At 45.4% G+C, this 144,179-nt stretch overlaps 1 protein-coding gene across 1 annotated transcript; it reads right to left on the bottom strand.

Annotated features, from left to right (window-relative positions):
• Positions 1 to 66,372: 66,372 nt before the first annotated feature.
• On the bottom strand, positions 66,373 to 125,111 carry LOC115653972 (cysteine-rich protein 1-like). Its single transcript, XM_030567842.1, has 4 exons — positions 124,326 to 125,111; positions 90,426 to 90,520; positions 75,589 to 75,643; positions 66,373 to 68,144 (listed from the first exon to the last, which is right to left on the bottom strand). The coding sequence occupies exons 1-4, from the start codon at positions 124,366 to 124,368 to the stop codon at positions 68,062 to 68,064; spliced, it is 276 nt and encodes a 91-aa protein (XP_030423702.1). The 5' UTR covers positions 124,369 to 125,111; the 3' UTR covers positions 66,373 to 68,061.
• Positions 125,112 to 144,179: the final 19,068 nt, after the last annotated feature.

The following is a 144,179-nucleotide window of genomic DNA, read 5'->3' as shown; positions in this document are numbered from 1 at the left end:
AAGCTAATCCTTCCCCCTCCAGACAAGCATGCCTCTGGGGCTGAGTAAGACAGCTGTGAGGCCACTAAACAGTGAATCATTTCCCTTGTGGTTTGAGGCATCAACATGGAGTGAGCAGCATTCAGGAATATTTGTGGACACGTCAGTAAAATATTTCACTCAAAAGGGCTTCACTGAGAACAAATGCGGAGTGATGGAGCTGGCTGCATGTAGAACAGAGATCAGTGAGACGCAGCTCCTCAGAGCTGTGGATTTCAAAGGAACACCAGAAGTGGTCCGCAAAGAAAGAATCAAACACACTCGAGTATCTGTATGAAGGGTGTATGTGTGTCCTTATGTTCCCTGTTTGAACTGGATGCTCTGAGCCTTGCAGAGGACTGGGGGTTATAGTTTAAGCTGCAGCTTCCCATTGAAACCAGGTCTTTCTCTCCAGTGATTTCCCCAGCGTCTTCCTGCATCAACGGGGATGAGGTTTCTATGGGGTTCCGGTTTTGTGCAACAGAATCCCTTGTATTTTTGCTTTGCTGATGCTGGATTTTGTGCATCAGCCTGTTTCATTCTATTGCACTATTTCTCTGTTTAATTCATTCCCTCTATATCTTCTGAACCCCTAACTGTAGCATCTAGACATGCTCTTGTGTATATTTCTGCAAGAGGGTACAGTCTTGATAGAAATAATGGCTAGATCTGACCATGTCAAAACTGAGAATGGACTCACGTATAGAATGACCAGGTGATATGCTACAGAAACTAATACAACATTTGGATTTTAGCCAAACTTGGGTAGAACATGAGGATTCTCCACTTAGCTAGGTAGGATCTGACAGGCACAGGATGTGAGACAAGAAAAAGGCCAAGAGAACTAAGCTGCTAGTATTCCTCTCATTTGTCAGGGCCTCTGCATCTTTTCATTATGAATTTCCTGGATTCTAGGGTGACGGGTTCAGTTACAGATCCCCTTGGGACTGTTACCTGATGTGCTGAAATTACCTCTGAGCCTGTTTTCCCTGCCAGCCTGGGACTCCCAGAACCCTGTCTTGTTGAGCCAGACACACTAGCTTGCTGCAACATTGACCTGGGGTCTGGTCCACACCCCTAAAGCTGCAAACTTAGCAGAAAATAGCTCAGCAGGTTACTTGTCTCCAGCACCCAGACACCCAGTTACCAATGGGATCCAAACCCCCCAAAAATCCATTTTACTCTGTATAAATGTTATACAGGGTGAACTCATAAACTCTCTGCCCTCTGTAACTCAGAGAGAGAGATGCACAGCTGTTTGCTCCCCCAGGCATTAATCACTTGCTCTGGGTTTATCAATAAACAAAAGTGATTTTATTAAGTATAAAAAGTAGGATTGAAGTGGCTTCAAGTAGTAACAGACAGAACAAAGTAAGTCACAAAGCAAAATAAAACAAAACACGGAAGTCTAAGCCTAATACATTAAGAAACTGATTACGGGTAATATCTCACCCTCAAAAATGTTCCAATAAGCTTCTTTCACAAACTAGACTCCTTCCTAGTCTGGGCCCAATCCTTTCCCTGGTACATCCTTGTTAGATCCAGCAGACATCTCAGGCAGTAAGCAGGGGTTTTCTCATGGCTGGTAGCCCCCTTTGTTCTGTTCCAACCCCTTTTATAGCTTTGGCACAAGGTGGGAATCTTTTGTCTCTCTGGGTCCTCACCCCTCCTTCTAAATGTAAAAGTACCAGATTTAGATGGATTTCATTATCAGGTGACGTGGTCACATGTCACTGTAAGACCCCTAGTCTCCATTCCCCATGGGCTGGCCCACACATACACAGGAAAGCTTTCAAGTAACTAAGACCATTTACAACTGATTGTTTCTGGAGCACCCTTAATGGCCTCTACTTACTATGTTTACATCAGTGATACAAGTTTATATCTTATTCTCCTAACTCCAGATATAGAAATACATGCAAACAAATAGGATGAACACACTTAGGAGATAACAAACTTGCTAATGGCACCATACAAGGGGTATTTAGCATAAAGCATTTTCCAGTTATGTCACATGCATAAGCATATTTCCGTAAAACATTTGGAGTGCAACGTCACATCCAATCTGAGCTGCTGTTGTAGGAATGAAGCCTAAAACATAAGCCTTGTATTAGAGACCTGGTATAAGGCAGAACCTGCTCACAGAATCTGGCAAAAACAGGGCTAATATTGCAAAAACACACATTTTTAAGAAGTGCTAGTCACAATGTTTTTTATGCAAACACATCCCAATATCAAGTGGTGCCAAAGCATCTCGATATTAAAGGTGGTACAAAAACATTCCCCATGGATAACAGGAACACATTAACTCCTTCTAAAAGAGAAGGTTAGGATGATAGTATGTAGTAAAAATGTTTTAATCAAACCAACATGTACAAGGTGATGGGTGATAACTAGCTATGTTGGGGGCAGTAACTAACTATGTCAGAGGGGCAGCACTAACTTGTTTGTATCAGGGTATAAAAATGTATCTCAGAGGGAGTATCTTTGTCTCTTCTAGAGAGGAACTAAAAGTCCCGCCGTTCACTGAGCTGGTCCATTGTTATGGGCATACAAGTATTAGTGGTCCAATAAAGTCTGATAAAATACTAATACTGTGCTTTGTCAACAATAAACCTGGCTGGGTGCCTTCGTCCCTTAACAGATTCTGTGGTCAGTGGGTGGTTTGCTCGAGGTCTGCCATGCCAGCTGTCTGCACAGGGCTGGGGCAGCACACAGAGGGTACGCACACACACACATCCAAACCTCTTTCAACATCTAACCACAGCTAGTTAGAAAATGGATTTTCCATCCCAGCAAAAAAATTTGAGATTTTAAAAAACGTTTTCATCCTGAATCAGGACAAAAGGCCAAAACATATACGAATTTGTCACAGCACAGAATTCCAGAAAATAATCATTTAGGGTCAATCCAACCATTTTGTTTCAAGGGGCAGTCTGTCAGTTGGCTTCAATTCGATTTGGAGAGGGTCCGTTTGCATTTACTTCCACAAAGAAGTTTTTAAAGGGGAAGTACAGTGGAGTAACTCATGCTGCAAATGGAGGCATCAGAAAACAAATGTGCAAGCCTCAGTAAATTTCCCACATCACTTTCTGGTGTGCTTAATTTATGACAAGGTTCAATCGCCAAAGCAATGAGGTTTTGTTTTAGTAAAACAAAGGACAGTCCAGCCCGAGTTTCCCGAGCCAAAATACACAACTCACTTAGGTCTGGGCTCAGCCGAGCCCCATCTTGAGCATGAACCTGAGCAGACTGCCAAACTTGCAAAAGAAAAATGTAAAATATGTTGCTGGGGAAAAAAACCCAGGGAAGTTTATAAGGTCAGTGAGAAGCGGGTTCGTGAGAACATGTGGCCTCACAGATAGGAGTGTGCCTCTGAAGAGGAGTACGTGTGCACTGAATAGCTAAAAAGGGGCTGAAGGAGAGCTTCAAAGACACTGAAAATAGATGGATGCTGAAAATTATGAGGAAACTTCTGCTTTGTCATGTGGGGTGGGCTGGAAGGAAATAGGGTGTAGCAAGCCTCTCTGATGTCAACCCCCACCATGCCCCAGGAACCTAACAATGCATCTAGCTTCCCATCACTGTAATATCTGAGCCGGAGCAGGACATGATCCCTTGAGCCTATGCTCAAGGCCTGACTGGCACGCTGCTGGCACCCCACAGGGCGATTGGTCAGCTAGCTGGGAGCATGGCGGACACAGGCCTAGCCTGTGGGAACATGCTGTGCATATGCGTCTGCTCCAGTGCTGCGGACACCACTAGGGGGAGCCAGGAGCACCGGCAGCCTTTTTGGCACCGTAGGTAGCGGAAGGTCCCACCCCCAAAATACCACCGAAGACCGTGGCGGCCGAACATCCGGCCGCCGTGGTCACCACCCCCCAAATGTTAGCTCCCTAAGTGACCACCTAGGTTGCCTAATGGGTTGCGCCGGCCCGGGGGGGAGCACAGGATGCTCCTTTCTGGAAGTTGCACCACCCGGGAGTGGACCTTGGAGGTGCTGGGGCTCACAGATGCCCTTCAGGGTCACCATGCCTCCCCTGCTTCCTGCCTGCTCTGCGATGGTGGGTCCTAGTCCAGCAACAAACACCCCTTTTCCAATTGGCTCCACTGTGCTAGCCAGGAAGGGACAGGGCAGAGCCATGGCTTGTCCCCACCCTGCCCTACCTGTTTCGGGGCTGCAGAAGGTAGGTGCACAGCCCGGCGTACTCCTGTGCCCCAATGCAAGGGCCGGGTAGCATCAGGAATCAGGGCCTGCAGCTGAAGCTGGGACCAGCTAGTTGGCCTGCAGCTGAACACTGATTAGCCAGACCCCATGATTGTCTGAGAGGCATCACCAGGCCTGCTCTTAAGCCCACCAATAGCTGCTTAACACTTATGCCTGAAGCTGCATTAACTCCTGTGCCTCCTGCCTTGTTCCCAGCCTTCTCCCAGTCCTTTGCTCTCCTGCATGGTTCCTGACTCCGCCTCTGACCCTTGGGTGTTACTCCTGGGTCCTGGCTGACTCTGACCCTCAGCACTGTTCCTGGCCTCGCACCACTGCTGCTGTGACCACAAGACATAACCACCCACGCCTTGGTCCATTACAGGTAGCCTATGCTAGAGTATAAGAGGGTTCTTATTCCTTGTTACTGGGGGAAGGGTGTCGCTGAAGTAACAAATCGAGCACAGATTGACTGTGCAGATGTTTTCAGCTCTGCATTTTCAGATGCTAGCACACGTGCCAGCTTTGCACACGAGGAAGAGTTGGTTCATTTCTAAAGGTTATTATAACTATACAAGGCATTTTGAAGATTACAATCTGGGCCCCGTGGATTCTGTGATTCTTCAGCCATGGCACATGCTGCTGAATTTACCCACTGCAGTAGGACTGTGCTCCAGAATCCAAGCTTTCATTTAAAAAAAAAAAAATTAGTGTTTCTGACCCTTCTGTTTGCAGCGATAACCCTGAAAATATGACCTGGGTGTAGTGCTTGCCAGAGTCTGCAGAGAGCCTAAAGCCATAGCTCTGTGAGGTGTGGAATGCTCCATTTATCTCAGTCATGGCCCGGTGGACTCTGCGATTCTACATCCATAGAACTTGAATTTTCTCACTATCCTCTGGGATTCAACTATCCTCCTGGGATTCAGCATTTGTTCCTAAACGTCACCATTTTCCTGCAGCCAGGCATCTGAACTTTGTTTTCTGTCTCCCTGCCTTGTGAGCATCTGCCTGCAGCTGCCTCTTGCTCTCCAGCTTTCCCCGGGAGTGGAGTTGACTGTCATGTAGTGCATACTCCCTGCACAGATCCATGGAGCCCGGCTACAAAGGGTCAGGGAGCCCAGCTGGCAGCCAGGAAGCCAGTAGTGTAGGCTAGGCTACAGGGGAGCACCACAGCCAAGACCAGGGACCAATTAGATAAGCTACTGTAGCCAGCTACAACCACCCCTCTTCTCTGGCACACAAGGGGTGAAGGAGGCTCTTCTGAGCTAGGCCGCCTGCACAACTTGGCAGGACCTAAGGCCTGGGAAGCAGAACTAGGTTGCCTGCATCGCACACCCTCGAAAAGAATAACTGTTAAAAACAATCTTCAACTAATTCTACATTGGGGCTCTTTGGACAGGTTGTTAATGTATTAACACAGAAACGTTGCAAATTTGGTCCCAGATTGCTGTGGAGTCCTGATTGGGACAGGCACTTCACGTAAATGCGCCCAAATCTGCATGTCACCCTCCCACGCTTGTAGTGTAGTGGGATGTTCAAGAATGTTATTAGGATGTGCATTGTGACGTGCAAACTCCCAAGGAGTTTAGCCTCACTTTTTAAATTGGAACCTGTGTAAAAGTTGTGCAGTGGTTACTTTGGCACAAACATTCTCATAAACATAAACTTGTTTAAAACTGGGAAGGTTGGTTGACTGTGGAATCCACTCAACCCAGATGCGTAGAAGCAAGGAAGGGATAGAAACTCTGCTGATCTGGGGCCTGCGCCAGCCTCTAATCTGTCTAACATGTGCTGGGAAGGAACTTACCTTGTAGTTAGGCTACCCCATTGCTGACTTTTTTCACCTTCCTCAGCAAAGACAGGAGTCGGGGCTAGATGGACCATGGTTCTGATCCATTTTGGCAATGCCTATATGCCTAAATGCCATGATAAGGGCAGATCTTAACTTACTAATGCAAACATATCTTTCTGTAGATGCCACACCGGCACCATCGCTTTAATATCCCTCGTCCCAATGCAACGCTCCAATGACGAGCTCAGCAAATCTTCCTGGTAGGCTGGTTAAGTTTAAGTGCATGGTGTGTGATGTGTTTGTGGGGGAAGCATGAGGTCATAGCTCTGCTTTTGTCAGTGAAGTGTGCGTTTTCCCCTGGGAGGGGTGAATGAACCCAAAGCTATTTGTAAGGCCACGTATCCCTGGGTAGATAACTTTCCCTTTCAAGAACATTTTTAATGGGAAAGGCTCCATTCCAGAATATTGCGGTCAGATCTTTTTCTTACCAACCCCCTTTGATAATGGCAATTTTTTGGCTTCAGTTTCTCATCCTTTCATCAAAAATGACAGGACACTGGGCACTTATTGTTTTTCATTTTCTCCTAATTCTTCTTAATGCGAGTGTAGATTTCAAATGGCTTTACTGGCTTCTGTTGAGAACATGTTTATTGCTTCCTCCCCCCATCCCTTTGGCACTCACACTAATTTTATACAACATTCAAGGTTATGATGGATTGTGGTGTCTAATAAAGTGACATTGCGCAGCTCCATAAGACAGCCAGAGCCCAGTCCTGCCCCCGATTACACATGGCCAATAAAGGCTTGTAATTGGGGTTCCGTATGTGGAGGAGCTAGCCCCAGAGATTTGAGTTTGATGTCAGACTAGTGCCCAGGACCAGTTTTCAGCAAACACTAGAATCCTTACCACTGACAGCAGTGGAACTACTGCCTGAATCAGGACTTCAGGACTGGGCATTCCTGAAATGGGCCACATAATTATCGAGAATGTTTGTTTGTTCTGGCCATTGTCCTTTTTCCCATTTGTGAACCTTGCCTGATTTCTACAAATGTAAGTGTTAGTCACTAGTGCTCACTGAACTGCTTACGTGACCACATTTCAGGCAATGGGTGGGTTGCAGACTGTTCACTCTAATTCTTTTATCATCTGTTATATGTAGTGTGGGATTTGTCACCTGACTCTTGGTGTTTATTGCCATTCCCTAATTAGGTGACTGAATCTTTTTATACAGGAGGATGGCAAACAGGACCAAAGGGATTGCTGGGGAAGAGTCAACATGGCTTTTGTTAAGGAAAATCATGCCTCACCAATCTATTAGAATTCTTTGAGGGTGTCAACAAATATGTGAACAAGGATGATCCAGTGGTTATAGCGTACTTGGAGTTTTCCTGAAAGCTTTTAACAAGATCCCTCACCACAGGCTCTTAAGCAAACTAAGCAGTCATGGGATAAAAGCAAAGGTCCTCTCATGGATCAGTAACTGGTTAAAAGATAGGAAACAAAGGGTAGGAATAAATGGTTGGTTTTCACAGTGCAGAGAGATAAATAGCAGGGTCCTCCAGGGATCTGTACTGGGACCAGTGCTGTTCAAAATATTAATAAATGATCTGGAAAATGAGGAAACAGTGAGATGACAAAGTTTGCAGACAATACAAAATTATTCAAGATAGTTAATTCCAAAGCAAACTGCAAAGAGTTACAAAGGGATCTCACAAAACTGCGTGATTGGGCAACAAAATGACTGATGAAATTCAGTGTTGATAAGTGCAAAGTAATGTACATTGGAAAAAATAATCCCAACTATACGTGCAAAATGATGGGATCTAAATTAGCTGTTACCACTCAAGAAAGATCTTGGAGTCAGCATGGATAGTTCTCTGAAAACATCCGCTCAATGTGCAGTGGCAGTCACAAAAGATAACCGAATGTTAAGAACCATTAGGAAAGAGATAGATGATAAAACCAAAAATATCATAATGCCACTATATAAATCCATGGTTTGCCCGCACCTTGAATACTGCGTGCAGTTCTGGTCACCCCATATCAAAAATATATGTATAAATAATTAGAATTGGAAAGAGTACAGAGAAGGGTAACAAAATATGATTAGAGGTTTGGAACAGCTTCCATGTGAGGGGACTGTTCAGACTGGAAAAGAGATGACTAAGAGGAGATAAAATCAAGAATAGTGTGGAGAAAGTGAAAAAGGAAGTGTTATTTACCCCTTCACATAACACAAGAACATTGGGGGGGGTCACCCAATGAAATTAACAGGCAGCAGGTTTAAAATAAACAAAAGGAAGTACTTCACACAATGCATAGTCAACTTGTGGAACTCATTGCCATGGGATGTTGTGAAGGCAAAAAGTATAACTGAGTTCCAAAAAAAGAGAGATGTTTATGGAGGATAGGTCCATCAATGGCTATTAGCCGAGATGATCAGTGACACATCCTCATGATCTGCCTGTCCTTAAACTTCTGACTACCAGAAGCTGAGACTGGATGACAGGAGATGGATCACTTGAAATTCCCCCATTCTGTTCACACTCTCTGAAGCATTTGGCACTGGCCACTGTCAGAAGACAGGATTCCAGGCTAGATGAACCATTAGTCTGATCCAGTGTGGCCATTCTTATGATCGTTCATGCTAGTGGTGTTTTAGGGATTCTCAGACATTTTTGCGCATGCCTGACAGCTGTCTGGATACTCTCTGAGAATGGATAATAGGACTCCACAAATATCCAAATCCTAAACTCCTTGCTGGTATTTGCAAAATCATGCATGCATAGAGCTGGGCATAAGACAGCAACATTTTTCCCCCCACAGAACTATTTTAATTTTTTTGTCAGAAAAGGGTTTGAAGTTTTGAGTTTTGGGGAAATTGTGATCAGTGCTGATTTTTGTATATGCAGATGGTGGGCAGACCGTGAGCAGACCATGCCCCGGCACAGAGAGGAAAGGAATGGAAGGACTCATAGCAGCACCAGCGAGGAGCAGCCTCTGCCAGGTTCCCACTCCCCCTCCCTTGCAGGTGGGTGGGGATTTATCAGTTCAGAGATTTTAAGGCTGGAAGGGACCATTAGATCATCTAGACTGAACTCCTGCATATCAGAGGCCATGAACCTCGCCCAGTTCCCCTGGACTGAGCCCAATGTTTGGCTAAAGCAGCTCTTCCAGAAAGACATCCAGTCTTGATCTGAAGACTTCACGAGATGGCAAATCCAGCGCTTCCCTCGGGAGTTTGTTCCAGCGGTTAGTTGTTCTCACTGGTAAAAAATTGTGCATCAGTTCTAGGCTTGGCAGAATTCAAGTTTTTTTTTTTGCCATGTTGGTGATTAATAGCAATTTTAAGTATGTTCTCAATTTTTATTTTTATGGTTGCGGGAAATTAAGGCTGGGATAGGGAGTAGGGCTTTGGGAGTAGGGTTAGGGCAGTGCTGACAGTGGTGCAGCAGGAGTCTCCCTGCATCACTGTGGCACTCAAGGTGTGGAGGAGGCTGCAGCCATCGCGGCTCAGCAGAGTAGAGACCCCGGCCAGGACTACAAGGAGGAGGACAAGCACCCGGACATGGGGTGGTGCTGAGCAGTTCTGGTGCAGGGAAATCTCCTGCTTTTCTGGTTGCTGAGTGAGGGGAGCCGTGACAGCGGAGCTCCAGAGGCCCCTAGACTGCCAGGTGGCCGGCCACACCCAATTCCAATGGACATTATTTTCATCAATTTCAGTGTGTCAGCTGAAATCATTGTTTATGAGCATCCAGCAATTTAAACCGAATCCTGCCAAGTCCACTTATTTCTAATCTGAATTAGTCTGGCTTCCGCTTCCAGCAACTGATTCATGGTGCGCCAATGCTCCTTGCCCTAATGTGCTGGCTAGTGCAGCTGAGGCAGCATGGAGGGGGAAGTAAAGTCTGACAGGTATAGCAGTGGGGCAGTTTACCGCTGGTGTCACAATTTCAGTTCCTGCTCTGCTCCTGGGGAAGTCCAGTTGTGCACTGTCCTTACTCGGGGCTTGTGGCAAAACCCCAACTGAACCCCAAGGGTCTGTCCGATCTCACCAAGGCTAGCATGCAACTTGACAGACAGGGCTTAGGAATGAAAAATGCGCCATGAGAATGCTGAAGTTCTGTTGTTCCGATGTGCTGCAGCTCAAATGTTCCGTTTCTGTTTTGACCAGTTGTGGGGTAATGTATGTTTGTGTCGCACAAACTGCTGTATCCTGGGGAAGTAGGCTGTGCACCCTCATGGCTCCAAGCCTCCTTTTGTGAATCGGTACCTGGAATACCCAGCCACAGCATGGGTAAACAGAAGAGCCGTCTGTCTGTCTTGAAACGAAAGGGGGTACATTAGACTCAGATGGCAGCACGAAGCGGCAAAGGAGATTTTCTTGATCGCCTTTGCATTGTCTTCAATTTCAGTGGCATGCTCTACAGATCTAGAGATGTAAGAGCCTTTTAAAAAAAACGAGTAACCTATGTTTCCATTCTACAGCGTTCCCATTATTAAAGCAAGCTGCTCAGACTTCAGGACTTGGGGACGGAAAGACAGCAGTTCCGTTATGGACTCCCCTGACATGTTTTCCCTACACAATATTCAGCACCTACTAAACACTTGCAGACAGACTAACACATCCTAGCTAATACATACGGAAGAGACTAGACCTTCAGCTGTAGTATATATGGCAATAATAACAGGGCTGATTCATCTATGCATTTGTTTCTAAAATGGCTTTTGAAGCCCCTGCCCCCAGCTTCCGAAGGGGGGAAATACTCTAGAAAACACTTCTGAAATTTCCCCATAAACCAAATCACTGCCAATGAGCCAAATGTTCCATACTAAACTTTTGACGGCTAATAAACCAGAAGAAATACCAACAGGTGCTGACTATTTCCCTGCTCTGAAGGGTGTAGAACCAGGCAGCCTCTGGAGTAGAACGCTAGCTGAAGAACAGCTCTATTTCACAGACTGGACAGTACCTTCCTTCCCCAAACCCAGGAAACCTTAACAAAAGCAACTGCAAAGACATAGTGGGTAAAATCCTGACCCCACAGAAGTCAAAGGCAAAATTCCCCTTGCTTTCCACAGAGCCAGGATGTCACTCAGCAATTCTGTCACGAGACTGTTGTTCAGGAGTTAATTCAATTGTTGTTTCTGCTGTATTCTTCTGCACTGGGTATTTTATTCCTGGCCATAGGTGTACTAACTGCCTGATCCAAAGCTCATTGAAATCAATGGAAAGACACCAGCTGGCTTCAATGGGCTTTGGAGCAGGCCCAAAAGGACTTGCATTCAAGAGCAAAAGTGGGGGTTCAGGATAATCAAAATGGAGATCATATAATTAGAGTTGGGGGAGAATTGCTAGGCCAGCTACCGCATAAACTCTTCTCAGAGCCTGTAACCTCCTTGGGGCAGGCACTGTCTCTGTTACATGTTTGTACAGTTCCTAGCACGAGACAGCCCAGACTTTGAGGTGTTACCATAAAACACAGAGCCGTCATTGCCATTATCCTTTAGTCTGGCACATCTCAGGGGGCAGTTGAGAGAGGAGGATGGGCCCAGAGGTAAGGGTGCCAGCTTGCAGCTCAGACCCAGGTTCATGTCTCTGCTCTGCTGCAGGCTCCCTGCATGATGGCTCTATCTGCACCGTGAGAAGGGGTGGGAATCCAAGCTCAGATGCACATCTTTGAGCTAGCAGGAGTATAAATAGTAGCATAGCGCAGGTGGCAGCAGCCTGGCTTAGCTGGGGCAAGTGCAAAGCCGCCTTTAGAGGTGCCAGCCCTCCCTAATTTTCCATAATCCTCCCTATTTTTATATGTAATTACAACCTTACTAATCCAGGCTTAAAACTACTAATTTTCAAGCGCACACACAGAGAGAGAGAGATAATCTCTGTGTGTGTGTGTGTGTGTGTGTGTGTGTGTGTGTGTGTGTGTGTGTGTGTGTGTGTGTGTGTGTGTGTGTGAGAGAGAGAGAGAGAGAGAGAGAGAGACAGAGAGACAGACACTCATCACCACTGAGGTTCAACGAGCACAGCAAATAGTGCCCTGGCCGCACAGGGTGTTTTTCTCCACCACCCCTCTGGCACATGCACAGACTGCACGGTGAGGTGAGCTGTGGTGATTTTGAATGGCTTGGGGCACACGGCTGGATTCTACAACCAAGCTGCAGACTGCATGTGGCTCTCTAACTTCTGGCTATGTGATTACGCTCTAGGTACCCAGAGTAAACCTGCAGGGTCCACACAGGGCAGTTAGAGCGCACCAGGCAGCCTGTGGCTTGGGCGGGGAATCCAGTGCCCCAAATCCCCCATGGACAATTGCACTGGCTTGCCTCCTATTGGACATCATTGCACGGTCTGCATGGGAGGAGAAGCCAGTAGGGTAGGAGAAGGAGAGAGGGAATGCGACAGATGGGAGAGAAGTGGAGGATCATCCCCAGAAGGAGATCCAGACTCAGGACCCTACATGGCATAGGAGGGCAGCTTTCCTAAGGCCAACCCTCCCTTTCTCCCTCTTTGGGAAGGCGGTCAGGAGGCTCAACCTTCCCCCTTAGCCATAGACAGGGAAGGCGGGGGAAGAGAGAGGTCTGCCAACCTCCCTAATTATTTTCATGAACATCCCTACAAATCTGGGAGCCAGGTTGGCATGGCTGCCACCTGAACCCTGTGGGTAAGTACTTGGCATAGCTAAGCTGGGCTGCCGCTGTCACCATGGCAATGCTATGGGTTCTACTCACACTCATTGAGCCACTCCATGTGTGTGTACAAGAGTGGGGAATGACCCTGCTAGCTCATTGGGTAGATGTAGACTGAGGGTCTCTATCTCATCTATGAGATCATAGAATATCAGGGTTGGAAGGGACCTCAGGAGGCCATTACTCAGGTGCTAGGAAGGGCTATGGGAGAATGTGACCAGCTGAGAGGCAGATTGGTGGTGTAAAGAAAGGAGCTGAGAGAGAGCAGAAGAAGAGCAAGGTCTCAATGGCTTCTGAAAACCCATCCTTTCTGGTATGAGAGAAGAGCCCTGAAGTCCTTTCAAATGCATTCCACTAACAGCCCGCAGGTTCTCGAAAGATCTGCTAATAATAATAATAACCTGAAGAAGAGTGGAGTAAAATATTTTGAGTAGAATAGCACAGTGGATAAAATGCTGTATCTGAAGTCATCCGAAAGATCAATTCCAGAAACATATTATGAGTCCCCAAATAAATATACAACAGCTTTATAGGAAAATTAATGATCCATTTAGGCAGCTTTAGTGTTTTCTCTACACGGCTGTTAATAAAAAGAGTAATGAAGGGTATGAACACTTTTTATAATGTAAATTTAAAACAATTATCAGAGGAAGCTAGCCAGAGACTGGGAAAGAATTTCTCGGGTTGAAATTGAAAACACTCTCCTTTCTCCTAAGTAATGCTAAAATACCAGGAATGGATCAAGGCATTTTAGCAAAGTGTATCAGAAACGCTGGCCGTGCTTTTATTGGAGACATTCAGGTAGTCATTGAAATGATCCGTTATTATGTGCTACAAGAGATCGCAATCCAAAGAGGCAGAATCATAAATTCCTAGGTTTAAAGGCCAGAAGAAACCACTGTGATCATCTAGTCTATCGTCCTGTATAACACAGACCAGAGAAATTCCCCCAAATAAATCCTAGAGCAGACCTTTTAGAAAGTCCTCCAATCTTGATTTAAAACCAGTCAGTGATGGAGAATCCACAACCTGTGGTAAATTGTTCCAAGAGTAAATTATCCCTCACTGTTAAATATTTACACAGTGTTTCCAGTTTAAAACCCTCTAGCTTCAACTTCCAGCCATCGGATCGTGTTATCCCTTTCTCTGCTAAATTGGAGAGCCCATCATTAAATATTTATTCTCTCTGTCGGCATTCGGTGGGGGCCTTCAACCTTGGAGCATCCCCTGGTGGCCTGACACAGTAGCTCAGTTACATCTCTCTCTCAGCTCCCCCCGGGTTCGCTTTCAGTATGTCCAGTGAGGCTTGGGTATATTGAACAGTGCCCCTTTAGGGGTCTAGTTTTTTTAACCCACTAATGGAACATTATGCCAACGGAGCTCCACCCAAGCATCTCTAGCTGGAGGGATAAGGGGGCTGAGTTAACCTTAGCCCATCAACCACACTCATTGGAGTCAGGAACTCTTGTCATCAGCTATGGAAGGGTCTCTCCTCTTTGGTCAATGTCCCCACAGAGGACAAACCATGACAACCCTTCCTTGGAACATCATATAATTCCTCTGATCTGGGGCTCCTGCTGCTCCCTAGTGAAGTCTTTCTGTCAGGACCAGGTTCTGCTGAAACGTGGCATTCGTGTCTCCTCCTTTTTGGCGCCTTTCCCATCTAGGAGCGCTTTTCCTTAGCTTCCTTACTTGGCGAGCCCCCTCACCAGCTCCCACGAGAAGCCCTCCCCTTCGGCGCTTTCTTTTGGCATCCTGGAGACTGTTCCTCTCGCCCAGAGTTTCGGTTCTCTGGCCTGAGACTAGCTTCCTTTTATCACACCCAGGTGCTTCCCCACCTCAGGAACTGCCTCCCAGTCAGCTGATTAGTTCCAGGTGAAACAGAGTTGCCTCATTCCCACTTGTGGAGCCTCTCAGAAGCAGACTAAGCCCTGACCCTTTTAGAGAGCAGCCACCCTTTGACAAGGTACTCAGACTGATCAAACCTCCCCTTAACCTTCTCTTTGTTAAAGAGAATAATTTGAGCTCCTTCAGTCTGTCAGGTTTTCTAATCCCATAATTATTCTGGTGTCTCATCTCTCAACCTCTCCAATTTATCAACATCATTTTTGAACAGTGGGCATCAGATCTGAACAGTCTTCCAGCCGCAGTCTCACCAGTGTCAAATACAGAGGTAAAATAACCTCTCTAATCCTACTCACGATTCCCTTGTTCATGCATCCCAGGATGACATTAACCCTTTTGCCCATACAGTCCCTCTGGGAACTCATATTCAGCTGATTATCCACCATGGCCCCCAAATCTTTTTCAGAGTCACTGCTTCCAGGATAGAGTCCCCCATCCTGTAAGTATGGCCTACGTTCCTTGTTCCTAGATGGATACGTTTATATTTAGCCGTATTAAAATGCATATTGCTTAATGCTTGAGCCCAGGTTACCAAGCAATCCAGATAGCTCTGTATCAGTGACTTGTCCTCTATTATTTACCACTACCCAATTTTTGTGCCATCCTCAAACTTTTATCAGTGATTTTGTGTTTTCTTCCAGGTAATTAATAAAAATGCTAAATAGTGTAGGGCCAAGATGCGGTCCCTGCATAGAGTGACCAGATGTCCCGATATCTGGGCTTTTTTCTTATATAGGCACCTATTACCTTCCACCCCCATCCCAATTTTTCACACTCTATCTGGTCACTCTATCCCTGCGAAACCCCACTGGAAATGCACCTGCTCAATAATGATTCCCTGTTTATGTTACATTTTGAGACCTATCAATTAGACAACTTTGAATCCATTTAAACTGTGCCATGTGAATTTTGTATCAGAGAAAGGTTGAAGGGGAAAACAGGAGGGAAGTGTGTTGGCCAAGGTCACACAGCAGGTGATTGGCAGAGCTGGGAAATAGAATCCACCTAGCCTGTCAATCAACTTTGTCTTTTATAGATTCATAGACTTCAAGTTACAGAGAATCCACCTCCTTTTTAGGGGTTCTATCATTGTTCTTCCAAATCTCATAAATACAGCTGATCAAAATTTGTCATTCAAAAAAATTTGATGACAAATTACCTTTTTTACAAACTGAAAGCTTTCATGAAATACTTTCATTTTTCTGGCAAAATTTTCCATTTTTGTATTGAAACTGAAATTTTGGTTTTTGTTTCTTTTTTTTAATTCCTCTTCTTTTTTCTCCTGTTCTTATTTTACACTTTTCTGCTGAATGTAATAGAATGAATGACAGCCAGTGGTTTTGGTTTTTCATTTGTCTTTTTTAGTTTTGCCGTTATGTAACTTTTCAAAAACATTCTCCATTTTGGAAAACTTCCTGTGTGCATGGTGGGGAGTCACCCCACACAGTCCTGGGTAGGGTGAAGGTGGCCGGATATTAACTCTATAGGCTGCACCTGGAAGAACATTCAGGGAGCAGGAAATTGATTGCTAGCAGGCTCAGCTGGGCAGGAACAGGCAGGGCATATTAACCTAGGAAGCTGACAACAGACAGGGGCTGCTGCTGGGAAGGGACAGTCACTCCCTGGGGAAAGGGAGGAGGGTTTGGAGCTGGTGTACCCAGGGAAAGGGGTGGGGGAACCCGGTGTGGGAGGAAGCAGTCGAGGGGAGGAGCAGTGAGGGCTGGGAGAGTAAAGCCCAGCACTGCTGGATTGAGGGTCTCTGGGCTGGAACCCAGAGTAGAGGGCAGGCCTGGTTCCCCTACCAGCCACTGAAGGGGTGGCACCTGAGGCAGAAAATGGGAAGACTGCCTAGGACTGTTGAGGGAAAGACTTTGATATACCCCAGAAGTGGGGAACGCTGAGTGACCTGGCTGGAGGACTGAGCCATGAAGAGGAGGCTGCAGTTTCTGGAGTGAGGAGGTGGGGCCTGCAGAGCAGAGAGACAGAGTGATGACATGCGTCTGGAAATGGATGTGACCCCATGAGCTAATCCCCAGAGTGGCCAGCAGGAGACGCCAGACTAGCGGTGAGTGGTGCACCTCATGACAGAGTGGTAAAAAGAAAAATGAAAAGCAAGTCTAATGAAAACGTGTCAGGGAGGTTTGGATAACATTCATTCTATTGCATTGAGGGGAGGAGAAGAAAACATTGAACTTTTGAAAATAAACATTTTTCAAAATATATTTTCTGAAAAAAATTAAAGCAAAAATCTGCTTCATTTCAAACCCTGGGAAATGGAAATGATTGCAACCTTTGGAAGTTTTTCACAGAGTATTTTCTTCCATATTCCAGCCATTTTCACTCACACAAGGACAATAAACTCTAAAGGTCTTTCATACAAGCAGTCATGTTAAATCCATACAAATGACATTTCACTCCCATTCCCAGCAAACTACTACCACTTTTCCTCTTTAACAGCACATATCTGTGCCATACGTCACTCCTCATTGATCCTATGTACACAAGGGAGGAGCAGCTGGGTCACGGACAAGCCATGATATCAATGTCTATAGTGATAAATGAAGATGATGGTGCAGAAGGATTGTTTTCACATTAGCCACACCAAAGACAACATCCCCGCACAGAGTAGACCTCTGTCTCCAGTGAGTGGCCCTCTAATGAGACATGCCGAGTTCCTGCTATGCTCAGAGCTTCTGCTGATAATAGCGAGAAGGCCGTGCATGTAGAGAAAACAGAATATCAGCGAGAAAGCAGGTTGCGGCATGGGGCTGGAAAACAAACACCCAACCCACGATGGTATTCTAGCTTTCACTAGCCAATGACAGCTCTCTTCTTCTTGGGTGCCACTGGTCACTCCTGGGTTCTTTAAGAGGCGCCGGACTGTTGAGCGGCCCGTAGGAAGCCACCCATAAAAGGTGATGGACCTCTGTAAGAGGGTGGTCTACCCCTTTAAGGGCAAAAAGGGCTTGGGCCATTCAGCCCGGTTCAATTAACCGTGCCCCACAGAGAGGAGCAGAAGATAGTGTTTAATTTCATTTGTTGTTTGGAGATCTCCTGTGGGGCCCCAGGGAGAGGCCCTGGGACCTGCTACTCTGTGAAAGAAGAGAACCTACCCAACTCTCACTTTCTGAGATGGAAAGATTTTGCTGTTGGCCCAGGATTGCTGGGCAATGGGACTTTGTAGAGGCTATCTGGGAGAAGCCAGCTTGGGGCCTGACCAGTTACAGCTGGCCTTGAATATGCCAGAAGGGGTGGAACTCACTAACATGGGATGGCCAGAGGGCCAAGTTGCCTCTACAAAGGGAATTGACTGAAGAACATAAAAAAGGGAAATCGAGGCAGAGTTCTACAATGTTGGGACTTGCCACCAGGGGACATTATAGGATGGGGTGTAGTGTGACATCTTCTGTCAGTCTGAGCTCTTATATCTGAGCTCCTCTGTGCCACCAGAGTGGATCTGTGCAGCTATCCATAAATTATGTAACATCTTTTGGTGATTTTTCCAGACCCACCCACCCCTTGTGACACTGAAACAAACACACCCACCTGCCTCCAAGGCATTACATAATTTATGGACAGACCTGGAGAGGTGATGGCAGCCTGCTTCGACATGAGCGCAGCACACGCAGCACTGTCCAGGCAGTAGGGCTCGGTGGCACTCTAGAGGTGTCATATTGGAGAAGCAGTCAGCAAGTCTACTGCATGGACTTCCTTGCCTCAGAGAGCCCCTGCAGGTCCCTGATTTAGGAGTATGGGAAATGAGATCAGTGGCCTGGAGAGCCTCTTTTCTCTGACCATGGCCAGGACCAGCTTCTTCAAGGAAGCACAATCTTATTCCATTTCACACTTCCCCCTGGCTCGGCACAGTCCTTATATGCATTTACACAGCAGTGGGTGAGAGTAAGCAGGTCTAAGGGAGTGTAATGGGCCACAGCATGGCCCCATTCCATGAGTTTTATTCCTTTCCATCAGCACAAAACAGTCAGAAAACCAGCTAACCATCTCATGTGGCAATTCTGCCACTGGGGTAGAGTTGCCAGAGCTATGCCCCACCAGTCCCAAACAAGGACATGTCAGGGATCTGGCCAGGAATGGGGTATGGCTGGAATGTCACTGCTTTCTGGCAATCACTAGCTGCCAGAATAGCCCACTGGAATTGTTGGCAGCTGGGTACACACTAGAGCAGCCCCAAAACAACTCTTAAGTTGTGCCAGAGTCAAAACATCTACTTGGCTAGCCCCAGAAACAGATAAAAGTGGTGTAAAACCACCTTTATCCTCTCTGTGGGTCCTGCACCCTCCCCAAAGATTGGGCCCACTGAGAGTAACTTACATCACTTTACAGATGATCTCTGAATTTGGCCCACAGTCTGAAGTATGAGACTGGACAGGAAAAAAGAAACACCATGGTATAGAAAAGTCAGAGTTGGAAGGAGAGAAAATTAATGGGTTAAAGTGATGGAGAAAGATACAAACCATGAAAAGACAACTTTTAGGTTACCATCTTTTATCTAATTTATGCTCCTGTATTTCAGAGCAGTTCCCTGGCACACAGCCTATAGCTAACAGATGTCCTGTATCAGCCTATATCCCTGGCAGCCTGTATAAGTTTGGAGATGAGGGATGGGATGGTTATTTTGAGCATTTGTGTTAATATTGCTGACAGCTCTGGATTCTATAGTTAAATAACTGCCCTTATGGAAAAGAGGACTTCATAGGGATGGAATTGGTAGAATGCTTGTAAAATTTAACAGGGTTTCTATAGAAGTAGCTCTAAAAAGCTCTACAACTTTAATAGAAAGTGGAAACCTTTTTCCAGGTCTTTTGACTCATGCCATGGGATTCTAAAACAGGGATATGGTTATTTAAAAAAAAACCCAACCTGTTTTCTATATGATGGTTCAAAAACCTTAAGCAAGGTAGCTTTTAATGATAGAAAGTCAGAAAGGTTCAAATTGGAAATCAGGTACAAATTTTTACCAGCAAGGGCTGTTATCCGGTGGAACGGATTCCCAACGGATGTGGTAGGAATCAAATGGAGTCTTTGTATCCTTCCAGACTTCATTTAATCTAGTTCAACCGCAAGATGTTGGACTAGCAGGCGGAATTATTGGGTGAGGGTCTCCAGCCTGTGTTGCACAGGTCAGACTAGATCAGGGGTAGTTGATTATTTTTTGTCAAGGTCCAGATTTCTTGGTCAAGGTCCAGACTCCAGAGAAACATTTTTTGCATGACATGTGCACCTGGTCAATGGACACAGACAATGGTGTGTAATATACCTAGGACCTACTGCAGGGGTAGTCAATAAGTGGCCTGCCAGCCAAATCCAGACTGTCAGAGGATTTTGACCAGACCACGAAACTCTAGGGGGCTATATGCAGTTAGTGTGGGTGGAGCTAGTGTGGGCAGAGGAATGACTGGCTGCATGCTGGCAGGCTTGGGGGAGCTGGTGCCTGGGCTGATATGTAACTTGGGGGGGAGAGAGGTACCTTCCCTAAATGGAGCCCCAACCCTGTGGGACTGACAGCAGGAGCCCTGGCAGATGCCCAGGGCTGAGTCCTGGCATGCCTCAGCCCTGGCAGATGCCCAGGGCTGAGTCCTGGCATGCCTCTCATGGGACTGAAACCCCAAGTCCCGGCATGGTTCCCACGGTCTGCTGAAAAGTCTCTCATGGTCCAGATTTGGACTGTGGGTCACCTATTGACTACCCCTGGCTTAGATGATTGTACTAGTCTTAAAGTCTATGAATCTGTTACTGTTTTCTACCAAACTCTCTAAAACCTTCCATCAGGGTGGGAAATAAGACAGACTAACCTCCGATTCATCTGAAGGCACATGCAGCCTTTGGGTGGATGAGGGCCTGCTGTCTCTAAAGCCATGGGTTTGTTGGAAATTTCTCTTGCAAAAATACTCCATAGTTGGCAACTCTCCCCAAGTCCCCTCTGCCCCCAAACATCTGGGCCGCACTTTCCCTGTGGCATAGGAGCCTGCCCCAAATGAGTCAGCTGGGTTTTTATAGAGGCCAGGGACAACCTGGCTAACTTGCCACAGAACTGTAAAGGGCCCAGACCTGCAAACCCTGACTCCCACAAACATTGTGACTTCAGTGGCACTGAGGGCTGCCCACACCAGATAGAAGCTGATGGATCAGGTCCAACCTTCACAGTTCATCCTACAGCAGAAGCTCCCTTGCTTTGACTATGTCTGCTTAGAGCCGGTCAGCCCCTATGGAAAAATCCTATGCAAAGAAATAGGCAGGGCGGGTACAAGGATGTTTTGCACCCCAGGTGAACCTTGCACCTTGCGCCCCCTCGAGCCCTGTGGCAGCACTCTGCCCCCCCAGCACCCCTCTGTGGCAGCTGCCCTCCTCTGCCCTGAGGCGCCCCACCTCCCCCAGGGCAGCTCCCCCAGGCCTGGGGAGCCGTGCAGCAGCTCCCCGCCCAGCTCACCTCTGCTCCGCCTCCTCCCCGAGCATGCCATCGCCGTTCCACTTCTCCCACCTCCAAGCTGTTTGGCACTGCAAGCCTGGGAGGGAGAGAAGCAGAGCAGGGCAGTGTGCTCAGGGGACGAGGCGGAGCAGAGGTGAGCTGGGGTGAGGAGCGGTTCCCCTGTGTGCCACCCCCCCCTTACTTGCTTCAGGTGGCCCTCCCCACACTCCCCTGTCCCAGCTCCCTCGGCCTAAATGCCGATGATGACCGGGGCAGCTGAAGATGTGGTCGTCACCAAAGCATCTGAAATGCCGCCCCCCCCCAAATGCTAGTGCCCTAGGAGACTGCCTAGGTCGCCTAATGGGTTGCACCAGCCCTGTGAATAGGGAATGGTAACTGCTCTGTAGAATTCTTAACATGCCGATGGAAATGAATAGCGAATGCTCTCTCTGCGATAAAATTCTAGAGGGTGGCTTAGCACCTCTATTAAAACAATAGCCATGGTCTGTCCAGTGGAACAGGTTTGTAAAGTCATTTCCAAATAATCCTATGTCATTTCTGTAGAGAGTCAGGGTTTCAACCCTGCTGGATTTGACAGGATTTTTCCTTAAGGATTCTTCTTTTTTTTTTTTTTGTAATGCACCTAAAAAAACCCTCCTTCCCCGTCCCCCTTTTTTTTTTTTTTTTTAGAGAAACTTAAAACTTCTTGCCATTTAATGATTCTGCAGTAAAATTATTGTGACGTGCCAAGAAATGTGACATTAAAGCTGTCCCCGGCTTTGGCATCATTTTAGGCCGAGCATTATTGATAGAAAAGGTGGCGCTTCCTTTGCTCGTGTCTCCAGGCTCTAGTGCTTTGCTTTCATTGCTGAAGCGATGTCAGATAAATAGGTATAACAGGTTGCCAATGGTAAGCCAACCTTTTGCAGTGACTCTTGGGTGTCCAGGAAAATGTTTTCTTCCTTTGACTCATTGTAAATCTCCTTCCTTTGACTCACTGTAAATCAACCGATAGAGGAATGATGAATCCATCCTGGCTGATTTAATGGTGCTTGAGAACTGGAAATACCTTAAAAGCAGCAAAGAATCCTGTGGCACCTTATAGATTAACAGACGTTTTGGAGCATGAGCTTTCGTGGGTGAATACCCACTTACCCACTTCGTCAGATGCATGAAGTGGGTATTCACCCACGAAAGCTCATGCTCCAAAACGTCTGTTAGTCTATAAGGTGCCACAGGATTCTTTGCTGCTTTTATGGATCCAGACTAACACGGCTACCCCTCTGATACTGGAAATACCTTGGCATCTTTGTCAATGATGATATTGGTAGCCAAAGACGACAAGGCTTTCTGTGTGTTATTTACAAAGTTCTGAACTGCATTGGGAACGGTATCCCTAATACCACAGTCGGAGAACATGGCTGTATTTCAGTGCTACTTTGGTATCTGGAAATAGAGCTCAAAACAGGTTTCAGAGCGGTAGCTGTGTTAGTCTGTATCCGCAAAAAGAACAGGAGTACTTGTGGCACCTTAGAGACTAACAAATTTATTTGAGCATAAGCTTTCATGGGCTACAGCCCACTTCATCAGACGCATAGAATGGAACATATAGTGAGGAGATATATATACTGTGACAAAGTTCCTCCTCTACCTTGGTGGGTCCTGCGCTTACTGGCAGATTTGCTCACCTCAGTGATCTTCCCCAGTCTGGATCAACTCCTCCTGTGTCTGATCAGGAGTTCGGAGGTTTGGGGGGAACCTGGGCTGTCATGGTATAATTCCCCACTCTGAACCTTAGAGTCCAAAAGATGGGGTACCAGCATGAATTCCTCTAAGCTTAATTACCAGCTTAGATCTGATAGGCTGCCACCACCCAAAAATATAGTGTTTGGGGCACTCTGGTCCCCCCAAAAACCTTCCCTGGGGACCCCAAGACCCAAATTCCTTGAGTCTCACAACAAAGGGAAATAAACCATTTCCCCTCCCCCCCTTTCTTCCTCCCAGCTCCTTTCCCACCCTGGGTACACTAGGAGATCACTGTGATTCAAACTCCTTGAATCACAACACAGAGAAATCAAGTTTTTTCTCCCCCTTCTCTCCCCCCCCCCCCAGGCGTTCCCTCCCTGGGCTATCCAGGAGAGATAGACAGATTCAAGCTCCATGAATCTAAAACACAGAGGAAATTCACCTTTCCTCCCCCACTCCTCCTTCCCTTCTCCCACCAATTCCCTGGTGAGTACACTCAGTTCCTTTCAGCCTTAACAAGGGGGGAAAATTAATCAGGTCTTTTAAAAAGAAAAGCTTTTAATAAAAGAAAGAAAAAAGTAAGAAATCTCTGTAAAATCAAGATGGAATATTACAAGGTCTTTCAGCTTATAAATACTAGAAAGAAGTCTCCCCCCAGCACAAATACCAGTCAAAATCCATCCAGCACAACACACATTTGCAAATACAGAAAACAATCAAAAGACTATAACCGCCTTTTCTACTTAATACTCACTGTTCTGAATATAAGAGACTGTAGCAGGGAGATTGGCAAGAAACCTGGTTGCACGTCTGGTCCCTTTCAGGACCCAGAGAGAACAAAGCAAAACCCAAAAAAAACACAAACAAAGGCTTCACTCCACTGAGATTTGAAAGTATCTTGTTTCCTGATTGGTCGTCTGGTCAGGTGTTTCAGGTTCATTGTTTGTTAACCCTTCACAGGTAAAAGAGACATTAACCCTTAACTATCTGTTTATGACACGGGCCCACCCTCTACTCCGGGTTCCAGCCCAGGGCCCTGTGGATTGCAGCTGTCTAGAGTGCCTCCTGTAACAGCTGCATGACAGCTACAACTCCCTGGGCTACTTCCCCATGGCCTCCTCCAAACACCTTCTTTATCCTCACCATAAGACCTTCCTCCTGGTGTCTGATAACGCTTGTACTCCTTAGTCCTCCAGCAGCACAGCCCCTCACTCTCAGCTCCTTGTGCCTCTTGCTCCCAGCTCCTCACATGTGCTTCCTCTCCTCTGGCTCCCCTCCATCTGACTGGAGTGAGCTCCTTTTAAAGCCCTGATTAGCCTGCCTTGATTGGCTGCAGGTATTCTAATCAGCCTGTCTGCCTTAATTGGTTCTAGCAGGTTCCTGATTACTCCAGTGCAGCCCCTGCTCTAGTCACTCAGGGAACAGAAAACTACTCAGCCAGTGACCAGTATATTTGCTCTCTACCAGACTCCTTTACCCCACTGGTCTGGATCTGTCACAATACATACTGAGAAGATGAAAAGGTGGGAGTTGCCCAACCAACTCTAAGAGATTAATTAATTAAGATGAACTGTTGTCAGCAGGAAAAAAAAACTTTTGTAGTGATAATCAAGAAAGCTCATTTAAGACAGTTTGACAAGATACTTAACATGAGGGAAAGAGCGTTGAAGTGTTCTCCTACTGGTTTTTGAATGTTATCATTCCTAATGTCAGATTTGTGTCCATTTATTCTTTTGCATAGAGACTGTCCGGTCTGGCCAATGTACATGGCAGAGGGGCAGTTTTCCAAGATGATGTGCCTTTGCTACAGAACTATTACACTTCTACCTCACCAAAAATCACTTCATTTATTAATCCTTCTGGGGTGGGGGGAATACATTTAATTACAGCTAGTCAAATTAAGGACAATTTATTATAGGGTGACCAGATGTCCCTATTTAATAGGGACAGTCCTCATATTTGGGGCATTTTCTTCTATAGGCGCCAATTAGCCCACACCCCATCCTGATTTTTCACACTTGCTGTCTGGTCACCTTAATGTATTAGGAAACTGTAGCCCTGGTTTTGGTTGCAATTCTGCAAATTGTCCAGAAGAGGAAAGACTTTTACCAACTTGTTTGCTACTTGAAATTGTTCAACAAATAGTTAATGAAAGTAAATGTTTGCTAATTGCCTGTACCAAGTAGCCATTTAGTTAGTCAAAACTTGGCATGTGCTGTTGGAGCCGAGTGATTGGCTACGTACGTCCAGTGGTATGATTTCTCAGCCCTAACCATTCTAACCAGCTTCCACCCGCAGTGAGTTTGCTTTTCCTTTTACTACTTGATTGAACAAATCTTGGACAGACCTAGAAGCTGCTTTTGCTAACATTGGTGTGAATGAAACTTTGCTCATGTGAGTCTTCATGAAAAACGTAGGGTGTGCACATGGCAGAATCAAAACCTGACTCAGAATTGATACATATGTGGATGATTTTTCTCTTTGCTATTTGCACAATTCTATAATCATATTACTTTATGTGAAAGGTGACCTACAGGTGCACCCATGGGGCGAGGCACTCACAATTGCTGAGTTCTAATCCTGCCTCTGCCTTCACTCACTGTGTGGCATTCAGAAAGTCACCTGTAGATGGGCAGACTCACCCCTGCAGCACCTCCTGCTGGCCGTCCTCAGGAATTAGCTCATCCCAGCATCTGGAGCACCCTCTGCAGGCCGGTGATCTGCCTGTCCTCTGGCCCCCATGTCCTTCCCCAGATCCGGTGCCCTTTTACATGGGGTGCTGCCCCCTGGCAGTAACCCCTTTCTCTCAGGGTCTCCCCTCCCCGGGGAACCCTCACCCTCTATCCCCACTTTGCCTCAGTATATGGCTACTGTCAGTCATTGTCTAGCCCCACGCCCTGGGGCAGACTGCAGTATCAGCCTACTGATCACTAGCAAGGAGGGTTTGGACTTGCTGCCTTGACTTACCCCTGGGCTGCCCTCTGCAACCCCCAGTACCTATTAACCCAATGCTAGGCCACAGCCTGGGGCTTTCCGAGCTAGAGCTCCCCAGCTCCTCTGCCTTTCCCCAGCCCTGCTTCACTCTGTACCTTATGTCTGGCTCACTGCAGCCAGGCCCATCTCCCTCTATAGCTAGAGAGAGACTGTTTTGGGCTTCTGGCTCACAGCCTCTTATAGGGGCCAGCTGGGCCTGATTGGAGCATGGCCACAGCTCAGCCTACTTTCCCCAATCAGCCCAGGCTTCTTGCCCCAGCCACAGCCTTCTCCTGGGCTATTTTAAGCCCTTCAGGGCAGGAGCAGGGATCCACTCTGCTACATCATCTAAAACCTCAGTCTTCCCATCTGTAAACTGGATGTGTCGCAGAGTGGACTGGGACCTTTAAGTGGGAACTGGGCCAACACATCTGTGCCTCATTAACAGCCTCTGGATGGGGCCTGATAGAGGGGGGCTAGTCTCTATAAAGAGCCAGAGGGGAACGGGAAGCAGACAGTGGAGGATATGACACGCTGAAGGTGTACAAAGTTGGGAGTTTCCTGTAGGACTGGGGGAAAAGACTCTGGCAAGGGAGGGCTGCCAAAAGCCAGGAAGCACTGCAGGCAGAAAGGCTTGGAAGTGGTCCAGATGAAAGGAGGTGTTGGAGCCTTTCCTGGAGGAAGAAGAGGAGTCCTGGGACTGTGTGTTTTTAATTATAATATAAATAAATTGGATCCAGAAGGGGAATAGTAGAGTTTAAGGAGTCCTGAAAAGGGGAAACTGAGGCAGGGCTATTGCAGAGTGATCCCAGGCCATGGGGGGAGAGTGATGTCAGGAGGCAGTGTACTTGGATATGTGATGTAACAATACTTATTTACCTGCTGCACAGGGTATGTTGTTAGTATTCAGAACTAGGCCCTAGCTTTGTCATTCATAACTGATTGATTAATGGATTAGAAATCGTGCCTTACAGTGGTAGACTCAAGGAGCTGAGTCTGTCTAGCTTAGCAAAGAGAAGGTTAAGGGGTGACTTGACTATAGCCTGTAAATATCTACCTGGGGAACAAATACATAATAATTGTTCTTCACTCTAGCAGTGAAAGCTATAACGTGATCCAGTGGCTGGAAGTTGAAGCCAGACCAGGTCAGACTGGAAATAAGGGGTACATCTTTAATCACTAGAACAATTTACCAAGGGAGAACAGACCTTTCCGGAAGCCAGCACTGGACTGAAGGCCTTTACTTACTCCCCACAGAACAGGTGCACCTTTGCATGCTTCCCCTCGGGGGGCCCTGCCCACATGTTTCATCCCTCGCCTGGAGGGAGCAGCACGGAGCAAGAGGGTAATTCTGTCCTCACATGCATTAGGAGCCTGATTTCAGACCCTGAGGAGCAAGTGTCCCAGTTACAGGGCTTGCTGCACCTGTGGCCGTCTGCCTAGTCTCTCTTTGTACACCCAACGCAGGTCCTGGGCCTCTTGCTCTTACCTGTCTCAGGGTAACGGAATCATGCAATTCGTCTATTCTCATACTAGGTTCTGGCTGCAATCCCCTGTATCTGCCAATGGTTTAGCTCTCTGCAAGTCCAGCTGGATACCTGTTTCTTTGCAATGGGAGCCCAGGACCAGTGATATAGCAACCAAAAGGAGTGGTCTCTAAACAAGCCTTGTGGCTATAGAGCTGGACTGGACCCCAGGAGACTGGGGTTATGTTCCTGGCCAGTCACTTCCCCTCTCTGTGCCTCAGTTTCACCATCAGTAAAATGGGGATCACAATAGTTACCTCCATTGAAGCGCTTGGAGATCTAGGGATGGAAAATGCTGTATTAGAGCTAGGTGGTATTTTCTGCAAGTGGAACAAAGCATTCAAGAACAAATGATGTTAAAACACCAAACCTGCTACACGTCTTATCATTGCACAATAGCAAGTGAGGCCTAGCTTTTCCAGACCTCCCCAGTGAGGCCCTGTAGCTGGTTCCAGTCTGCCTGTTCCTGCCCTCCACAAAAGCCTTTCCTTTTAAATCAGCAATCTTTGTTACTCAGCCGATAGGTGACCATCTTGAGCCATCTTTCTCCCTCCTTGATCAATCCCCAGAGACAAATACTACACCAAAATACGGAAAACCTCATCCCAATAACCAGGTCCACATACAGTAGTAACATATTATTGCAGGCAGGACTCTCCATATGTAGCATAAATAGAGGAGTGTCAATGGGGATAGATCTCTCTGCTAAAATTTTCTGAAAAATTAGAGCCTCAGCTTAACCTCTGGTCTTGTGAAAACAAAAATTATGACCACAAATAATTGTACCTGCCAAGAATTGTGGGTAGCACACTGCCATCCAATGTAATGGAGTACACTATTGCTGTTCCATGTGGCACAAGGCTGCCAAATACCTATACAATTTGTTATGGGAAACATTGTATGTTTATAGGTTGTGATGAGGTGTAAATCTCACACTGGAATGGAAAGGCTTAAAAGGAGCTGGCAAGCTGAATTGGTGCACCCAAATGTACCTGGAAGATGGGCCAGGACCAATTTAGGATGAGACCCAGCTGGGGCGGAGCTGGGTGGGTGTTATAAAGGACAGGTGTGATAGGGTGTACTAGGCTTACAGGCCCCTTGCTGGGGCTTCAGGGTCCTACCACACCTCACGCCAAAAGTGCACGTGAGGTGAGTCCTGGCAATGCTCCCATTGAAATCAACAGCAAATTCCCTTGGACTTCAATGGGCGCAGTTAGGGCAAAGCTGAGACATTCTAAAAAGCCCACCCTAAGTTTCCTCTGGTCTTAGGTGGAGGTTCATCAGCCCATCAGACTTGTCAGTGGAGACTAAAATTAGAATCTAACTCCCCAGAACTAGGTGATGGTGGAGGCCTAGTGGATAGAGCACCAGACTGGGCCTCAGACCAAGATTCTAATCCCAGCTCTGCTGCTTTGCTAGGTGACCTTGGGCAAGTACTTCCCTCTCTGTGCCTCATGTGTAAAATGGGCATAATGATGACAATCTCTTTTGTGAAGCGTTTTGAAGTCTATGGATGAAAATTGCTATATAGCAGCTAGGTGTTATCATTACGGGATATGCTCCAACTGCTGGGAGTATTATAGAGCTGAGTATGTTGTTCTTCACTTCCTGTCCTAAACTATTAAGTGCTTCCCTAATAACACTCATTTAATTGACCAGATTTTGAATGTAATATCACACTATATAACACGTGAAAATACACTAGCTTATAAATATAACACATTAAGAGAATGTTAAGTTTGCACTTGCAATCATAACTCTGCTGTTTGGCGAGTATATGGTACAATACAGGATTTAGTTACATGATCCTTAGAGCTCATTGAAAAATAGAGGAGGGGAATGTTCCCAGCTCAGAATGTTGACACTTCCTAAAAACAAAACCTGAAAGCCCTGAAACTGAAAAATGTTGGTAGAAAACTGCTGAAAATGGAAAAAATGTTCATTTTTCAGCAGAAAATTGTCAGTTTCTGGTTTTCTGAAGGAAAAAATGTCAAGAGAAACAGATGCTTTGTAAAAATATTCATTTTTGTCATAAAACCAATTTTCTGTCCAAAAATATCCCTTCCAATGTAAAACTTTTGACCAGTCCTAATGACCATACTCTGTCCCAGATAGCACAATATCAGACACATTTTTTCACGTTAGATACATGCATGTAGCATCCAGTAATCTTTGCATGTTTGTATACTTGCATACATTATCCACATTGCCACATTGCCTCAGTACATCTTTGCTGATCTAGAGAGGCATTCTCTCTTGGATGAGTATTTTAATAATTAAGGGCCCAGTCCTACAAAGGGATACCCAGGGATAGACTCAATAATTTGAATGGCTTCTTTGCAGGATCAGGAAGCGTGGCCCTGATCCTGTAGTTAGCTCCATAGATCTGTCTTCACTTAGTTAACCCAGACTTTTACGCCAGTATTTCCCCAACCTCACTTCTGTCCACATGCACAACCTTCTCACCCAGGTGCGGTGGTGTTCTACACCTGGGCTAGCTGGACTGTCTGGGACTGGAGGGTAAAGCAGAGTGAGGCCATCACTAGGCTGGTAACTCGCCCATTTTGTTTTGAGGATGCAGACAAAATCACTTCAGTGCTGCTAGTCTTCCAGTGCCTTCCCACAAGTCCCCCCCATTTGTCCAGAAAGACCAACAATTCACTGGGACAGAATCCTAGAGCAGCACAAAGAACCATGGGATGTTCCCCAGAAATCCTACTGACACACACAGGCAGTGAGGCCACGTTAACTGAGATAGGGCTTTCCAGTGCACCTAGCTTGAGTGTGAGCAGGCAAAGACCTGAGTTAATCAGCCACACCAGTTTACTCTGCGGTGAAGACATAACCCATAGGGCCAAATCCCTGCTCCTGCGGGTATCCCCCCTGGGGTCAATGGGGTTCCACACAGTCAGGGATCTCCCTGGCATTGCAAGGTTGAGGCCTTAGTTAGCAGCCATATACTGTGTAATTTAAGTGCAGTTAAGGGGATGGATGGTTAACTAAGCTGACTTGGCTACATACATCTCTACCCTGATATAACGTGACCCAATATAATGTGAATTCGAATATAACACAGTAAAGCAGTGCTCCAGGGGGGCGGGGCTGGGCTGGGATCAAAGCAAGTTCGATATAAGACGGTTTCACCTATAACGAGGTAAGATTTTTTGGCTCACGAGAACAGCGTTGCATAGGGGTAGAGGTGTATGTATGAGTCTTCCTTAGGTGCCATTCAGAGGCTGAAGTTGTTAACTACAAACAGTCCTGGATGCACACTCGGGTGGTATACATGCCAGCAAATTTCCATTATCACTCTGTTTCTTTACTTAATCTGTAACATGTTGTGCAAGAACAGTTTAATGTGCGTTGAAAATGTCATTAAGCGTATTGTCTGGCATTCACATCCACTTTGGCAAGACGTATCTGTATATAGACAAACAATCCCATTGTACTATTTGAAAAATAGTTTGTGGTCATGATATTACAGACCCTTTTGTAACATGTATGCACAAGAAGGCTCAGCTAAAGGGTGAATCCACCTTTCCAGAAAAATTCAACCTGAGGCATAAACTGACAATGGCAAATTTCAGCCTGACAATGTTACAAGGATTATAATGGAAAGTGTTAGGCAACCTCAATACTAGGTATTACTATGCACTTGGGATGGGATATCAAAAGTGCACAAGGGCATTAGGCCCCCAGTTCTCAATGAAAGTTTGGGTGGCTAACTCCGTTAGGCAACTTTAAAATCCCACCTTCTACCAATAATAGGAATTTTCATGGCTGTCTTTAGAAACACCTTTCCTATTATCTATGTCCAGGGCCGGCTCCAGGTTTTCTGCTGCCCCAAGCGGCGCAGAAAAAAAAAAAGTTGCAGCAGCACGATCGCGCTGCTCTGATCTTCTGCGGCATTTCACCGGCAAGTTCTTTGCTCCGAGAGGGACTGAGGGACCTGCCGCAGAAGGCCCGGATATGCCACCCCTATAGCAGCCGGAGAGCCACCCCTTGGTATTGGCCGCCTCAAGCGCCTGCTTCTTTAGCTGGTGCCTGGAGCCAGCCCTGCTATGTCCCACAGCTCTGAATGATGCCTGAGCTGCCATTTTACTGATACTTCCTAGCAGGAGGCCCAGTGATGCAGGGAAAGCAGCCGCTGTATTGGAATGCTAAACCATCTTATACTGTTCCACCACTGGGTGATGCTATGCATATAAAATACCTTATTTAAGCTGACCTTAGCATATCTGGGAGATTTTATAGGGAACACATCTGGTGTGTATCTCGCTCGGAGGGAAGCTCTGTAGCTAGTCCATATCTGGTACAGGAGCATGGTATGGTGTCAGAAGTAAACTAGTGCCAGGGGAAAACAAACAGAAGGAACAAAGCAACAAAGGTTGCAGGATCTCATCAACACGCCATCCTTCAATGCCTCAGAAAACTTTGCATTGTCAGACCTTCACGATAGACAGACTGGAAGCAATATTTTGCAAGGTTTCACTTGGCAAACAAGCTCCACAAGGAAACTGGAGATATGCAGGTGTCCTCTTTAATTTATGCTATGGGGAAGCAGGCAGAGCATATCTTTAAAACCTTTGACTTTACTGAAGACTGGCACAAAGATGACTATGAAAGGGTTCTGGCTATGTTGGATGCCTACTTTAAACCGCATTTGTCTGATGTATGAGAGAGCATGTTTTCACCAGAGAATTCAAGAACCAGTGGAAAAAGTTGACTGTTTTATAAGAGCTCTGCATACATTGGCTGAAAGCTGATTTTTGGAGGCAGAGAGGGGCGTAATGCAGAATATGAAAACATTAGAGACAAGCTGATTACTGGGTTAACTGATAACCCTTCACAGCAGCTACAACTAAATACAGATTAAGCCTAGCAACAGCAATATAGCAAAGCGGTCTGAACTAGCCAAACAGCAGAACAAAAAGCAGGAGCAACTTGAAGAACGTGAAATTAGCTTAAAAGCTATAAACAGACACTTGGGTGTTAAAAGTCATTATTGTAAAACCTCTGAAGCAAGGAGAGCGAACTCCCAGGCTCAGAGGGACAAGTTCCAGCCTATATACACAAGATGTGGAAAATGTCTCATCCCAAGATTGAAGTGCAAGGTGCCAGAGGTGCAAGGTGTAAAAATGCACAAAATACAAGCATTTTGCAGCTGTTTGCTACACCAAAGCAGTCAGGGAGTTGATTCATATTACAGACAATCAAGAGTCACTGTTTTCTGGGATCTGTCACTTGCGATGAAACAGAACCTGCGTGGAGAGTGAGGTTGAATATTTATAGCAAGGCTATTGACTTTAAAATTGACTCAGGAGCAGATGTTGCCAATATCTCAGAAGGAACTTACAATCACCTTCAAACCCTCCCAGAGCTGAAGTCCCTTGACACAGCTCTGTCTAGTCCTGGAGGGATTCTGAACTGCATGGGCCAGTTCACCACAGAAACAACTTACACTCTGAAGCATAGCTTTTGTCTTTGTATGTAATCAAAGGACCACAGGCCAATAGCCTTCTCAGCTGCAGCATAGCTGCCATGATGGGCCTACTGAGAAAGGTAGAACTCAATGGAATATTTGGTGAGAGTGGACTTTTGAAAGCAGATCCAGTACAAATAACGTTAAGAGAGACGGCTGAACCAGACAGGGTGTGTACACCTTGCAAAATTCCTATCCTATTACTTCATAAAGTGAAAACTGAGTTAAAGGGAATAGAATAGATTGGCATGGAATCTCTGAGACAACAGCATTGTGTACCTCAAAGGTGCCAGTTATAAAGAAAAATGGAAAAGTATGAATCTATGTTTATCTTAAAACTTCTTGAAGTAGTTGAGAGGAAAATCTATCCTCCCAATGCTGGATGACTTCTGTCCCAAAGTGAAAGGAGCCATGAACAGCCCAACCAGATCTTGCTGCTGTCTGACCACCACCCTGACATAAAGAATAAGGTATCTGCATGTGAACAGTGCAGAACTAATAGACCAACACAAAGAACCTTTATCACCTCTACCAGACAGACCTTGGAAGAGACTAGCTGCAGATTTATGTTAATTCATAGGGTGTCATTACCTGGTTATAGTGGGCTATTTTTTTCAGGTATATAGAAATAATGTACTTGAAAGACATAACATGTCACAATGTTATCAAGAAACTGAAGTGCACTTTTGCTCATTTTGTTATTCTGGAAGAATTTGTGACAGACAATGGACCACAATTCACTGCAGCAGAATTTGTCATTCTGAAGGAAATATGATTTTGATCATATTACTAGCAGCTGACATTACCCATGAACAAATGGAGAGGCTGAGAGCTGTACAGACAGCCAAGAAAATCCTACAGCAGAAAGCTCTTCTGAGTGACAGATCAACATGAATAGCAGCTACTGGATGTTGTCTAGTACAACTCCAAGTGGGAAGACAACTCAGATTCTTTTTCAAATTTGGAATAGTAGTTCCATCTCCAAAGTAGCCAGATATGAAGAGTAGTCAAGTCTGATTAAAAGGCAAAAGGAGCTTATGAACACTGGTTTTTTTTTGTTTTTTTTTTTAAAAACAGCTGACACTCCAAAAACTGCTGAGTCTAGAACCTGGTGAGTGTTTGTGTCAAATTGGATGGAGAAGAATGGACCAGATCATATGTGATATGGACCAGATCATATGTGACTGAGACAATAGTGGAGAGGCAAACAAACCATTGACCTCTACAGTTTGTTCTTCAGACAGAGAAAAATCAACAGTACAAGCTCTACAGATGGCAGATTCAGAACAACAAGAAGAAAACTTAAGGATTCCAGACTGACCAAGGCAAGTCATTGCAATTAATTGACAGCCAGATGATCAAGTTGTTATGCGTTCGGGACATGTCATTAGAAAACCAGTATGATTTAGATGCACTCAACAAACTTATACATACTGAATTTCAAAGATAGTGGGATAATGTAAATTTTGTAAATAGTAGGAATGTAGAAATTAAAGGGGCGATGTAATTGAACGTTAAGCTGTATTATGCTGTTCAGCCACTAGGTGGTGCTGTGTATAAAATACCTTATTTAAGCTAACCCCAGCCATACCTGTGAGAGCATTAAAGGATTTCATCATGAACACATCTGGTGTGTATCTCACTTAAAAAGAAGCTCCGTAGCCAGTCTATATCTGGTACAGGAGCATGACAGCTCCCTTAAATTCATGACATTCATAAGACATCCAAAGCGGCTGTAAGGCAAGTTATTCTAGTAAGTTCTCTTCACTTAGGATAACTTAGCCATGAGCCATACTCAGTACCAACAGGCTGTGGAGATGGCAGCTTCCAGGTCAATCTGGTCCTTTTTTTTTTTTTTTTTTTAAATATTATGTTTAAGTCCTTTAACTAAAATCCTAAAGATGAATGACCTTCTAGCTATTTAGATGTAGTGTTTAGAATCCTGGTCACCAAGTGCTGCACTGTGCCTTCACAGCTGCCAGGGGTGGCCCCAGGGACCAGCGTACCAACCACGTGCCTGGGGTGGCAAGCCGCGGGGGGCAGCCTGCCGGTCGCCAAGAGGGCGACAGTCAGGCTGCCTTCGGCGACTTGCCTGCAGGAGGTCTGCCAACCGCCAGTCCCGCGGTTTCGGCGGCAATTTGGTGACGGGTACGCCAAAGGCGCGGTGCCGGCGGACCTCCCACAGGCACACCGCCGAATCCGCATTACCAGTGGACCTCCTGCAGGCACTCTGCCGAAAGCCACCTGCCTGCCGTGCTTGGGGCGGCAAAATACATAGAACCGCCCCTGACGGCTGCATTCTGCCCAGAGCCACAGTGCTGAGCAAGGGGTAGTGGCAACTGCCCTACCCCAGGAGTAGCCCATGGAAGCCATGTGACTGACACCCCTCTGAGTCAGAATACACGTCCCCTGCTTCCTGCAGTGATTTAATGCTCTACAACAGCAAAAGGTGACCACACCCCCCACCACTGTCCCCCCATTGAGGCTCAGCTCTATTGCCAACAAGCAGTCGAGGTGGAGCCAAGGCACAGCCACTTGGCCACTCCCCTCTCTCAGGGAGGTTATGGTGGGTGCCGGGTGCAAGGAGGTTTTAGACTCGCTCTCACCCCCCCACCTTGCCAGGGGGGCATAGACCAAGTCACAGTCTAGCCCCTAATGTTTTCAGAATTGTTTGATTCTTCTTGTACTCACTGTGATTCCTTCCAAAGGGAGAAGAAAGTTTAGGAATGTATATTTTGGGCTAGCTACTGAAGAAAATGCTCTTCTCTCTCCTCCCCCACCCCCCGCTTTCTGCTTCATGATTCGTAATGTCAGCCCCTTACCTTCTAAAGCAAAGTCAATCATTCCTTTTAAGATGCAGAGATCCATGACTTAGTGAAAAAACAATTCTGGCTAAAGGGCTGGAAAGATGACAGACACCCAGATGTTGGCCTGTGGGCTTTTCAAATGCAAATTCACTCTGTCTTAGGAGAATAACTTCAAACAAAAGTGAGGTACAAGTCAGGGTTGTCTACTGAGAATACATATGTTTCTTGCAAAAGAGCTGAGAAAGCAACGTTAACTAGAACTGATTGTGTCTTGACTGGTTAATTGAAGTTCAAGTTGAACATAGTAGATCCCAGAAGCATCTGTTCTGGGGACAAGACACACAAATATTCTCAATATTTGCCTAAAATGACAAATCTTCTGTAGGCCGTTTCCAGGGTATGTTGTGGTCTTGAAGAATCGAGATTGTTTTTTTTCCATTTGGAGAGGGATTCTCTAAATGAACCAGGTTTCCAACACTGTCAGGAATTTCGGACTGCAGAGCAGTGATCTGACCATGAACATAAATAGAGATTTGTTTTTTAATTTTTTTTTTATAGCTCCTTGGGATTGGAATTTCTGTAGTACTGCACTTTCAGCTAACAGCTGTAACATTAGTACTTAAAAGACTGGACATTGCTAAAGCTCTTTGTTTAAACAACCTGCATGGATGGGTGAACTGCAGGCTTCAATGCACCACTGAACCTCAGCCCTGACTGCTGGGTAGGCTGGAGAAAGTCCATCTAAAGAGGGTGATTTGGAGCAGAAACCAGAAATCAGTGGGGTGACCCCAGCTGGGGCTATCTGAGGCTGAATGAATTAGGTTATCTCACATTTTCAATCAGAAAAATGTGAATAATTGTGACTCCTTTAAGAACAACGTACTTAAATGCCCCAAAAGCCACAATCCTACAATTTGAGCAAGAAGGCAGCTGTAAAAAATAAGTGCATGTGTGTATATAACAAATGGAAGAAAGGGGCAGTTGATGGTAATGAATATAAATCAGAAGGTAGGAAAATTGATGAGAAGCCAAAAGCCACAAGGAGAACTCTATGGCCATCAAAGCTAATGACAATATGAAGGAGGTTAATAAAAATATATTAGGAACAAAAAGAAGCCTGACAATGGTATTGGTTCACTGCTAGATGGAAATGGTAGAATTCTCAATAATGTAGAAAAGGCAGAAGTGTTCAATAAATATTTCTGTTCTGTATTCGCAGGAAAAACGGATGATATAGTCTCATCATATGGTGATAACACTTTCTATTCCACTAATATCTCTGGAGGAGGTTAAACAGAAGCTACTAAAGTTAGACACTTTTAAATCAGGATAGATAACTTACATCTAGGAGTTGTAAAAGAGCATGAGCTGCAGGAAGTGCCGGCCAGTACATCCCTGCAGCCCATGCCACTTCCCGCAGCTCCCATTGGCCGGGAACAACTAACTGCAGCCACTGGGAGCTGCGAGCGGCCATGCCTGCACACAGTCAATGTAAACAAGCTGTCTCGTGGCCTGCCAGTGGATTATCCTGATGGGCCGCAGGTTGCCCACCACTGCTGTAAGGGGTTTATAGAGCCATAGGGAGGCTGTGGAGAAGGCACCCAATCTGAGAAGGGCTGAGAGGAGCAGCCAATCAGGGACGGGCAGGTCCATATAAGAAGGGCTGCAGGGCAGAGCAGCTTCAGTTGCTCCCTGGAGCTCAGGGAGGGAGAACTGGCAGGAGGAAGAATGCAAGTGCCTTGGGCAGAGCAGTGCTAGGCAGAATCTGGGGAGTGAGAGCAAGCTCCTGGCTGAATAAGATGAGCAGATTGAAGTCCTGAGATAGGGGCAGAGAGCTGCGGAGAAGCAGCCAGGGAAATAGACTAAGGAGCTGGAGAAGATGCAGCAAGTGTCAGAGGGGACGCAGCAACTTCCCCTTCTGTGCCTCACTTTCCCTATCTGTGAAGCAGGGGTAACGATACTGATCTCTGAATAAAATCTCTCATGGAGAGATGGGATGGCTGTATATGTATTTTCATGTCCATTTTTTATGTGTGTGTGAGAGAGAGAGAGAGAGAGAGAGAGAGAGAGAGAGAGAGAGAGAGAGAGAGAGTCATTTTAAAGTATCACCTTAGGGGTGTAGAAAAACTAGGGAATCATAAGTCACCCTAATGAAGGACATAGAAATTCATATGTCTCTCTGAGGATGGTGATTTCTATTTAGGAAAACCACAGAATTATTTTTAATATTACTTAGTGGCTTGCAAACATTTCCTAATACCATTCATTTGCACTGATGCTCTGCATATGGCTTTTTGTGTGGAATGCTATGCAGTGGCATATGCTAATGTGTCAGGTAGCTGTGACAAAGCAAGCATATGGCCAATATAAATTATACATGGCATCCTGAGAATAGGTCTGGCTTGCTGTGAAGGCCAACCCTTTGGGTGTCATCCCTCTGCTCATAAATCTGCAGGGAAAATAATGAGCATAGAATGTTTTTGGGCTGCACATGTGCTTAATGTAAAGATGCATACCGCATTAACGAATCACAGGGCTGCAAAAGGCAGGTTGTGTACAATACTGAAGGCACCTACAAGGGGAATATGAATGCAAAGAGGAATGACCTTTCACTTCAAAGGGGTTTGCTCTTGACACACTTGGTCACCAGTGTGAATTAAGAGAGGATCACTAAAGGGCATTCCATGCCAGCTTGCATTTAAGGGCCCCAGTCCTGCAGTGAGCTAGTGCACTTGGACCCCTGCCCCTAGGTGGAGCATGTTTTGGAATCAGACCCAAAAGGGTCTGCAGAGTTAACTTGCATGATTGGCACCCACATCTGAAAACCTGGGATGGCCAAGCCCTGGTGTGAGTGGAGTTGTTGTGTCTTCACTGGTGCTGCACTCCTCTGGGTCTGTCACTAGGGCTTTGAGGGGCATACCCCATGGCTCTTTGTGCCACAGTAACCTGAGCTGTTCTGTGATTCTTTCTCTGCCAGTGAATTGCATGAACATTTGTCTTTCTGGGCACACAGAGGATCGTGGGAAGATACTGGAGGACTATCAGCACTTGAGTGGTTTAGCCTGTGTCCTCACTGCAAAGCAGATGGGTTACCAGACCTAGGGAAAGTAGAAGCCAGGCCTTAGTCTACAGCTCCGGATGGGCCAGCTGGAGCCCGGGTTTAAAGCACCACTACACTTGAATGAGAAGGTTTTATGTGTGGATGGGAGGGGGTTAGGGATAAGAGTCCAGGTTATTTCTGCGGAAAAGACTGACCTAAAGTGGCAGGCCACATACAGGGTCCCATAGAAGATCTGTCCAATATTTTTCAAACTTTTTTTTTTTGTCAAAATATTTTCTTTACACATTTTGCCAAACACTCTCAATTTTTTGGAAATCTTTCATTTTTGGTGACATTTTGGGGGGGGAAATTGCAAAAAAAAAATTTCTCAAGAGGGTTTTTGAAAAACAAATGTTAATAAGCATTTTGAGAACATGTTCCATTTAAAATAATTTTCTAGATTTTTTTTTGCGGGGAGAGGAAAACCCAAATGCATCCATTTCAAATCTTACTAAATGAAAATGACTTAGAAATTTTAATATTTTTCCCCCTCAACGAGCTCTGTTCCCTAGTGGTATCATCATTGCAAAGTTGGTCCTTAAAGAGCCAGGGCACATAGAATGCTCCATAGTGATATGATCAGAAATAGCCTCCATGGATCCAATGAGGGATCAGACCCTAAAGTCCATCCCACATAAGGTTTATCTACACAGCACACTAAGGTAGGGCTCTGACCCAGGATTGAGCCCTAGCCCCCTTTCCATTCACACACAGATCACTCTGACTCAGGTCCAGGGTCCTAGAACCCTGCTAAGCAGGTGGGTCAGAGCCAGAGTCCCACTGAAAGTCTGGTCTAAGCCCTGTCATTTTGCAGTAAGGACACCGATCAAGCCACAGACCAGAGTCAGTATGGACACATTAGCACAGTTGTGAGACCTGGCTTGGAAATACCGAGTCCATGAACCCGAGCCCCACAGAGCCAGGCTTAGTGTGTGGAGGAGATGTACCCCAAGAATGCTCCATAGTGATATGATCGCTGCGGGATTGCTGCTTTTGTCATCGCACGGGGAGCATTAGAACCACCACGGTAAATGCTCTTTTCTCAAACGCTATTGTTGGAGCATGGAGGAAGCCTGACTCCTGAATGCCCCCAGTGAAGATTGGCTGCATCTCCTTAGTCATTCAGTTACTCTCTGCTTCTGCATTTCCCCGACCCTTCCCGCAGGAGTGTTACATTTCCGTCTTGCTGTATGGATGTGGTGATCTGAGCAGTGGTTTTAACAAGGGGAGGAAATTAGCTGGCATATGTGACAAGAATGACTGACTGTTTCAGGACACAAAGCCTGAACCAGCCCGGTGAAATCCAATTTCCTCCCTCCCCCCACCATCTCTTTCCCTCCATTTGTTCTTGCACTGAACAGTGCTCTTCATCTCACTGTGGCAGAGTCAGCAGTTGGTATCTCCTAGCCAGCATGGTGCTGCCAAGTTTCTTTCATTTGCATGCAGATGTGGCTGACTAAGAGAATCAAGCCCTGGATCTTGTCTGTCTATGAGGCCTTGCCAGCATGGAGCTAGCAAGGCAGCCCTGATCAAAGAGCAATCTGAGCCTGATGAATTAGTCTCTGGTCTCATTCTAGGAATTTGAATACAGACGGTCACTTTTTTTCCCATCAAGGCAAGGAGGTTATTTGCATATTCTTTCCTCATCCATCTTCTGCTGCTCAGGGAGCAGAGAGCTTCTCTTGATAGAATATAAAAATTCCATGCTGGTTTTTCATATGTAAAACAAATTGTATTTCCGCCATCTTCTCTATGCACCCAATAGAATAAAAATATACTAGGCAGCATCTAAATCTCAGCTGCTTTTCCATGGGCTATTGTAGCATGATTCCTAACACAGCCCGTTGTTAAAGCAGAAATCCATCATGTCTCCTTTATATTTTTCAACATGGGATAGAGTTTTCTTTGAGTGTGATGCTTTCCTGCCAGCCCTTACATCCCCCGGGACAAAGCACAGCATTCAGGTGACATCAAGGCTCTGATGCAAACCCACAAAAACAATACACCTCCCATTTTGGGGCTATAACGCTCAGAGATAAGTTCCTGGCATTTCGTTTCCAGGCCAAAAAAGGGTCATTTTTTTGCCACTCAATAGTGAGCCCTCCCCAAAGTAGGGAGTTAAGGTGACTGGATCTGAAAGGAGTCTGCTCTGTCCTTGACAAGAAAGATGGTGGCAGCAGTGTGTCTAAGGGAAGGGGACGTGCAAATTCACTAGGAACTGAGATTTCACTCTAGGCACAGTCACCCTGATTCATTAGGGCAAAACTCAATCTCTAATAGGGGTTAGGCAGAAATGTGTGAGGAGGGAAAGTTATTCCCTAGCTACCTCTGAAGTAGCTGATATGAATGCATGTCAGACTGGCTACTGGCCAAGATGGACCAGTGGTCTGGTCCAGTCTGGCATCACCTCTGCCATGGGAATACATACACTCGAGGGCTTCTCCGTATGTGGATGGGAGAAGAGGTGGGGGGAAATGGAGGGATCTAAGGACTTCATGAAGGGTATCTGGAGAGAAAAGACATTAAATAGTCTTAATGGTTGGAAGGTCATTCACAAAATACCTTATGGGAGCTATTAAAAACAAATCCCATTTTCACACTTTGACTTTGGTGCAAATGTGTTTGTTGACATTCCCTCTGCCAACTATTTCCTCTGGTTTGTGTTTGTTTTCTTTGCTCAGTGATGGATTACAACTCTCATCACTCCATGTGAATTAATCTAGTTCAGCCAGGAGATTCCCTGTAGGCCTGGCTAATATACACCAACAAAGAAGACCTTGGGGGGGAAATAATAAAGATCACTGCCAGTCCGAAGGTGCAGGTGAGCCTGTTTTTTTGCGTCTTTCAGCTCTTGGCCATTCCTACTACAACTATCGTAAACTGCAGTAACTTTAAACTAAAGTATGATGCACTTAGAACTGAATCAGGGGGCTTAAGCCAGAAGAACTTCCTGGTAGGAAATCGACGTGTTTTCCACTGGGTAACTGCAAAGCAACCACTGAATACTCTTGATACTTTGCCCTACTCGGCAGCCACCCCTATTCTTTTCATTTAAGAGGCAAAATTTTGTGCAGTGATTAAGGCCCCAAACCAGCAAACGGGAGACTTACGGCTTCTCCACACAGTGTAGTAATGTGCCCCGTGGGGAGGGGATTTCTCAAGCACACCAATGTGTTGCGCATTAGTTGGTCTGTGCAGACTTGGGTGGTGCACATTAAAGGTTGCCTAACAAAAGCATCTATACAGGCCAGTTAAAGTGCAATGTGAGTGCACGTGAGATATCACACCCCTGGCAGGCACATTACCGCACCATAGAGCCAAGCCCTTGGCTTCTGTTCTAGACTCTGCCAGGAACTTGATGTGTGACTTGGGCAAACCACTTACCCTGTCTACCTCAAATTCCCCATCTGTTAAATGGGGATAATATAATCAGAGATTGTTTGGCGGGGGTGGGGAAGCAGCTACTATGGAATGCTTTGACTTTTCATCCAAAATTGGAACTTTTCAGCCAAAGAACAAAAATTCTTTGGTTTTCTAAATCAAAAAAAAATTGAAAATTTTGAAGATATTTTCTTGCCCTTTTTGTCAACACTTTTCCTTTAGTCAAAACCCTCATTTTCAGTCAAAAAAAAGTTTTGATGGAAATTTTTCGACCACCCTAATACTTCCCTTCCAAGAATGTCTTTGGGCTTAACATAAAGCTCATGTCATGAAGTGCTTTGAGGACCTGGAATGAAAGCAAATTATGATTTATTATTAAAAGACTTCTGGCTGAGAACAGCTGAACAGAATCTTCCCCTTTTCCATATGTATTTACATGGAGTACAAACAAACACAATGCTTGGAATGCTGCATATTTTCCAAGAATAATTTTCAGAATTCACCTTTTCCCCCCTTACTACATTTCTAACATGTAGTGAAACTGCATCGGTTTAGTGTACACTTTCTAGTACACCGTCACCGTGTGATAATGACACTTCATTGTAGGTATGAGGCCAGGAGGATTCAAGAAGCAAATGAGTTTTTATACCACACATGGAAATGTTGCCAGAGGGAAACGATTTAATGAGATTGGTTCATAACACTCTGGAAGAGAAGAACCAAGTATCTGACCTCTGCATCATCATCATCATGCTCCTATTACACCTCTGGCGTTTAAGGCAATGACGAAGCTCCTCCATTCCTGTCTGTTTCTGGCAAGTCTTTCAATGGTTCCCCAGCTGTGCCCCAGGTTTTTCAGCTCAGGTTCCACAGCTCTTTGCCATGTTGTTTTCAGGCGGCCTTACTGCACAGACAATCCAGGAAGTTTTTGGAAAGTGTAGGGGACAATTTCCTGGTGCAAGTGCTGGAGGAACCAACTAGGGGCAGAGCTCTTCTTGACTTGCTGCTCACAAAGCAGGAAGAATTATTAGAGGAAGCAAAAGTGGATGGGAACCTGGGAGGCAGTGACTGTGAGATGGTCGAGTTCAGGATCCTGACACAAAGAAGAAAGGAGAGAAGCAGACTACAGACCCTGGACTTCAGAAAAGCAGACTTGACTCCCTCAGGGATCTGATGGGCAGGATCCCCTGGGAAAATAACATGAGGGGGAAAGGAGTCCAGGAGAGCTGGCTGTATTTTAAAGAATCCTTATTGAGGTTGCAGGAAAAAAAACATCCCAGTGTGTAGAAAGAATAGTAAATATGGCAGGTGACCAACTTGGCTTAGCAGTTAAATCCTTGCTCATCTTAAACCAAAAAAGAAGCTTACAAGAAGTGGAAGATTGGACAAATGACCAGGGAGGAGTATAAAAATATGGCTCAGGCATGCAGGAGTGAAATCAGGAAGGCCAAATCACACTTGGAGTTGCAGCTAGCAAGAGAAGTTAAGAGTAACAAGAAGGTTTTCTACAGGTATGATAGCAACAAGAAGAAAGTCAAGGAAAGTGTGGGGCCCTTACTGAATGAGGGAGGCAACCTAGTGACAGAGGATGTGGAAAAAGCTAATGTACTCAATGATTTTTTTGCCTCTGTCTTCACAAACAAGGTCAGCTCTCAGACTGCTGCACTGGGCAGCACAGTACGGGGAGAAGGTGACCAGCCTTCTGTGGAGAAAGAAGTAGTTTGGGATATTTAGAAAAACTGGACTAGCACAAGTCCATGGGGCCGGATGCGCTGCATCCAAGGGTGCTAAAGAAGTTGGCGGATGTGATTGCAGAGCCATTGGCCATTATCTTTGAAAACTCATGGCGAATGGGGGAGGTCCCAGATGACTGGAAAAAGGCTAATGTAGTGCCCATCTTTAAAAAAGGGAGGAAGGAGGATCCGGGGAACTACAGACCAGTCAGCCTCACCTTAGTCCCTGAAAAAATCATGGAGCAGGTCCTCAAGGTATCAATTCTGAAGCACTTAGAGGAGAGGAAAGTGATCAGGAACAGTCAGCATGGATTCACCAAGGGGACGTCATGCCTTACTAACCTAATTGCCTTCTATGAGGAGATAACTGGGACTGTCGATGAGGGGAAAGCAGAGGACGTGTTATTCCTTGACTTTAGCAAAGCTTTTGATATGGTTTCCCACAGTATTCTTGCCAGCAAGTTAAAGAAGTATGGGCTGGATGATTGGACTATAAAGGTGGATAGAAAGCTGGCTAGATCGTCAGGCTCAACGGGTCGTGATCAATAGCTCAATGTCTAGTTGGCAGCTGGTTTCAAGTGGAGTGTCCCAAGGGTCTGTCCTGGGGCCAGTTTTGTTCAATATCTTCATTTAATGATCTGGAGGATGACATGGACTGCACTCTCAGCAAGTTTGCAGATGACACTAAACTGGGGGGAGTGTTAGATACGCTGGAGGGTAGGGATAGGATACAGAGGGACCTAGACAAATTAGAAGACTGGGCCAAAAGAAACCTGATGAGGTTCAACGAGGACAAGTGCAGAGTCCTGCACTTAGGACGGAAGAATCCCATTCACTCTTACAGACTAGGGACCGAATGGCTAGGAAGCAGTTCTGCAGAAAAGGACCTAGGGGTTACAGTGGACAAGAAGCTGGATATGAGTCAACAATGTGCCCTTGTTGCCAAGAAGGCTAATGGCATTTTGGACTGTATAAGTAGGGGCATTGCCAGCAGATCGAGGGATGTGATCATTCCTCTCTTTTCGACATTGGTGAGGCCTCATCTGGAGTACTGTGTCCAGTTTTGGGCCCCACACTACAAGAAGGATGTGGAAATATTGGAAAGAGTCCAGCGGAGGGCAGCAAAAATGATTAGGGGGCTGGAGCACATGACTTATGAGGAGAGGCTGAGGGAAGTGGGATTGTTTAGTCTGCAGAAGAGAAGAATGAGGGGGGATTTGATAGCTGCTTTCAACTACCTGAAAGGGGGTTCTAAAGAGGATGGATCTAGACTGTTCTCAGTGGTACCCGATGACAGAACAAGGAGTAATGGTCTCAAGTTGCAGTGGGGGAGATTTAGGAAAAACTTTTTCACTCAGAGAGTGGTGAAACACTGGACTGGGTTCCCTAGGGAGGTGGTGGAATCTCCTTCCTTAGAGTTTTTTAAGGTCAGGCTTGACAAAGCCCAGGCTGGGATGATTTAGTTGCGAATTGGTCCTGCTTTGAGCAGGGGGTTGGACTAGATGACCTCCTGAGGTCTCTTCCAACCCTGATATTCTATGATTCTATGATTTTCGGTGGCGTTCAGGTGACTTCTACAAGTCCTACTATTATCATCTAAGACCTATGTGCCAAATCTCCCTCTCTAATGCCATGGGCAGAAGAACATCAACCCTTTTGCTCCCTGTTAGGGACGTGGACTGGAGAAGCAACAGTGATTTCAAAATATCATTCCTTCATTCTGCTTACCCTCTGGGTCCCAGAGTGTGGGAGGGACTCAGGTGGGACTTTGCAGAGAGCTGCTGTCCACGGCCCTGATCCTCCACCATGGAGGTTCATGTGACTTTTGCCCTATGGCATTTTGCTTCTCCAACCCAAGGCTCAAATTAGGGGGAAAATAGTGATATTCTCCCAAGCTATGCCCACAAACCATGGTCCACCCACTTGAGACACCAACACCACTTGCAGTCGCTTGACCAGATGTTCAAAATATCTTGTGCTCTGATATTTTGTTTGCTTGTGTCAGCTTTGGGATGGTGGGAGAATGGTGGTGGTATCTCCCAGCCACCAACCACACACAGCACCAAAATAAGATGCCAGTTGCAGTAGATGCTGAAGTCCTTCATTATTTGATTTCTTTGCTCAGCAGGGAAATAGCTCCCCATTCCCATGGGAAACTTCCATTTTTATTGAAAAACTGAACACCCCAAAACTGAAATAATTAAATTCTGAACTGCTGCCACAGAACCTCATGGGATTTGTAATCTGATTGGGGATCCCAGCCCATAGAAGAGAATGGGAGCGTGAACTACATCTCCCATGATGTCCTGAGTCCATGCGATTGCCATGATATACAACCTCCCCTCCCCAAGAAGGGAGAGTCAGATGCATCATGGGAGATGTTGTCCAACCAAAGGAGCTGGGTCTATAGGGTAGAACCATGGGTATGAGATATCTGAACTACAACTCCCATGAGGCAAAGAATTAGAAAAAAATGAGTTTTTTATTTTTTGCTGAAACTTGAAACTTCCCATGGGGGAGGGATGTTTTCTGAACAGCTCTACTGGCTAGCTCCCTTAGGCCCTCTCATAGACTCATAGACTCTCAACACAGGCTAAATTGCTTGAGTGACCCCTTCACAATTTGGAGCCTCCACCCCTACCCCAAGGGTAGGTTCTGGGACCAGTGGCCAGCAATTGGCAATTGAGTGTCAATTTGAATGGATGGCCAATGGCTTCCACAGATTTCTCCTGGATCTATACAGCACTTGGAGGGGAATCTGCTGATTTGAGGATAAAGTTGGAGAGAGAACACACTGAGTTTGCTGCCCTCTGCGACAGAACAGCTGGTATAAAGAATCAGATGGCCAAAGAACCATAAGCTGTAGTGTCTTAGTGGATTCATTCCATCGCTTAACTGTTTGGGGTTTTTTTTTACTGAATGACAACACATTTGTCTGGCTTGGCTTGACTTCCTCTTCATAACCCATGCTGTGCATAGCCCAGGTTCTCCTCTCCTCGAGGCATTAAATGACAATACCTGTGCACCTTGCAGGGTGTTACAGAGGGTGTGTCTACAATTTGAGCTGCTGGGGATGTGACCAACTGAGCTAGCATGCTAAAAATAGAGTGTAGTCACCGTGGTGGGAGGGGATAGCTGCTCCAAGTCTGAGACACTAGGTACATCCTCAGGCCAGCTAGCTCCTCCTCCTCCTCAGACCACCGTGGCTACACTGTAATTTTAGCACACTAGCTCAATCGGAGCTAGTGAGGGTATGTCTCCTGGAGCTGGTACTCGCACCTGCCAGCACAAAGTTTATACCACGCTTTGCACAGCACTGTGTAAGTGCTAACAAGCTGTTACTGGTGTGTATTACAGTTTCACTAGATTTACCTGTCACAACCTACCCAGGACTGGAGGGAGAGGTTAGGATGAATATTTCTCTTCTAAATGTGGCTGACTCTCCCACATTGACAGTGGCTGCTACCTCATCTGCTGTTCTAAGGTTTGTGGTGGAGCTGTGCAAAACTGTTGGACAAGACACCAAAAACATTCAAGTTCTGCTAGTTACAAGTTGTCAGAAGCTTCAGCGATTTTTTTTTAAATTTTTATGTATTTAATGCAGGAGGTGGCCTGCTTATTTGTTGATTGTGTGTAGGGGTCAGGGAGGGAAACTGAAGCTGGGTGTGACATTTTTGCACTGCATGGATCCCTGCAAAATTGGTGAGGGAGGCTTTCAACAGTGCTGTGACAACTTTGAGTTTTCAGCTGGGATTTGGTGCTTGGATCTAGAATTTTAAAGGTATTTAGGCTTTGCTCTGCTCAGTGTTGTATGGCCTGAGGGATTTAGATTCAAAAGTGACTTGGGCACTTGAGCCCAGAGTCGCACCGGGGTTTAGGCGCCTAACTCCCTTTGCAGTCAATGGGAGTTAGGCACTTAAATACCTTTTTGAGGATCTGGACCTTACATGCCTAAATCTGATTGAAAGTCAATGGCTCTTACTCATCTAAGTCATGTAAGCCTTGCAGTGCTGAGCAAAGCCATGCCTAAACAAGGTTGCGGTGTCTTTCTGATTTCCTTTCTTCAGCTTCCCCATCTTTGAGTCTCCCGTTTCTTTGGCAAGTCCTTCGCCAGCCCCCTCCCACCACAGAACTTCACTCCCACCCCATTCCCCAGCTAGCCTGGCCAGCAGTGAAAGAGTCAATGACTCTGCTTCTCCTCACTGAACTTTAGAGTTGACCTTCCAATCAGATTAATAGGGAGAAGGTAATTCATCTCTCGTGTCTCTGCAGACCCTGGCAGACATTGCTATATCTGTTACATTTGGTAGGGTATTCCTGCAGCCATGAGAGAGAGACATTTTATTTGTAAACAAAGCTGAGATTCTACACAAACTGCTTATGTCTTGTGGGCTGTACAATACAATTTGTCCACTGGTCCTGGCCTGCCTGTTGCGCACATTTGACACTCCTGCACTAAGCAAAGGTACCTGGTTGCTGTGAGGTTACTGCGTTAAGCCTCATTAATGAAGGCTATATTGCAGCCATCAGGCCGAACTGCTGAAAGTTTTACCTTTCAGGAGTGAGAATAAATAGGCCCGATGCAACCTGCTCTCACAATGCAATCATACATCTCCCCTCTCTTTCTTTCTAGCTCCCTCAATTTTTTCCCTTTCATTTCTAAATAAAGATCTGCATGAAGCTAGGAGGAAGTACTATGACTGATCTCATTTGCATCCTCAAAATAAAATCCATTCTTTGCTGATTGACTATGAACTGCCATTAAATCAGACCCTCCACAGAGGTGATTGCTGGTCATTACAGAATATTTTGAGCTCAATTCTAAATTGTCTGCAGCAACTAGTAATGCTGGATCCTGTTGTTTAGAAGCCGATGGCATTCTGTGCTGAAGGAAAATTTGCTGATGCTGGAAGAAGAATTCCTGCCTTGCTGGATAATAATTATGTCCCTTATGTTAATCTTGTATTATTTATGCTTGAAGTGATTGCAGCTTTCTCTTTGGCACTAATCTGCTGTTGTCTTGTAGGTGCTGCTTTTGAGCATCATAGCAATGCTTTTCCTTTCTGCAAGGATGGGCTATGAGGTGGGGAAAATTCTCACATTTTCTGGCATCTTTTATATCTCATACCCTGCCTAGGCTCCAGCAATGCATTTAAGCACATACTTAACTTTAAACCTGTGAGTAGTCCCATTGAATCCTATTTTAGCCTCAATGCTTAAGTGCTTTGCTGGTCCGTGGCCTAAAATAGCCACTAACAGCACCAAATGAGGTGCTGTACTCTATATCCGCTCAACCCCAGGTTCCAGGATGCTAACGTCCTGCTCAGTTTATGCATTTGTTTGTGTTTGTAACTCACCGTGCTGATCCAGTTTGGCAAATTCTGTGTTGCCAGAGTGCCATGCCGGAGAAATGCACTTGTTAATGTACAGTGTGTAATGCAAACTCTTCTCTTTTCATCTAGTCTCTTGAGATGAGCCAGGAAGTTAGCTCTGGGGATGCAGTGTGTTCTGCTGCAGTAGGTATTGTGACCTTGCATAAATATACCTGACTTCATAAAACAAATGGCAACCACTAAGGAGCTGAGTTTTATTCTTGCAGAAATGGATCAATTTCCTTTTTCATCAAGGAGTCAGGTCTAGGTCAAAAGCTCCTCTCCCTTCCCAGCAAGAGGCTTTCTCGTTCATTTCTTTAACACTGAAGATTTCCTCTTCCCTCTTGCTTCCTAACCTTTCAGCCAGACAGGCAGTAAAGACTTGTCTCTAAATATCAGACACACAACTCTGATTAAAGTGGCAGCCTAAGACAGATCTGCCTTCAGAAGCTGCCGAGGACAGATTCTTCTGAAAGCTCTGTGTTGAGGCTTGCCTGGTTGGAAGCAGCAAACTACCTTTCAAATGAATGCTTCACATTCTTATCTGAATTCTTTGATGCTTGCCATGGCGCATGTTTCTTATGTAGATCTGTTCATAAACATAAGGCCTTCTTCTAAGAGCTCTAAAGGAAGCTTCATACCATAGTGGCCTCCTCCTTCCCCTAAGTTTGTGCATAGTAAAGGCAGAGAAAGCCCTTTGTAATTAAGCAACCAGAGTGAGACTGATATAAATTATTGGTCCAACTGGTCCTTCACTGAGGATTTGACCCTAGAAGAGGGTGAATGAGGAGAAAGAGATGTGGAAATACCACCACCATCAAATTGAAGAGAGATGGGAAAACAGTGAAGAACCTTAGCCGCGGAAAGCTAATGCCATGGGAGGATCAGTAACTGTCCCCGATGAGATGGTTGGGTCTGGCGGTGCTGGTGAAATGACTGGTTCTTAGTTGAATGGGAATGGGTAATTGCAGGGGCTTGGTGGAATAGTGAACAATGTTGCAGCCAAACAGTTGCAGGGAAGCGCTGGGGAATTCACTGGTCTCTTGATGCCTTTCTGGGAGGTATGCTTTCATAGAATCATAGAATATCAGGGTTGGAAGGGACCTCAGGAGGTCACCTACTCCAACCCTCTGCTCAAAGCAGGACCAACCCCAACTAAATCATCCCAGCCAGGGCTTTGTCAAGCCAGGCCTTAAGAAGCTCTAAGGATGGAGATTCCACCAGGGCTTTTCCTAATATCCAACCTACACTTCCCCCACTGCAACTTGAGACCATTGCTCCTTGTTCTGTCATCTGCCACCACTGAGAACAGCTGAGCTCCATCCTCTTTAGAACCCCCTTTGAGGTAGCTGAAGGCTGCTATCAAATCCCCCCTCACCCCTCTCTTCTGCAGACTAAATAAGACCAGTTCCCTCAGCCTCTCCTCATAAGTCATGTGCCCCAGCCCCCTAATCAATTTAATTGCCCTCCATTGGACTCCTTCCAATTTGTTCACATCCTTTCTGTAGTGGGGGGGCCCAAAACGATGCAATACTCCAGATATGGCCTCACCAGTGCCAAATAGAGGGGAATAATCACTTCTCTCCATCTGCTGGCAGTGCTCCTACTAATGCAGCCCAATATGCCATTAGCCTTCTTGGCAACAAGGGCACACTGCTGACTCATATCCAGCTTCTCATCCACTGTAATCCCTAGGTCCTTTTCTGCCATACTGCCACTTAGCCAGTTAGTCTCCAGCCTGTAGCAGTGCATGGGATTCTTCCGTCCTAAGTGCAGGACTCTGCACTTGTCCTTGTTGAACCTCATCAGATTTCTTTTGGACCAATCCTCCAATTTGTCTAGGTCACTCTGGACCTTATCCCTACTCTCCAGCATATCTACTTCTCCCTTCAGCTTAGTGTCACCTGCGAACTTGCTGAAATTGCAATCCATCCCATCGTCCAGATTATTAATGAAGATGTTGAACAAAAACCGGCCCCAGGACAGACCCCTGGGGCACTCCGCTTGATACTGGCTTTCAACTAGACATTGAGCCGTTGATCACTACCCATTGAGCCCAACGATCTAGCCAGCTTTCTATCCACCTTATAGTCCATTCTTCCAATCCATACTTTAACTTGCTGGCAAGAATACCATGGGAGACCATATCAAAAGCTTTGCTAAAGTCAAGACAGATCACATCCACTGCTTTCCCCATATCAACAGAGACAGTTATCTCATCATAGAAGCCAATCAGGTTGGTCAGGCATGACGTGCCCTTGGTGAATCCATGTTGACTGTTCCTGATCACTTCCTCTCCTCCAAGTGCTTCAAAATTGATTCCTTGATCCATGATTTTTCTGGGGACTGAGGTGAGGCTAACTGGACTGTAGTTCCTCAGATTCTCCTTCTTCCCTTTCTTTAAAGATGGGCACGATATTTGCCTTTTTCCAACAGTCCAGGACCTCCCCTGATCACCATGAGTTTTCAAAGATAATGATCTATGGCTCTGCAATCACATCAGCCAACTCCCTCAGCACCCTCAGATGCATTAGATATGGCCCCATGGACTTGTGCATGTCCAGCTTTTCTAAACAGTCCTTAACCTGGTCTTTCACTAGTGAGGGCTGCTCACCTCCTCCCCATGCTGTGCTGCCCAGTGCAGCAGTCTGGGAGCTGACCTTGGCTGTGAAGACTGAGGCAAAAAACAAAAGCATTGAGTACTTCTACTTTTTCCACATCATCTGTTACTAGGTTGCCTCCACCATTCAGTAAGGGTCCCACACTTTCCCTGACCTTCTTCTTGTTGCTAACATAGCTGTAGAAACCCTTCTTGTTACCCTTCGTGTCCCTTGCTAGCTGCAACTCCAGTTGGTCTTTGGCCTTCCTGATTGCAAAAATTTTCAGGATTTCAATTTTTGTCTCAATTTGGGTGAGAGAATTTTTTTCAAACTCTCATGTGACAGGAAAACTTCTTCCTGCCCAGTCCTAGTGGAAAAACAAATTGAACTTTTTCATACAGCATCTTTCAAACTGCACAAACCAGCATTTCCAATCTTGGGAGAAAGATTCCATAAGCACATTCTGTCACTGCCAACCCCTTGCCTCAAAGAATGGTGTGAAGGAGCTAGGCAAAGGAATTCAGCTTGACCGCTAATTCCCTCCAAAGACCAGGTTCACCATTTCCCAGTTAGCTCCCTCGCCTGTGTCCCAAGTCTGAGCTTTTGAAGATCCTGTTGTCTATAGCTTTGGTAGCCTTGATGATGGGCTGTGCCTTGGCCTTCTGAGAGAGTACCAAAGCTGCCAGATCCCACCCAGCTGGATGTCTCTTCATAGATTCCAAAGCCAGAAGGGGCCACTGTCACCATCTAGTCTGACCCCCTCTATAGCACAGGCCAGAAAACTTCTCCAAAATGATTCCTAGAGCAAATCTGTTAGAAAAACATCCAATCTTGATTTTAAAATTGTCAGTGATGGAGAATCCACCACGACCCTTGGTAATTTGTTCCAATGGTTAATGACCTTCAATGTTAAAAAAAAATATGCCTTATTTCCAATCTGAATTTTTCTAGCTTCAATTTCCAGCCATTAGATCCTTTTGTACCTTTCTCTGCTAGACTGAAGAGTCCACTAATAATAAATATGTGTTCCTCCATGTAAAAACTTAGACTGTAATCCCTTTAAGCTTCTCTTTGTGAAGCTAAATGTATACACTCAAGTAGCTCAATCTCTATAAAGTATGTTTTCTAATCCTTTAATCATTTTTGTGGCTCTTCTCTGAACCTCCTCCAATTTATCAACATCCTTCTTGAATTGTGGGCACCAGAACTGAAGACAGTATTCCAGCAGCAGTCACATCAGTGCCAAATACAGAGGTAAAATAACCTCTCTACTCCTACTTGGGATTCTCCTCTTTATTGGCAGAGGCCCTGGAGGTTTTTCGCCTTCCTCTGCAGCATGGGGCACAGGTCACTTGCTAGAGGATTCTCTGCAGCTTGAGGTCTTCAAACCACAATGTGAGGACTTCAATAACTCAGACATAGGTTAGGGTTTTGTTGTAGAAGTGGATGGGTGAGATTCTGCGGCCTGCATTGTGCAGGAGGTCAGACTAGATGATCGTAATGGTCCATTCTGACCTTAAAGTATATTAGTCTATTTGTTTATGCATCCCAGGATTGCATTAGCCCTTTTGGCCACAGTCTCACACTGGGAGCTCATGTTCAGCTGATTATCCACCATGACACCCCTCCCCGAATCTTTTTCAGAATCACTGCTTCCCAGGATAGAGTCCCCCATCCTATAAGTATGGCCTACGTTCCTTGTTCCTAACTGTATACATTTAGCTGTATTAAAATGCCATATTCTTTGCTTGCACCCAGATTAGTCTGTATGGGTGACCTGTCCTCTTCAATATTTACCATTCCCTCAGTTTTTGTCATCTGCAAACCTTATCAGTGATGATTTTATGATTTCTTCCAGATCACTGAAGAAAAGGTAAATAGTTTAGGGTCAAGCATCAATCCCTAAGGGACCCCACTGGAAATATACCCGCTCGCTCATGATTCCTGTTTACAGTTACATTTTGAGACCTATCAGTTAGCCAGTTTGTAATCCATGAAATGTGTGCCATGTCAATTTTATATTAATATTTCGATTCAAAACTAAATCTAGTACTAAGTCAAACGCCATACAGAAGTCTAAGTATATTACATCACCACTATTACCTTCATCAACCAAACTTATAATCTCATTAAAATATCAAGTTAGTTTGACAGGATCTATTTTCCATAAACCCATGTTGATTTGCTTTAATTACATGACCCGCCTTTAGTTCTTTATTAATCAAGTTCTAGATCAGCCACTCTATTATCTTGCCTGGGATCGATATCAAGCTGACAGGGCTATAGTTTCTCAGGTCATCCCTGTTTACCCTGTGTAGTGGTCCCTCACTTTCCAGTGGGGAGGGAGGCCACTGTGCCTTGGTGTAGGGGTGGCAGTCTTGGGCTCAGGCCGCACCAGCAGGGTCCATCTCACAAGAGCAACCGCAAAACAGTAGTCCAGGCTTCCATTTCCACCCTTGGTTGGGGGCACGCCAATGTCATCTTTAGCCCTCAGCCCACTCAGCAGGGGCTGACACCAATTAACAGTCAGGCCCCTGCCCTCTGGCGGGGTCGGGCTAGTAGCAGGCTATTGCCTGAGCATCCGAGTCTAGGCAGCCAGCAAATACACACAGTCTGTAGCCCTAGCCCTTTGGGCAGGGCAAAGCAGGGAGCAGGCTTTAGCCTAAGCTTGGAGCAGCCAACAAACCCATACAGTCTCGGGGTTCAGGTAGGGGTGAGCATCCCCACAGTCTCGGGGGGCTCCAAAAGGGGTTGAGCACCCAGCAGGCAGTGTAGGGTGCTGACAGGAGTCCTCAGGGGGCACAAGCCTCCTGGCCTAAGGTGGGGAGTCTGCTACCCCAGGGTTTGGTGGGGCAGGGGGACATGGGCCTGCCCTACTCCACTACATCCCAGCCCAGGGCCCTAGCAGAGGCAGAGCGGCCTGCCACTGGGTTGGCAGGGATCCAGCCACAACACACCGACCTAGAAGCGGTCAGGCCTGTAGCTGGCCAGTCGTCGGCTGCACCTGGGCTACTTCCTACCTCCCCAGGACTTGGTACCTCTGGTATCCACCAGTCTTTGGGCTCCTTTGGGTAGACAGCCAACAGTAGTCCCGGTAACTCCTCATCTGGGTCCATCTCCTCCAGGGACAGGGTGTGGCATAGTGCAGATTCATCTCCTGGGTGCTGCAGCAGGGCTGAGGCATCCGTCTACTCTGCTGGCTCCTGCTCAACTGAGTTGCAGGGCCCTGGCTTTATACTTCCTGTCCCACCCTGGTCCTTCCATTGAGGGGGACAGGACGGGTTCAGCTCTGCCCACCAAGGAGAGTGTAGTGGCCCCTCCGTCTCCAATCCAGAGGGAGGCCACTCTGCCTCACTACATCCTGGAATATTATTAGCTTTCTTCTAGTCTTATGGAACTTTCCTAGTGCTCCAAGACTTATTAAAAATTCAACATTAACTGTCCAGTGAGTTCATCAGCCAATTATTTTAAAACTCTTACATGCAAGTTATTTGAACCTGCTGATTTAAAAGTTCTGACTTCGGTAGCTTCTGCTTAACATCCTCCAGAGATACAAGTGGAACGGAAAGAGTGTTATCACCATATGATGAGACTATATCATCTGTTTTCCCCCAAATACAGAACAGAAATATTTCTTGAACACTTCTGCTTTTTCTACATTATTGAGAATTCGACTGTTTCCACTTAGTAATGAACAGTACCATTGTCAGGATTCTTTTTGTTCCTAATATATTTTTAAAACCCTCCTTTATATTGTCTGTAACTGTGCTGGCCGTAGATTGCTCCTTGTGTCCCCTCCACTTCTGTTATCAGTTTTCTGCAATTACTATCAACTTCCCCGTTTTTTCCCTTTGTGTGGATATGTATATAATATATATAATCTTTTATTTTTTTGTAGCTGTCTTCTCTTCCCCTCTAAACCAGGTTGTATTTTGTTTTGTTTTTTTAACCAGTGCAGCCTTCTTCCTCTCTTGTGAGATTGTGGCTATTTGGGCATCTAGTGAGGTGTTCTTAAATGATTCCCAATTATCATTCACACTTTTCTGATTAATTGTTTCTCCCAACTGATTTGGCTCATATTGTTTTCAGCTCTGTGAAACTGGTCCTATTAAAGCACCAAGTATACATAATAATAGGACCAGAAGGGACCTCGAGAGGTCATCTCGTCCAGTCTTCTGCACTCAAGGCAGGACTAAGTATTATCTAGACCATCCCTGACGGGTGTTTGTCCATTATATATATTGCTGGTCTGGAGTTTATTCTGCTGGCACATTATAAATGTAATCAAGTCATGATCAGTTCCTCTTTATCTGTTAGGACAAGATCGAATAAAGAACATGTTTTGAGTTAGGAAATTGTCCTCTATAATGTTTAGAAATTCCAAGGATGTTTTAGCATTGCCAGTGTGAGACCTCCAGCAGATGTCCCTCAAATTGAAGTGCCCCATGATCACGTAGGTTTTTTTCCTATATATTGAAAATAGTTGTGTAAGGAGATGGTCTGTAGCTAACATCACTAATATCCCATCTTGTGCTTTATCTATTTGGACATTGATCCATAAGCATTCAAGATCATTTTTGTCCGAATTATCAGTGACTTGGAAACAGGCAATGACATTTTTGACATTGATTTTAACATTCCAGGCGTGTGAATCATCCCACCAGGTTTCAGTAATACCATGACTGAATTTAAGCTCATGAATGAGCTATTTTAATTCCTCTTGTTTGTTACACAGGTGCCTCAAATTGGTGTCTAGGCAAGTCACAGGACACAAAGAGGAGAAATTCTTGGTTTCTTGATTGTTCTCAACATCTCAATTTTGTTTTTGAGCTGAGTGCTCGTCTCGGCCCTCTTTTTACCCTCCCCTTTTGCTATGAGTGTAACCCCTTCTGCATTACTCTAGACAACCTGTTCCCAAGGAGATGGTCCCCCTTCTACTGAGGGGGAGGCCAGCCGAGCTGTATAGCTCTCTTTCCCCGTGGAAGGAGGATCAGTGTTCCACAAAACCCAAACCCTCCACATCTTCCCTAGCCAGTGATTTACTTGCAAAATCTTCTGCCCTCTTGCTGTTGCTGGCGTTGTCCTCAGAGAGTGAAATAAAGCCATTAAGCCTTTCACTGGAAACACCATTGTGAGAGGGAGGGAGTTGGTCAGCCTTCCCATGCCCACAAAGAAGCTACCTCTTTAAAGGGGCATAGTTCTATCTGCCTCCATGAAGGCAGTGTTGCCTAGAGGTTAGTGCACTAGAGTAGGACCCTGGAGACCTACGTTCTATTCCTGGCTCAGCTGCTGGGTGACCGTAGGCAAGTCACTCCCCCCTCTATGCCTCAGTTTCCCCATCTATCAAATGTGGATAATGCTACTGGCCTACTTTTGTATGGTGTTTTGAGATCTATGGATAAAAAGCAGAGAAGAGCCAGGTATTCTTATTATCTGCCTATAGTGATCCTGCCACAAGAAGAGTTTAAAGAATATATGGGTGCAGCGGAAGAGGAGAAAGCAAGATAGATCTGTTATCCTCAGTTCTTCCAGCATGCATACCTAATTCCTTATACAGGGGCACTAGGACAAGTGGCTGATGGCATCCACACAAAATCTGTTCTTAAACCATCTTCAGTAGTTTTGGATTCACTGGAAACCATAGTACAATGGGAGCCAAACACTGCAGACCAGTAAGGGTTCATCATGAAACGCCTTTCGACTCCTGAGCAGACCTACTTTCAACAAGACGGACCTGTTCTCCACCCCACTACTAGCATGACTTAGCCCTTTTCACCTTGCCACTCCTGACTCTGCTTCTGTTCCTAAAAACAGACCATAATTGTTTTATTTCCCTGGAAGTGCAGTCAGCCCAGAACACACAGGAGCTGAACTCGGTTTGTCTGATCAGAGTACTTGGGCCTGGATTGATCTTTACAGCTATCCTAGGCTAGGAGCTGCTTGTCATCAACAGCATTTAAGCTAAACAAATAAGCAGGCAGACTCACATGCCTGCTGTATCTGAAAGCTGCTTCATTGAGTTCGGCTCAAAGGCAGGCATGAGATTTGCCTTCAGCGCTGTACGCACCTTTACCAGCTCAGTTCAGGTGTGGATATTCTTGCCCGGTTTTCTAGCTAACTAACCAGAGAGGAGCACTTCCATGGTCTACCAAGCCAGGCTCATGATTTGGAAAGGAGATTGTTAAATGAAACATGCCAAAGTCAGACCAGATGGAGGCAAGAGAGAGGAAAAGAGAAATGAGGGGGAAATGAGAGAATAAAAAAAGGAGGACATAGGAGAATTGACCTTCTGCTACCCTGTCCAGCTGTTCAGAAATCGCTTCCAAAGCATATCACTCTTTCCAATTAGTTGCCAAAGAGATTTCATCCTATAAAAATATTGACTGTGTAGGAGGAGCAGGGGTGGTTTCTTAGTTCTGATGATGGCCTCTGAGCTCCTGAGACAAACTGATGAATTCCCCGAATGTGAAAAATAAGCAGCAATCTCACTGATCTAATCGCATTGGAATGGGAGCCCGCTTAGCATCGTGGAGATGTTGTCACAGTAAGAACTATCACGTTGCCATTTAAACAAGGCTGGCATCGTCATTGCTGATCTTTGCACGCAGCCGTTGCTATTTCGATCAGGTAGCATGTGTTATGATCTACACTGCGTATTCAGTGATCGGAGGGCAGTGTTTAGCCGCTGACTGTTGGCAGGGCTTTCTGTATCGCAGACGCTTGTATGTACCCTGTTACTATAGTGCCTGAGCAGCTCATAGTATCCCTGTGTGGTAGAGAGGTGCTGTTATCCCTCTTTGCAGCTGGGGAACTGAAGCACAGAGAGGTGGGGTACATCTGCCCTGCAACTAGAGGTGTGTTTGCAACATGGCTATGCATACACACACTAGTTTCACTCTAGCTAACGCGGCTAAAATAGCCATGAAGGTGCAGCAGCACAGACGCTGCATGGGCTAGGAACACATGTACCCAGAGTTCCAGGTGAGCTTATACAGCCCACGTTGCTACATCTTCACGGCTATTCTAAGCCATGCTAACTCAATTAAAGCTAGCGCAGGTCTGTCCATCCGAGCTGCGATCGCATCCTCAATTGCAGTGTCTTGTCCGAGGTCACAGAAAAAGTCTGTGCAAGATCAGGGAACTGAACTGGGGTCTCCAGGGCCCCAGGTTAGCTCCCTAACCAGAAGACTATGCTTCCCATCCAGTCTTTGGAACCAGCACAATGTTGAGGGGTTTTGTTGGCCAGATCCTCCTCCCTTTACACGCACTGAGAAGTACCTCATTCCACTGCGAGTGTGCTGGTCACTGTAAAGGAATCAGAATCTGGCCCCAAGATAGCAAACCTTGTCACCTTAGAGAATGTAAAAAGACTGAGCATCAAGGAATCTGGAGACCCAAAATGCAGGGTGTAAATAGAGACCTTGCTCTGGATTTTTCCATGTCTGTACTGGAATTGCCTAGTGGCCATGGATGTTGTCGAATTCAATAGCCTGTCCCGGGAAGTGACCTCCCTCTTCTCCTTTGAGCTCAACCCTGTGGAGCAACAGCCATGATGGCCTTCTCAGTCGCTGTTACTATTGTAGGACACTGGGGGAGAGGTGCTGTCAGAGAGAACTGGGTCTTAGCCAGGTAATAATCAGCAGCTGGATCTGTACCAGGAAGTGAACAGGTGGGTGTAGTGTATTCTTATTGGTCCACCCTGTCTAAAAGGTAGGGGTCTGCATGCAGCGCTGATTGTGTGGCTTCAAGGAGGTAAAGATCTGGGTAACAATGGGAAGGACAAAAAGATAGTGCTATCCCCAGGGAGGACATTTCTGTTGGGACACCCCTTGAACTGCTCTTGTATAGAGATGGTTGAAATTTTTCAGAGAGAGAAGGAAGGAGGTGGGAGTGGGATTTTCAAAAAAATTATCATTGTCCAAAATTTTTTTCTCCCCACCATCTCTGTCTCTGCTTCCCGTCTCTCAGTGGCTATAAAAAGGATGGACCCCATCAACACCTGATCCTGGGCACTCTCCCCGTAGCTGGAATAAATCCTTTCCTCCGTGGGAATGTCTAGAGTAAGGTTCATGCTCTTCGTGCCTGGAACCTGAATGCAGGGGAGAATCTGGGATGATCCATGGGCTGGAAGTTGAAGCTAGACAAATTCAGACAGGAAATAAAGCATTAATTTTTAACAGGGAGAGTAATTAACCATTGAAACAACTTACCAAGGGTCGTGGTGAATTCTCCATGCCTGACCATTTTTAAATCAAGATTGGGTGTTTTTCTGTTAAATCTTCTCTAAGAATTATTTCAGGGAAGTTCTCTGGCCTGTGCCATACAGGAGATCAGACTAGATGCCCCAGTGCCCCTTCTAGCCATAGAACTGAGGAGTCTATTCTACATCTCTAATCTTCCACGGTAAAGAATTTCTTGTAAATTCTTCCATTCTGGCTGAAATTATGAGAAAGAAACAGGCTCGAGATGTCTCTAAATTATGGACATTGTGGGCCTGACCTTCTTTGCTGTGATTTTTGTTTCTCTTTATCTCTGTCGCTCTTGCTCTCTTCGCTACCATGTGCACTGACTTATTCCCTGGAGCATCCTGCAGCTTGACTAACCCCAAAATACGTTCCACCATAAAATAAATCACAGTAGTTTAATCACTCAAATAAATTACCCACAGAAAACTATTGTGTCACCGTAATAGCATCTCTTCTGAAGAAGCAATGTATTAGAAGGCTGCTTGAAACTCCCCTCCTACAAGTTATGGTGTCATGATTTAACTATTATGGTTACCAAGGATATAGCAGTGGAATTGTAATATTTTCTTATTATGCTTGTTCCCTTCTAATACTCCCATTTTCCCAAAGGCTCCATTTTTAAACCTATTACAAATGTTTTGGAAGATGATACGTTATTTACCTTTCTCAGCCCATAGTTTACCACATACTTTTCTGCCAGTGCGCGCATCCCAGGGTGCTGTTGCACTACCAAACACAACCATGATGTACTGTGGGGTAAAACCATTTACATATTTGGAGGTCCACATTTTTTTTTCATTGAAGGGGAAGTCATGGCTGAGTGCAGCAGACGGCCCATTGGGATGGGAGGAGAGGGGAGGAGGCTGTGTGGGGTTAGAAGGAGAGCTGGGCTGGGGTCAGAGCTTCAGAAATGTGTCTGAAGAGAAAAGGGGACAAGCGGTTCACCCTCCCAGATGAGGATGGAGCAATCTCCTTCTTCAGGGAGCTCTGCTATAGCCTTCCTGTGTGACTTTGGGCAAGTCACTTCTCCTCTCTGTGACTCTGCTTCCCCTCCCACTCTTTATCAGTATGTCTATACTGCATTGTAAACCCAGGCTCAGAGTCAGGTTTGAGCCCAACCATCCCTCCTGGCCAACCAAATCTTTCAGAATCGGGTCAGCAAGCACAGAGGACCTGGGTTCTAGGAGCCACCTGCGGGAGGGGTCAGAGCTTGAGTCCACTGTTACTCATGTCCAAGCCCTGTCATTCTGCAGTGTGGACACAGCTCAAGCTGCAAAGCCGACTCAGAAGGCCTGCATGGTGCAGTAGGGACATGTTAGCATGGCTATGAGACCCGGGTCTAGCTATTGTAAGCCAAGGTTTACAATGCGGTGTGAGTGTTCAAGTGTGGGCCTGGAAACACTGAATCCATGTCCCACAGATCTGGTTTACAACGCAGTGTAGAAGTACCCTGTCTATCTTGTGTATTAAGCCTTAGTCAGTATAATACTTAAGCATGTGATGAAGTGTTAAGAATGCTTTCCTGAATCAGGGCCTTGGATTGTAACTGTCTGGGGTAGAGACCATCTCTAATTCTGTGTTATGCGGTGGCCAGCACAGTGGATTCCTGATCTCACTTGGGTCCTCTCTGTGCTACCGAAACATAAACAACCAGTGCTTGTCCAGTGTCTTTTCTGAGTGCCTTACCCTTCATTGGATTATAGAACTATAAGGCTGGAAGTGACCTCAGGAGGTCATCAGGTCCAGTCTCTTGTACTGAAGCAGGACCAAGTAACCCTAGACCATCCCTGAGAGGGGTTTGTCCAATGTGTTCTTAAAAACTGCCAGTGACAGGGATTCTACAACCTCCCTTGGTAACCCGGCCCAGTGCTTAATTATGGCTAACTATGGCCTGGTTCTGAGGGCCTCCATCATGAACCTCCGTACCCTCAACTCTCCTTTGAGTTATTGGGAGTTGAATGAGCTTATTCTTTCCGAGGATCTGGCTCTGCATTAGCACTTCTACATAAATCAGTTTAAAAAAATCATCTGAAGGAGTAAATATCTGTGTTAACAGGTAACTCCCTTACACAGGGGGAGGGCTGAGAGTGAAGCCTCCTTAAAAGCTGATGTGGGATGCCCATAGTTAACATATCAGCCTGGATTTATTTATTTTTATCCTTGATTAAACATTTAATGTTGCTTAATTCTGCCCCAAGCAGTAAGCTGGCTTCCCAGAGAAAAGAGTTCTGTCATCTGAGCTTTTGATGCTAAAGTTCCTCAGACAGCCATGTTCAAAATCTCACTTCAGAGGGCGGTTTTGTTTGGGTTTTCTTTCAATATAATCCACAGACATCTCAGTTCAAAACCTACATGGGAAATTCCCTGGAGGATCTTGCTGTAATTTGAGAAATTCAAATTCCTCCTAGTGATTTTTTTATTGCCTTTTAAAAACTTGTGATAAATAGTTTTTCACTTACAAAGGGCTACAGTGTCAAAGCCGTCAAGGTAATCTCTCTGCCCTGCGCAGGCACTGGGCACTTCCTTTCACACAGTTAATTATCCAAATAGCATCTATAGGCGCAAGACGAGCCCAGCAGCCTCATTATCACCTTTATTGTTGTTGTTGTTTGTGCTGACCACTCAGTAGCCATGAGAGATCAGGACTCTGCATCCTATTCCTAGCTCTGCCACCGGTCTATTGGGTAACCTTGAGTAAGTCACTGCCCCTCCTTGTGCCTCAGTTTCCCTTCTATAAAAGGGAGGTAATGATACTGACCTCCTTTGTAAAGTGCTTTGAGATCTACTGATAAAAAGTGCTATGGAAGAGCTAGGTGTTATTATTAACAGTATTTCCAACCCCAAGCACTCAGAAATCCTGTGTCAGGTCCATCTAAAATCATGAGATTAACTTAGCAATCATGAGTTGCTTTAAAAAAATACATTTTGAGGGTCTTTTTATTTACTTTCTGGTTCCGAGCCTTTAGTGGGCACTAAGGTCACATTTTCAAGCTTTCCACTGCAACCGTGAGGGCTGGAAACTTACTTTTCTATTTCATGAAAACTGGGATTCTCATGGAATCACCAAAAAGAACAGGAGTACTTGTGGCACTTTAGAGACTAATAAATTTATTTGAGCATAAGCTTTCATGTGCTAAAACCCACTTAAGCTCACGAAAGCTTATGCTCAAATAAATTTGTTAGTCTCTAAGGTGCCACAAGTACTCCTGTTCTTTTTGCTAATACAGACTAACACGGCTACCACTCTGAAACCTGTCATGGAATCACGTGACTCCAGTTGCTGGGGACTTAAGAAAAACAGCAAATATCACAGTAAAATCCCACTTTACCCTGATCTGCAATTGGGCCTGTGTGCGCAGATGCTTCTGCCTGCACGGCGAAATCAGTGGCGCTCCAAGGAGGAACAAGGGGCCACCCACTTTGAAACACATGCAACATCAGAGCCATAGAGCATTAAGTAATTGATAGTGTGTGGCTGGTCTGTAGTGCTAGTATTGAGCCACACTGATTTTAGCAGAGCTCCTGTGCATGCTGCGACCTGCCTATATGTTGTCTGCTGTGGCATCTGGGGGCCGTAATGTGTAAATATGAGTGAGTTCTAATCATGTAACTGAAAAAGATCCCCTAACTGATCACATGAAGGACTGTTTGTGGTAGGACTGAAGAGGCTCTGGGTACATGCTAGCAGAGTTGTATTCTATGGAACTGGTATTGTTGTAGAATAACCAAACACAAGACATACATTCCCATGTTGTTTGGCACATCTGTACTTGAAAACACGATCGCCGAAGGGCCTTTAAGTACCATGCCAAAGAGAAGTTAAGAGCTTCTGTGTATCAGTCCATAAAGCCAGGTTTATCATAATAAATAGATGCTACTCATTGCCACTGCTGTGCAGTGTTCATTTTTTCTGAGCAGATCCAAACGTCAAGTTCATTCTAACAGGATATGAAACTGCGGCTTCTCCACAATCAATGTTTCAACTATTGCTATCAAGGGGCAGGCCCGTGTCCTAGCACAACACAAAAGTTGGTGGTGTGGGGGTGGTGCCTGAAAAATAGAAATACAGCTCAGGTGCAGAGTTGATTAGAAAATAGTGTGTGGGAGGGCGGGGGGGTCTCACAAAATATGTGTACCTTTTGTCGAAAAACCCTTTTGGCTGAAAATTTTTGGGGTTTCAGCCCTTCAACAAAGCCAGGTATGATGGAGAAGTTTTGACCTATTCCCATTTTTGTGGGATGGGTGTTTGTTCCACAAACCTGCTTCGTGAGTGTAGGTGGTGGGGCTGAAAAGAGCCAGGAGGGTCAAGTAGGGCCTGATCCAGAACCCAGTGAAGTGAGTTTCCAGTGCCTTCTATGGACTTTGGGTCAGGCCCTTCATCCATCTCTCTGCGCTAGCACAAGGCCTTCCTATTTAGGAGTGTATCCTGGCCAGGGTCCACAACTGCTGCCCCCCAGAGGTGTGCACTGTCTGAAGGCACTAGGGCTCTAAGTGTTTTGTCTAGTCTGCTTTTGAGTCCGTCTTCCCATTTCTCTGCTGTGTCTTCTTCATAGCTAGTAGTGTCCAGTTCCGCCACTAACTGGTACTGTATGAGGGCCAAACATGAGGTTGACAGGTGATACCCATCATACTCTCTCATGCCATCAGCATCTTTCAGAGTCAATATATAGGTACTCTCCTCATCAGCTGCATCAGGAATTGCAGACTGGAGTAAACTCCTGGTCCACCTATTCCAGTATCCCGTCTCTGACAGCTGCCTGTACCAGATGCTTCAGGGGAAGGTGTAAAAACCCTGGAGTGGGAAATGTGGGATAATCTTCCCCTCATGGAGGACTCATCCTGATTCCCGAATTAGTTTGAGCCTAGAAGCAAGAGGTTTAATATCCCTTCCAAATTTTTGTTGTAATTAGTTATGACAACATTGGGTACCCTTGATACCCATATGAATGTCCAAGCCCTTTCTGAATCTTCTTAAGCTCTTGGCTTCCACAACTTCTTGTGGCAATGAGTTCCTAGGTTAATCATGACATGAAAAAGTATTTCCTTTGATTGGCTTTGAACTCCAGTTGAATTTCAATGGGATTTGGTGCCTAAAGCCCAGATCCTCAAAGGTGTTTAAGCACTTAACTCTAGTGGGAGTTAGGCACTTAAATATCTTTGAGTATCTGGGATGAATTGCCTTGGCCTCCTTTGAACATCACAGCATAAAGATCTTCCTTCCAGGCTGTGAGATGGAGGGAGACAGAGGGTCTTATGTGAAAGCAGCTATTTGAGCATCAAAGCAATTACTTGACTATTTTAATTGTTGGCACCAAAGCAAACAATATTGAAACTCAAAGGAAAACAATGACTATCTAGCAATAGTATATTACACTTTGCATGGCAGGCATGACATTTTTACATAAAAATACCAACAGAAACAGGGGGCAGGACAGAGAGAGACTCTAGTCCCATCAGTAATAAGGCTTTTATAATGTTCTATTTAATTCTGAGGCCACTGAAAGATGATGGCCTTTTAGTAGAATTAGTGGGCATTTTTTGATGACAAACCAGAAGCTGAAAATTTCTACCCCAAAACTGTCAAATATCAGAGGGGTAGCCATGTTAGTCTGGATCTGTAAAAGCAGCAAAGTTCTGTGGCACTTTATAGCCTAACAAACGTATTGGAGCATGACCTTTCATGGGTGAATACCCACTTTGTTGGATGCATTTCTTTGCCATTTTACCCCAAAACTGTCATTCTTCAATTTTAGGTTCAGTTTATGGTAAAAAAAAATGGGTTTTTTTTTGAAAATCCAAAACAATTTGTAATTTAAAAAAATATATATATAAATGTTTTGGTTTTCTGTTTTTTTTCATAATAATAATAATTAAAAGAACCACATTGTGGATAATTTGAGGGGGAGGGGAATAAATTCATTTCCTATGAAAAATAATTGGCCTTTTGGATCAGCTGTATAATTTAGCCTTTGGTGATAGGCGAGCACACTCAGAGCCTTTGGCATCCCAGTGACTTATTTTAGATGTTTTTTCTTTTTTTTTTTTTTTAAAAACACACAAAATGTGTACACTGTTTGTAGCCAATCAGCAATGGCCTATCCCAGCAGTTGTGGGTCGGGACCCCAAAGTCAGTCGCAAGCCCATTTTAATGGATTTGCCAGGGCTGTCTTAGACTTTCTGGGGCCCTGGGCAGTGGGACTAAGGTTACAGGGGCTGCCTGGAGCTGAAGCCTTTGGGTTTTGGTCCCCCCCAGCCTAGGGCAATGGGGCTTTGGCTCTGCCCCCTCCCACCCCCCACAACCTTGGGTGGCAGGGCTCGGGTGAGCTCAGGCTTCGGTTCCCCCCTCCTGGGGTCCTGTCGTAATTTTTGTTGTCAGAAGGGAGTCATGATGCAATGAAGTTTGAGAACCCCAGGCCTATCCTGTGATGTGATGTAGACTGAAGCCACCTACAAGGAAAAGTTATCCAATTCTGTAACTCGGGTTAACTGCATCAGAGTTGCTAACAACATCATCCTCTTGGTGTTTACCATTTGCATGTACCAATAGCTAGGTTCAAAAAGGATACCAGGCAACTGCCAGCTGGATTGTATGATTTTCAGAGGGAAGAGTTATGGAACTTGTTGCATAAAATATTAGACTGAAAAAGGTGAGAATGATTCATAATAGTGAAAGAAACTCCGAAAATTTGGAATGCAGATTGAAATAGAAATGGAGAAGTCTATTTCACATATTGAAATGATACCACCACTTATTCACAGTGACATCTATGGTAAAAATACAGTAATTGGGAGTTTTCAAGCTCACTTTGGCTCATTGGAATCCAGAGCACACATTAAAAATCCATCATCTATTTTGCAAGGAGTAGAGATTTAATAAGCCAGGCATTTCAGTACGAGAACATCACATCTTCCATTCTGCTGGAGTTTCTTTCCATTAATTAATTTGAGTCTGCTTTTGTATAAAAATGCAGATGAATTGGTATTTCTTTGAGTGGGGTGTTGGTGGGTGTTTAATGATGTGAAATTCCTTCAGGTCTGATAATTCAGTACAATGGAAGAATGTGGGGAAAATGAGGGGGAGGTCAAAGACCCACTAAACTCCAGTTATATGAATTAACAATGTTAATTCAAAAATAGCCTGTAATTTTATGTATCAGAACAATACTTGATGGAGAAAACAAATTACCAATACTAGAGGAGCCTAGACTCTGACCATGGACATCAATGGCCCTACTCACATGCTTAAAGTTCAGGGGACTGAGTCAGGACCCTGGCTGTAATAGGAATTTAGGGTGACCACTGGAGGCATCCGTGACTGGGCAAATGCAGAGACATACAAGTGTCTTTTTAGGACTTAAATGATATCTCTGGCCTACTGTTCCATCCACTCCAACTCACGTACACATTAAGACAAATTGCACCATGATAGAGATGACCATTTCTTAGCTAGAGTAATCCAAGGCATGTGCTGACATTCCCAACAGCTGCCAGTCAAAGACAGATTCAACGAAGAAAGCTGGGGAAATATTGATAGTAATGGGTTCCAAGCTTCCAGCTTTTTGCCCTACTGGAGAAGATGAGGTGAAGAGATTTGTACATCTGAGCTGTCCAACCAGGGAATAATTGGAGACACCTATCGATCATTGCTGAGAAAGTTTCCACCTGGAAGTCGATTATACTGGTAAAGAGATCATTATTTACAGATTTCATTGTCAATTCAGGTAACAGATGAGTAAACCAACAATTTCTAAGCTGTTGGAAAATCAAGTCGATGCTATGAATATGTCCCCTTCACACAAACAAGAATATATCCCATTAAAATTCATTGTAGCTCATTAAAATTCATTTATCACAGCACAATTTTAATCTGCAGTAGGAGGGATTTCAGTTTAGAAGCATGTTCTCTTATGACTTGTCTGATTATCAGTCATTCTCAGAAGCAACATTCTTCTTCAGCTGCATTTTTCTTAGTCTGTGGGTAAAAATACAATGCCGTCTTGCTACTTTATCACAGTCCAGTAATGACTCTCCGAGTTTTGAATATTAAAGCAGGGCCATCTAGGAGCTGTTCTGGTTTCCCACTGGAACTTTGAAAGAGGAAGCTGCTCCGAGAGATGAGCGAGACGTTGGCCGTCTTGTTCCTTTAAAATAACAAAACAAAAATACCAAGAGGACACATGAATATGAGAGCCCACAGAGAGGAACAAAAGGAAACATTAAATTTTTGGGGGGGGGGTTAAAAACAGAAATGTACGGTAAAACCTAATCTTGCAGTGTTGTCATCTTTGAAAGAGATTCACCAAAGATTCCACTTGCTATTAAGAACTGGAGAAAATTATGCCTATTCAAAGCACTGTAGAAGCTTTGGCAAGCTGTTCAATTAAAAACTGAACTCTCATGAACTTCTCAATCTCGGGAGAAACCAAACTAAACATGAGCTCTGAGAACATCCTCTTCAACATGCAAGCTCAATGTCTTAATTATTGGGTCCATTTGGGCATAGAACGGCACTGTGGAGTACTTCTTATGTAGAGAATTTAGTCATAAAGAGCTTTTGCAGTGTCAATTGGGTAGAACAGTTTCTGTGGCTAAGAAAAGGAATTCACTAATATTTCTGTGTATAAAAGCACTGGGTTTGGTTAATAGTCATTCCTGAGGTCATGTTGTTGCGCTAAGGAATGGGTGTTCATGAAAATGGTCATGAATCCTGAAATTTTTGATGAATTTAGTGTGAATGCTCATTTTTTCACACCAGAAGTTGACTATTCATTGTTCTCCTGCTTCAAATGGTTAAGTCATCCAACCAGGTACCAGAAACATTACCATGTGACTCAGGTGAGCCACCACACAACACAAACAACACGCAGTGTGAAAATGTTTTGTGTAAACTCTTCAGTGAATAACCATATAAAGAATGGTTTTTAAAGGGGCTTAGGCCTTTTCTACACATACGAGTTGTACTGTTTTGAATCCACCAGTATAATTAAAGTGGTACAACCTCCTAGCGGGGATGTCATTATGCTGTTATAAATGTGCTTATAGCAGTACAACTTATTCCCACACAGGAAGCAGAATAAAATATGCTGGTATGAGGCACCTTTGAAACTGTATAACAGCATCCACACCAGGGGTTGTACTGATTTTTTCATAATCATACTGGTACAAAACCTGTGTGTATGCCAAGCATAGGTCCATAAAGAATGGTTCAATGTAGATTGTAAGCTCTTCAAGGCAGGGAACATCTATTACTCTGTACAGCTCCTTGCACAATTGGGCCCCACTCTTGGGTGGTCCTTAGGCACTGCCGTAATAAATGTGGTTATTAATAAGACTTATTGGTTATGCAACTATGGGTGAATTTCTTTCTCGTGGCAATGAGTTCTAAACATTGGCTATAGCTGGGTGAATATGATGCAAGCTTCCACCAAACAGATCTAGCCCAACCTACAAAACTTCCATTCTGTGTCCTTTTTTATACAGTCCTGCCAACCATGCAGTAGTTTTGTTATATATGAAACACCTCCAGGTTCATTTTGACGTGAGGTTTCCACTTCTAGAGATGAAAGGCTAGGGCATTACCCAGAGTGCTATCTACATTCGTTGTACAATTTTACTATTTCTTTTTGGATCAGAGATCTAATGCAAACCTGGGACTTGATTCTGATTTAACCAATCTACATGCACGTGCATGGAGAGGAGGCTTTCTCTTGGGATTTAGGAAATGCAGATCAGTTCTTGCCTTTATTCCAGATTTCTTTTGTGACCTTGGGCAAATCACTCAATTCCTCGGTGCCTCAGCTGGGCTTCCATGTAATATCCTTTTCTCTCACCCATTGTCTATCTTGTCTACTTAGACTGTAAGCTCCTGTATTTTACTATGTGTATGTGCAGCACCTCGCACAGGGAGGCTGTGATATCGGCTAGGGCACTGCAGTAAATGATCTTGAATGATAAGTAACCGACTTCAGGGAATTCCTCCTGGTTTACACTGGTGTAAATGTAATCAGAATCAGATCCTCTGCTGCTTCTTCGGAGGGGAAGCCTGGCCTTGTTGATAAGCTTGTTGTCTGAGTCCCTTAAGACCTGGGTTCAGTTCTTGCTCTCCCACAAGCTTCCTGTGTAACCTTAGACAAGTCACTTCATTTCTCTGTGCCTCAGTTCTGCATCTGTATAACAACAATTCCCTCCCTCACAGAGTGGTGCTGAGATAATAGCAAGGAGCCCAGACAGTAGCGTAGCTAGTGGGGTGCAGGGGAAGCAACTGCTTCCCCTCAGCACATTTTCAAAAAAGCCCCACCTTAGGTGGGGTTGCCATGGCACCAGGGGCGGGGCCCACACTCCACTCTGAAGCTTGGCCTGCCCCGCTCCCCCCAGCGTGCTGCATACCCCACCCCTGCCGATCACCTGTGTCTCCCAGCAGGAAGGAGACAGCTGATCCTGCGGCGGGGAGGGGAGGGGAAGAACTGAGCTCCAGCAAGCTGGGCTCCTGCAGGCTGGCTTTGCTGGCTTCCCCTAGTGTGCTGCATAAACTCTGCCCCCTCTCTGCCTCGCCGATTAGCTGTCTGTCTCCCTCCTGCTGAGAGACAGCTAATCAGTGAGGGGAGGGGGAAAGAACTGAGCTCCAGCAAGCTGGGCTCCTAGGGAGGAGGAGAAGCTGGGGCCTTGGGGAAGAAGGAGGTCGGTTGGGGCATGCCCCTATAAGGGGCAAGGGCACCCTCCCACCAGTCAACTGTTTATGGGGACCAACGAGCCATCAGCTATTCTGTGGGGGCGGGGGCAGTAGAGTGGCTAGATAGGGGAGTGCAAGCGCTTGCAGTTTAGCTGGTTTTTGGCCACTAGCCAATCAGTGAGGGGAACTGCTCCTGGAGCAAGGGGCTGAGCAGCTGAGAGACTCCGCCTCCTTCTCCTACCTGCTTCTTGTGGCACTGTGGCAGGTGTGATTTCTCTGGCTCTGCAGCAGCAGCTCCTAACCTCTCACCCAACTAAAGGCAGCCAGTAGCAGCAGCTGATAAGTGTATTTCAAAGGGGGTCTTTCTTGTGGTGAGGGTGGCTTGGGGCGGGGGACTGGAAACCCTCCAGGTCGCTGAGAGAGCCAGCACCTGGCTGCTGGTGGGATGGCCGTCTGCATGGTGGGGAGCAGGGGGCTCAGCTAGCGGCATCTCCAAAAACATGCCCTGCCCCCGGGCAGCTGGACCAGGACAGGCATTGGTGGGGGGGAGAGGCGCATCTCCTGGTCTCCTGTGGGGTGTGGTGTCCCTGCTTGCCCTCCCTGCCCAGGAAGAGATGCCTGTCTCTCTGAGACAGTGGCCATGTAGTGTGCTTGGTTCCCCCTCCCTGGCATCTGAGTGACTGCCTCTTAGGGGCTGAGGGGTGGAACGGAAGAGGCCGTGGGGAAGGGATAAGGGGTGAGGTAGGAGACGAAAACTGAAACTATCAGGGGAAATCTTCATAGCAGTACAATCTCTGCCTTGGGGGTTCGGATGGAATTGTCTCCCAAGGGAAGGCTGGATCAAACTCTCTGCTGTTGTAATATGTTTAGTTTAGTCCATGTGCTCTGGCAGACACAAGTCCAGGCACCATGTTGTGGGGGCAGGGAGAGGTAGCCTGATTTTTCCTCTCCTATCACGAGAAACCTGAATTGTCTCCTAAGGGAAGGGCTTGTGATCATGTTGGGAGGAAGGGGAGGCATTGCTGAGTCCCAGGGTTGAGTAATTCTCTGGTGATGGTGGTCATTAAGTTACTCATTGTCATTCACTTGCTGCACACAATGGCTGGTGATGGTTGTTTAACATCCACCCAGCCATTTGGTCAATGCCTTGTTTCTTGGGAGTCGCCTTCTGTAATTTCTCTAATTTCATCCCACTCTCCTGTGAGTACAAATTCTGGTTCTAAGGACCTGGTGCCTGGATCCCATATTGCCTTGCACTGGGATTGGGAATTAGTGCCCTGACATGCAACTCCTCCTATTGTGGCAGTGTAGATCCTGCTGTTCATACAACTATTTGCAGCTGCCCTTGTGTTTAGCTGAACCTTTGGGCTTAGTTTAGTGGGGATGGACTCCGAGACTGAGAGCTAAACTGACACTACTATCCTGCTGTGTGGATCCCAGTGTGCTTGTACTGTGAATTTTTGGCATGCCCATGTGGCCATATTTATCTCATTGTCCTGATAGTGCTGCTTCCTTGGTGTGATGATGACATTATGCTAAGATGAATCGTGAAAATAGTGTCCTGGTGTGATGGTGGTCACTCTGTGCTGTTCATGTGAATCTTGCATTTTTGTATGCTGGGTTGGTGTAGCCCTGTTGTTCCCAGGAAATTAGAGCCACAAGGTGGGTGAGGTAATAGCTTTTATTGGAGCAACTTTTGTTGGTGAGAGAGAGAGAGACAAGCTTTGGAGCTTTCATGGAGTTCTGTCTTCTTCCTGAAGAAGAGTTCTGTGAAAGCTCAAAAGCTTGTCTGTCTCACTAACAGAAGCTGGTCCAATAAAATATATTACCTCACCCACCTTGATATATATTACTCTTCCTGCCCCCCCCCATATTACCTCACCCAGCTTTCCAGGAGTGAGTTTTCATGACATGGGAAGTTCTCTGACTGGTCCTGACTTCTCTGTGTCAGCCCCTCTAGCTTGCACTGCAGCCCAGTACCTGGGGGCTGGGTACCTGCAGCGCTGAGACTCTGTGAAATCAGGGACTCACAGACCCAGCTGGGAGGGGAAGGGCACTGCTCCTCAGCCTCTCTCTCTTGCTGCCTCCTTTTCCCGAGTGCCTCATGATGCACAGAGCCAGCGTGGCTAGGTGCTGCATTGGGGAGTCTCCCAATGCAGCCCCTCACCTCCTCTCCCCCATGCGAACCCCCAACAGATCCCGCCCACCTCTGTCCGATTGTCTCTCTTGTGCAGGGAACTGTGCCCACCCCCAGGTCCTGTGTGCTGCCTGCTTCCAGGGGCCACAGTTTGCAGAGCAGCCCCCTCAGGAGAGATGAGAGGGGCTGTCCCACCGGGTGCCTGCGCAGCCCCCCAGAGCACTGCTTTGTCCCGTTATATCTGAATTCATGTTATATCGGGTCACGTTATATCAAGGTTGAGGTGTAATTTGATATGTCAGGTGGCACCTTTTTTTTAATGTGTTCGCTCCCCCTGATGTTAGAACCTGGCTACGCCGTTGAGCCCAGACACTATGCCCATGAAGGCAGCATGGAGAGAACTTGGAGAAACATTTCTGGCAAATTTTTTATTTGCCAAAAAATGCAATTGGGGTGCGGGGAGGGTGGCAGGAGGTGTCTCCAAAACTGCTTGCGAATTTGGGTCAACTTTTGCCTAATAATTTCCTCCAAAAATACCCAGAAAACATTTTTTTCTCAAAAGAACATTTTGTTTAGACTTTTTTTCATTTCACAATGGCATTTTGTTTTCACATTTGGCCAGTTTAAACAAAAAAGATGAAAACCACCTCAAAACAGTCCCATTGAAACGCCACAGTAAAAATAAGCATCACCATCATCATAGTTTCAAATCACCTCAAATGGTGTTTCAAAACTCTTTCCTTTTTAGAGTTTTTCATATGATGAAAATTTTGAGGGAAACTGATTTTGTTTCAAATTGAACTGGATTTTGGGGGAGGATTTTTTGGCTTGGCACCTGAACCAAAACATCCATTATTCACTTAGCTCTGAACACGAATGCCTGCATTGGAGCTGGATTTCAGAACCTGTCCTGTTATGATCAGGGTCTGAGTTTGAAGCTAGCTGGAAATGGAGCTTAGGCCGTGCACAGGTCCATGCCTCTGAAAGGCATTCTCCTCTTTTTTCAATGCAAAACAGTCTGCACACACGTCATGGTACTTCATCGGATGGACATCAGGGCCAAAGTAACAGGAAAAGCTCTGATCATTTTTCATAGATAACTGTCACCTTGTGTAATTCTTCCTGGCATAGGAGCAAAGGCCTCACCCACCAGTGGGAATGGAAACCCATGTGTCTTATAAACTGTTCCTCTGGAGCTGGACAGAATCCTCACAGGAGCAGGCACGGGCATTTTGAGGTAGAATGAGTAGCTCATCTCTTCAGGCTCATCTCTCTCCCATCTTTCACCAGATGCTACACGAGAATGAAAGGTGCTTTGGACTCTATCCAAGTGGATGCAAATCAAGCCAGTCTGTGGTTTCTTGATGAGTTTTTGTTTGAGTGTCAGCTACATCCCATTGTTTTGTGAATATCCACAACATCAGCCAGAGCAGATAGAAGTGAGGGCAAAACAGCAATAATAATAATAAGGATGCCCTGAGCATGTATTACATATAACACTTGCCTGATCCTCCTCTTGCTGTAGGTCAGGAGTATCTACACAGCAGCACAATGCAGTTATGACACTGTAAAAACTGATGCGAGATGCAAATCAAGTGCCATGTGTTAGAAATGCAGTACAATCATTAACTAATTGAGGACTGAGTCCTCCTGACAGTGGAATAGTGTTTTCTCAGGTGAGTAAGGTTTGCAGGACTGGGCCCTCTGTGAGTGAGGGTTTATTACCCCCATTATAGAGATGGGGAAACTGAGGCAGGGAGATGAAGTGATTTCCCCAAGGCCACCCAGATTTATTGTTATGTGTATTATGGTTGCGACTGGAGGCCAGCGCCCCGTTGTCCTAAGTGCCATACAAACATATAACAGAGAGAGAGTCTCTAGCTGAAGAGCAAAGATTAGAACTTAGAAACGCCTAAGATCCAACTTTCCACTTATTCCTTTAGGTCATGCTACTTCCAACAGCCCCCTCTGTCGCGTTCTTTTTTCATGCCATAGAAACGTTTGCTAAGAATATGCCTCTCAGAAGGGCAACATGAAACTGGAAGATGTCAATGCAACATCAAGTATTATTAAGGATACAATTCTGTCATGGAGGTCATGGATTCTGTGACTTTCCGGAACCTCCATGATTTTTTCTGGGGCAGGGCTGGAGTAGCTGTCAACCCTGAAGCTGCCAGAACAGGTGACCGGTGACCAGCCCCAGGGCTGCCAAACAGTTGACTGGCAGCCAGCCCTGGGCCAACGGAGCAGAGGCTGGGGTTGGGTTACCCTCCTGGGCTGGTGCTGCAGCAGTTAGGCCCTCCCGCAGGAGCAGCATCAGGGCTGGAGCAACTGCAGGCCCCTGGCAGAGCTTGGTCTGTCTTCCCCCCTCAGGGTATTTTCAGTCAAAGTCAGGGACAGATCGTGGGCTAGGGTGAATTGTTGTTTATTGCCTATGACCAGTCCCTGATTTTTACTAAAAATACCTGTAAGAGAATCTTAACCTTAAATATTATTGACTGCATTTTCAAAGGGCCTTCAATCCAATATCTAAACTTGCCTGCACAAAATATTTGCACTTCAGCTTGGGATTTCTGTGGACAAATTAGGTAGCTGACCATCTAATTCTTATTTGCTCCCACAAATGCTGTTTGTTTGGGCAAATTCATTCTTGTTCCATGCATAAATGACTGTGCCTGGAAAACAGGGGGCACAGATTTAGAGGCTGCTTTTAAAAATCAGCCTGTTGAATTACAGGATTATAGTGAAGGGTGAACTAGTGAGTCGGCAAGGATGTTACCTCTTGGTCCAAAGTGCTGCAGGTAGCAGTGATTGCAGTAGGGTTTGTCATCATACTGTGAAAGAAGAACAGCAAGAGGTTTAGTGACAATTAAGGCTAGTTCTAGGGACTAGGTTTTTCCTACGCACAGTAAACCCCTGAAGCACCACTTGTGATAATATCTTGTACACTGTTTGAGTCTTCCTTCCAGTTTGTCTCTGCATATTCACAGTGTAAGGGTGGGTTTATAAATCCCAGCATGGTTTGGCACTTCCGCGCTAAGAAACCATCTTTCATTCCTTGTTTAACTTCATATCACAGATCTTGTCAAGCTCCCCCATTGGCCGCCCTCTTGCTTAAAACATACTGGGCCAGACCAAAAGACCATCTAGCCCAGTATCCTGTCTTCTGACAGTGATCAATGCCAGGTGCCCCCGAGGGAATGAACAGAACAGTCAATCATCAAGTGATCCATCCTGTCACCCATTTCCAGCGGCTGCCAAACAGCTTGCTGTGAGGACTCCTGCTGCTGGAGCCCTGGATGTTTCAAGCTTTCCTGGGCCTCAGCAGGCTGCAGTATTGGTTCCTCTCTTGCTCTTTCTTGCAAATTTCTTGGGTGCTAACTCTCAGTCTCTTAACTTGTCATGGAAATGGAGCCCCTCAGCCCAACTGCCTTAGGCCCCAAGGTCCAGCATTGACCCCTAAGGTATCCCAGTAGCTTAAACCCCCCCTCTCCCAGAATTCCACCCAAAGGTCTGAGCCTGCTGCATTACAGTTCAGCTCCCTCAGGAGGCATGTGGTAGGTGTTGCACACAGACACTATGCACAGAATTCCAACACATTATTGCTCTTTGTTTAATCACATAAACACACAGACTCATATAAATATAATAAACTCTACACACATTTCCCTTCTCCAGCTTATCCTTCCTTTGGGAGTTCTGGGGGATTGCCTGTATTCTGGTAGGTAGGCAGGCAGCATTCCCCATTCCCCCCGCCTATCTCATCTGGGGCCTGCTGCAGCTTCTCTCATCTTTAATTCATGATAAATGGCCGAAGAGAAAGCAAATAGAACAGATTATGCCTTTTATACTCTCCTTTGTCTCCTCTGTCAGGTGACTCCCTGGTCAGCCTCAACAGGTGACCCTAGAGTCCTGGGAGCCAGACGGTTGTTTAGAGTTATTCCATTTCAATAGTTGAGCACTCAAATCAACAACCCACTCTTGTTATCCCTTGGCCATCAGCCTTTGGAATTCAGTCCAACATGGAGGTAACAGGACCACTAAGAAGGTAAAGATCCCACATCCAAATTGGAGTCTGCAGCCTCATAAAGAGAGTTCATGCAGGGAGTTCATAATCCCACACAGAATTCATAAACTGTACAGACAGATTCCCCCACCCGTCACACATCCATATTTGAGATCTGCTGGGATGTTCGAGCTTAGAACTCCCATGTTTAAATGTAGGGGAGAGAATGATGGCAGGAAGTTTCCATTTAAGGACTCTCAGCTCTGGAATTCACTTTGCTCTTTGGTGTTGTCAGATGTTGGATGCGTGTGCATGTGTGTTCTCTCTATACTACACCAGCTCTGTGCAGATCGCTGATACGGCAGACCTCGATCATACCACCTAAGAGAGCCACAGACCCGTTTCAGTAATGAAGGCGCCCAGCCAGCACGGTCCTAGCTCCCCAGATCAATGTCTACATTACACTAGCACATGTGTGCCCATGACAATGGACCACCTCAGTAGGGTGACCAGACAGCAAATATGAAAAATCGGGATGGGGGTAGGAGCTAATAGGAGCCTATATAAGAAAAAGACCCAAAAATCAGGACTGTCCCTATAAAATTGGGACATCTGGTCACCCTACACCCTCAGCCAATGGTAGGACTTTCCACTGCCCTGCTAGGCTGACCAGAGACACTCCTTCTGGGACCTTTCTTTATACACCAGTACAAACAAGTTACGTATTGCCCCTCTGATGTGATTAGTTACTTCCCCCTGACATGATTTGTTACTACCCATTACCTTGTGCATATTGGTTTGATCAAAACATCTCTATCCATCACACTGTCATCCTGACCTTATCACTAAGAGGGGGGTCAATATATCCTTGTATCCTCTTTGGGGAGAGTGTTGGTAACATACTTGGTATTGGGGTGTTCTGGTAGCACCCTTCTGGAATATGTTTATGTGAGTGTCCTGTGCCCAGCACTTCTCAGGAATGTGTGTTTTTGCAATACCAGCCTTGTTCTTGCCAGGTTCTGTGAGCCTGCTCACAGCCTGTCTCTTGCTAACTTTGCTTTATATTAGCAAGGCTTGACCACTACTTTAGTTCAGGCCTCATGCCGGGCCTCCGATACAAGGCCTCATGTCTCGGGTTCTCTTTCTGCTACACTTGGGTCAGAGACTTTCCAATCATGCCTCAAGAATCAGATGTTTATCTGGGCCTTCAGAGAGGAGGCAGATTGAGCGGGAAAGGCATGATTATTTGTATTTGTGGAAGGGTGTTGATTTGGGCATCTATTGGAGTTCTTTATGACTGTATTGGAATGTAATAGTAAAGTATACCTAGAGACTATGACAGATGCTTGTGGCATGGGGGCAAGGGGCACTACCTGATCACTAGCAGACAAATTGCAGTTTATTTTTTTGTCCCTTTCCACAGGTGTTCAGGGGAGGATAAGGAGGCAGGGCTCAGGACTGCAGGCTACTCAGGTATTCCTGTGACCTGGTGGGAGGATTCATGTAGTGGGAATGGTCTCACAGGAAACACCCTGTTTAGGCAGGACAGGGTGGGCAGCAAATACCATTACCTTCTTTAGAGCTACCGTCAGTTCAAAGCACAGGACCTAGGGCGCTTACAGATCAGTGTTCTCACTGATGAGACACAAGGTGGGAGACCAGTGGGAGTTTGTTACAGACATTGAGAGCAGGATAAGCCTCGCTTTAAACATCTATTTGCAATGCACAGAAAGAATAAACATGTTGTTATTGGGCAGTTCAGTAGAGGGGACATATGCAGGAAGTTTGAAGCTGCCGCTATTTAAACGTCCTTCTGAAAACTATAGATGATGATAATTTTCTAACACTAAGTTTATTATATCCAACTAGGAGTATTTCTAGATTAGACCTTATTCTGACAGATAAAGAAGAATTGATCATTGAGCTAACAATTAGCGGTTGCCTAAGAGCAAGTACTCATGACCTAATTACATTTGTTATGTTCAAAGAGGATATAGTCCTGATCATTAATATATATATTTGGCATTTTAAAAGGGCCATTTTTCTGATGCTGGAAACAATTACAATCAAAATTGGTCAGAAGAAAAAAAAATTAAATGGATGATAACTGGGAATATTTAAGAAAGCTTTATTAAATATCTAAATAAAACACAATCCTACAACCCTAAAAGAAGTCTTATTCTCATAAAATACCATCCTGGTTAAGAAAGGAAGTGAAATCAGCTATAAAAAATAAAGTACAATATATAACAAATTGAGAAAGAGGGAAGTTGATTGTAATGACTATACATTAGCAGTTATGAAATTCAAACAATTGATAACAGAATCTAAAGGTTTCAATGAAAAAGGTATGGGTATAAATCAAGAACAAAGGAATTCCTAGAAATAACAGAGGTTCTTTACTAGACAGATATGGTAATAATTCTGCAGAAAAAGCAGAAGGGTTGAATAATTGTTGTTGTGCATTTGGAAAGAAGCTATATGATGTAGCCACATATTAGAGGGATTGTTGTGCATTTGGAAAGAAGCTATATGATGTAGCCACATATTAGAGGGATAATGAAATACTTTTTATTCCAACAATAACTAGACAAATTGTTATAAAGTAACTCCTAACGTTAAACATTTTTAAATCTGCAGGATCAGATAACTGGCACCCATGAGATTTAAAAGAATTAGCTGGCAAACTTTCTGAAACATTGATGCTGCTTTTTAAAATATCTGGGAATACTAGGGGAAAATTAATGTTGTGCCAGTATTTTAAAAGGATAAACAGGATGACCTACGTCACTATAGGCCAGTTAGCTTGACATCAATCCTGGACAAAATCATGGAATATGGAGTCATGGACAAACTGAGACTGGAAATAAGCCATGATTTTTAACAGTGAGAGTAATTAGCCATTGTTACAATTTACCAACATTTTTATCTGTGATCTGGAAAACATAAAATCACTGATAAAGTTTGCAGATTACATCAAAATTGGGGGAATGGTAAATAATGAAGAGGACAGGTCTCTGATACAGAGCAACTTGAATTGCCTGGTAAGCTGGGTGCAAGCAAACAATATGCTTTTTAATATGGCTAAATGTATATACCTAGGAAAAAAGAGTGCAGACCATACTTACGTGACCATGGACTCTATGCTGGGAGCAAGTGACTCTGAAAAGATTTGGTGGACAAGCAGCTGAATATGAGTTCCCAGTGCAACCCTGTGACTGAAAGGGCATAAACAAGGGATTCTCAAGTAGGAGATTGTATTTGGCACTAGTGCAATCTCTGCTGGAATATTGTGTCCAGTTCTGGACCTCTGACGACCAGAAACTCGGAGTGGAAGACAGGGGTGGGTCACTCCATAATTGCCCTGTTCTTTACACTCCCCCTGAAGCTTAGATACAGGCCGCCATGGGAGATATGATACTTGGCAAGATGGACCATGATCTGACCTAGTATGGCGGCTCTTATGCTCCAGCATGATCCAATGTTTGGAAACTGAAGCTAGAGAAATTCGGACAGGAAATAAGGTGTACATTTTTAACAGTCGGGGAGGGTAATTAACCATTAGAACAATTTACCAAGGATTATGATGGCTTCTCCATCACTGGAAATTTTTAAACCAAGATGGGATGTCTTTCGAACAGGTCTGATCTAGGAATTATTTTGGGTGAGTTTTGTGGCATGTATTATACAGAGGATCACAGTGGTCCCTTCTGGCTTTGAAATCTGTGAATCTATGAAAAAAGATGTTGACAAATTGGAAAGGGTTTGGAGAGGAGATACAAGAATGATTCATTGTCTGGAAAACCTGCCTTACAATGAGTAACTGAAGAAGTTCAGTCTATTCAATGTGTCCTAGACAAGTTTAAGAGATTGCTTGATGATGATCTACAAATACTTAAATGGGAAAGGCAATTCTAACTGCAGATAACTCTTTAATCTAGAGGATAAAGATAGCGTAATGTCTGGAAACAAAGCTAGAAATAAGGTGCACATTTTTAACAGTGAGTAGATTAAGCATTGAAACAGCTCTCCTAAGGATGTAGTGGATTCTCTATCACTCAAAGTCAGTAAATCAAAATTGGATGTCTTCTTCTGAAACATATGACGATGTGCAACCAGCAGTCCTGAGCTTCATGCAGGCATCCCAGGCCTGTGCCATGTAGGAGATCAGACTTGATTATCATTAATGGACCCTTTTGGCCTTAAAAGGTATGAATCTTAGAAAGATTGCTATTTTCCCCCACTCTGTCTGCCTGCTGAATCTCTCCACCTGCTTACAGAGACAGTTAACGCAATGTAAATATGTAATTATCTGTATCTCATAGCTTTCATTCAATTTTTCCATGTCATCACATGAAGGTAAGTTTCACTCTATCCACCAAGGAATTGTAATCACCTTTGCAATGAGATGTGACAAATGTCTCATGAAAAACAGCAACACACACAAGTGGTACCAATCCTGGTTTTGAATCTCATCGGAAAGACAGCACCTCCATTGGGCAAGGGTTCAGCACTCATTCAGAGCCAAGCGTGCTACCTGCACTACCGCTGATAGCATTTCCCACAACACCTAGCTGCCCCATCCAAGGCCTGAGCTGGCCCAGTGCTACTTAGCTGTCAGAGGTGATGGATTTACAGCATCAGGTTGTACAGCCGCAAATATTTCTTCACTGGTCGAGCAGTAAATAACAGGCCAGCGGAGGCAGTTTAGACAGAATGGGGAAGAAGCTGTGATTTGCACTCTTGTGTTGGAAACCTGGATTGGGAGCAGGCACCACTCAGAGTAGGGGAGACAAAGACTCACACAAATTACATTTTAACAGGTAGGAGGGATCTATTATAATTCACTTAAAAATATACTGTCAGGTTTAAAATCATTGTTAAAGAAAACCCAAAGGCTGTACATGTGTTACCAGTGTTTCTTTATATTATTCAAATGGAAAGAATGTTTTCACCACTGGCGCCAGCTTCCTCCTAGTCCCGGGGTGCTCAACTCCTGTGCCACCCCAGGCCCTGCCCCTACTCCACCCCTTCCCCCAAGTCCCCACCTCTGACCTGCCTCTTCCTGCCCAGTTCTGCCCTCTCTCCCGAGTGTGCCCCATCCCCGCTCCTCTCCCTTCCCTCCAGCACCTCCTGTATGGCAAGGAACAGCTGATCCCAGTGGCTGGGAGGCGCTGGAAGGGAGGGGGAAGAGTTGATCAGCAGGGCCACCGACAGGCAGGAGGCATTGCGGGGGCAGAGAGAGGGAGGAGCTGGCTGCCAGTGGGTACTAAGCACCCACTAAATTTTTCAGTGGGTGCTCCAGGACTTATGGTTTTCACCATGAATCTCTTTATTTACATTTCTGTATAATCTGTGAAACTAGACTCTAGAGAGAGACAAGGTCGGTGAGGAAATATTTTATTGGACCAACTTTTGTTGGTGAGAGAGGCAAGCTTTTGAGCTCCACAGAGAGCTCTTCTTCAGGTCTGGGAAAGGTACCCAGAGTATCACAGCTAAATACAAGGGGGAACAGATCGTTAAGCATAAGGAGTTAACACATATTGCAAGAAACAATTCTAAACGAAGTGGGTAATTGCTGCAGTCATAGGACAATACGCCAACCTCTTCATGCACCACATACAGGAAGAATTTCTAGAAAAATGCTGCATGAAATCAATGATATACCTGAGATACATCAACGATTATTTTCGCTGTCTCCACCGATGACCAAAACTCCCCTCCTAGAATGCCCCCAACAACTTCAACAACCACTAGCCAGACATCAGACTCTCTCTAGAACACTCTCACGCCTGTGTCCTGTTCCTGAAAAACACCATCAGCTTCAACAAGGTCCTAGAGCTCGATATAAGGAAACCATGAATCACCACACTTACCTCCACAGATTCAGCATCCACCCCAAACACACCAAGAAATTTGGTTATGTATAGCCAGGCCCTCAGATACCACAGGATATGCTCTGAGGAGAATATTCAAGATGCACACCTTAACACACTTAAAACCGCTTTCACCAAATAAGGACTCTTCACCAGAGAAGTAGATCGCATCATGGAATGAGCCACCCTAATTCCCTGAGAGAATCTGCTTCAATACAGAACAAAAAACAACACCGCACTGACCCCACGCCCCTAGTTGTCATCTGCTAACCCACACTCAGACCCATGCATGGTATCATCAAACCATTACAACCCATACTTGATGGGGACCACATCCTGAAAGAAATCTTTCCTGTCTTCCATCTTCTGGCCTTCCAACCCCCGGCCCCCAAACTTGCCAAGCTCCTTGTCAGAAGCAAACTCCGCAAAGAGCAGGATACACCAACTGGAAGTGGCACCAGACCGTGCCAGAACAACAGATTCAAAACCTAAAGCCATATCTCTACTGCTATGATGATCAGTAACCCCTACAACACACCCTTCAAGAATCATGGGTCCTACACATGCCTATCACAAACATGGTGTCCCTCATCCAGTGCATGAAATGCCCCAACAACAATTATGTGGATGAAATCAGACAATCACTACGCTTTCAAATGAACTTGCATAATAAAATTGTAAAAGACAAAAACATCCAATCACCTATGGATGAACACTTTTCACAGAGTGATCACTTTATATCTGACCTCTCAGTCCATGTCCTCAAAGGAAACCTGCACAACACCTTTAAATGATGAGCCTGGGACTTAGAATCATAGAAGATTAGGGTGGGAAGGGACCTCAGGAGGTCATCTAGTCCAACCCCCTGCTCAAAGCAGGACCAACCCACAGACAGATTTTTGCCCTGATCCCTAAATGGCCCCCTCAAGGATTGAACTTTCAACCCTGGGTTTAGCAGGCCAATGCTGACTTACTACAGTATAACTAAGTCATTCAGCGGTGTGAAAAATCCCACACTCTAGAGTAGCATAGTTATGACCCTAACCCTGCTCCCCTATGTAGACAGGGCTGTGTCGGCAAGAGAACTTCTCCCACCGACATAGCTACCGCCTCTCACGGATGTGGTGTTATTAAGCTGACAGGAGAGCTCTCTCCCATCAGCTTAGAGAGTCTTCATCAGATGCACTACAGGGATTCAACTGCATTGGTGCAGCTGTGCCTATGTGCATTTCTAGTGTAGACCTGCCCTAACTCTCCTTTGTCCTATGACTGCAGATGTGTTAATTTCCTACTTGATTTTGAATGGTTTCTTGCAACATGTGTTAATTCCTTATGCTTGACAAATTGTTCCACCTTTTATTGAGCTGTGACACTCTGATTACTCTACCCACACCTGAAGAAAAGCTCTGTAGAGCTCAAAAGCTTGTCTCTTTCACCGACAGAAGTTGTTCCAGTAAAAGATATTACCTCACCCACCTTGTCTCTTTCATATCCTGGGACCAACATAACTATAACAACACTGCAAACTGGATCCTAGTCAGTTTCTCTTGGCTTATTGCACTTCTCTTATGTGCATGATGCTTCAATGTTTGGGTTCCAAACAGTACATGGGGAATTTTAAAATGCAAACAAAAAATGTGTTGCATTGAGTGGTTTGTTTTTTTTTTAAATATTTAATGAGAACAGTTAGACATTTTTTATAATTTTCCATCAGAATCTGTTAGGCCTAAACCTTCTGCTAATAGATTATTTCAGTATCTGAATTAGACGTATGGAGTTAGTCCACGCTAACTACTCCACTCCGTAGGAGAGACACTTCTCATTTCCTTTTAATTTTTTTTCAGTTTGCTTCCATCTCCCAAAAACTGCACTGCGTCCAAAGCATTTCAATGGGGGCTAAAAGCATGTCATTATTCCTCCCCCAAATGTTCCTGCTAATGGTATTTAAGTGCTGGCACCGATGTGGGTGTACTCAGACAGAGCAAAATATAGAGCTGCTACAGGCGAGTTTGGGATGAAAGCAGACAAACTGACTGAAGGGCTGGGAAGGGGAATGGTAGAGAGAGAACTCAGCAAGAGGTTTGTTGTTATGGCCTGTCTTTAAAAAAAAAAAAAACGCAAGCAAAGTTTTTCATTTCAAATAAAGTATCATGAGCATTGCTTTGTACCATAGATCTCTCTTTAGCTTCTCATTTCAGCTCAATATTAGCTGATAGCAGTGGACAGAACTGATCATAGTGCGGGTAGCTGCCATCTCAACTTCTGGCAAGCCAGTCTACCGCTAACTTTCCTTTTTCAATGTGGCTCTCTACTTCAGGAGAGGGGAAAAAACTCTCAAATCCCAGAGGAATTAAAATTGTTGGGACCTGATCTAAAGTGATCGAAGTAGATGGAAAGATTGTATGTCTCAGCAGCCTGTGGAAATGGAACCCAGAGCAGAGAGGGCAAGTCCTGCTTAAAATGGGATCAGGAATAATGTGTGTGCTTGATTCAAACAAGCGGTGTCTAGAGCTTTGCGAGCAATGGCGTCTGGATGTGGTTCAAAAGCAGGCAGGCCATTCTGCATGCAGTTCAAAAGCAGGCTGGCCATCTGGAAGCAACTGCAGCTGGAGCTGGTTGGAGACTGCACCTGGGAATGAGTTAGAGTTGGATGGAGCTTGTAAATAATGGACCTTCTCATTGGGCTGACATGATCCATTTTCTCATTATGTGCTTCTTATCCAGTTAAAGTCCCTGGGCCAGATCCTCAGCTGGTACAAACTTTCATAGCTCTATTGAAGTCAGTGGCGCTAAGGATCTGATTCTAGTCCCTTGTGGTTCTCTGAACTGGCATAATCGGCTTGTTGGATTTGAGAAGACATTATTTTTGTTCTGTGTGTGTACAGGGCCTTGCACATTGGGTCCCAATCCATGTCTGGGGCCTAGATGCTACCGCAGCAGAGATAATTAATAATAGTATAATGTTGTGGGTTGGATCATACCTCATTTAACCTGCTGGGTGTGGCTGCTACCCCTCATTTAAGATATTTGTAAGAGACAGCAGCTCCCGCCTAAAACAAAGGCATATGCTAGTCTACCCAGGAATTAGAACTATGTGGGCTGAGGGGTTTGCTGAGCATTGTTTGTGGGTGAGGATGTGTGCGGGAGGGGAGAAGTAGAAGAGAGAAAGACAGCACCGCAGAAGGAGCAAGAAGACAGCAAGAAAAGGCTGCTAATGTGGTTCTGAGAGAAAGCTTTTTAGGCAGAGTGCTAGCTGGAAAGAGAGGCTTGGAACAGCAAGCAAGGAAACTGTCTCCTGCTATTTGATTCCTGCTGTATTCAGGCAAACAGGTCTTTATGTATAATCTTTGTAAAGAAACACGATTGCATCAAAGGCAATACCTGGCTCTATCACCAGTTTGTCCCCCTAACTGGAACAACCCATGACACCCCGTATTTAGCTAATGGCTCAGGTCAAAGGGAATAACAGGAACAAAACCCAGGTGGGGGGGGTTAGTTTTAAACATCACTACCTAGTATTTCCCTTCAGTTCCTGAAATTAAAATGAGTGGGTGGATTTTCTTCAGTTCACCACATACTGACACCTAGCAAATATGGAGAAAGGAAGTGACCGGTGGGTCAGGAAACTTCCTTAGCAAACAAATCCCAAGAGTCTGGGGGGGTCTTTATGACCAGCCACTGCTGCTGAGATTTCCCACCCTTAGGAGCATTAGGTCTTGTCATGAGCTCAAAGGATACTGTACACTATTACTGCCTGGCATTTTCCATTCTTCCTGCACTGTGCGTGGGGCTTTGGGGGCACTCAAGGAGTATGTCACCGATGGGACATTTTGAATCTCGCTCATTATCTATTGCTGAAAAACACTTCTAATGCTACCCCCACACACACATACACTTGTGAACTCCAAGAATTGCCTTTCCCCAGCGCTGCAATTAACTCGTGATAAATAGCACCATTGCCACTAATGTTGCACTGCAGCCCGGTCTGAATAAACTCAACTTCTGCTTTTAAGCAAATTCCTACAGTGTTAGAGGGGGCATAAGGAGTGCTGGTTATGTGATGAAATCAACTGAGCCAGAGGCCAACGTTTGCCAGGAAATAGTGGCTGTCAGGACAAGCAGTCACTTTAAATCAATCCGCTAGTAAAAGGAACTTCCCACAGACACAGTGGGGATGGGATGCACATATTCAGGGAAGCAGCTTCGCTTCCAGAATAGGTGGGTGTCTGTTATTTCTGGTCTAATCCACCAGGCCTGATGGCTATGGGGCTAGCGAGTTAAACAGTCAGTCTCTTCCACTGGAGACCTGGATTCAAAGCCGATTGACAGCAGATCCATGAGTCAGAGCTTTCAGAAATGAAAAGGAACCTTCACAGATTGCCTAATTAAAACCCCTGCTTCCAGGTTCAAGATGTCTAGTGATTGTGCCATAGCAAGCTACCTTATTCGACACTTCATGTCACTGGCAGACTGACCTTAACATCAGTTACTTCTGCTACCTCCCTTTATCCTTTTAACTTCAGCACCTTGCTCCTTAGTTTAGCTCCAGTGTCCCCTATGACAAAGTTCCTCCTCTATCTTGGTGGGTCCTGTGCTTATTGGCAGATTTGCTCACCTCAGTGATCTTCCCCTCTGATGTAACCCACAGTCTGGGTCAACCCCTCCTGTGTCTGATCAGGAGTTGGGAGGTTTGGGGGGAACCCAGGCCCACCTTCTACTTCTGGTTCCAGCCCAGGGCCCTGTGGATTGCAGCTGTCTAGAGTGCCTCCTGTAACAGCTGCATGACAGCTACAGCTACAGCTCCCTGGGCTACTTCCCCATGGCCTCCTCCAGACACCTTCCTTATCCTCACCACAGGACCTTCCTCCTAGTGTCTGGTAACACTTGTACTCCTTAGTCCTCTAGCAGCACAGCCTCCCTCTCTCACGCTCAGCTCCTCGTGCCTCTTGCTCCCAGCTCCTCACACGCACACTGCAAACTGAACTGAGCTCCTCTTTAAACCCGGGTGCCCTGATTAGCCTGCCTTGATTGGCTGCAGGTGTTCTAATCAGCCTGTCTGCCTTAATTGGTTCTAGCAGGTTCCTGATTATTCTCGTGCAGCTCCTGCTCTGATCACTCAGAGAACAGAAAACTACTCTTCCAGTGACCAGCATATTTGCCCTCTACCAGACTCCTGTACCCCACTGGTCTGGGTCTGTCACACCCCTAAGAATAGTTTCTTCTGTATTGATCCACTTTTAGGAGTGTGCCAGTACCTTGCTGCCTTTTCAGGTAGTTTTTAGGTTAAACAAACTAGTTCCTTCCATCTCTCCTAGTAGATACTCAAGACTCATTTTGGTTGCTCTTCTTTGAACCGTCTCTTTTTTGATTTTTTTTTTTTAAACCATGGCAAATACCAACATTTTGACACTTCATTTCCTGTGAAACAAATTTTTTTTGGGGGGGATGGGGAAACTTGTTTGGGGTCAATCAAAACATTTTGTTTCAAGAAAATCTAATCCCCAAGGGGTCCAGGACCATGGCCCGAGGCTCCTAGGCTGATTTTGACATTTTAAAAAGTGTATAATATACAAGTGCCAGAACAGCTGAGTGGGGAGTGGGTCTGGGCTCAGTCTGCCTGGTGCAGACCCACAGCCAATTGTTACTGTCTTCGAGAAGGCGGAAATCAGGCTGGGGATCGTCCCTCATTAGGCTGTTTGGGGGGGGGAGGGGGGATGCATATATCACCTTAGGCACAAGAAGTTCACATGAGACAGACACAAAACAGGCTCCCACCAGCTTCCCACTTCTGCCTAGTCAGCAAGCAGAATTTGGCTCTGATCACGTGTTAAGGGGAATGCGCTGGCTTTGCTGCCCAGGTTACTGTGTGTTAGAGACAACATCGTCCTAGTGCCTTGCCCTTACTGCAGCCCTCTGGGGAAGAATCTGAAAGATCTCTTGGTCTTTCTGCTTCATGAACCTGCAGAAAGCAAGTAGGGGCTGTGCTGTTTGTAGCACAGAGCCAGGAAGGTCTGCGGCAGCATCCGCCACCATCTTCGTTTGTCTCAGTGACTGGAAATTTGAAGAGTGTGGCAGTAGGACTGATTCTGATTTTAGAGAAGAGGAGCATATGGTTGGGTATGTTGCAGAATCAGAAACCGCATGCAGATACATGACAGCTCTTGGGTGTCTTGTATAAATCAGATCCTGTAGGCAGAATCTGTCACCGGGCAGCACTGCAGGCAAATAAAGAGCAGCTCTCTCTGGCTACCCTGAGAAATCAGCCACCACGGATGTGGGCAGGTCAGGTGCATGCATGGCCACAAAGACTCACTCCTGAACACCCCTGCCTGCACTGGGACTTGGAAGCAGGGACACATTAAGGCAGAGGCAGCCTGAGGCTCCAACTCCTGGAATCAAGTGATGACCTCTGAATTCCAGTATTAATTAAAAAAATTGTTTCTAGCCCTGATGGTTAGTAAGAAGAGCTTGAAACTTGGGCCTGAGTCTGCAGAGAGCCTGAGACAATTGCTCTGAGAAACAGAACTGCCCCGGTAATCTCAAAGGATTATTTGTTCTGAAATCCACTGCTCTTGGGACCCCTGCTGATCCCCCTCTAGTCGAGGAGTGGGGTTACCATTGAAAATATGGCCCCAGCTGTCTATATCCCTTTTGAAAGAGGGACTTAGGCTCTGAAATCATTTAGTGGCTAGCTCCACTTGGCCAGCCCACCAGTTCCTCAAAACTCCTTTTCATTTCTCCCCACCTCCCCCATTTGAGGAACACCTCAACCATCTCCAAAATCCCATCCCGTTGATTCTGAAGCATCCCTAAAGGGTCATCGACTTTGGGTTAGACTAGGAAAATCTTCCCAAGTGTTCTTTCCCTGATGCTCAGGGGCAGTCTTCAAAAGCAGGGCTCTCAGCAGTATTGCTTGAGGTATGTCAAACCCCTTCCTCCTCTCCCCCCCACCCCCGGTGGTATTCATAGTCTGACCCTTCAGATCTGAGTCTGTTTGAGTTCCCCAGTGTAGAGCTGGGCAGGAAGATTTTCACATCCTGAATTGTGATGAAAAGTCGGAATCTCACATTTTCTCACCTGTCAAACCTCCAATTTTTTTAATAATTCAACTCATTCAAAACATTTAATTTAAATTTAGATTTTAAAAAATATTATCATAAATTTCTAACCAAAAAGTCTTTCTGAAGTGGAATTTTTCATTCTGAAAATGTCGACACGAGTCGTGTGGACAATTTCAAAACTTCTTTTCTCCAGACAATTTTTCAAGATGAGCAAGTCATCAAAACTGGCCCTTGCAGTGAATGGCTTCGGTTTGGACAAATTGGTATTTTCCGATTGAAAAAAACATTTTGCTGAAAAATTCCTGCCAGGCTCTACTAAAGTGTATGATACCATGTGCCACATGTTCTCTGGCTCTCAACGCACTCACCCCGTCCACCTCCCCACACCGGAGTGTGACAGACGCACGATGGTTTGTCTTTATCCCTGTGGCAAACTGGATATTTTTAGTAAATGGCGGTGCTACCCTGGTGCTGCAATAGTTCTAATCTGTCTACTGTTCCCTGTGTATGTCCACTTTCTATCAGGCTTTATCTCCCCAACTATCACACTGAAAAAACTTCTAAGCATATTGCATGCAGCCTTTAGTGCATCCCAGTGCGAACCAGCCCTTTGAAATGGGATCAGGAGATGGATTATTGTGGGCATGCAGATAAGAGACAGTTCATTTCCTACCTCTGCGTGCTGGCCAGGGCTGAGCTGCCGTTTGCACTGGTAACACTTCAGACAAAGGGGATGATAGTCTTTGCCTAGAGAACGCTTCCTCTCAGCTGTTAAGAGAAGAAAACGGTATGAGTAATTATACTCCAAGCACCTCATTAATAGTGGAACATATGTGAAATGGGTCTTTTGATCCGTGGAATTACTTGCCAAGGAAGAGGGAAGAATGGGACTCTTTTTCTCAAATCAAAGCCGGGGTAGAATCTTTAATACAGGGACAATTTGGCTTTTTTCTGTGAGTTGGTTTCAACAGCACTGCTGTGGCTCTGCCTTTTTGAAGTTTACTCTTTCTAAACTTTACAGGTTGGAAATTTCATGCCTCACCAGGACGAAAATTGCCTTTCTTCTTTGCTTCAGTCAAGTGTAGGGTTTGGGCGGGGTTTTTTTTGTTTTTTTTAATCTTTGGCAGGATTTCTGTCCCAGGTCACACATTGTTCAGTGTAGATGCTTTCTTGGTTTGTGTTTGAGCTAAGAATAAAAAGGCACACAGGGAGATACATTATGCAGTCAGCTTGGTACCTCGTTGTCTTCTTATTATTTAGAATTTTACTCTGAGGCAATTATGTATTCAATCTTGTGACATAATACTGCTAAAGGGAGAGGGCAGCACTTATTAGCTCCCCGGGCAGAATATGATCAAACTCAGAGATAACATCTGACAGCTCAGGATCAGGCTGAATGCATGGCTTGATGCAAACATTCTTGTGGGAGTGGATCAAGACAATCAGGACAACCCTATAGCCACATACTTCATTTCAGGAAACATACAAACGCATTTTATTTATCTTCCCTGCGGAGCTGTCAGACAATTATTGGGCATTTATTTCCCTGGTATATTTTCCCTGTACAGGGGCTTTGATCCTGGTACATTATAGTCGTCTGTATAAGGCCACAGGGATACTAGCCAATAATAATAATAATAATAATAATAATCTTACATTTGTAAGGAACCTTTTTATCCCTGTGTATCTCACTGGACTATGTAAACTGTGTTTCTCCCCATTTCTGAAGTTCTTCCCACTCCAGAAATTTAGCCAGCTCTGGGGTGGAATACAGCATCTGTTTAACAGCACACAGTAACCTTACACAACGGTTACAGGAAGAAGACTGAAACGGCAGCGGGAAGTTAGATGGGCAGAATATCTGAGCTGGATTTAAATCAGGACACCAGGGTAAACATCTCTACCCCTGTGAAAAGGGCGATAAGAGCTTTACTCATCACAAGCACTGAGGGTTTCCCTTTAAGAGATCGCTCAGTGAGTGGTTTCTCTAGCAACACAATGGGGAGGTAGTTCGGTACAGATCCAGTCTCCGATTCTGCACTTGACAGCACTTTCTGCGTAGTCAGTTTCCCCTGGTGTGTACTGTATGTGTGTGTTTCGCACACCAAGCGGGGGAATGTGATTCTAAACCCACAAACGTTAGCAGGGAACTCAAGGGCAAGACTTAGAACAAGGTTTACATCTTTTTTAAAAAACTGGCTGGATTTCAAGTTACTGATGTCCCTTTAATGTCACAGGATAGATTCTTCCCTCTCTTACAGAGCAATACTAGTGACTCCAGTGAAGTCCAGGAGGAAAATTGCAGCTTCAGATCCAAATTCCCTCTAACTCTGGAAAAGGCTGGACTCTGATCCAAACCCCAGGGCTCAGGTATGTTGGGCCAAAGCTGGAATCTGGATGGGACCAGAATGACAGCTTGAATTTGGTGAAATGTGGGTTCTAGATCTGAACCTGGTGACATGGACCCATATCCAGCCAAAACCTGAAGTAACTCTGTTTCAGGGCAGCTGGGTGCTAGGTTGAGCGCTGGCTAGGGAGCTTTATGGACCAACACGGGGCAGAATTTCTGCGGGGCAGTAAGAATGCCCCGGCACATCCCATTCCTCTGGCATGTCCTGCCCACTTTCCTCCAGCATGCCCCTGCCCAACCCTGGATCACCCCATGCAGCAGGGCTCCTGTGGAGGCCGCGCTGTGCTGGTAATGATGAACTGGGCCCCTGAATTTTAACTGAGCCAGGTAGGGCTTGGAATTATTCAGAGGCTCACAAGTATGGGGGCTAACCTGGAGGCCTAAGGCCCAGGTTAAGTTTGGCACCAGCCATTTAAGAGTAGAACCTGCAACAGAGCTGCAGCCAGATGACAACAGAGACCACAAGTGGTGCCCAGTCATGATATTGATCCCATTGGCAGCCCCTGTAAGCTCTTTCTTGCGGTGCTGTGTCAACTCAACAGGATTGGTGCAGATTGGGGCTTAACAAGAGGGCCCCCACCTGTGTCTCTCTCCCTCCAATCCCCAAGTGAGTTCCACCAGCTGGGACTCTGGATGTAGGTTCCCACAGCACAGCTGATTTCCGTCATTCTGGCTCTCATATTTCCTGAGCACTGGCATTGGAAGTGGCTGTGACAGGTGCAGAAACCCGCCCCTACCAATATGGGAAGGGCAGTATTTCTAACCTTGCAGATTTGCCTGTGACAGCCACATGGTCAGTAGCGGGTATACCCGTTCTGGAGCACTTCTGATTTCCCTTGTAGTAATATTCCACAGTCACCTTTGTAATAGCCTGCAGTCACCCATACCTATAGTACCATAATCAAACGTGGCATGGGTTCCAATCCCCACTTTAACTGCTTCCCATTAAAACAGAAGCTACAGGATTCATCAGGCTCAAATTGCTTGGTTCAGAAAGGACTGTGCATTGTAAGTCATTGCAAGCCGACAACCCCGCTCTACCAGCAGTGGCTATCTTTGGAGATGGATGGACAGGGGCATACATATTTGAATTAGTGTACTACCAACAAAGGGAGGTGGTGTTGGCTAATGGGTAGCATGCCAGACTGGGACTCAGCAAACCAGGCTTCTATTCCAGGTTGCCTTTGACAAGTTGCATCACTCCTCCGTGCCTCAGTTTCCTCATCTGTATAATGGGGATAATGATACTACTTTTGTAAAGCGCTTTGAGATCTCCTGATGAAAAATGTAATAAATATCTCGGTAGTAATAGTATTAATTAGCACAGACCTCTCTGGAAATAGGCAGATTCTGAGCAACCATTTTGAGCAAAGTACAAATGCACACATGACCTAGGAAGAAGGGAAAGGATCCCCCTCCCCACTTTGTGTAGTGCTGGTTGAAGCAGCTTTCATGAATCAGATTGTACATCGCGAGCTGGTTGGCAGAAGAGATCCTAAAGCAGGATTTTTAGATGCATCCCACAAGGGATGAGCAAGATGAGATGGCCCTTCAGACTCCTCTTTATTTTAAACATTCATATTGTGACTAATGCATGTCATCCCTTCAGCCACTGAATCCCATTTACTGGCCTGAATTCTCCATTTGCTGACTTTGCTGTCACATCAAACTTTTTCAGAATCCCATTTACTGGCCTGAATTCTCCATCTGCTGACTTTGCTGTCACATCAGACTTTTTCAGAGCAGTGGAACAGAATCCTGTCACTTTGCAGCACAAGGGCACGCTGCTGGAAGGCAACTCCTTGCCTGACGCAAACCCCAGGAGAAAAGAGGTGCATGCATTATTATGCCATAATAATATGGTCGACAAACCTCCAGCAAGTCAGATGCCCTCGACTGTTGTCTCTGCTGCTATCGCCGGCCAAAGAGGTGGAAGAGCATTTGGCCAAATGTGAAATAAACAGATGTTTCCTGACAAAATGTTTAAAAATTAATCAATATTTCAGTGGGATGGCCATTAAAGCCAAGCTGTCATGGAAGTTAAGGGCTTCAAGAGTACAGACCAGACCTCCACTGCTCCTTTCTTGGGACTATGCAGTGGAATTTCAGCAGGTCTTTTCATTCCCCGTCCCCACACTTCCCCCACATAAAGTGCATACATTCTTGCCCCAAAGCAAGAGGAAAAATTCAAGCCTGCCTACCAAGATCCAATTAACTTCACAAGGGTGTCTCCTCCTGGGCAGCCACCGAACTCTCCTGTAATGACACCAGGCAAAAGTGGTCACTTGGTAAACCTCACCAAGTCACTTTGTTTAGGTTCCATTGTGCACAGCTGTGATATGCAATTGTCTGTGAGTGATTGCAGTGAAACTACTGGTGCAAACTATAGAAGCATCAGTTTTTACTACAGTGGATCAGGTCCAGGGTGGATAAAAATCAATGATTTAAAAATATATGGATATTTATTTAAATCGGATTTTTTTATTTACATTGGATTTTTTTGATAAAATGCTTTTTGAGGAAAAAATCTATCTAAAGATAGTTTTAATTAACTTACATTGTAGCTCAAAGATATCTCATCATTGAATAGGGATTATAAATTCTAATTCTATCGTATGAGACAATATAATCATGTAATGTTTAAGAAAAGTTTTGTAAATGAGTTCCAATAGTTTATGGATTAGGGACCCAATTTTATGGGGTTCCAAGGTCTTCTGTATAGATTATTTAGATTAATCTTTCTATGTACCCAGTGGGACTCAGTGCTGAGTCTAGAAGATACCATCAGAAATGTTTAGTTTTGCAGATCTCACTGTGGATTTGTCTCCAGAGATAACATGCTTGTTAACAGCAAAAATGTTTTTAACTAAATAAATAATATATTGAGGTTAGAAATAACAGACCTCAATCCTATTGTCCTTCTGCAAATTTGTGTACCCAGAGTCAATCCCTTACCTCTCTCTAAATATGCAAAGTTTCTAGAAGTTCAATGAATAGAAGATTGTTGGGGGCGGACTAGATCTGGACAAGGAGGAGAAGTCTGGAGATACATGTGAGAAGGGAGGGACAGACAGTAGAAACAAAAGTGAAACTGTTTGAGCAGCATATTCCGGAAGTCTTGCAGTCTTCCTGAGTGTAGCCTTCATTGATTTGAGATCCACCATACCATTCTCTCACTAGAAGCGAGAAGCTATAATGGCAGCAGGACATAAAAGAGACCCAGCCTAGGGATATTTTAATGAAATTCCTCTACCTGTGGGTGAGACAGGCAAGCATACAAAATCCAAACAGTGCAACAAAGAAATGCAAGGCCTGGTTGCCCAAATGAAACAACATCATGAGAAGTGTCCCTTCTTAGGAAGAAGCTGCATTGTAGATGACGAAGGAACGTGTCTGAACATGCAGGATCTTTAGGTTAGTAAACTTTGTTATTTCATACTTCTTTCTTAAGGACTGCCTGTCTTCCTTCTGGACTAGTCTTGAATTCTCATGTTTGAGCAAAAAGTATAGTTGTTACTATGGTACTAGCATTTTAGATGCAGTTGTGATAAAAAATAAACAGCTGAAATAGGCAGATCTTCCTATTACTATTTCACCTTTAAAGTAGTACTGAGTGTCAGCGAATGCAATGAGTAATACTAAATGAGCAGTATGGTAATAATAACAATTAAATAACTGTGTTGACTTATTTTGTTTAGGGGAATCCATCTTCAACATACAAGATTCTGAAGACTATCTATCTTCAAAATCACCATCATTTTCTATAGTTTCAGAGTTACCTGCCAGTGAGAGTGTTTCAATCACATCATGGATATCACATGTGACAAAAAGAGGAAAAAACCCTCCATCGTCCAGAAACAGCCATAGATAAGTTTGTGATAAGAACCAGCAAATTACAAAAAGAGGTAATTGATGAAAAATTTGCCCAGTTTGTTTATGCAACAAACTCTCCTTTCCGTATGATTGAGAACACCCATTCCATTAACATAGTTCAATCATGAAGACCAGGATACAGTCCACCCAACAGAGAAGATGTCGCAGGCAAATTGCTGGATAAAGTGTATGAAAGAGAAATTGAGCAGTGTGCAAAAGGTCTTGAGGGTGAAATTGTTAACCTGAGTCTTGATGGGTGGAGTAATGTCCACAATGATCCTGTTGTATGTGTTTGTGTGACAACAGAAGAAGGGAATGTCTTCCTTACAGAAAGAGTTGATACATCAGGAAATGCCCACACAGTAGAATACTTACAAGTAGCAGTAAAAGCTACAACAAACTGAAAAAGAAATTCAATGCTGCAAATGTATCCAGGATGAGAAGAAATTATGTAGGGGGGAGTGAAGAGTCCCAAGCTAATAACATACGGTTGCAGTGCTCATTTGATGCACCTCCTAGACAAACTTCAGTGTTCCAGAAATAAAGGCTAATGTTGTTCAAATTGCAAAATACACCCGTAACAGCCACCTTGCAGAAGCTGCTCTGAAAAAAGTGGGAGGAGCCAAGCTAACTCTCCCAAAAAACGGGCGATGAAACTCAGGAGTGGACTGTTTTGAGCACTATATCAAGAACTTGCCTAATCTGATGACAGTTTGGCTGTGACAGTACCATCTTTTTGTTCACAATTTTGATCACAAAGTTCTGAACATTGGGCTTAAGAGAAATGTTGAACACATGCTGAGTCCCCTGAAGCCTGTTTCTGTAGCCTTGAACAAAATGCAGGGAAATGGCTGTTTTATTGCTGACGCTGTTTAGATTTGGGAGGAACTGAGTCAGATCTTAAAAAGAGAACTATGCGATGACAGAGTTAAATTACAACCATTAAAAAAACAAATGGGACAAGCACTCTCTCCAGCTCATTTTCTTCCAAATATTCTCAATACTCGGTACCAGGGCCAAACCTTAATTGCTGAAAAAGAGGAGTTGGCTATGACATGGACATCCAGCAATCATCCCTCCATAGTGCCAACGATAATAAACTTCAGAGCTCAGGGTGAACCGTTCAAGAAATATATGTTTGCTGATGATGTTTTGAAGAGAGTCACACCAGTGAAATGGTGGAAGTCACTTAAGCACTTGGATTCAGAGACTGTTGAAGTGATCATCTCACTTTTAACAGCAGTAGCTTCTTCTGCCCGTGTAGAAAGAAGATTTTCTGCCTTTGGACTAATTCATTCCAAATTGAGAAATCGTTTGGAACCTGAAAAAGCAGGAAAGTTTGTTTTTCTTTTCCAGATTATGAACAAACAGGAAAACGAAAGTGAAGATGACTGAGTTATCTGCAGAAGCCAATATTTAAAGTTTCTCATGTTGACCTGGCTGACATAGTTGATTTAATTTGGGAGGTTTTTTTTAAATATTTCATTTAACTATTTTAGTAAAAAACAATTTTAACAAAAACAAACCTGATTTTAAAACTTGAATGTCTTAACTAAATTCAAAAATTCATATGCTTGTTTTGTAAAAATATGTTTGCTGTTGAAGGAAAAAAATCCAGAATACATAAGTGTTTTATTTAACTAAAACAATTTAAATATCTCTCTGGTGATATTCTTCTCCTAATATAGCATGACAAGAAAATCCTCCAAATATTAATGATTATCCTGTTGAACTGGAGATAGTTCACCTCCCAGTGACTTCATAAATATCTGCTTCAATTACCTTTGGTAAATGAAATAACCAAACAATCATTGACTTTCTGATATAGCTATAAAACTAATCTGAAAAGTTTTCAGAATAAATCACTTTAATAATATATAGTGTGTACCTTCTAAAAATGAAACGTACATCTATCTCTGAGTTGTGAAGAATATGTATTAAGGTTATAACAACCAACAAGAAAGCACTTTTATGTAGAAATCCATGATTAAATCAAGTCTTTCTGACTAGTGATTTAAATCATGTATCAATTTGGTTTAAATCAAATCCACCCTGATCAGGTCATTGGTGGAATCGTGCACTGAGAGGAGGAATGGTCCTCTAGGAGTTGATAGTCCTGGGTTCACTGCTCTGGCACAGGCTTCCTGGGTAACCTTGGGCAAGTTACTTGGCCTTTGTGTGTTTTGTTTCCCCACGTGTAAAACCAGGATAATAACATGTCTTGCCCTCACTGGGATGTTGGGAAGATAACTATATTAAAGATTGTGAAGCGCTTTGAAATCCACTGATGAAAAGCATCATATAAGAGCTAAGTGTTGTTAGTTTAATAGAATGAGTGGGCAATATGTGATGCTTTGGAGAAAGATGGAAAAAATCCCCAATTGAAGTGCATCTAGTCACCGGTGCAATTGGGGGCCCCAGTTCAGCCAAGTGTTTAAGCGCATCTCTAACTTCAATCACATGACTTCAGTGGGCCTGCTCACATGCTTAAATAGCTGTTTGAATTGGCGCCTGTAGCAAACACATTAAGCATATGATTCGATTAGCCAGATCATGACATAGCAAGCCGTTAGACCAGGATGAACAATGTTGAAATTTCAATTAAATATTTCACTGAAATTTTGATGAGGAAATAGGAAAAAATTCTCACTGTATTTCCGGCCCATCTTTCAACTGTCTCTAATAACTATAAATGTCGCTTATCCTGAAATTATCCATTCTTTTTAAAAGCCCACAACTTCTTTGACAGAGTTGAGTGAATAAATGACACTAAATAATTTTGTCGTCCTTATTTCTGGGAACAAATTTTCTGTGAACGGATCATGAAATGCTCCCAAATGTCTTCAGTAAATAATTCTCAGTCTGCAGATTGTTCGCAATAAACTACTCACCAGTGTTTTGGTTAGTTATGTAAATGACGTGGCATTGTTTCCATCCCCTGATTTGACAGCACATTTAGCTAATAACACAATGTGAAGGGGGAATTTTCATTGAGTTCACTGTCTCAGTTTTGCTCTCAATGAGTGTTTGAGCAGCCAAGCTTCACATTCGATTTTCACCAGCGTTCTCACTCACTGAGCTCAAATGCACACGTGTTAATGGAAAGGGAACATAAAAGGGCCATGAACATATGAAAGCCACATGTGATTTGGAATTCCAATAAAGATGTGTGGCACCTCCCCCTCTATTCCCCACCACCACCCACCAATAGTTGCTTAGCTTTAGTGTTTGACTCCATTGCACTGTATAGTATTTGAGAGAAACAATATCAGAATTTTACAGCTTAATGCACCTCCTGACAGCTGTGAAACAAACTGCTCTGAGTTCTTCATTCCTCTGCCGTTTGAGTCACTTGCCATCTCCTCAGCTTCGAGCAATTTATGGGAGGGCCTAACTGTGGAAAAGCCAGTCAAAGCACAGAGCATGGGGAAGACTGACTATATAAGGCATTCAGAATGAGGTACTTTGCTTCCGACCTTCTATCTAGTTACGTTCACAGGCCGTTTTCATCTATAGAGCAATGTGACTATAATAAACTTCTTGTTTCACACCCCTCTATTAGAACCTTCTGGTCTCCATTGATGTGCATAAAAAAGGAGAGGCCAAGTCTGATCTTAAGAAATGGGATAATCATGGGACAATGGTAAAAATGCCAGAAAGAGGGATTCTAGCATGAACAAGGATCTCGATGAGAATAAGGAAACCAGCAATATCCCTAAAGCTTCTGTGTGTCTCTGCAGCCCTGTAGAATTCCTTCCCCAAAGCCTGCAATAGCTTCCTGCAATAGACTAAAGAAACAGTACCTGTATCCTCACGGGAACCAAAATAATTACCAGGCAAATAGATTTCTCATACAGTTACTACCGTCCACACATCCAGTGGCTCATAATTGTACCTTGCATACCGCTTGTGAAGCTTAGCAGGACACCATGAAAATTAGGTCATTTCTCAGCCCTTTAAGAAGACAGTTTATTATTTGCTGCTAATTGAGGCACATAATAAAAACCATCTTGAGAATCTATATTTGCCTTCACAGGTTTAAGCAGAGCTAGCTGGAAAGATTTTTTTGCTAAAAATCGCTTTTTGACCACATTTATTTATTCATTCATTTATTGTTTTGGTGAAAATTGTTTATTTTGATTAAACATTTCAGGTGTTTCAATGAAAAACTGGAATCCAAAACCTGAACATTTGTCAGCAAAATATTTCTGGTTTTGATTTGGATTTCAGTGAAGATTTTCCATTTTTGGTTTTGAAAAACTAAAAAGTGTTTCATGAAAACACTGAATGTTTGTTGCTTTTGGGTGCTGGTTTTTCATTTAAAAAAAAATGAAATACTTTCACGGGAAATTGGGTGGTAGGGGGAGAGAATGGACATTTTCTCTACATTTTGTGCAAAAACAAAATGACATTTTCCATCCAGGTCAAGTTGTAACATTCTGCAGTGAGATTTGTTAACAGTGGCAGCTTCATGTTCTGAAACAGCCTAATTTAAATGAGTTGTCAATGAAAGTGCCCCTCACCCTCCATTTTCCAGAGACCAATTTCTTGCTAGGCAAGGCTGCTTTTTAAACACTCTGCCTCCATGGTTCCCCCTAACCTGTATGTAACCATATTCCAGACTGACTCACGGCAGCCTTTCTGCTTGCTGGCTGAAATGTTCACTTCAGGGTAGGGTTAAAGCTTGGGGCTGTTAACTTCAGTGAGGCTAGACTGTGGACTATCTGAACTTGTATACACAGGAGAAAGTGACTGTCTAGAATAACTATTCCACTCTAGCTAGTCCAGAGTAAGTCCCATGTGGACGCCTTATCCTGTATATAAGTGACCATGGAGACAAAGTAATTATTCTGGAATAGCATCACTTTGATTGTGGAACAGAGCGCCCACATGAGGGAGTTACTCCAGAATCGGTAAATTATATCAGAACAGCTATGGCAGAACGGTGAATCTGGAATAACCATGCAGGTCAATTTCCCCCATATAGACAAGGCCTTGGAGCTTTATGCACCACGCAAGTTTTGGTACTTGTAGACTACACAAATAGTCCCCTTTGGGGTTTATTTGCAAGATCTGACATGAGATCAAGCCATGCAGCATTGCTTCATGCTTCAGCTTCTACTTCACTTGCTTTGTAATCACCAGTGCATTGCGGGCTGAATCTAGTGGGCAAAGTTATTTTGGTAGGACCAGGAATTGACAAGTGGAAGAAGATGGAAAGTGAAGGTATGAGTATATTCTGATATGTACGTTCTAGAAACCTGCAACACGAGCATCTCTCAGCTGGGCAGCTGTGAGATGGGGAGATCCATTTTCTTCCTTTAGAAGACAATTCAGAATGATTATTCCCCCTCTAGGAGCTCTAATGAACCCTCCCTGCATGTTGCGCCTGTGATGATTCACTATCAATATACCTTTGAACTCAGGGTTCCATTTTCCTACAGCAATTACAGAACCGGCCTTGCTTTGTCCCAAGGACTCCGCCATCACTCGCAGCTCTGTCTACAAGCTGTGTTGCTGGGCTCCATAATGTGACTGCAGCACCTAAGAAAGCACGCTGGTGCAAGCCGTGGCAGAGGGGACCAAACTGTAGCAGGAGAATGGAGGATCTTCCGTAGAAAACGTCACTCACCTCTTCCTCCCAAACCAGACTGCAAATACAGCCTTGTGTAGAAATCATGCATTGCAGCCTGTTTTTCCGACCAGAAACTACACGTTTCCCTGAAACACTGGTGCTTGGGGTTTTATTCACAAGATGGCCAGGAAGAAACTAGTAATGAAAGACATAGCAGAAGATCCTCAGCTTGTGTAATATCAGCACAGGTCTATTAACTAGAATGAAGCTATGCAGATTTACCCACCAGCTGAGGATCTGGTCCATCCAGCCTCTAAACAAATGAGCAGAACTCATTTTAACTCATGGTGAAGTGGCTCTAAAGAGTATAGAATGCATACAATCTGGCTTCAAATGCTTCTGAGGCACCACTCCAACACCAAATGGATGACGCTGCAGGGAAGTTCAGAATGCCAAGAGGTATCATCAGATCCTTTCTCCTGATGCCAATAGGTAGTCCACATGCAACAATCATCTCATTTTTTGTTTGTTCTTGTATCTTAAGATAAGAATAATTAAACAAACTCCGTCCTGTTAGCAAAATCATCATGGAGGGTACAGACATTGCTTCAGCACAGTGTATGCATTGTGCAGCATGATACTTTGCGAAAACACAATAATGTGGCAGTCATGAAGCATTGTAATGGAATTCAGTCCAATGACTTGGGTTGATTTTAATGGGATCCATGTAGCTAAAATTCCATTCAATAAATTGCAAATGGTTACCTCCATCTTTTTCTGGCACTTGTCAATATACAGCAGTTTTACTCTGTAAATCCATTAAATCTCAGTTTCTGTTTGACTCTTGAGGGCTAAGGTTCCAATAATTAATTTTTGTATCATGCAGAAAGCTATAATAATTGCAAGAACCTCCATGTTTATTCCAAGGAGTCCGGTGGCACCTTAAAGACTAACAGATTTATTTAGGCATAAGCTTTTGTGGGTAAAAAACCACTTTGCCCACGAAAGCTTATACTTAAATAAATCTGTTAGTCTTTAAGGTGCCACCAGACTTCTCGTTGTTTTTGTGGATACAAACTAACACGGCTACCCCTCTGATATTTGTGTTTATTCCGTATTACTGTTAGCCAATTGTATACAAGCAGCCTGATTTCACTTACACTTACGTAAATCAGGACTAACTCCACCGATGGCGATAGGGTTCCAGATCAGAACTGGCCCAGGGTATGTATACTGGTTTTGTTAATGGCTGATACTTTATTCTAATATACAGCCCACTTGGAGATATGCAGGCCTCTCTCAGTAACCCTAACCCTGTGCCAGGAAAGCCCTGCTGTTGTAGAAGTATGTCCACTAAGACCGATGGACGGTTAAGCACATGTCCATTCTTTTCTTAAATAGGTGCAATGAATGCAACATTTATTGTTGTTCTTTGTATTGTAATACTGCCTAGCAGCCCAGCCATGGCCCCCATGGTGCTAGGAGCTGTACAAACACAGAGCAAAAAGACAGTGCCTGATCCAAGCAGTTCACCCCTCTGTTGTCTCATTCTCATATTGTACAGCCAGGCTGATGGAGGGGCTCAAGGAAGTAATGAGACAGCATTAGTCATGTACCAATCCTCTACCATGGTAGGTTGTTGCAGATTATGGTAACCCGCTTGGAGAAGAAGCCTCTGTATTATCTGCTGTGCTGTGTTCATCCGTCTCAGCAACTTCTCATTTCATCATCCCCCTTGGTCCCTCAGACAGTCTGCTAGTCCAGGGCCTTGCTAGAGGAGAAATAGCATTGATGTGGGACTGGATTAGTCTTACAGTAGAGATGAGATACCTAGTTACAAAGGAAGAGACCTAGTGGCTAGAGCCCTGCATTGGGACCCAGGAGACCTGGGTTCTGTTCCTGGTTCCGTCACTAGCCTCCAGTGTGATCATAGGCAAGTTGTCAGCTCCCTATGCCTCTGTATACCCCTCTGTGAAATGGGTATAACACCACTGACCTCCTTTGTAAAGTTCTCTCCGAGAGTTAGGTGTTATTCTTACCAGCTAACCTGCTAGATGACCTTAGGCAAGTCACTTCTGTCTGTGTGCTTCTGTTTCCCCTTATCTGTCTTCTCCATTTAGACTATAGGCTCTTCAAGGCAGAGACTGTCTCTTGCTGTGTGTTTGTACAGCTCCTAGCATGTTCAGGCCCATAGCCACTACAGTACAAATAATAAATCTGTTTGGTAAACAGGGGCATTGTTTTCCTGCTGTCACTTTTGAGACACTCTCTGCACCTCCAGGGGGCTTTGTACGTAGGGAAGGTGATGGAAGACTTGGAGAACAGCAGGACAGAGCAGAATTCGACTAGGAGCTAGAGAATCTGGTTTCCTGGAGGGTGTCCTAGGTCATCGAGCAAAGGTCCAGGGGTTTGCTAAGACACAGATCAAGGAGTGGGCCTAGGTGACTTATACAAATCAGAGTAATAAGTAAACTGATTCCTTCAAGGGCTACATTGTGAAGAAGATGAACCTCAGTTATACAGCTAACGTCGATAGTCGTGTGCCAAACTGCAGATGCAATTTGCTTCCATACACAGCAACTTACAGCATGGCGGGCTTGAGATGCCAAACTATTGAGCCCCTAAATTGTGAGGAGATATGGGAATGGTTTCTTTAAATCCAGAGGTGGAAGCTAGTCGGGAGCGGGTTAAGGAAACTCTGCAGTGAAATGCAGAATGACAGAATGGCTGTAGCCCTCACAGTTTTCCTTAGTGCAAAGAGTTCCTTGTTCAGTGTTCGGAAAAAAGTGATTTTCGTTGCGTCTTTGCTCTTGTCACATGACCATGCAAAGATTGAAAATTGCATTTTCAGCTAAACCCTATTGGCCAATGAAAAATCTTTTCAACCAAAAATGTTCAATAGATGAGATTTGACCTTAGTCAGTGCTCTATATAGCTATGGAGCATGAAGCGGTCTGCAATGGGCGCTTTGCCTTCCTGCAAGCCAAGTTACTGAGGGATTTAGTTGATTTTGACATCATTTGGAACTGAAAGACACAGCAAGCGGATGAGATGGAATTTCGACACTGCTAATGGGACATCTACACAAAGGATGAGGTGTTTTTTTTTTAACTACCATGGAGAAACAAGGATTTCAACATCTACCTTTAGAATCCACTGAAAGCTGAGGAGTCTGCCGGGTGCACAACAGAGCAAAACTTAAAGCAGGAGGGTGAGTGCTCGCTGAGACACCCAGAGCTATGCTCACCTTACTGCTCTGCTGCAGACTCACTGTGTCAGGGACCTACAGCTGAGCCCAGGCGCAGCTCCTTGTCCTCAGCTGATTCAGCTAATGAACCTCCCCTGATGAGCTGAAGATACCAGCAGGCACATTCTTAAACCCTGCAGCAGGGCTAGGTACTCAATAATGTTCTGTGCTCCTACTGATGCAGCTGCTCTGCTTTCCCTCTGAAAGTCTGGCTCTGATTCTTAGCTTCTGGCTCTGCTGTGCTCCCTAGACTTGGTACCTTGGCTCTTGAGCTGGGCTCCAGCCACTAGGCCAGCCTCCCACCCTGACTGTTAGGTACGTCGGCCCCACATCCAGTCTCTTACAGCTTGGCCAAGTCACTTAGTCTCTCTGTGCCTTGGTTTTCCATTTGTAAAATGGGTATAATAGCTCTGCCCTGCTCCATGGGGTGTTGTAAAAATAAATATAGGCGAGATGCTCATGTTATGCAGTGATGGAAGCCCTATGAGAACCTAGATCAATATAGTGCCCCAGACTCTGCCCACTGAAATAAATGGTGTGATGTTGATTGACACCATTGGAGGGTCTGGTGCAGTGAGGTTGGATTACTGCTGACCTGAACATAATTAAAAGCAGTGGTGACCATGCAGTGAAAAGCTCCATGTAGTGACCATGCTGCCCCATTTTTTCCTGTTGCGGTTACTTGCTGATTGATAATGGAGCTATTTAATGCTGATAGCAAAAATCCATCAGTGACTCTGTCCACTCCCCTTGCTTGCAGTATGATGCAATGGGACTTATTAAATGCACAGTGCATCGCACAGTTAGAGGGGGAAAAAAATCTTCCCTTCATTTGCTAAAGTGCAAGGCATGCTGCAGCCATGCTCAGCACAGAACATTCCCCTCGCCCTAGGGGAAAGGCTGTTCAGAACAACCTACGTGTGGGAGTGCCCTTGGTGAGGTGAAGCATTAGTATGTCAGCGCAGCTCTCAGCGCGAGCTTATTTGCATGAGGCGTCTGTACCGGGCTCCTCTCCCTATCGAATGAAAGCCAGCAGCAAGGGTAACACAACGACAATGAATAGACTCTGAACTTTAGAGCCTGCTTCTCTCACACAAGCGTTCTCCGCAGAAAGGCCTAGCGAGTGCTATGGGATCCCAAAGGTACTTGGTCACGCATGCTCTTTAGGGCGCGTGTTTTCCCCCTTCTGTGTTTTCTTGCTCTGCTTAGCAACTTAGGCCGTCAGATCCCTTCGGTTTGAGAAAGCAGGGAAAGCTGCTTCATGCAAAGGTGAGGACTGGCCAGCAAACAGTTTCACTGAGCACACATGGGTATGACGCAGCCAGGCACAGGTCACTTAGGCGCTCAAAGGGCATTGGGTCAGCAGGAGCAAGGGGCTAGCAGTGGTGGGAATAGGTGGCAGGGCTGGTTCAGTACACCACTGTCTTGTGACTAGTCTGTCAGGTGCTTTTTTGGGTCTTGGCTTTAGCCCAGATGGGCCAGATACTGGTCTCTATACCTGTGTTGAGTAGCACTTGGGCCATTCCTTTCAACAGCAGCACAAGGTACTTCTCCTCTGGAGTAAAGGGAAGGGCAGCTGGCTCTCTGAATGTGATCCCCCAGCTAATGACTGCAATGTGGGGTGAGTTAAGAATAAGGTAGACACAGTTCTCATTCCCAGCATTGCTGCAGCTGTGGCGTCTTAGCCAGTCTATTAGCTAGGATGCATGAGAACGGGTGTTTAGAATGTGCTTCTAGTAAAAAAGGGATCCCCAGCCAAGGGGGAAAAGCAATCCCTCCTCATGTTCCCTTCTATTGCTGTTCTCTCTCACCAGGTAAATCAGCGTGGATTCCGTTAAACAGCTTACCTGTCACGTCCTGACTGATCTACAGCAACTAGGAACGCCAGCAGCAAAGCCTGATTCCACATTGCTCTGCTCAGTCAGTTACACCCTGTGCAAAGCAGGTATCAAACTCTACCAGATTAGGATGGTGGTGTTTTCACACCTGTTCTGCACAGACCTAAATGATTGCCCAAGACAGCGGGTGAGGTGCTGTGCGGTGGGGTGAGAAGGGAAGGGAGGGGAGGGGAGTGGGAGAGTATTTTACATCCCAACTAGTAACCGGTGCATAAATGATCAAGAGTGACAGGAGAAGCTACACCAGAAAGCTCTCTGCTCCTCCAGAATAAACTTCCACAGTACCCAGCAATAGCCATCACTCTTCATGAATGCAACAACCATGAGTTCTATGTGTACGCAGCAGAAAATGAATGGCCCTTCTCCATAACAGAGAGCAATTCATCATCTATGTCCATTCCTTACACTGCACGGCCGTTATCGGTACACTGCGCTCCCTGGTCTGCACTGGCAGTGGCCCCTATACACCGCACGGCCGTTATTGGTACACTCCACTCCCTAGTCTGCACTGGCAGTGGTCCCTTTGCACTGCACGGCCATTATTGGTACACACCACTCCCTGGTCTGCACTGGCAGTGGCCCCTTTACACTGCATGGCTGTTATTGGTACACTCTGCTCCCTGGTCTGCATTGGCAGCAGCAGTGGTGGGGGGGTTGCCAGAGGGAATGGCACTGGGAGCAGTGCAGAGACACAGGGCCTCTGTGCAGGCAGAACAGGCTGCTGACTCATCCAGAGCTGGGCATTCTTTATTAGCCAGGACAGAGTTTCTTGCCAAAATCATTAGCAGGCTTGGTCGCTGGCCCTGTCCATATAGTGCTGATCTGCCTCAGCTCTCTAGAGAAAACGGCCAAGCTAAAGTGTTGCAAAGCCTAGTTTTTAAGGTTGTGCTGACGTTTCTGCTTAAAGTTTTTTTTTTTGCCGTTTGTATCTCGCATACATAGCAGAGCTCATCACCACAGTGCTAAGCTCCCAGACATCCCCAGCGAGGCAGGGCAGTGCTGTGCTGTCATCACCATTGTACAGACAGGAACTGAGGCACAGAGAGGCTAAGTAACTTACCCAAAGGCATATAGAAAATCTGTAGCAGAGCAAAGAACTGAGTCCCAGTTAGCACCCTAACCACTGGGCCAGCCATCCTCCTCCTCTTCCTCATTTGCTCCCACTTTAAGCTGTATTTGTCAGCCTGTGTTAATCAGTTTCTTTTTGTGAATCAACTGCATGGGCCAGATCCCCAGCCAGTGTCAGTCACTGGCACCAGCTGAGAATCTGACGCACAACTCCTATGTAGCTCTTCTGCATGTCTTTAGCTGTGCTGTTGTTTTCTTTGCCTGGGCTCAGAGATGAAAGGCATCTCGGCGTAAGTTAATTCATAGTAAGTGGGTGGGGGTTGGACCACGTCCTTGAAATCTTTGAAGGAAACACCCCTCCAAGTGCTGAAGCCTTTTCAAGGACTTTGACAAACAATCAAGTACAAAATTGTATCCTACTTCTCTGTATTTCTTAACCACGTTTATACTATTAGGAACATGCGGTGTTTGTTCCTTGAGAATTGATCACTCCTGTTGCTTATTCCTAAAGCTGAGTGTCTTTCATGGAAGTCACAGATTCATGGAAGTCATGGACCAGTTACTGGCCTTGACTTTTTGATTATTGCCCGTGACCTGTCCATGACTTTTACTAAAAATATGTATGACTAAATCGTAGCCTTACTTATTCCCCACTGGAAGTCATAGCAATTCTTTGAGATGACATCACTGGCTGCTATGGAAATGGCTGTGATATCACAAACAGAAGACTATGATACCAAGTAAGAAATAAGAAAGAGCTGTTGACATCTGAAGGATCAAATCCTGGGCTAAGTTCAGCCCTGGCATAAATGAGTGCCTTAACTTCCATGCGTAGTCCACCTCCTTACACCAAGGCTGAATATGGCCCATGAACTTAATGCAAATAATCTTAATTATTAAAAGGAGAGGAGAAGAGGGCCTCTAGCAACAGATGACAAAAAGATTGGGAATAGACCATTTCTGTCTCCAACAAGTTCAACATCCTTCTTCTAAAAAGAAACCCCAGCTGAAGACTCACATTGAATTATAACAGCATAAAGTACCTGGCCACCGCCAGAGAGGGAAGTCAATTCTTACTAGTGCTCTTGGTCAGTTTAGGTCGCATGGTTCATTCCTGGTACATGAGCTACTTTCAGGCCCTTCAGTTTGGTGAGCAGGGTTGTAAGCGTAGCCGGGTTTTGAGAATGTTTGCTCTTCCCTGTTAAATTCTGCACTCGTGCCACTCCTCTTTCTCAGGCATCAGTTTGAAGGCACAATGTGAGTAATATTTCCTCAAGTTAATATTCCAGCTACACGCTTATTCATTACCGGCTGGTGCTTATTTTATGCATAGACAGTAAGATTAGTAGCACCACTGGCTCTGCTGTGTTTTATAGTAGCCCCACTCTTTCACTTTCTGATGAGACCAGGACATTCAACCAAAGTAGGTGGTCCAAGTTTGCTTTCACCACCTCTGTCCTCCTCAGTGAGATGAATTATAGACATGGAGCCTCGCTGATCAACATGCTCTCTCAGCTATTTCGGAGAATCGGCTGTATCTGAATTTGTGGCGAGCTACTTGATGCCAGCTGGTTGATGAGACAAATTGACACTTAATTTAGTGTAATGTACAAGGTATTAGGGTGAGCAGTTTCTCTGCCTTACTGACGTGGTTGTATGCCATGTAGTTGTAGCAGGGCTGGCGCTACCATTTAGGCGACCTAGGCAATGGCCTAGGGCTCCAGAATTTTTGGGGGGCGCTATTTTGCTGGGGGGGGGCGGCATGCGGGTCCGGTGGACCTACTGCAGTCATGCTGGAGGATGGTTCACTGCTGGAAAGGCTCCGGTAGAGCTGCCACAGTCATTTCGGCGGACGGTGCGCTGGTCGAAAGGCTCCAGCGGACCTACTGCAGTCATGCCTGCGGCAGCTCCACCAGAGCCTTTCCAGCAGTGGACTGTCTGCCGGCATGACTGCGGTAGGTCCACCGGACCCGCGGGGAGCGGCGAAATGGCCCTCCGCCTAGGGCATCAAAAACCCTGGCGCCGCTCCTGGGTTGTAGCCATGTTGGTCCCAGGATGCTATAGAGACAAGGTGAAGGAGGCAATATCTTTTATTGGACCAGCTTCTGTCCCATAGAAGATCACCACACTCACTTTGTCTTATTGGTGTGAGTTCTGACTCCCGTTGCTGTCAATGGGGGATCATTGCCCAGGATTAGCTAAGCACAGGGTTTCCTTGCTGTACTTTTGCACCACCCCACATCACAGGGGAAAAGGGAAACGTTGCCATTTACACATCTGCAAAATTTGGTTATTTGGGTTAGTCAAGTCCTGAGAAGGCTGTGAGGAACTTCAGAGGGACTCAGTCAGGCTAGGAGAATGGGCAACACAATGGCAGGTGAAGTTCAGTGCTCATAAATGCAAAGTAACGTGCACTGGAAGGAAACAATTAAACTACTCATACACCACACAGGGTTCTAAATTAACTATATCTACTCAGGAAAGGGACCTGGGCATCTTTATAGACAGCTCTGGTCAATGGTCAAAGAGACAAACAAGATGTTAGCATGTGTAAAGAACAGGACTGAGAATTATCTGGCAATGTACTAATGCTTTTATATTAATCAATGGTGCGGCCTCACCTGGATAGTGTGTGCAGGACTGGTCACTTGGACAAGTCATTTCATCTCTGGGCTACTCCATCTGTAACATGAAATAATAGTCCTTCCTTTTCTCCCACTCTTTGTCTGACCGTGGTTACTCTGGGATTTGCCAGAGGTGGAGCTGCACCACTGCAAACCCCTGGACATGACTTACACTCGCGCAATATGATGGGTAGCAGCGCGGTTTATCTTAGTCAACATTGACTGAGGCATTGACCATGGCTTATTACATGGACGTGCAGAACCTAGCACTATGGAAATCCATAAAACCCCACTGGTGTGTCTAGCCATTGCTTTAACATGGCTATTAAATAATGTAGCTAAAGTGCTTGCAGCAGCCTGTCCATATATTGTAAGCTCTTCGGGGCAGGGACTGTGTCTTTTCTAGTTTCTGTAGGGGGACTGGCACACTTAAACCTTCTTAGTTATAGCAGCTGGTACAGAGGCGTGTTTGGGGTCTGTGCCTCTGTTATACACACCTATCTAGTGCTTGTGCTATTGTCAGACTTTCTATGTCCGGATGTGGAATGGGCTGAGAATACAGACGAGAACCTCAACAGTCAGATGATGGTTTTTGCAAAGCCAGGGATGATTCCAATCCATGATCCACTTTGTCCAAACCACCATAGTTCCGAGCACAGGATCAGGTAAAAACTGCTGGCTTTGGCTTCTATTTAGTAAAAACATACATCAGGTGGTGTTTGTAAAAATGACTTATCGCATCAAATACCCTGTGAACTCAGCTAAGAAACCTGAGTGTGGAAAGAAAGAATGTTTCAGCACCTCTGCAATGTCTGCACTCCTTCCATCATACTTTCCATGATTCTTCTTTAAGCTCCTCATTACACACATAATAGCCCTGTGGATCAGTTAGAAGCAACAGGGCAGGGCTGCATGTTCTTTACAACGGCGTCTCTGCCTCTCCCTGTCACAGCTGTGAATCAGTTTTCACTTCCGCACTACTATCAGTGGGTGTTTTGCAAACTAAAGTGAAATGCCGCCTCCTTTACTGTTCTAAATTGGCAGAGCTCCATGGATTTCAAAGTCAGCTTAAGTTTGAACTGCAAATGTATCATCCCCCTGAGTTTGATTAGATAACGTCAGGGAATCCAGAAGCTTCTTAAATGCTACATAATGGAAAAATGAATTCTAAGCATGCGGCACTGTATAATGTTGGTTCTCACTCAGTTCACCACCAACAACGACAGTTACTCAGAGAGACATGGTGGGGGTGAGGTGATATCTTTTATTGGGCCAACTTCTGCAGGTAAACGAGACAAGCTTTCGAGCCACACAGAGCTTTTTTTCTTCTACACTGCCTAATTCTTCAGACACTAAGGTACCAGCGAGATGATGTTCCTTATTTATAAGGTCGCTAAGGTAACAGTCAATACTAACATGAGACAACGCTTGGCTATTGGTCACGTTTTCTGGCTCTTAATAATAATAATCAGTTATATAACACCTCCTTCTCAAGCATTGGTTCAGTAGTGACTCTGACAGAAAACTGCCACCCACTGAGCTATCAACACCACTTACAGGAGGATTTGTACCATTGCACTTTAGCTGAGGTTTCTGCAGAAGGGAATTGCCTGAGTGCAGCATGGGATTCCCTTGGTCCAAGGGAAACAGGAGTTGTGTACATTTCAACAAATTATACTAAGCAAATGCACTGGGTGCATCACTGATTTCTCCCCTTAAACTGAGTAGGGCTGGCTGGAAAACAAGAATTCCATTTTGCAAACCATTATGAGATTCTGAAATTTGTTTGCATTCTTTATCAGAACGAACCCAAGACCTCTTGAAAATTTTCATGAAAAACAACATGAGAAAGACAGACCCCAGTTTTGTTTGACATATTTTGGCATTTGAATTTACACACACACACAAATTTTCCATGGACAACTTAGATAAACTTTGGGGGTGGGAGGGTTTCATTTTTTTAAACCTCTTCTAGGTCCATGCTCTTGGTGTGCAGTTAGGAGCCAGTGGTCCAGCTGAGTTGGCCAGGACTCAACTAAAAGCTAGCAGAAGAGAAAAGGACGAGATCCTACCCCCACACACCTGGTCTGGCATAGGATGTGAGGAGATCAGTGTAGCTGGCATATCCAGATGCCGGTGAGGACTTGCATGCTATATTAGAAATGGGCCAATTTACTGAAGCGCAGCTGGACAGGGACTTGCAAATCGAAATCAGAGAATTGCTATGCAGGACAGGTTGTGAGGCAGTAGAATTCGCTAAAAAACTGGAGTTCATCCATTCAACAGCTCGGCAGGAGAAATAACAGCTACTAGTGAGGAAGGTGTAAGCTGATCACCCTCCTCCCTGTAAGTACAAAACTGTGTCTAAGACACATGATGTGAAAGGAGATTCCGATGATTCTCACAAGAACCCCACTTGCCCATGCCCCCAGGGCTCTGGCTCTAGGAAGATAAGGGGAGATCGATGTAGGAGTATCTGGTGGTGCTTTGTCATCTAAGGATCCCTGTAGGTGGGAGATCTTGCTGTGACAGATCCTACACAAGGAGGATCTGAACCCTAATGTCCTAGCCACGTGCCCAGACTCCTCATGAGTCAACCAGTCCTTCAAGCTGATTGGCCTGTGGGACACTAAATTCACCGCATCTGGAATCATATGCTCAGCTCTTCCTTAGTCCTTTATTAAAGCCAGTTAGCCAAAGCCCAGATGTTGTGGTGGTGGGGGGAAGAGGGTCTGTGAGGAGAAGAAATCAGCGAAACCAGTCAGATGTATTCTTGATGTAATCTTGTTTGTTTGCAAAACATGTGCACACAGTCCATTTTTCCCCTAAGCACAATAGAAACAAACAGCAGCAGGCCGTTTCTTGCTCAAAAATCCCCATAACTGCTCTTCCAGTAAGTTCTATGCCCAAGAAGTCCTGCACTTCTGCGTCCTCTCAGGGTCATGCTCACCACTCCATCACTTGGCTGTCAGCCTCCTGCGCACACGACATGCCGCCTGCCTTAGCTGCTTGGTCCACATGCACAGCACCAACCCTCAGGCCCAGCTCTGATGCAGCCTTTGCCTATGGCAGACCCCCCATTATTGGCAGCTGTTTTGACTACAGAAGGAGGTTGGATTGCTTATTCTGTCGAGCCTGAAAGAGTGCTTGGCACCCACTGGTTTTCACAAGGGCTGAGATTCTTTCGATCAGTCCCTGGCTGATACCTATTAGCACCTTTCAGTGGGAGCCAACAGCAGCGGTGGCTCCAGAGATGCTGGCGAAAGCTGCAGGGCATGGCCTATGAAAAGCAGTTATAGCCAGTTTTCCATTGCAGAAATCTAAATGTCATCGCAAGCCATGCCCCATGCTTGCAGGTGTGGGTTGCTCTGTGGATCTTCTGTGTGCTGGTTTTTGAGTGAGCTGCTCCGTCTTGTCAAGCACTCTGACCAAGCTAGGACTGGTATTTCCTGCCTGTGGCAGAAAGGCTTCTCTTTGCTAGCACTTCGCTTCTTTTTTTCCCCCACCCAGCATCTCAGATTTCATCAGCCTTTGTGCGTGGTGGCTTGCTAAAGAGTGTAATAACCCTGACGCAAGTGCAGAGTGAACTTAGTACAAATCCGTTTCACCTTGCTCACGTACGGCTACAATCCCATCTTGCCACCTCCTGATGCACAGACCTGGCAGTAGAGATAGCCTCTGTGAAGGGAGGTTACATAAATAATTGCTCAGGAAGAAGACAAAAGAACAGTCAGGGAGGATGCCGCTTAAAAAAGGTCATGTAATTAAAGAATCTATTCAGAGTTGCACATTAGCAAAGCTCCTGGTGACCCTAAGTTACTCCCTCCCTTATCAGGGTAACGTGACCTAGATACGGTTCTGGTGATGCAAACATTCCCCCGACTTGGATCATATAGGGCCCAAATCTTGCCACCACGGATATCAATAGTAAAATACCTGTTAAAATCAGTGCAAGCGACAGGAGCAGGTCAGCTATACTTTCATAGTGGCTACAAACATTATCTGTCCTGTGATCCCCTGGCATGTGCCTGTCCTTCACTGTGCCTGGCAGGGCTGTTTACGTCAGTGATGTTAGTCATGTATGTCCTCTCACCGTGCATTGGTAATGCCGATAACGTCTGTCCTCTAACCATGCTGGGAGCATCTGAAATCCAAATGAAGGTCACGTAGAACAGGTCCCCTCGTGTCATGGAGAAGACATCAAATTGGAGCTTAATGAACAGTCTCCTCGGCCCAGGCCAGGACTAGGGAGCACAGGGGCTGTTCATGTAGGCCCCTATTCAGGAAAGTACTTAAGCACGTGCCTGACTCTAAGCATGTGAGCAGTCCCAGTAACTATCAATGGGTATAGTCATGGACTTACAGTTAAGCACGTGCTGAAGTGTTTTGCTCAATCTGCAAGCTAGAGAGCCAGCGGGAACTGCAGGATGTCTCTGTAGGCCGGCAGCCTGAAGAAAGAAACCCTCCTATAGTCACTGTAGGCAAGTCCTGTTTCTTCTTTACACGAGGAGCTTTGCACAGACCACAGAAGCCTTTTGAGTCATGACGCCTGACAAACTAACCTAGTTTGCATTGGAAATGTAGATCAGAGGCCTGGTAAATACAGAAGCCAAATAAGCAGTTGGCCAGAGGGCAATGGCAAACCTCTCTTGAGCAGCGTTCTAAAGCAAGGGGAGGCTAACACATTCTGCTGTTTAATTCAGGAGTCCCATAACATGGGAAGCCCCCACACTGCTGACGCACAGCTCTGCAGCAGGGGAGGCGTTCAGATGAGCCCCCACACCCCAAAGGGTTGACAGTCAGGTTGAATCAGCATCCAAGAGTCAAGGGTCCAGTTGATTTCACTGGAACCAGGATTTCATCCCCAGTGTTCACCCCAGCATTGGTCCCATTCCTGCAGGCCTAATTTACGGTTTGTCTTCAGGCTCCTAAGCAGGCATTGCCCCTAATCCCTGTTGTCATCACACAAACTGAATCTGGCAGCACTTTCAACTTGAACTAGTTGGCTCAGCTGGAGCTAATGCTAATAGCTAATGCTCGGCTGAGGCTTTCACTCAGGTTGGTAACCCACCCACTTTGCAGTGAGGATGTGGGCTAAATTAATCAAGCACTGCTAATTCTCCAGTGCCTTCCCACAACTCCTTGATGGGCCCGGAAGGACAGACACATTCTCCCACAATTCTCTGGGAAAGAATCGTGGGGCAGTTCAGGGTACCGCAGCACACAGAACCATGGGAAGTGGCCCCAGAAGTCCTGGTGACCCACACGGCTGTGTGGAGCGCCAGTGAGAACACAGCGACTTTGCAATGTGGCTGCTCATGTCCACGTTAGGCTTACCCAGGTGTTCAGACCTGTGTGGCAATCAGCAGAGTTAACTCTCCAGGGAAGACAGACCCTTCAGCTGAACTATCTTTGCCCTTCCAACGCTGGAAATCAGGAGTAACTCCACTCAAGTCAATGCATTTGCCATAGTAAAACTTGGTAGATAGCTACAGATGGTCAAAAAGTGATTTCCCCTCCTCCCGAACAATTTTGATTTAAATGATTTTTTTTCATTTTTCTTGAAAATTTTCTTCAAAATATTTCAAGTTTTCATCAAAAACCCCAAAACCAAAAATGATTTGTTTTGGGGTTTTCACTTAAAATTTCAACAATTTAAAAAAAAATCATGAAAATTCCTCTTTCATTGAGCAAATACTTTCCATAAAAAAACAAAACAAAATATGTTTCAACAAGAAAAGCTTTGACCAGCTCTAGTGAGATTGGACTCAGTCCCTGAGAACAAAAATAGAGACCACTTCTGTGCCAATATTGAAAATAAGGACAAAATTAACCTTGATTTCATAGATTCCAAGGCCAGAAGGGACTATTGTGATCATCTAGTCTGGCCTCCTGTGTAACACAGGCGAAAATCATTCTTAGCGCAAGTCTTTTAGATTGAGAGCCAATCTCGCATTAAAAATGTTCAGGGATGGAGAGTCCACCATGACCCTTGGTAAGTTGTTCCGATGGTTAATTGCTCTCACTGTTAAAATGTACATCTTATTTCCAGTCTGAACTTGTTTAGTTTCAGTGGAGCAGGATGGGCTCTGGGAATGGAGATTACTGGAAAAAAGCAGTTTTCATGCTTTCTGGCATATCGGCATCTGTTGTCTGTGGTCTCTGTCTCAGTGTTCAGAGGGACAGTAAACAAGAGCTTCGATCACTAAGGGCACGTCCACACTACCCGCTGGATCGGTAGGTAGCGATTGATCTATCAGGGATCAATATATCGTGTCTCGTCTAGACAGAGGTGTAGTGTGCGCCCTCCGTATCCTCCAACCGGAGGGGGCCCCGCAAGGAAGGGGGCCCCTAAAAGTGGCAAAAAAAAGTAAGGTATAACTAGTTAAGTGACATTTATTGACGCTATTGCACAATCCATGTCGGTTTTACTGACAAAACCAGCGAACTCATAATGGAATTGAATCATTTTATTTATGTCATTGAGAAAGAGAGAGAACTTGTCACGGGCAAACAATTTTTTAACGTACATATACAAGAACAGCCTTCAGGAGGTATATCTGAATCTTTGCATTTGCATCAGAATTCTTCTGACCACACCAGTTACTGTCGCTGGTGCTGAAAGGAGCTTCAGCAGAATGAAACTGATCAAGAATATCCTGCGCTCAAGCATGACAGATGACAGGCTTTCTGCGCTTGCAGTTATCTCAATCGAAAACAAGATTGCCAGATCTCTGGATATGATGCATTGATTAACCAATTTGCGGAGAACAAGGCTCGAAAGAAGCACTTTGCGTAAATATGGAATACATGTACACTGTAGGCCTATGTATACATAACATGAACCCTGTATATTGTATAAAATATATACCACATTCCAGTTTCTGCATTGTAAGGGGCCCCAGACATGTTCGGAGGGGGCCACGTTCTTTGTTGCTACGGCCTGCGTCTAGACGCGATAAATTGATCCCTGAATGCACTCCCCGTCAACTCCAGAACTCCACCAGGGCAAGAGGTGGAAGCGGAGTCGATGGGGGAGCCATGGCCATCGATCCTGTGCCGTGAGGACAGGAGGTAAGTTGAAATAAGATGCGTCGACTTCAGCTACACTATTCTCATAGCTGAAGTTGCGTATCTTAGATCAACCCCCTGCCCCCAGTGTAGACCTGGCCTTATAATCTGCTCCAACAGATCACTGCACATGGAAAATGCCAGTCTCTGTGGATCTGAACATTGTATTCATGCTAAAATAGACCCGTTTATCTCTGCAGCAGTATATGACACTAAGCCTTAGGGCCGGTCTGCAAAGAAAGTTGCACCTGTTTAACTAAATATGTGGGGTGAAATCCTGGCCCCACTGAAATCACTGGGCATTTGACTTCATGGGGCCAGGATTTTACCCACGATGTTTAAACTGATTTAGATAACTGATAAAAAGGCTGTGTGGACGCACTTAAATCGATTTTAAACCAGGAAACATTGGTTGTGCTTCTGTTGGTAAATGTACAGGTGCAAGCTAAACTGCTATAACCAGCTTTAAATTGATCTGTGTCCATACATGGGTTTTCATCCACTTAAATCAGCAGTCTCCAAACTGGGGGACACCCCCATGGGGGGCACAAAGCAACATTCAGGAGGGCACAGCTGGGGCCCAGGCAAGCTCCCATGGGAGACAGGGCGGGAGTGCAACCCAGCTCTGTTCCTAGCCCCAGCTGCCAGCCCTACGCCCAGGGGCCCAACTGCTGGCCTTGTCCCCCAGTTGGGGCTCCACTCCCGGTTCCACCCCTGTCCCTAGCTGTGACCCCAATCCCCCTTACCCGTGTCCACATCCCCCTTTCTTGGAGCTGCAGCCCCACTCCTGGCCCCAGCTCCGGGGAGGTAAAAAATTGGGGAATACTGATTTAAATAAATCATTTTATAACAGCTTTTAAGTTAAACTGGTGCAATTTGTGTGTGCAGAGACACAATTATTATTACTAATTATTACTAAAAATAAAAATGCATAATAGAAATGCAGGATGATCTCTGGTGTTTTAAAAATAAATATTTCAAACAGCCATTTCAAAATATCAAATGATATCAATTCACAAACAGGACGGTACCAAATTTTTATTCTTAAATTAATCCTTTTTTTTTGGCTGAAAGTTATGTGCCTCACAAAAATCTAATGCAAATCATTTCTTTAAAACTTCATAATTTGTCCAATTTGCATCATATTTCTACCCAAAAAAGCATCTAGACAAACAATCTCTTAATAAAGTTTATTAAGCTGGATGTGATTTTAAATGATTGAATTATAAACCCAAGAAACGCAGGGATTACAGTCAATACAGAGGCTGAACCATGCTGGTAGGTAAGGTTATAATGAAGCACGCACTATTGTAACCACTTAAGCAGATACATTAGCTGCTAACAAAGAAGAGCATCTATAAAATCATGCATTTCCTGTGCACCAAACCATGACGTTTTAAATAATCCATCAAAACATTTTTTAAAAAAGGAAAATAATGAAGCTGTTGAAATAAAACCTGCTCTATGTAGCAAACCACAACATTTCCAATAATGCAGTGAATGACACATTCTTAAGCAAGTAACAGAGGAATTAATTTGCTACAATGAAAGTGTTCCGTTGCCTAAGAGGGCTTGTATAAATTTTGCATAATGTTTCGAAGATATATATCCCCCATAATAAACTTCCTTCAATTAGAATCAATTAGCTCAAGGTCATTTCCTATTAATAGGAGTACTAAAAATCAAAGAAATCACTAGTTATGGCATTCACCTCTCCTGCAACCTCTCTCCACACGTCTTGCCACCCAGACTAATAGCCAAATGCACTCACCTCCACAGTACACTCCCTCTTATTTCCACTACACAACTGCCCACAGTTACACATTCAATTCCTCAAAATCACACTCAACTTTACTTCTGGCAGGGGCAGAGTTAAGGTTGTTTGGTGCCTGAATTGTGCATTCCCATGCTTTAAAATGTTTGTTTTCTCTTTAATTTAACCTTAACTCTGAATTTCCCTGGTTTCGAATAGTGTCTTTTAATATGTTTTACAACATTCTTGTAAGATTTTTTCCCCCTGAAATATGTGCACACATGCACTCTTCATGGGTAATAGAAACCTCAGAAAGTGCATTTTTCCAGGCAAACTTTTCATTATATGTCTCTATGAAGACACGATGCAATGAGAGCAATGGGCAGATTGTCCCATTCCTGGATTTCCCCGCTATAAAGCACAGGAAATTTTGAGTGTCCATTCATGGAGTCTCTGCTTTTATTATTTAATAATGGGGATAATGGGATTTGTCGCCCAGCCAATCGCTGCAGAACTGACAGGAGACTTGACCCAGGGAAGCCACAGAGTACCCGAGGTCAGTGCTATCTGAATGGAGACCATTTGCATTTGTTCTGCCTCCTAAATCTCAGGCCCCATAGCCACCCAATTGGTTCTCCAATGGGCACATCGTCCCCCAGGCAACTGCTTCATTCAGCCCCTCTTAGGGGCCATTTCAGAGAGCGGGAGGGGACAGCACATGAGTTAATACTGGTAAGGTCACCGTGAACAGCTTATGGTGCTCCCATGGGGTAGACCAGAGCAGATGTTCCTATAGGAAGCGCTGATTTCCCCCTCCCCTGCCCCCCAGTTCTGTCTCCTCTATTCTTTGCTCAGTCCCGTCCCAACCAGGGGACCAGATATCCCTGGAGCATCCAGGGGCTTCCACAAGGTAATGGGAGGAAGGCAATGTTGTGCAGGTAGCAGCCTCCTTTCTGGGCCGCATCACCACCTGGATCCACTCATTTTCTCTGCCTCTGCCCGCACATGGGAAATGTGGCTCATGGTGCAGAATTACCCTTTGGTCACAAATGGGACCTGTTGGCTATCCATTGGAATGTTAATGAGACCCACCCTGCTATACAGAGCTTTGCTCGGCATCTTGGGTAATTTTAACCACAGGAAACAGAAGTGGAAACGGGGGAGACAAAGGACAAATGGAAGAAGCTGCAGCTGGCTTTTACTAGACTAACCTAAAATGGAACAAGATGGATTCTTCCACATTCCAATCTCTTCCTGAAAAGCTGCGTGAATCTTCATCAAAACCTCCTCCTCTTTCAAGTGCTACCTCATGTCCTATAGGCGTGGATCTGTGAGCACCAAATCAATATACAGTCCCCTACTCTTTGTAACCTTCAAGTACCGAGCTTCTGAAAACCTATCCCATAGCCCAATATAGGGGTCGGCAACCTCTGGCATACGGCTTGCCAGGGTGCCAGTTTGTTTACCTGCCATGCCGGCAGGTTTAGACAATCGTGGCTCCCACAGGCCATGGTTCGCCGTTCCAGGCCAGGGGGGTTGGCGGGAAGCCGTAGCCAGCACATCCCTCGCCCGCACTGCTCCCCTCCGCCCCCATTGGCACATCCCTCGCCCGCGTCTGGTCGAACCTGCCAACGCAGCAGGTAAAAAAAAATCCCATCCCATCAGGGTGCTTACCCTGGCGAGCTGTGTGCCAGAGGTCAGGGCCGCCCAGAGGGGGGGCAAGTGGAGCAATTTGCCCCATGCTCCGCAGGGGCCCCTACAAGCATGGCTGAGGCTCCCTCCCCAGCCCCGTTTCCTCCCTTCCCCTCTCCCGGAGCCTCAGCCCATCCAGCAGCATCCCGGACAGGTGCAACGTGGCTCCGGCAGGGCCCTTGAGCCCTGCCCCGTTCAGAGCCGCGTGGTCAGGGGGCGGGGCTGTGAGCTCCAGGCTGAGTGGAGGGAGCTGAGCTCAGCCTGGAGCTCGCAGCTCCCCCCCGACCACGTGGCTCTGAGCGGGGCAGAGCTCAGGCCCGCCGGAGCCACGCTGCCGCTGTCGAGCGAAGCTCCTGGATGGGCTGAGGCTCCGGGTGAGAAGGGAGCCAGGGGGTAAGGGGCCGGGGAGGGGGGTGGCTAAGGGGCAGGGAGTCCCGGGGACAGAGAGGGGGCAGAGGTTGAGGGGATGATCAGGGGACAGGGAATGGGGGGCTGGGAGTGTGGGCATTCCAGGGGTCTGTCAGGACTCAGAGAAGGGGTGATAGGGTTTCGGACAGCCAGGGGACAGGGGTGCGGTCCTGGGGAGATAGTGAAGGGTCTCTGGGAGACAGTGAGGGGGCAAGGAGCAGGATGGGTTGGGGATTCTGAGGGGGGCAGGCAGTCGGGGGGCAAGAAGTCGGTGGGGGGCAGGGCCAGGCTGTTTGGAAGGCTCATCCAGCAGTTTGAGGCTTTCAGAAGAGCCAAGCTGTTAGCTTTTCCATTAGGGCTACCGTCCCTTTCACTTTCTCAAATGCCAAATTATAGTCTATATTTAATTTCAGTGCCATAAGGAGATTCTCGTCAGGGGAGGGTAGCTTCCTTTAAAATTAGTCACTGGGGGTGGGATCACATAAGAAGACCAATATCCTTCCCAACCCTACCAAGGGAGACCCTCCCCCTCCCCTGCAATCCCTGAGGCTTCAGAGGGGTTAATTCAGTGGTTCTCAGACTTTTATACTGGTGACTCCTTTCACATAGCAAACCTCTGAGTGTGACCCCCCCCTTATAAATTGAAAACACTTTTTTATATATTTAACACTATTATAAATGCTGGAGACAAAGCAGGGTTTGAGATGGAGGCTGACAGCTCGCGGCCCCCAGTAATAACCTCGTGACCTCCTGAGGGGTCCCCACCCCCAGTTTGAGAACCCCTGGGGTAATTTAATTTTAACACCCTATGTCCTTTCACATGCAGGTGCTATTTTGAGCATTTCAGTTTTCACAACATAGGCTCATCCCAGATTTGGAACAAGCTCAAATGCTCAGTTCATGGAGTATGTACATAAGCTATACTAAAGACAAACCCACAGTAACCGTCTCCAGTTTGTGAGGGACCCCATGGAGCCAATCTCTAGGAAACAGATGAATGCATGGAGGTTAAGTCCATTAATGGCTATTAACCAGAATGGTGTCCCTAGCCTCTGTTTGTCAGAGGGTGGAGATGGATGGCAGGAGAGAGATCACTTGATCATTACCTGTTAGGTTTACTCCCTCTGGGGCACTTGGCATTGGCCGCTGTCAGTAGACAGATACTGAACTAGATGGACCTTTGATCTGACCCAGTATGGCTGTTCATATATTCTAACCTAAATGAACTCAAAGTTATGAAGACAGATATAAGTCAAGGAAGCCAGGAGAGTATCAGAAACCTGGAAAAATCTCTGACTGGATGGGCTCAGGCGTTTGGTCACAAGCTGAGGTGGTTCAAAAAGTTTTGGATTTTTTTTTAAGCAGAATTTTTTTATTGTTTCTTTAAACGATCAAACACAGCAAGCAGCAGATAGTTGGCCACACACTTCTGAAACCCCAAACCATATTCAGGTTTTGGCAGACTAATTTCAGCATTTCAATTTTAAAAACCACAACAAATTTTGAAGGAAAGCAGACGTTGTCCGTGATTTTTTTCTGCTTTTTAAAAACCCCTAGTTTTCGATCCAGAAACAGTTTTGACGACATATATTTGTTCAACCCTTTTAATGAGCTTTAGTGCCTTTTAGCACTAGCTGATGCTGAGAACCAGTGATACCTTGTAAAGAAGTTTTCTCAAAACTGGATTTGTGCCGAGATGCAGAAGGTTTATTTTTCCCAGGGCTGCCTATGGTGGGGGAGCAAGTGGGGCAATTTGCGCCAGGCCCCGCAGGGGCCCCCATGAGAATATAGTATTGTAATTTTTTTTTATAGACGGGGCCCCCGAAATTGCTTTGCCCCACGCCCCTGAGTCCTCTAGGTGGCCCTGCCAGAGGTTGCCGACCCCAGCCCAATACATCCCATGCATGCTCCTCAGGATAGCTGGTGGTTTAAAAATAAACCAAAATTCATCCTATAAATCCTTTGAAACAACTGCTAACTTAAAAAGGGAGCAAACCTTTTCCGTGTACCTTTTTGCACTATTGACTCATCCTTGTTTCTCTATCACATGTATAACTCATACACTGCAGCAGTCCTAACTCATACAGGCCTACTGCACCACTGCAAATATGATCTGAGAAACTCTAAATCACTTCTAGGTTCCAAAAGCTATTTTGTGGTTTTATCTTGTCTTATGGTTTCATTAATAAAAGCAGTTAACACATTTCATAGTACATTTTGAAACATGTTGAGTAAACTTTTCCTGTCCATTGCCAAAATATTTCATAGCAAATTTGGAAGGAAATTCATATTAATCCTGTTTAATTTTGGAGATCTGATCTTGAGGTTTTCTATCCAGACAACCACATAATTCAGAACTGATTATATTTATAGAGAGACAATGTATTAAAGAGGTTGCTTGGTGAGGTAATACGTTTTATTACACCAACTTCTGTTGGTCAAAGAGACAAGCTTTTGAGCTTTACAGAGCACCATCAAGTTAAAAATCATACTTCTGTCTGAAAATGCTTTTCCTTCAGTTATTAAAAGTATCATCTAAGACCGAAAGAGATTAGAGAAAAAGTGTTTCTCTCTATTTTTGTTCAGTGTATTCACTTTGTGCAATTGCCAGCACTTCTCATAGGTCTGCTGCCCCGATATAGTCAGAGTGACTCAACTTCTCCAGTTTGTCGGGGTCTTTCACACAACAGGTGAATAAAAATATTTTAAGAAACAGAAAAATGTGATTTTTTTTTATAAAAAGCACAAAAACTGGAAGAGGGAATGAGAAGCACTGAAACCGCTTTTAACTGGCTGTCTGAAACTGATTAGATACCCAGCGGATGAAGTGCCATTATGAATGGAGGGTCACTAACTGCAAATGTAAAAGAAGTAGAACAGAAAGTGCCTGGCTTCAGTTACCATTTAAAGAAACATACGAAAAAGGGCTCTTGCTTCCAATGGAAGAAACTTACCAAAGTAAACAGGCTTTCCACATATGGGACAATATGAAATCATCTTCACAGCTCCTCGGCACTGCACACAGCGTTGAGCAGAGCTAGTATAAAAAGCCTTCTTTCGCTAAAGCAACAGGAAAACCATGGCCAACTGCAAGCTGATGACGTGTTCTGCTTTTGAAGCAGGATATTGTGGTTGTAGGTAAATGAGAGCCCTGTAGTGTAAGAAGCTGAGTTCAGGGGCATTATTACGGGAAGAATTAATTTATCTTTTGGGACCAAAAACACAGACTTTAAGAAACGCTTCTTCTCCATCACCAGAGGAGAAACACTGCAACCAGTTTAACTTCACCCCATGGGCAGCACTCGCGATATCTGGGGCAGATGCTGCTTATACAAGTCTCTTTGATCACAAAAGTGCCTTCTTTGCGTCTTTTGCAGATCTTTTCCCCCACGTTTGAGAGCCTAAGTTCTGACCTGAGCAGGAATGTTTTTAGCGCCATACCACAAACCTGTGTCAGTTGACCTGGGTTTTGAGACTTGCTGCTGCATGGGTTTTTAGCCATGTAGACATATCCTAGTTGGCAGAGCTGAAAGTCCAGCCCTCCAGTCCAGTGTTCATCTCTCTGGAGTGGAAGGCATCTCTTCCTTTTGCAGCTTCAAAACACAAGTACAGTTTTCCCCCCCAAACCAGTTTAGTGTCTAACTTAGGCTATGTCGACTCTCGAAGAGGTTTCGCACTGTCAGTTTCAGCGGTGATAGGGAGCCGGTGAAAGAAAAGCGCTGACGTCAGATCATGTTTACATTTGCAGCACTTCCATCGCCGATGGATGAGAGCAGCGCATGGAGGGCAGCTATCCCACAGTGCAGCTCTCTCCATTTTGATGACAGGTCTTGTGGGAAGGGGCGGGGTTGATCGCGGGGCATCCTGGGTCCCTGCTCAGCCTCTTCTCCCCAAATACTGATGAGCTCCGGTAACTCAGCATTGCTCAAAGCAGGGGATTGTTTGCTCCATAGAGCAGGCATTGTTACCCAGCCAGATGATAAGTGAGCACTTGCCAAGAAAACAGGAAGGGGAGTTTCAAAGTTCCCAAGGCTTTACAGGGGGTGCGGCAGACGTCTGTTTACCTGGCTTCAGAGCAGCTGAGCTGCTGGCCAGAGTGGTCACCTGGGCACTGTGGGATAGCCTGCGGAGGCTGAAAGCTCTGTAAACAGGAAGACCGTGTCTTCACTTGCATATCACCGCAAAAATATCACCAGTAAGAGCTGTACGGCTCTCCTGGAGGTGGTCTGCTTTTTGTGCTGAAATGTCTGAGTTTTACCGCAAAAAGTCATTGGCAGATGTAGATGGTCCCATGATTTTTGTGCAAAAAAGGGACTTTTTCTGCTTTAAATGATAAGTTTAGAGATGCTCGAAAGGTAGATGATTATACCTGGTGCCTGTATGAACTCCTGATGCACCTTGAACAAATACTACCCATCCAAATTGAAACAGCAGCCCTGCAACATTCAGCGAGACAGTGTACCCAGGCAGCACGCACAAGACGCTGAATTCCTCTGTGGCCCTCAACAATCTCTCCACCAACAGCCCTCTGAAAGAAGATGTGTTTGTGTGATGTGGCAGGGGGATTGACAGATCTGGGCTGAGCCAGGCCACAGTGTTCCAGCTTCACGGGGCTCCGACAGAGAACGCTCTGGCAGTAAAATTGTATAGTCTCCAGAGGACTGTGCTGCATTGGTCTGATCCCGGTTACTGGGCTCAATACAGGGAGAACTGGACGGGGTTTAGTGGTCTATGATGTATCAGGAGTCAGACTAGATGATCAGATGGTCTCTTCTGGCCTAAACTCTGTGATTATAAGAAACATGATCCAGCGGTTAGGGCACTAGCCCAGGACTTGGGTTCAAATCCCTGCTTTGCCACAGATTGACCACGGGCAAGTCACAGAGTGGCTCTGTGCCGCAGTTTCCCCTCTATCCAATGGGATAATAGCACGGCCCTGCTTCACAGGGTATGTTAAAGATTGTGAGACCCTCAGAAACTATGATATGGGGGGGGGTCAGAGTAGTATCTGAAAAAGACAAAATCCACAGAAATTGAAATTCAGGGGAATTTAAGCCAAAGAATTGTTCTCAGGTTTGTCCAGCTATAATTTAATGCCTAAGCAGGCATCTGTCAGCATCTCAACCTCAGGTGCTGTGAAGTGTCTTAAAACAGTGTGGCAAACTGCACTCACAGTGTTTGCGAGACAGGAAAACATGAAAGGAAGTGGGTGCTCACCCTACTTCTGACCATTGTTAGCTCACAACTTAACTCTTACAGAGCCTCTGTCTACGGTATTTGCATGGCCTATGTCGCTTGCTCTGAGCAGTACCTCACCCAGGCAGCACATACCAGCCAGCTGGCGGGGCCGTCCTGGAAAAAACAGATCTTCCCGGCACGTCTCAGTCCCGGAAAGAAAAGAGAAACAGGAGCATCCAGCATTGCTGGGGGAAGAGATAGCTTAGTGGTTTGAGCATTGGTTTGCTAAACCCAAGGTTGTGAGCTCAGTCCTTGAGAGAGCCACTTAGGGATCAGGGCAAAAATCAGTACTTGGTCCTGCTAGTGAAAGCAGGGGGCTGGACTCAATGACCTTTCAAAGTCCCTTCTAGTTCTAGGAGATTGGTATATCTCCAAGCAGGGGATTGTCCAACAAAGTTCAGTGTCATAACAACAGGTTACAAGTTTATTCAGCTCTTGATACTGCTAACTAGAGACAGAAGGCTGGAGTCTCCATTGCCCAGTACCTCACACGCTCATTTTACACAAACATTGCCCTGGTGTAAATGCCGCATTAGAACTCTAACATACTGCACCCTACTTGCATTGGTACAAATAACATTACCCACCCAAGTAGTGAAACAATCCCAAAGCCTCGTATAACAGGTTAGAAAAGAAATGAAGACAGCGGTAAAAAGTTCAGACATTAGCTGCAGCAATGCTTTTACCCTACGGCCGCCAGTGAATCCCATCCTGTCTGACGGCCCTACAGAAGAGTGATTTTTAAGAGATTGTCAACTTTTTTTTAAAAAATTACATTTCAGTCTGATGCACAATGTAACACCTATGATTGTTATACTGGTAAAAGAATAGCCTGAGCCAAAACAATCTCTATTTTGGATCATTCACTGCACGTGTGACAGCATTTTGTGTACAGATAGTTTCACCATCTCTCCTTTGCAATCAGTTTGTTCCTCTTTTCTGCATGTGGGAGTGTTTCAGACAGCAGCAGAGGAGAGAAAAGCATTACATATTAACATATGACGGGGAAACCACAAAATGTGGCAAGGCAGCGAGGGGCAGGTGCAATCGCTGAAACTGCTTTAAACTCATTTCTCTAAACTGACTAGATTTCAAGCTTCCTTTGTCCCTTTAAGCTGTCCCTCAAGGCCAAGTCTACATTAAAAACTTTTGCCAGTGAAGTAATGTCCGTTAAGATTGTGGGTTTGCCTGCAACATTTTTATATTTCCGAAAGTACCGCTCAGGGAACTGGTATAAATCATACGGCAAAAGCCAGCATAGGCTGCACCTACATTAGAAGGGTTTGCCAGTACGGTTATATACTATAATCCTTTTCTAGTGTAAACAAGGCCTTGCTCACTAGTCAGTCCTTAGCAGTGCAAATTTCTGAAGCTGAGTGTATAGCAGAAAAAAAAATCTGCAAATAGTCATTAAAATTCTAAAGGGAATTTTGATCCAACCAGCTATTCAACCCTTTTGTATTTCCTTTCCATAAATATTCAGGAGCTCAAACTCCACTACATGACTACTTGCTAAACCAAAATGTTTACCTTAAGTTCTTGAATATATGATGAAAGTATATTTTGAATTCTATATTCAGTTGTAATAAGCACATTTTGCTCTGTATTGGTTACTTACATAAGTCATATGGTGCTGTTTCTTTATTTTGATTGGATATCTTGGGTAACTCAACAACACGGTACACTCTACCAATGACATCATCGAACATATAGTTCTAGCTTCCTGCAGTGTCCATTTAATTACATAAGTTACTGCTAAATAAGGTCCAGAAGTTAATTGCATATGTGATTGTGTAAATTGCATATTTGGTGGTAATTTTTGCAGTTTGAACAAACTGTAGACTAAGAACTTTACCACAAATGATTTTATATATAATTTCAACTCACAACAGATGTGAGAATTTCAGTCTGTTCATGGAAAATTCATAAGCAGAAAAAAATTAACTTCCAGGAAAAATACTGTACTAAATGGCTGATTCTGTACTGAAGGCTTTGTCTTAAAAGGAACCATTTGTAATGAAATCTCTAACAGAATGAGGAAGAACAAGGGCCTTGTCTATATTCAAAGTTGCACCAGTTTAAATAAAAATCTAATTTTAAAATGATTTAGTTAAACTGGTGCAAAACCCTGTGTGAGCACTCTAAATTCAATGTAAACATTGTTTATATATGGAGTTCGGTTAAATCAAGATATCAATTTAGTTTAATTCGATTCCTTATTGCATTCAGTTGTATAGATATAATCCAACTTTAAATTGAATTAAGAGTGTCTACACAAGGATAGTCAACAAATTAATTTAGTTAAATGAGTGAAACTTTGAATTTGCATTGGTTTAAATCCAAAGTAACTCCACTGACTGGTTGAAAATTTAGATAGCAATTTGAGAAAATGTTTGTAAATCTTTAATTAATTTTCATTTGAAATGGTACAAAATGTTGAGAGCCTGAAATTTTCTGTGAAACAATTTAGTCAGAGTTTGAGCTGGTTGGAAAAGGGATTTTCCTTCTTGTGACAAATTTTGAGAGTTTGAAAATTTTCCCTCCCAAATGTGGAAGAAAATCAGTGCATATATTCATTGCAATTGCGGAGCGTATGAAGGGACTTCCAGTCTCATCCCAAAGGAACTCTTCTATAGCACACTGTATCCAGGCGTGCTATGACTTGGCAAAGATATCTGCCCCAGCACTGATGGCATACTCCACAAGGGCTCAGGCATCCTCCACGGCATTCCTGGCACAAGTTCCTATCTAAGACATCCGCAAGGCAGCAACGTGGTCATCAATCCACATCTTTTCATCGTACTAAGCCATTACAGCAGGGCAGAGACGATGCAGCTTTCGGCAGAGCAGTGCTACAATCAGTGATTCCATGAACTCCGAACCCACCTCCTAGGTAAGGCTTGGGAGTCACCTACTTGAAAACGACATGAGCAAGCACTTGAAGAAGAAAAACACTTACCTCCCTTTCGTAACTGTTGTTCTTTGAGATGTGTTTCTCATGTCCATTCCAAGACCCACCCGCCTCCCCTCTGTCAGAGTACTCCAGCAAGAAGGAACTGAAGAGGCAGCGGGTCAGCAGGGACCTATACACACCTCCATGAAGGTGCGACTCCAGAGAGCTCCACAGCTGACCTGACAGGTACCACTAGGGGAAAAACCTTCCAGTGACTGTGCACGCGGCGTATGAACTCCTACTTGGAATCAACATGAGCAACACATCTCGAAGAACAACAGTCACGAGAGGTAGGTAACCGTTTTATTCTGGGTAAATTTGAAACAGTTTGGTTTGATAAATTCAAAATGTTTCATTTGGTTTCTGATCCTTTTACATTTTTTAAATTTTTTATATAAAAATTAAATTTCAAAATAAAAAATTGTAACTTTTTGTTCTGAAAATGTCAAAACAGGATGTTTCAACATTTCCAAAACTTTTCCAATTTTTTAAAAAGGAATTTCATTGAAATTGACAGATTTTGCAAAAAGAAAATGGTTTAGTTGAAGTATCATTTTCCAGTGGAAAATTGTTTTGACAAAAATTTTCCAAGCAGCTCTACTGAGAACGTTTAGAGTCAGAAACCTGTCAGAATAGAAAATGTGTTCTTTTCAATTTGAAATGAAGAGAATTTTGAAATTTTTAATGGTTAAAAATATTTAATTTTGGTGGGAGAACCTCACTTTCTCATTTTCCCCCCTTTTTCCAGTGGAAGAAATTGTAAAAGTTAGAGAACATTTTAGTTTGAAGAAATCCGAATGTTCTCAGAAAGCATTTCTCATTCTTCAAAGCCCAGAGTTATGCTAACATATGGTTGGAGCTTGGGTTCAGAGGATGAGGTAACAATATTAGGAGCAGTGTCCATTTTCTGTAGTTTCCAGAGATTTCAATGAGAGACACAGGGATGAAAATGGTAGCTGGTGGCAAAACTAAAGAGCATTCCAGGAAAAAAGACATTAGTCTCCTGGTGCATATTTTACTTTCTAAAATTCTCTAGTGAAACAGTTTAGCTAAATTCACACTGGATATGGTTTTTGCCAAGTGAGTGTTTTTTGTGGAGTGTTTTGAAGACAGGGAACATCCTTTCATCCTGTCACAGTCACTTGAGCTGTGTGCATGTAAGAGCCAGCAGAGCTCCGTTTGAGCGTAGCTGGTCTGTGGTTGGCCAGAGAGAACAGAAATCCTCCTGCCTCCAGACCATTTCTAGTTTTGCCTACAGAGAAGCAAAACCTCAGGGCCTCGGATCAAAGAGGAAGGTGACATTTTAACAGGTAAATATTTTGTTAGAAAAAGTGCTGAACGTATTTTGGCAGCCCACAGCTCCTCCACTCCTGGGATGCTGGCTTGATTGATGTGCACAGCCTATTGCTTTAGAGTTTCCAGGCTGTTGCCTGGAAACATCACCTTTGTTGTTTCTTCTTTCTGGCAGCCCTTAGCTCTAGGAATCCAGAGCTATTTACCTGACACATGGCTCAGAGGAGACCCTGTGGGCCTATTTAGTGGTCCCCCTTATTCTTAGCAGGCCACAGCTCCAGCAGTCCCTGGTTCCTGAGCAGATACATGGCTAAGCCGAGACACTAATGTTCCACAGAGCAGATTCTCCTTCCCATAAACCAATGGCTCTAATATTTACCGAGCTACTATTACCTAATAATGTAATGGGCTTCTGAGAACCAGAGGCAATAGGGAGGCAGATGCTGGTCGGCCGCAGCAGTCAGTCAGCTAGCCACAGTGCATGGGGGTCTTTAGCTATTGTGTGCCAAGACTTCTCTTACTTTTCCTGTTCTTATGCTGACATATGAGAAGAAGAAGAATAGTAATCCTAAACAATTACATTGTGTCAGACCTCTTGTTAAAAGATCCCCCTTGCTCTCTGGACAGTAAGGGCCAGATCCGTGGCAGGTGTAAATCAGTGTAGCTCCATTGACTTGAGTGGAGTTGCCCTGATTTGCACCAGCCAAGAATCTGGCCCTTTCTATGCCTCACAACACCCGGCTGAGGTTGCTCTGAAATACAGAGCAAAACCAACAGGCTCGTGCCCTAGCACTTGGCATGTCCAGGTGATTCAGCTGCAGCAGCAGCACCATCTTCGAAAGGAAGCAAACAGAATGACCTGATTGTCACACACAGGAATAGGATAGTATCTCTTGAAGTAGTTTGTGAGCCCTACTGGGATGCTCACTGTGTTCTAGGTTTTGGAAGCTGGCAGAAGCCAATCAGAGCCCTGTGTGTGACCAGCTAGGCCTTTCGTGTTAGCATATGTTTACTAAACACTCTTATTCGGGACCCAGCTGGGCTTGTGTGTTTTTTGCCACCTTGTTTTAGTTGTGTAAAGAGGAAAAAACACAACACTGATGCACAACAGATAAATTCCAGAGCCTGGGACAGCACTAAGTCTGAGCAAATGGGTTTTGCCTTATGCGACTGTAGGATGGAGACCTCAGCTCCTATTGACCAGGCTGCAACTTCCAGTACAAGCCCTTCCAACCTTCTTCTCCACATCAGCACCAGCATGTCCCACGTGGGATTTTGGCTCCATAGGGGAGCAAAGTCCTGGGGACACGGAACTGAGATTCTTCATGGTGCAAAGAGATTACACAGGTCCTTCCGATGTGGATTTCGGAGGTTGCCCAAGGTTAGATAGTATGGCTCAGGATTTGGCTCTTGTTATAGCGCGTGGGGCAGTGGCAGGAGTCTAGCAGTAGAGTTTTGAGTGTCTATGGTCGTGCCAGTCCTTGAGTCCTTGGTTCCCCTCCCCAGCTGCAATATGGCGGTAAAAGGAGCAGAGGAATTCATTGAAGCCGTGATGTTCAAAAGTGGCCTAATTCTAGGTGCCTGAATTTAGACATCTACGGTTGAATTCCGGCCTTAGTGAAGTCAATGGGAGTTTTGCAGTAGACTTTAAAGAGGCCAGGATTTCACCCCAGGGCATGATTCTCAGAGCTACTAAGCACTGCATAACTACATTTGAAGTCAATGCAGGGAAGGGGGTGAGGGTGGGGGAAGCAGGTATGCAGATTAGTGGGCAGATTAGCTGCCTTTTTGTGCAAGACGGTGAATTCCAGGTCTCATGCTTCAGCCTCAGACATGACATAATATGAAAGATTCTTGCTACGCAGTCTACTGCACTCTCTATCAGTCTGCTCTTCCAGATGTCGAGTTGAGCAAACATGCTGGCGATAATCAGTTTCCCTTTTAAAATGAAAAAGCCTGCTGGCAAAATATAACATTTCCCTTTTTAAAACAAAAGGAGAGGAGAGGCAACAACAGAAAAAGAAACCAAAGAAGCCAAATAAAAGAAGCCAACTAGACCCAACAAAATTTTCAAACCCCATGCTGGCACACAAATAATTTATGCCTCTTTTAAAATAATATTAATTTTAAAAAATGGACTCTGGCCAATTACTAACAATCCCTTTTGAAATTCAAAGCCACGCTGGCACGCTATAAAAATTCCACACTAGACCCAATATTGTGCAGGCACCAAAGCAACATTTCTTGTTTTAAGGGGAAGGAAAAGGCATTTCTAAGGGCAAGTTTCGGGGCCAAAGGAATGAGAGATAAAAACACTTTGCCAAATCCAGCTGCAATTTGCAAACCTTTGTAGAGACAGAGTGTTTTACAACAGTTCCAACAATTTGATTTTTAAAATGTTTAAACCTGTTTTAATTTAAACAAAGGAAGGTAAATACCCAAATGACCCCTGAGGCATTTTGATTGCAAACTCTACAGCAGGGCCCATCTTTTTGTTCTGTGTTTGTACTGCGCCAGCCATTGCAGGGTCCTGGTCCCTGACTAGGGCTAAAGCTGTAACGGTTTCACTGAAATCATTATTTTCAGTGGGGATTTAGTTAAAGTGGAGCAAAACACTTTTTAATCTGGTTTCTGTACTTGTTCTGGCACACATCACCATTGGATCCGAGCACTTTCCTGCCTTTAATGCATTTAGCTTCCCATCTCCCCTGTGAAGTAGGGCTGGGCTATTGTACCCATTTTACAGATGGGGAACTGAGGCACAGGGAGATTAAGTGAGTTGTCCCTGCTTACCAGGTAGTCTGTGGCAGAGCCTGGAGCTGAGCCCAGGTCCCTTGATCCCAGGCAAGTGCCCTACCCATTGCACCATCCTTCCTCTCCTGTTAAGGCAAGTTAGCTTAATTCAGCAAGAAATTGACTTAAGATGAATCAGTATCAGTTAGGGTGAATGGATTTAGGACAGTGCTTTCCAACCAATTTAACTACATCAATTTAAAAGCACCCCTTTAGTCAGACTTGCCATATAGACAAGGCTCCTTGTTTTCCTTCTCACTGGTTCATTCCCATCTGAGAATTGTTGCCTGATTCCTCAGAGCTATTGTCTCTGGATACTCTACCGGTTTTTGGATGCTGCTGTTCAGACAGCAGGGAAGTTCAAACGGCTCATGGCGTCTTTGAAGGGCTCTTAAGCAGGTTCTGTGGGTGACAGGCAGGTTTCCTGTTCTTAGGCTTGGTCTACACTGGGAGGAGGGGGGGAGTGTCGATGTAAGATACGCAACTTCAGCTACGGGAATACCGTAGCTGAAGTGGAAGTAGCTTACTCTGACTTACCTCCAGTCCTCACCGCACGGGATCGATGTTGGCTCCCCGTGTCGACTCCACTACCACCGCTCACTCCAGTGGAGTTCCAGAGTCGACAGGAGTGCGTTTGGGGATTGATATATCGTGTCTAGATGAGACGCAATATATCGATCCCTGAAAAATCAATTGCTACCTGCCGATACGGCGGGTAGTCTGGACGTACCCTTTCAGTGACTCAGATTTAAAGAGACAAGCTCGTATTCCCCTGCCCCAGCTTGCACTATATAAAACTGGCAACATTTATATTAAATATTGTCCACCCAAGGCCGAGCAGAGTTGACCTTCACCCTCTGGTGGGTCAAGTCTGACAATTGCTGGAAAATTCCCACCATCACTATAGCCCCAGACAGCTCCCCCAGTGCTAGTAATGGGTGGGTGCTTTAGTGCAGACCAGCTGACAGCATTTGTATCATAGAATCCTGCTTCCAGCACAACGTAATAACAAAAACATTGGCAACTGGGCTACATTAGCATCCAGTTGTCAGCACTAAGGAAGCCTTTTCCAATGCTGCAGCAATGGCAGGGACACTTCCTAAAATGGTCGGTGCAGATAAGTTATTGTGTCAGACTCTCTGCAGACTCAGGCAGCAGAGCAGCTCTTGTGCAGGGGTCACAATCTGAAAGATATTTGGGCAGTTAAGGGTTAGAATCTGAGACTGAGATTAGGGGAGTTAGGCCACAGACTCCAAGTAATTTCAGTGGAAATTGTGCCTCTAAATCTCCTAAGTAGCTTTGAAAACCTCAGTCTTCGTGTTTCATAAAAATCATAGCTTGGATTCTGCAGATTCCTACTGCACTGCGAAGAGGGTAGCCACTTCCCCAGCTTCAGCATAAAAATGGTGACATTTCTACAACTGATATTTTCTCTGCTGAAATACTCCCTTCATGATACGCAGAATCTCTATGCTGTTGTACAACTAGATAATCCATTTTAATCAAATGCACATCAATACTGTCAAGTATTCGGGACAGGATGGAAATCCAGTAGTTGGAACAGCACGCTGAGTGCTTGACCTAGCTGATAATTTCATTTCCAGCTCGAATTCTGTCTTCATCACTTCCTTAGGATCTGGATCCCAAGACACCTGGACTGCAGTGCCATAAATATTCACGCCCTTTTATACATAACAGCTCTTGGTTTCTGTCTGCACCTGCTTCATTATTCCATTGCATTATCGCCAGTTTTAATATGAACCTGCTGTTGCCTTTCTAAAGACCAGTACAGGCTTGCTTATGACTTGGATGCTCAAACTTTACTGTGGTAGCCTGTTAGAACCTAAACCAAATGAAATCAATGGAAGTTTTCCCATTGACTTCAGTGGGCTTTCGATCAGGCCGTTTGTCCTTTTGGGTCATGTAGAGCTGGGTGAGTACCTGATTTTTCGATTTGCTGACAATTCCCCGCCCCCACTGCCCAAAAAAGAAAAAGAAAATGATTGTTGAACATTTTTTTTAATTTTCTGCAAATTGAAAAAATGTGTGTCAGAATAAAACATTTTGAGCCTTTTTAAATATTTGTAAACAATTTAAATAAAAGTATAGCAAATTCTGAAACAAAGTTGTTTTGGATTGAAAAATCAATATGTTTTGTTTTGAATATGTAGAAACAAAATGTTTTGATTTGGGGGTTGGGAGTACTTTAAGGTTTTTTTTAACCAAAGCAATTTCCTGAAATCAACCTGAATTCACTAAACGTTTTGGTGCCACTGAATCTCTTTTTTTGTTGAAAAAAAGTTGTGTTTGAAAAGTTTTACCCAGCTCTGCCTTTATTCATAGTCCAGAAGGACCACGGTCATCGTCTAATCTGATCTAGCAAAGTCCACAGAACTTTCCCCACAACAATTCCATTTAGAAAAACATCCAGTCCTGATTTTAAATGGTCAGTGGTGGAGAATACACCATGGCTGTTGGTAAATTGTTTCAATGATTAGTTTCTCTCACCATTAAAAATGTGTGCCCCGTTTCTAGTCTCAATTTGTTTAGCTTTAACTTCCAGGCACTGGATCATGTTATACTCTTCTCTATGAGTCTGATGAGCTCATTATTAAATATTTGTTCCCCATCTAGGTGCTCTGTGATCAAGTCACCCCTTGATCTTCATTAAGCTAAATAGATTGAGCTCCTGGAGTCTCTTGCTATAAGGCAGGTTTTCTAACCCTTCAGTCATTCTCATGGCTCTTCTCTGAACCATCTCCAGTTTATCAACATCCTTCTTGACTTGTGGACACCAGAACTGGACACAGCATTCCAGTAGTGATCACACCAGCACCATGTACAGAGGTGTAAAATAACCTCTCTAGCCCTGCTTGAGATTCCCCTGTTTATGCATCCCAAGATTGTATTAGCTCTTATGGCCCCAGCATCACACTGGGAGATTGTGTACATTTCCATGACTGGAGTACCCCCACTGAGGGATATAGCTAGTTCTGGAATGATCAGTATGGGGAAAAGGAGGAGGCATCACACTGTATGCCAAAAATATTTACACTTGCTCTAGGGTCCTAGAGGAAGTGAGCGGCAAACCTACTGAGAGTTTCTGGATGAGTGCTGCAGGGTGTGCACGCCCCACCCCCCTTTCGGGGCAGGGCGGGGTTGTGATACCACCGCCATTACACTCTCCCTGACAGTCTCTAGGCAGAAAGCAGCCAGAGTCACTTTTAGCAGCCTTTACGTTCAGGATCTCCTAGTGAGCTGAATCAATTCTAGCAATCCTTGCATTCAGGGCAGCATGGTCTAGTGGCTAGCATCAGTATTGCAGTCTCTGGCTGCAGAGCAGTGTGGCCCAGTGGCCAGCATCCAGGGAGGAGGAAGGCCCCTGGTGGCGGAGTGGTCTGCTACTGAGTCAGTGGACTCCCACTGAAACACACAGACCTCACTCGGGTGGGAGGTACCACTCACGCACCCTCCCTAGGTCACTTTCTACCATATTTCCAGGCATCACAGTCCATTGAACGTTGGGGTTCCTGGGCTCCTCAGCATGGATGATTCCCTGTGGCTCTGTCAGTCACAGCCCTCCGGTCTTGCTCTCAGGGTCTCCAATTCCTGCAGGCAAAGGCTGTGCTGGCTCTTTGGCTGGATCCTCTGCCCAAGGTCCTTCCTGGCCAGCAGTCAGCCTAGAATGAGCTGGGCTGCTCCCTTTTATACTGAGGAAATAGTTGGAGCATGTCCAGCATCGTATGAGGGGCGGGACTTCCGCCGCCCATACTGTGGGGTTAACCCCCTCTTGGCCAGTGCAGGGTATGCACACCCTGTCTCAGACACACCCGCTTAAGAGGGATCCCGGGGAGTGGTCCATCTCCCTCTCCTCCCCTCCCAGTCTGGAGAAGAAGTCCACATTGGTGTGAGCCTTACCTGCCCAATGACAGACGCGAAAATCATATGGTTGGAGGGAGCGGTACCAATGCATAATCCTGGGATTAACGTCCTTCATGCTGTGTAGCTATCGGAGAGGTGCCTGATCGGTAACCAGTGTTAAGGAGCTGCCGAGCAGATAATAGCGTAGGGCGTCGATAGCCCACCCACTTTATTGCCAAGGCCTCCTTTTCAATTGCTGAATAGTGCATTTCCCAAGGGAACAACTTAGATATAAAATGGGCTGTTCTTCCCCATTGATTTCCTGGATAGGATGGCCCCTACTCCCACTGCCAAGGCATCCGTTTGCAATATGAAGTCCTTTGAGAAGTCTGGATGTGCGAGGACTGGTTTCTGTGCTAGCCGTTTCTTCAGGGTCTGGAATGCCTCCTGACACTTAATGGACCACCGCACCTGCCGGAGATGGGAACTTTTGGTTAGGTCAGAGAAGGGGGCTGCTATTGTTGCGAAGTTCGGTACAAAATGCCAATAATATCTGGCCAATCCCAGGAATTGGTGCACTTGCTTGTTCATTGTCAGTGTTGGGGTATTGGCTAGACAGAGCTTGTACCTTTAAATCAGAGGACATAACTTACCATATACCCCAGGTATGTCACCTCTTCCTGCTCAAGACAACATTTTGCAGGGCTGGCCATGAGACCCGCCTCACTGGTTAGGTGTCAAAGATCGTCCTCCCAATTGCCACTATAAATCACAACTGTCATCTATATACGCTGCCATGCAGCGGTCATGGGGCTGCAGTACTTTGTTCATCAACCACTGGAAACTGGCGACTGCCTCATGTAGTCCAAAAGGCATAATTGTGAACTGGAAGAGGCTGCATGGTGTGGGAAAGGCAGTCTTTGCCCTGGAGTTTGGTGTCATACCCCTTTTTTAGATCCAGTGTCAATAAATATTTGGCTCCTCCTATTCACCCCAGGAGTTCTTCAATGCAAGGCATTGGATATGCATCAAACTGGGAGATAGCGTTGACTTTTCAGAAATCAGTGCAAAAGCAGATGACGCCATTGGGTTTTGGAACTAGAATGACTGGGCTTCGCCATTCACCCTGAGATTCCTCCACGACTCCCATCTCAAGGATCATTTCCGAATCCAAGCAGACGGCATCCCACATCTTCCTGGGGAGGGGCCAAAGGTTGTCCCTCACCCTCTGTCCTGTGCTTGTCATGATATGGTGGCTTATAACATCAGTCTGTCCTGGACACGTTGACAAGACATCCAGGAAGTCCTTTATGAGACATTGTTGCGGGGCTTGTTGTGTGGAGCTGAGGTTCTCACCCATTATCACTAGCCCTGGGCCAAGGGGTTATCCTACTAATGGTCCCAGTTCTAGTTCAGGGGGTGAGGGGACTATGAATAAGGCCTCTGTCCTTCCAGGCTTTCAACAAATTGACGTAGTACATACATACTTCTTCCCATCGCCCTGGTAGCCTGATTTTGTAATCTACTGATCCTACCCGGAGAGACACTTCAAAGGGGCCTTGCCACTTGGCTAATAGCTTTGATAAGGTGGAGGCAGGGCCAGCTCCAGGCCCCAGCGTGCCAAGCGCATGCTTGGGGTGGCATGCCGCAGGGGGCACTCTGCCGGTTGCCAGGAGGGCAGCAGGCGGCTCCGGTGGACCTCCCTCAAGCGTCCCTGCAGAGGGTCCGCCGGTCCCGTGGTTTCGGTGGAGCATCCGCAGGCATGCCTGCAGGAGGTCCACTGGAGCTGTGGGACCGGCGGACCCTTCGCAAGGACGCCGGCGGGAGGTCCACCGGAGCTGCGGGACCGGCGAGCGGCAGAGCATCCCCAGTGGCGTGCTGCCATGCTTGGGGCGGCGAAATGGCTAGAGCCGGCCCTGGGTGGAGGGCAATAATAATAGAACTTGGTCTCTGGGCTCAAAATGGCGTACCTTCATCCCTTTATAATATTGTTGCTCCTGGGTTGCTGAGCTCACAACAAGTTCTCTCGAGTGAAGGCACCTAAGGCCTGCAGGTGCTCTTGGAGCCATAACGCTACTGTGGGTGGTTCCCAGGACCCGCATTTCTTGTGCCTCCCAGTCCTCTTTCAGGAGGTCCAAGATGCTCCGAGATTGTCCCTTGTTTGGGGTTCCTGCAGCACTTGGTAAAGGCAGTCCTCTTGAATCTCAAACTGTGGTCCTTGTGGGGGATGTAGTGTATTGTCTCCCTCTTGGTCTGGGGTCACTGCTTGCTCCCAGGCTTGACTTAAAGATGTTCTTCCTTCTTCCCTGTACAACATCCCCATCCCACTCCAATTCCCTTGGGCATCTTCAACAGGGTGTTCTGTACGTGTTGGGGGACTCAGCGGACTGCTCAGGGGATTGAGATAGTCCTTCTCTGGGGTTGGTTTCCCTGGAGTGACTGAGGAGTTCCCCCTTGTTGATCCTGCATCTTCTTGTCCCAGAGGGTTGTTGGCTGTGGCCTCGCAAGATTTCCCAGAACTCCAGCCAGTCTCATCCCAACACCACAGGGTAGGCTAACCTGGGAGCCACGGCAACTTGGAGGGCTTCTTTCTGGCCATAGATCTCAAGTCTTACCCGTGCGGTGGGGTAAGACTGTATATCCCCTTGGATACACTGAAGGTTTATACTTGTCCTGGAGAGTTCAAGGTCGGGAACGAGTCCCTCATGAATAATTGTCTGACTACAGCCCAAGTCTGCTAAGACTGTTGTGGAGATTCCTTCCACTCGAACTAGTACTACGAGTTTTTCCGGACCTTTTCTCCTGGCCTACGCAGACCTGCCCATAACAGTCTTGCCGAAAGTGCCCCGCTTAGCCCCACTCCCTGCAATGGTCCCGGGGTCTGCCTTCAGTGGACTCTGTCCCACCTGGGGATCTCCTTCCCTGTTGGTCTGAGTCCAGCTGATCGGGTTCCGGTGTTCAAAAGTTGGGGGCTGAGCTGGTGGTCGGGGGAGGAGTTGTGATTCCCCTGGGTTTGTTTTGCAAAATATCCCCCAAGCCTGTCCGTCTCTCCTTCTTGGACTCTGGGGCTTCCGCGGCCACATCAGCCATCAAGTAGTCCTCCATTAGTTCTACGGCCTCTGGCAACATCGTCGGCCAGTGCTGCTGTACCCACTCCTTCTCTCCACCTGGGAGGATCTGGATAAATTGTTCAAGGACAACAATCACAGCTACTTGAGCCCCTGACCATTTCTCTGGCTCCAGCCAGTGCCAGGCGTTGTCCCTCAGACTTTGGGCTACAGCCTGGGGCCTAACCCCCTGCAGGTACCCAGCAGTGTCGGTATGTCTCGGAGTTGATTCCTGTCTGGTCCAGGATGGTGGCCTTCACTCTCTCATATACTAGGGTGTCTTGAGGGTCTAGCCCCCAGTAGGCTGCCCAGGCTGGCCTTGTCAGGTAGGGCGTTAACAGGTTAGCCCACATGATGGCCACCGGGCGGCAGGGGCTGCCCGTTTGAAAGTCACCAAAAATGCCTCAGGTCATCACTAGGCCCCATTTTTGACGGTTGTATCAGCAGACTGGGGGGAAGAGCCTCCGGGTCCTGTCCAACTGGGCTGGGGTTCGGCACGCCAGTCGGGTGCATCAGCACAGCCATTTGCTGGATCAGGCATTCTTGTTGGGGCTGAGGCTGGATAGCCAACTCTCGAAGCAGCTGCTGCTGCTCCTGATGCTGGGTGATCTGGAGCTGGTGTTGACTAGCAATCTGCTGCATCAGCTGGGCCTGCTGCTGCTGACTTTCCAGCAACCATTTCAAAATCTTCTCAGTCTCTATCTTGAGCAAAGCGACAAGTAGACAGGTGATGGAGGATTACTCTAATAATAATCTCCCCCTGGGGCCTTTCAGCAGGGTCCAATCGCTGCCTCCATTCTCCACAACGTATCGTGGGGGTATGCACAACCTGTGTCCCTTTCGGGGTGGAGCAGGGTTGTGCTACCACCACCATTACATTCTTCCCAACCACCTTTAGGCCAAAAGCGGCCAGAGTCATTTCTAGCAACCCTTGCGTTCAGGGCAGCCTAATGACCCAAGTCAGTTCGAGCAGCCCTTGTGTTCAGGGCAGCATGGCCCAGTGACCTGAATCAATATCATAGCCTTTAGGCCTGGGGCAGTGAGTCCCAATGGCCAGTATCTGGGGAGTAGGAAGGCCCCTGGTGGCGGGCCCGGTAGGGAGGCCCAGGTCCACCCAACTCCACCGGGCCTCAACTAAGGGCCCTGAGAGTGGCGGAGTGGTCTGCCACTGGGTCAGCAGGGACTTCCACCAAAACATACGGACCTCACTCGGGTGGGAGGTACCATTCGCACACCCTCCCTGGGTCACTTCCTACCATGTTTCCAGACGTCGTAGTCCATTGAGCATTGGGGTTCCCGGGCTTCTCAGCGTGGGTGATTCCCTGCAGCTCCATCAGCTGCAGCCCTCTGGTCTGGCTCTTATTGTCTCTGGTTCCCACAGGCAAAGGCTGTGTTGGCTCTTTGGCTGGAACCTCCACCCAAGGTCCTTCCCCTCCAGCGGTCAGCCCAGAATGAGCTGGGCTGCTCCCTTTTATACTAAGGCAATAGTTGGAACATGCCCAGCATGGTCTGAGGGGCGGCACTTCCGCCACCCATACTGTGGGGTTAAACCCCTCTTGTCCAGTGCAGGATATGGTGCTGAGGATGGTGGGGGTTCACTGCTCAAAGGAGAAGATGAACTGGTAATGGACAATGATAGGAAGTGTGATATAGTAAGGGCAGAGGGCAGCAGGAGAGTGATAGATGGGAGATATGTAAACCCCAGGATGATGAGAGCCTTATTCCCTGTAGAGGGAAGAGAGGCTGCTACAGATTAATTAGAGCACCTGAAACCAATTAAGCCAATTAGAGCACCTGAAGCCAGACACCTGATAACCCTCCCTGCTTCAATCAGACAGTTGGAAGAAGCTGAAGCAGAGTGGTTTGGTGTTGGAGCAGACAGCAGTTTGGAGAAGTGCTGTGGAGGGCCAGAAGACCAAGACCCTAGGTAAAGGGAAACCCAGCTTGTGCAGAGCAGAGGGACTCTACAGACACAAGGGGTTGGGAGAAACTTGGTCCAGGCAGAGGGAGGGCAGGAAGCCCCACAAGCTGAAGGGCCAGAGAAGGAAGTTAGCCCAGGGGAAGGAATCCCTAGTTTAAGTGGTTCACCGCTATCCCTAGGGCCCCTGGGCTGGGACCCGGAGAAGAGGGCGGGCCCAGGTCCCTCCCTCTCCACTCCCCTTTTCTGGGACACTAATGGGACACTTGATACCCCAGTTCAGGGGTGAGAAACGGTGCCCTGAACCCCCACAAGAGGAGAAAGCATGGGACCCATCATAATAGTGCTGGCAATTTGCCACAGAAGACAATGCTGCTCAATTCCTACTTTGCTTCAGTCTTCTCACAAAAAAACATGTGACCGGACGTCTAGTGAAATTACCATCGACAATAAAGGGGAAGGGATGCAGATTGGGATAAGTAAAGAACACGTCAGAGATCTTCTGACTAATTTGAGTGAATTCAAGTCAGCAGGGTGGGATGCTATTCACCCCAGGGTGCTGAAAGACTTAACGGAAGAAATCTCAGAGCCACTGGCAATAATACTTAATAAATAATAAAACTCATGGATGACATAAGAACTTCCAGAAGATTGGAGAAGGACTAGTGTGGTGTCCATCTTTAAAACGGGGGGAAAAGAGGAGCCAGGGAACTACAGGATAAATGGATAAAATATTCAGTTTGCAAATATCTGAAGGATGAAGGGGTGATCACTAGCAGCCAGCATGGATTTACTAAGAACAAATACTAAGCTGCCAAACCAGCTTGATTTCCTCCTTTGATGGGGTAACTGGTTTGATGGATAGGGAGAATGAAGTGGACACAATATACCTGGACTTTAGCAAGGCTTTTGACACAGTCTCATGTGACATTCTGATAAATAAGATGGAGAAATATGAGCTCGGCGGAACTGCCATTGAGTGGATAAATAATTGGTTAAACAACTACAAACAAAGAGTAACTGTTAATGGAATGATGGAAGGAGGTCTGAAATGGGGCTCCTCAGGGCTGTGTTCTGGGTCTGGTATTATTATAAATATCTTTATTAATGACCGGGATATAGGAATAGAGAGCATAGTAATCAAATTTGCAGAAGAGACGAAGCTGTGGGGGAGTTGTCAATACATTGGAGGATAGGTTAAATTCAAAGGGATCTTGGTACATTGGAGAACTGGGCTATAGACAACAAAATGAAATTCAGCAAAGACAAATGTAAGGTGCTACACTGAGGAAAGAAAAACCATATGCCTAAATACAGAATGGGGGATACCTGGCTTGGCAGCCTCACTGCTGAGAAGGATCTGGGAGTTGTGGTAGATCAACATGAGTCAGCAATGTCATGCTGTTGCAAAAAAAGCAAATGCTATTTCAGGTTGCATTAACAGAGGCATAACATGCAAGTCATGGGAGGTGATAGTACCACTCTACTCGGAGCTGTTTAGTCTTGAGTAGTGTGTCCAATTTTGTTCACCGTTGTTTAGAAAGAATGTAGACAAACTGGAAAGGATCCAGAGGTGAGCGACGAAGATGATCAAAGGGATGGAAAGTAAGCCATACGAGCAAACACTGAAGGAACTGGGTATGTT

This window comes from Gopherus evgoodei, chromosome 6 (assembly GCF_007399415.2).
Source record: "Gopherus evgoodei ecotype Sinaloan lineage chromosome 6, rGopEvg1_v1.p, whole genome shotgun sequence".
Classification (NCBI taxonomy): Eukaryota; Metazoa; Chordata; order Testudines; family Testudinidae; genus Gopherus; species Gopherus evgoodei.
The sequence above is the reverse complement of the archived record's forward strand: the minus strand, read 5'-3'. Positions and strand labels throughout refer to the sequence as shown.

Excerpts from the sequence above, each read along its gene's own strand:
- LOC115653972 (XM_030567842.1), bottom strand. The coding sequence starts at position 124,368 with ATGATTTCATATTGTCCCATATGTGGAAAGCCTGTTTACTTTG. Across the intron at positions 75,644-90,425 it reads GCCCTGGCCAGCACGCAGAG|TATGATGACAAACCCTACTG; the intron begins GTAGGAAATGAA and ends CTTCTTTCACAG. Across the intron at positions 68,145-75,588 it reads GCAGCACTTTGGACCAAGAG|GAACAAGACGGCCAACGTCT; the intron begins GTAACATCCTTG and ends GTTATTTTAAAG.